Raw genomic sequence first — 120,646 nt, forward strand, 5'->3', positions numbered from 1 at the left:
AAAGGCACCTGAAGAGCTACCATAATCAATGGACTGAGATCTGCCTTGACTTGCAGCTCTGATCATCCAGGCTTCCTTTTCCTTCCTGAAAGTCATGGATCCAGCCCACCTCCATGACAACTTCCCTTCTGCCTGGTTTTTCTACCTGGAAAGAATGGCTTCTCCATACCTACCCCAGCCATCTCCACTTCTCTTCCGTTTCCACTCAGTATCCCCACCAGCTGTCTCTCCAATCCACTTTCCCACCACACCCTTGGTGGATGGAACTTCATAATTGTGTGATGGCGGAAAGCTAATTTGTACTTCTGTGCTGGCAATGAAGTGTCTGGAGCTTTGCAGTTGACATTGAGAAGCAGAGGGGATCCCTCACCCCATCCCTGGATCTCCCTCAAACTCAAATCACAAATCCTCCACTCTATCTGCAAAGGCCCAGAGACAGAGGGGCTGTAACCCAACCCAAACCAAACAGCCACTCACAGAAAGTCATGGGAAGAAAAAAGTCTTTCCAGTCTTGCAAAGACAAGCACCTGGTGGTTCTCTCCCTGTCTCTCGGTAAAGGTCATTGGTTCAGTTTCCCTTTCCACCTCCTGCAGGGTCTTGTCAGCACCTGTTTTCTTGGGCACAGATGGTATGGTGTTTCTCTTCCTCCCAAATTAAGGCACACTCAGACCAAAAAGCAAAGGGGAGGTGCCTCGCGAGGTTTTGCTGCTATCCACTTCTCAGTTTCAGAGGTCTTAAGACCCATAAAACTTAGACACCTAAAGAGGATAGAGAGGAAAAAATGTTTCTTTTTTATGTATTTATTTTTTTCTTTGAGACCAACTCGCTCTGTTACCCAGGCTGGAATGCAGTGGCACGATCTCAGCTCACTGCAGCCTCTGCCTCCTGGGTTCAAGCGATTCTCGTGCCTCAGTCTCCGGAGTAGCTGGGATTATAGGCGCCTGCCACCACACCCGGCTAATTTTTGTATTTTGTATTTTGTATTTTAGAGGGTTTTGCTATGTTGGCCAGGCTGGTCTCGAACTCCTGACCTCAGGCGATCCACCCGCCTCGGCCTCCCAAAGTGTTGGGATTACAGGTGTGAGCCACCGCACCCAGCCAAAAAAATGTTTCTGAAAGAATATGTGTATGCGCATGCATACACATGTGGCAGGGGGTGAGAGGGAGAGACTTGTATAATCAGAGATTTAGTATTTGATACAATGGGAAAGAATAAACAGAATTAAATAATAACAACCACCATTTATTGGATCTGTACCATATGCCAAACATGTTGCGAAATGTTTTATGCGCAACGTTTCATTTAATTTTCAAAGCAACCCAGGGAGGGAGAAACGTATGCGCCCATTTTACGGTTGAAGAAACAGGCTCACTGACACACAGCTCATGAGTGGGGCCAAGCTCCAGGACTGAGATCCTGATGCCTATTTTCTGAGCCACTACTGGCTACTGCTTTCCAAGGGCTAGAGATGAGAAAAAAAGGAAATTGGTTTATGGTGTGGCAGAGGTCTTGCGATGAGACATAAAGAACTCTCTGACAATGAGGGCTGTTTGGTTGTAGTCGGAGTAATTAGGCTTGTTAGAGCTCTTCCTCTGAGGGCCTTTACATTTAAGATGAATGGATGCTTCTATGCCTGGATGGTTTGAGGGAAACGCTCTCTGTTCCCAGCACGGGGCTGGCCTGTTTGAACTAACTGACAGCCTCACTGGGGATACAGGATTGCCACACGCGAAACCGTTAGATAACAGGAGAAGATAGCGCCGGATGTGAGCCCTGAATGGGACTGGCAGAAAGTGAGGGCTACCGACAGGCAGAGGCTACTGTGGTTCAAAGCAAGGGCTTTGTGGTCAGGTGGGCAGACTTGTGTTTGAGTCCCGGCTGGCTCTACTGCTTTTGTGACCTTGGGTACGTTGCCTAACCTCTCTAAGCTTTGGTTTCCTAGTCAGTAAAAAGAGCCTAAGAATAGAACCTACTTTGGATGGATGCCATGAAAATTAAATAAGATGATCCATGTAAAATGCTTGGCACAGAACCTGGACATAATCAAAATACAATGGGGGAGGAGCTGCTAGAATAATGACTTGTTGGAGTCCAGAGGCGGGAGACAGCGGCGCAGAGCAGTGGGCTAGGTCGGTGGGGAGTCGAGAAAGTCTTCCTGGGAAACCTGAGTTTTGTCCTGGAGCTCGAAGAGGTGGTCAGGTGAAATCAATAGGAAGGCATAGAGACGGAGGTAGGCAGGGCTCGTGTAATGAAGTGAGATTTCAAATGCCCTATCACTTTCAAAGAAAAATCTGGTTTGATCTGTGGTTGAAGTAGAGAAGGAAGTTGACTATGGGGAAGAGGTGGGAAAGGGATGAGGTCTTCCATCCTTGTTTCCAAACCCAAAATGCGAACAGAGACAAACCTGAGGGACCTAAACAAGAAATCCGACATCCGGGGTTTCTTTGCCCACTTCTGGGCTGTTGTGGGAGGAGAAGGGGTAAGAGCCTGGGAAATGGCTGAGGGCAGAGCTGGTGGCGGATGGGGACAGGACCTGAAACAAGGGAAGTTAAGAAATGTGGGCGAGGCCCTTAATGACTGTGTGGGCTGACTCATGTGGGAGACCTAGCTTCAAGGCCGCATGGAGATCCAGCATCCTGTCAGGCGGGAGGCCAATTTCGAGACCCTGGGCATCTCTAGTCTAAAGGGTTGCCAGCTAAGAGTGGGAGTCCCTAGGGGAGCAATCCTTGTGCTAATCCAATTATTCCCTAACAGCCTGCCTTATCTCCCTGATGTGAAGATGAACTCCTTAGGAGCCAGGTTCTCCAGGAAAGATGCTGCTTGTTTCAGACACTCTATGCTTTTTTTTTTTTTTTTTTTTTGTAGAGACGGCGTCTTCCTCTGTCACCCAGGCTGGAGTGCAGTGGCGCAATCTTGGCTCACTGCAACCTCTGCCTCCTGGGTTCAAGCAATTCTCCTACCCCAGCCTCCCGAGTAGCTGGGATTACAGGCGCACACCGCCACACCCAGCTAATTTCGTTTGTATTTTAGTAGAGATGGGATTTCACCGTGTTGCCCAGGTTGGTCTCAAAGTCTTGAGCTCAGGCAGTCTGCCCGCCTCGGCCTCCCAAAGTGCTAGGATTACAGGCATGAGCCACCGTGCCTGGCCCAGACGCTCTATGCTTAAACATCTGCCAAATACCTGCTGTCAACCACTTATGTCGAGCATCATGTGGGTCTTGTCAAAAATGTTAATCCTCAGTTCTTTTCCTTAGAATCTGATTCCATGGGTTTAGGGATTTGGGGATCTATTTTCTAACAAGCATCCAGGTGATTCTTCAGGAAAGGCAAATTTGGAAAAGGCTGACTTGATAGTCTCTTAAATTCCCTTCAGTCCTAAATCTAGGAAGCAGAGAGTGTGTAGCAGGAAGGGCCCCTGGCTAATAACAAGAGGCCGATTCTAGCCGGACCCTGCAGTTCACACGGCCCTGTGCTCGGGAAGCCCTAGAAGGGAAGGAGGCTGCAGAGAAGGGAGTTTTCACCCATCAGTAATCAAGGACCCAAGAGAATTGAAAATGGAAGTCAGGGAACAATTGGTTTTGAGCATCTTCCTGGGGCTTTTTCCCTTGCCTGGGACTAGCAGGACACTGTAGGTCTGAGCAGCTTCCACGATACACAGGGGGACACTTAAGCCCAAAGAATTTTTAAAACGTGCCTAAATTCCACAACTAATCAGAGGAGGCAGCCATCCAGATCTCCTGGTCTTCACCGTCCTCATTGTCGGGGTGCACCGCAGGGCACGCATGTTTCCTTGTGGCTTGTGGGAAAACCACTGTCTTGGAGCGCCAGCGTCCCGAGTCCCTGGAAATTCTCCCAAGTGACTTGGAATCTAACATTTCCCTGGATTTGCACAGTCTATGATTGAAAGAACCGGGTCTGCGGTGGTGGGCAGGACTGAGGAAAGGCCGTGAAAGCGGGAAGCACGGGAGGCAGAACTGAAAAGGAAAGAGGCACAGGGGCTCACAAAACCTGAGGGCCGCGTCCCAATGGGTAACCTGACCCATCAAGGTCTAACACCTGGCGGTGGCAAAGCTGGGCGAGAACCCCCATCCACCTTCCCAAGGTGGGGCAGGGAAAAGGCAGAGTGCGAAGCGAGGTCTGATTTTGCAGAAGCTTTTTAGAAATTCGCTGTCAGAGAAACTGAAAGACCAAACAAAACCCCTAAAAATCCAAGCCAGATTATTTCATCCACGTGGCACAAGAGCAAGCCAAAAAAAGTGGGGGGGCGGTGTAGGGCGGGGGAAGAGTCACCCGTCCCGCCCCTGCTGGAAGGAAGGGATTTGCCGGGAGAGCAAACTTCTGACACTGCCTGGGTCGCTGACTCCGCGCGGCCGGGAGGGAGGGAGGTCGAGGAGGCCGCTCGCACAAAGCCGCGGAGCCGCTGCCCCCTCTCCCCGCCCCCTGCCCGGCCAACGCCGAAGCGCGGAGAGCAGCCGCGGGCCCTTTAAGGGCCGCGAGGTGCGCGGTCTCTTTAAGGCGGGTCCTGGTGGTTTCTGTTTTCTGAAGGAAGTGACGGGGGGTGGGATTGAATGAAAAGTGCAAAACACAGGCTCGCAGCGCTGGAGCCCGGGGCCGCGGAGCCGCGCCGGGGCAGCGCCGTCTCCGCCTCGGGGCCGCCGGGGGCGCTCTGCCGAGTGCTACCCACGTGCGTCCGCGCCACCTCGCGGGCGACCCCGCAGCCAAGGCCCCCGGCGGAGCGGCTCCCGGGCGCCCCGAACTAGCCCCCAACTTTGGGCGAAGTTTGCCTGCGCCTCTCCCCGCCCCCACGCGGCGCGCCGGGGCCGCGGACGGCAGCGGCGCCCGGGGATGCGCCTGCCGGGGGTACCCCTGGCGCGCCCTGCGCTGCTGCTGCTGCTGCCGCTGCTCGCGCCGCTGCTGGGAACGGGTGCGCCGGCCGAGCTGCGGGTCCGCGTGCGGCTGCCGGACGGCCAGGTGACCGAGGAGAGCCTGCAGGCGGACAGCGACGCCGACAGCATCAGCCTCGAGCTGCGCAAGCCCGACGGCACCCTCGTCTCCTTCACCGCCGACTTCAAGAAGGTGAGCCGCCCTCACTCGCCGGGGTGGCACCTTCAAGCCTGAGCCCCCCGGGATCCCAGGCGCCCTCTTGCCTGCAGACGGAAAGACGGGCCCAGCAGGGAGACGCGGCTGGCCCAAGGTCACGCCGGGCTCTTCTCTACACCTCTTTGCCCACTCCCCAGGGCCCACCCCTTCATTCTCTCCAAAGAACCCCTCTGCTGCCCTTTCTCACTCCCTCCTCCAGCGCTCCCAGAGCCCCCCAGGTGCTAACCCTCCTTCAGAACTCCTACTAACGACTGGACTCCCTTCTCGGAGTCATTCCCGTGTGCTCTAGTGGGAAAGTCCTAGGCGAAGTGTTCTCACTGTGGGCTCTCACTGTGGGTTCTCGCTGTGTGATCTAGAGCAAGCGAGTCTCTTTCCTCCTGTGGGCCTGGCTTCTCACCCCTGTACAGGGCACTGAGGGGACTGCGAAGCCTCCCAGCCCTGACATTTTGGAGTCCCTCTTTCACCTCTCCCTCTGTTTCACTTTTCTGGGGAGGGCTGGTTGCCCCTGGTCCCTCTCAAGCCGGGAGAAGCCCTGTCTCCTCTTTGGTCTGGAAGGCTGGGGGGCTTGCAGCAGGAGGGTCCTGGAGAGAGACCCCAGCTGAGGCCCCCTCCCTCTGGGAGAAGTGCTGCCCTTCACTCTGCCTGGCAGAGAAGCGAAAGCGAGCCAACCCCACTATTTTGGCCCAGATTAGGGTTAGGGAGTTAGAGACTAGCCCGCTCGTGTGTGTGTGTGTGTGTGTGTGTGTGTGTGTGTGTGTGTGTGTGTGTGTGTGTGGTGGAGGGAACAAGAAGGGCCTTGCACCCAGGGGGCTGGGGGATTATCAGGAAATGGGCCTGGAAGGATGGTGAGTGACTAACAGTGACCCAGCAGCAGGAAAGCTGGAGGAAAAGAGGGTGGGTGAGTCTTAGGTATTCAAAAGGAGTGTTCTGTCTCCTTCCCCCAGCTAAAGAAAGGCCCTGTGAGGCTCTGTCCCTGGGGGAGTGCAGGGGTGAAGCAGATTCGATAGCTGGGGGAGCCCCAGGCCCCGGGGACCCTTGCTGAAGCTGCCTGTCTTTCCTCCCTCGTAGAGACAGGGCGCTTTAGAGGAGAGGTGGCGGAGTTTGGGGAGTCAGTTAGGGACCCAGCCAGATTGCCATAGTTAGCAGGGTGAGTGGTTGGGCTTGACCGCTAGATGGGGGTGGGGTCGGGGGGGTGAGGCTTGACCGCTGATTGCCCCAGGGCCACAGAGTTGTCACTGACATTGGACATAAGCAGGCAGATGGGGGAGTGGGGTAGTGAGCGTTCACAAATGTGAAGACTTTGTAGCCCATCCTTAGTCAGCAGGCCTAAGCTAGGCTCTCAGATGCAGGTTGAGAGAGAGAGGGAAGCTGATAGGGTTGGCTTCAGCACCCTGCCTCCCCACCTAAATCTTAGGAGAATTTTATCAAGTGTGTTCTGTTCCTGAAAAATCTATGTTAGTGGCTGGATCCATCAGGAATTGGGGATCTAATCTTCTGTCCAAGCCCTTTGTCCTTGAAAGTTAGCCTTAGGCCAGGCTGTGAGGCTCCCACCCCCACTGCCCACTGGACATCATCTTGTGGCTGCACTAGAATCCTGCAGAGAGACTTCCCTGGCTGTGGCCAGGACAGTGAAAGGCAATGGGTAGGGCTGAGCTTTTATAGCCTTTAGCTACAGCTGGAAGGTTTTTATTGCTGTGATCTGAAGGGAGAGGCTAAGAAGTGCCAGGTAGCTGTGATGTGATGGCAGTAGTGGCTGATGGCGGGGGTGGGGTGCTGGGGATTGGAGTGAGGGTATGCTGGGCATCTGACTGCCCAGTTAGAAAATGCATTTGGAGATTGCGAGCACCTCATTTGAATCCCTACAGTGGTTCAGACCTCCACCCAGGTTTCTGAAGTCTGATTCTCAGGTTAGCCTCTGACCCAGAAGCTACCATTTCATACCCACCTCTGGCATCTCCAATTTCATCAGCAAGGGAGGGAATTGGGAGTGGAAGACACAGAAAGGAAACCAGTTTTCCCAAGTCCCTTTAACTCCAGGTTTCTCCATTGGTCTAGGACAGGGTGGAGTTGGAGAGTGCAGTGTGGGGGAGAATAGCCTTACCCTCACCTAGGCCACTCACTCACTGCCTGCACTGGCCACAGCAGCTTTTATGTCCAAATACTTCTAGGGTGGGTTACCTCTCAGTTCTCAAGGCCTCATGCCTCATAGTCTTTGTCAGATTTCCACAACAAAGTTCGGTCTAGAAGGAATGATTTTTCCTATAAGAAAAAGACTTGGGCTGGGTGTGGTGGCTCACATCTGTAATCCCAGGAATTGGGGAGGCTGAGGCAGGCGTATTGCTTGAAACTGGGAATACGAAATCTTCAGGCCAAACAAGACCCCTGTCTCTACAAAAAAATTAAAAATTAGCTGAGCACGCTGGTGTGTGCCTTGTAGTCCCAGCTATTCAAGGAGGCTGAGGCAGGAAAATCACTGAGCTGCAATTGTGCTACTGCACTCCAGCCTGGGAAGTCGTGCTTTTTGTGTTTCTTGTACCAAACTCATTTGCAGTGGTTTGGGAAAAGTCCTAATCTACTTGGGAAGAGTGATGTTTGCCATTCGATCACTTTGGAGAGAAGCAGTCCAGACTGAATGAGACAGACTTGGTTTACCACTTATTAGCAGGTTCACCCTGGGCAAGCTATTTGATCTCTCCAGGCCTTCATTTCTTCATCTGTAAAGTGGGGATAATAATAGCACATATCCCACGGTTAGTAGTGCCTATGACATACTCACTCTGTATTAGATACTGTGTTAAGTGCTCAAGACATAGGAGCTGTTAGCTTCGCTAATTGTGCCTCACACAGCATTTCAGCAAGGATCCTCTCTGCTAAACTTGGACTCAAAGACATTGAACAACAGACCCAAGGTCATGCAGAAAAGTCAGTACTAACTCTGGAGGAGCTTTGAGCTCTTCATTGTAACCTTCTCCTTGAAGTTCCAAAATTGCTGGCCAGCCCCTCAGCGCAGGAGCAGCCATCCTTGTCCTGACAGTCCACCCAGGGCAGCAGTGAACCCCCCCGTGTGGGATGGGACCAAGGCCTCTGTCTGATTCCCAACCCTATCCAGCCCCCTCTCTCCAGCCCTTCCCACCCATTTGCCTCTACCCGCGTCAGAGTTCCGACAGTCTAACTCTTTCCCACGCTACCACCCTGGACCTTGACGCAGCAAAGCAGTCACAGTCATCAACCCACTGGAGGACACATAGCCTGGAGCCCAGGTGAGGCTTGCAGACTCAGTAGCTTGGAGCTATCAAATGGCCATCATGCATTACTGCAAGCCCTGCCCAGAAGCTGAGTGAAAGCCATCAGGCTGACTGAGCCACAGCTCTGAAAGAATGCCACAGCTCTGAAGGAATGCCACAGCTCAGTGGCTCCCAGCTTTGCCACACCTCACAATCACCTGGGGAGCTTTGAAAACTCCCAGTGCCTGGGCTGCACACCCTACCAGTGAAATCAGAATCTCTCAGGATGGGAGTCAGGCAGCCGTCGTTTTGGTTTTGTTTTTTCTTTTAAAGAAGCCAGGTGATGTAATCCCAGCACTTTGGGAGGCCGAGGCAGGCGGATCACAAGGTCAGGAGTTCGAGACCAGCCTGGCCAATATGGCGAAACTCCATCTCTACTAAAAAATAAGAAGTAAAAAAAATTAGCTGGGCATGGTGGCATGCACCTGTAGTCCCAGCTACTCAGGAGGCTGAGGCAGAAGAATCGCTTGAATCCAGGAAGCGGAAGTTGCAGTGAGCTAGGATCGCACCACTGCACTCCAGACTGGGTGACAAAAGAACCCAGGTGATTCCAGTGTGCAGCAAAGTTTGGAAACCACTGGCGCAATTGCTCTAGGAGAGGGGAGGGAACCTGGAGAAGGAGCCAGGTCAGGTTAAATGAAGGTAGGGCCCAAACTCAGTCACATATTTGAAATCTGTCCTCTTACCCACACTAATCCTAATGTGTTTTGAGCAGCACATATACTTTGGGCCTAATGCTGTGTGCCTTCAGTACACAAACTAATTCACAGCCACCCTCGGTGGGCAGCACTCTCCTTTATACTCCACATCCTGTGGGTGTAATTAGCCCTGGATGTACATAATCACTGGCATATCTAATCATAGGTGTGTCACTGTCCCCTCTCTCTAACCTGGCTGTTTGACAGCCCTCCTGGTCCACCTCCTGGAAGCTGGTATTCCTGCCAATTGCTCTTTTACCTCTGTCCCCCAGTCCAAGTGGCCAAAAGCTGGGAAGAGGATGAGTCGCACTCCAGGCTGCCTGCCTTGGGGCTGACCAGGTGGGGACGGTGATACTGACAGATATGAAGAAGGACATGTGTGATGGCATCAGGGTGGTGAGCGGTGGGGGGCCCTTTCCTCTCCCAGCATCAGGGAGGATAAGGAGACACAGACTCCAAAAGTGTGGAAAGAGGGGATCCTGAAGGCCCACAGCCAGAGCCTTGGAGGGAATAAGCAAGATAAGCGGAACCGTACAGCTGTGTGAGTCAGCTCAGGGCCACTTCAACGGGACGAGGACCCATGGAGGTTGGAAGCTTGAGCCCTGTCCTGGGCACTGATGAGTGAGTGGGAGCCAGAGGAAGGGATAGTCCAAAGAATGCTAGAGCCCCTGTGCCGGGGGGCCTGGTCTGGGGATAGGGGAGCAACACGGGAAGCCTTGAGGTGCAGTCAGTGAAGATGTGGAATGTGCAATGTCCACGTCGCCACCTAAGAACGTGTATCCCAGGGAGATATCACAGCACATAGATGTGGGACTGAGAAGCTTTCAGGGCCCAGTCTGTCTCTACCCTGTCTGTGTTAGCACCCTTAAGATTTGGCATGGAGGCATCTGATGGATGGAAAGTCTCCTTGGGGAGGAGAAGGCAGTGGAGGTGCTTTCAGGAGAGGCCCAGACTTTTCTGGAGCTCAGAGCATTTCTTCACAGGTATTTACAAGAAGTTGCCAGATGGAATGACCAGGCTCACTGACACGGGGCTCCTGGGTCTAACACCTGTCCCTCCTCTGTGTGTGAGGAATTCCTCCTTAGATTAGGGATGGGCAGCCCTGCCTGAAGGTTCAGACCCCCTCCCTGGAGCTTGGCCAGCATCTCCCACCCCCGAATGCTATGTCCAGGTAGAGTCCTAGCAAAAGATCCCAGTAGGCCATGAAGACTGCCACCTGGGATAATGGAGGATCCTGCTGGGAAGCTGATGGGGAGAGTGAGTTAGTTCCCTCCCAGGCTTCCCAAGGCACAGAGAGGTGGTGGAGATAAACTTAGGACAGACTCGTGTTCCGCAGGCAGAGGGCCCAGCCTTGAAGTGAGGATCGCATAGGGTCCGGAGGTCACCCATTGAGCAGTCCCTCACATCACACATGGTCTTATCTGATCCTCACTGCCACAGACAGCAGGAGGCAAATGGTGCCTCTCTGTGTAGATGTGCAGGCTGAGGCCTGGAGCTCTCAAGTGAGGCTGACAAGATCAAGCAGCTGATGACCCCAGATTAGGACCCAGAGCTCCTTCCAGTATATCCTGACTGCCTGTCTGCCATGGTACCATGAGTGGGCTCCTTCCAGTAGGCTAAAGAACCCTGGGGAGGGAGGTGGAGGGGAGAAGGAGGCTGGAAAAAACCTTGGTGCAGAGGAACAAATCCACAGAGACCCTCATTTGTACAGACGTGGGCTGGACCACTTCCCCCACGCTCTTACCTCCGGGGGACGGAGTGTTGGCTACTTGGCCATGCCTGCAACTCCTCTGTCCCCTGCATGGCCTCTTGGGGAGCTGGGTGAGGGGGATGAGTTTAGAAAATATCTCACCAAGGCCAGGTGTGGTGGCTCATGCCTATAATACCAGCATTTTGGGAGGCCCGAGGCAGGCAGATTACTTGGGACCAGGAGTTCGAGACCAGCCTGATCAACATGGTGAAACCCTGTCCCTACTAAAAATACAAAAATTAGCCAGGCATGGTGGTGTGTGCCTCTAATTTCAGCTACTCTGGAGGCTGAGGTGGGAGAATCACTTGAACCGGGGAGGCAGAGGTTGCAGTGAGCTGAGATCACACCGTTGCACTCCAGCCTGGGCAACACAGTGAGACTCCACCTGAAGAAAAAAAAGAAAATAAAAGAACATGGCACATGGATACATATGTAACAAACCTGCACATTGTGCACATGTACCCTAAAACCTAAAGTATAATAATAATAAAAAAAAAGAAAAGAAAATATCTCACAGATACTGGTGAGCAATCACTATGTACGTTTTTTCCTGTGTGACTTGGCAAGTCACTTAACCTCTCTGAGCCCCAGGCTCCTTGCTGGTACACCAGAGACAACAGTGTGATGCTCGGGGCTCAGTGTGCGCAGTGACTAAGAGGCCCTTTGCAGAACAGAGGCCCGCGTGGGCATGTGAGGAGCGAGGTGCCAGTGCCCGCAGGCTGGGAGGTCCCTCTACCCCACCGTTAAGCATGTTGCTGCAGCTGCTGCTTTTCTGCTGTAGGGACCAAAGCATCATGAGGAGCTAACATCCTTGAAGTTGGCAAGTGTTGAAGTGCTGCCACTAGGGATTCAGATAAAGGGCAGGGAGCAAGGGAGGCATCAGGGCTGGGAATGTGGGTGAGAGGGAAGCATGGAGACCCATCTTAGGAGCACTGAGTCAGCGGCACAGTGGGGCACAGTTGATCCACATAAAGCCTCACATTGTTCCTGCGGCAGTCAGGACAGTGGTGACCTTTGGGATTCGGCTGACAGAGCACTGTTCTGGGGAGGGGCTGGGGGCAGGAGCACTGCTCTGTGTGAGTCGTTGTGCTAATGCCCCATGACAAGCAGCCTCTGTCCAGGCCTAGCCCTGAGGGGATGCTGGCATCTCTCATCATGGGGCAGCCTAGGTCCCTGGGCACTGGCCTCGGGATGTGCGTGGCCTGGCTTTGGGTGGAATCCATCCACCCCGTTCCTGCTCGAGAAGCCTGGGCAGAGCAGCCAGGGTGCTTCCAGCTTTGCCGTGGGGCTAGGAAGGCACTGCTTCCTGACTGGCTGTCTAGGCTAAACCCCCTCTCCCCTCCCCAGCCCAGCGAAGCCAGCCCCTTCTCTAGCCATAAAGCAGCCCCAGCCAGGAGCAAAGGAATAAATATTTAGATTGGCTCAGCCTGGGCCCCAGAATCACGCTCTCTGGTGTGACAGGAAGGAGACCAAGATGGCAGAGGACACTCCCAGGAGAGAGTGCCAGCTGTCCAGGAGCAAGGGGGCTGGAAGAGTGGGAGGGGGGCAAGTGGCTTTGTGTGGCCCTAGAGTGATGACCTGCAGCCTGGGCCATGACCAGCACTGGACAGTGGTGGCTGGAAGCAGGGTGTGGAGGGAAGGGGCGGTCTGCTGCTCTGGCCCCCTTTGCTTTCCATTCCCCTGCAGGCAGGCCTCCCCTCAACCCCCAGGGCTTTCTGGGGAGGGGCTGAGGAAGAGTGCCTGGAGAGTGGGGCCAGCTAGGGGCCATGATGGGAAGGCAGGGTGCCAGAGGAGACCAGGCAGGCTGGAGCAAGGTGATGACATGCAGTGAGAGTGTGTGCCTGTGCATGCATGCATGTACACGTGTGTGTGTGTACACATGTTATGAGAAGTGGCATCGGGAGGAGGGGTGTGAGGAGAATCGAGCAAGTGAGGAGGGTGATGTGGAGTGTGCCCTGACACTGGGCATGAGATGGGGAATTCACAGGGGGGTGGGCGTGGGGACTGCAGAGAGGGGTGTGATGAGAGGGTGGGGAGCCGCCTCTGCCGGGAATGGGGAGACTGAGGGAGGAGACAGGCCCAGATGCGCCCCTGTGGAGGGAATGGGAATGTGGAACAGGAGCCACTGGGAGACCTTGTGGGAAGGAGACTGAGACCCAGCTTGTCTGTGAAAGAGGATGGTGTGCGCAAATGGGGAAGCCGTGTGAGCCTGTGCGTCAGTTCAGATTAGGCTCGGCCGTGAGTAACATAAACCCCCAGGAACAGCGGCTGAGGCCGTGGCCAAACAGCCTGTTTCATTCTTCCCAATGTTATCTGAGTCTGGAAGCCAGTCAGGGCTGGTGTGACAGCCCCGCTATCCCCTGGGATCCAGGGGCTCCCTCCCCACCCTCAGTGCTGAGCACAGCATGTCTGCCCAGGGGTGCTCTGCCGTCTCTCAGCGCATTCCCCCAGTGCAGCTGAACCAGAGCAGCCTTCCCTCTGGAGACACAGGTGGATCCCAGTCAGACTGCATGGCTGGGATGGGCACAGGGAGGAACTGAGTATCTGGACAAGGGCTACAGTGGGGAGCCAGGATGAGCATGAAGATCACTGGACTCAGAGTCAGGAGGTCTGGGCTTCTGGCCCTGGCTCTGCCACCGTGTGACTCATGAAGGTTACTTCCCTGCTGGAACCTCACTGGGCCATGAACTAGATGATCCCCTAAACCTTCTAGATGCCAAAATAGCAGCTGTAGCACTACCAGCCTGCAGGAGCCCAGCTACAGGCAAGACCAAGAAGAAAGAGTGTCTGCACATTGGAGGCCAGTGAGTTGATGGAGGCCCTAGAACATTCATTCGTTCCTCCAGCTACTAAGCATTGAGCCCCAGCTGTGCGACAGACCCCAGGGCCACCATGTGAATAGGCTAGAGTCGCTGCTCTTGAGCCAGAGGCAGGTCACAGAGGGCCTGGATGACTTACTGCCTGAGCAGAAGGTGCTCCGTGAGGACAGAGACCATCTGCCTGGGGCATTGAGATCCAAGGCACTCTCACAACCTCAGGCGGAGTCTGATTCAGCTCCAAACCACAGGTCCCTCATGTCACCCCAGGCTCAAACCCACCAATGACTTCCAGGGAGGCACAAGAGGAAGCCTCCCACTCCTCAGCATGGTTCAGACCCTGCGTCCTGCTTGTGTCCTGGCCCCTTGCCAGCCTCATCAGCACTCACTACCCTCCCCCTCCTCCCCTAGTACATTCCCACCACTTTTCTCTGAGAACTCTTCCATGCTGTTGTTCATTCATCCTTCGTGTATTCCTTATCAGATGTTTATTGAGCATGTGCTGTGTTCCAGGGGGCAGGGATGCACTTCAAGCAAGCCACTTTTCCCGGCTCAAGAAGTTGAGTCTGGAAAGAAAGACAAGTAAAGAGGTCCGCGCAAACACGGTGGGAGCGGACAGCGGGATTCACGCTCTAGAGGCAGTGACTGGGATTGGCCAACTCTGCAGAAGGGCTGGTGAGGGCAGCACTGGGAGGGCAGCCAGAGGAGGGTCGCTTGTGAGCTGAGACAGCTGTAGGCAGCTCAGCTGTAGACAGCTGAGCACAGGGCATCCCGGCAGAGGAACCTGCTCATGGAAAGCCCTAGGGGTGACACAGCATCGCTCATCCTGGTAACTACAAGCTCTTCGGTTCAGTGCGTGGGAAGTGCAACAGTTGCTGTGAGCAGGGACCTAGGATGCCAGGCTCTGGGGGTAGGCTTTCTGATGAGGACAAAGGGAGCCCTTGAAGGGCATTCGACCACTCGGGTGATAGTAGCATGGAGGGATGATTGGGTGGGGCATTGGGAGACTCACGCCTCGCTGTCTTCTGTAAACGCCTCATTGCTGGAAAGCCCTCCATCCTTTAACTGTCAAGGGCCAATGAGGTGTCCCTCACTGTGCGAAGTCTTTCCTCCCTCATGCCATCCGCAGCCCCAACCTTAAGGGGACAACAAGCACTCCCTCATCCACCCTTTACCTCCATTGCACTTGGAGTAAACCTCAACCCTAGGCCTATTGTTTGCTGACTTGAGTTCTCAGAAGTCAGCCTCCTCCACCTTCCCCTGGAAAACAGGAATCTGTGTCTTGGCCAAGGCCACTCCCCTGCCCAGGTGCTTGTGAAGGCCCTGCCCCAGGTCATGCTAATCAGTGCTCTCCCACTGACTGGCTGATTACTTGCAAGCCTCAGAGGAGTCACCTGACCTGTCTAGGCCGTAGGTACATCTAGAAGAGAAAAATCTTGGCTCCTGGGTCTTCAGGAGTGGAGTAGATTTCAGTTGGAGCAAGGCAGACATAGGGCCAGAAATTGCAGCAGCAAGAGAGAAACTGAAAGTTCAGCCCACTGTGTTCTGAAACCTTTCACTCATTTATTCCCTGCAACAGTCCCTCGAGGCAGATACTGTCGTTTTACTCATCTTGCCAATGTGGAAACCATGGTACAGAGAGGTTAAGTAAATCCCCTCAAGGTTATGTGGCCAGCAGAGGCAAAGCCAGGATCTGAACATGGGTGACACTGGCTCCAGAGCCTTTGTTCTTAAATTCTGTGCTATTCTAGAGCCCACCTGTTCCTTACTTAAAACTACAGACGAGGACCCTAGCAAACACTATTTCCCTGGGGCACTTGCCACACCCTCTGCGTGGCCTAGATCCTGGCCCTGGATGTGGTATACTCCAGTTCTTCCAGGTAGGCTGGAGGTTCCTGGAAGCTTGTGGGAGAAGGAGCCTTATAACAACCTCCTGTCTTGGGGGCCCTAGCCTGGGTCCTGAGCCTCGGGAGCCTGCCCACAGCCCCTGTCACGGGCTCTCCCCCAGCTAAGCATCTGCTTTAGGTGTTAGGCCACATGAAGTACATCATCCCAACAGATTCCTGGGCAAGGAGGAAGGCTGGGAGCCAGGCTTCCATCTGGCCTGGGCTTAGCATCTGAGGGGACTTTCACCCTTCCCTGTGAAGGTTGGAGGAAGGGGGGGGCCCCAGAACCTTGCCAGGGAGTCTGAGGTGCGAGGAGTGGAAAGTGGGAGGGACGCTGGTCAGGATGATGGAGCCCTGTTACCAAATAGACCCAGAAAGTAGGGCTGCCCGCTCCTTCTCAGGAATCAGCAAGTGGAATGTGCTTTTCTGGGGAAATAGGACGAAAGGGCTGGGCACAGTGGCTCATGCCTGTAATCCCAGCACTTTTGGAGGCTGAGGCGGGCGGATCACCTGAGGTCAGGAGTTCGATACTAGCCTGGGCAACCTGGTGAAACCCTGTCTTTACAAAATACAAAAATTAGCCGGGCATGGTGGTACATGCCTGTAATCCCAGCTACTCCAGAGGCTGAGGCAGGAGAATTGCTTGAGCCTGGGAGGCGGAAGTTGCAGTGAGCCGAGATTGCACCACTGCACTCCAGCCTGGGTGATGGAATGAGACTTGGTCTCCAAAAAAAAAAAAAAAAAAAAAAAAAGACGAAGGAGAGACTGGAGAATTTGGGGTTTAAAAAGTCCTGGCAGAGGCCGGGCGCAGTGGCTCACACCTGTAAGATCCCAACACTTTGGGAGGCCGAGGCGGGTGGATCACAAAATCAGGAGATCGAGACCATCCTGGCAAACATGGAGAAACCCTGTCTCTACTAAAAATACAAAAATTAGCTGGGCATGGTGGCGCATGCCTGTAGTCCCAGCTACTCAGGAGGCTGAGGCAGGAGAATCACTTGAACCCGGGAGGTGGAGGTTGCAGTGAGCCCAGATTGCACCATTGCACTCCACCCTGGCAATAGAGCAAGACTCTGTCTCAAAAAAAAAAAAAAAAAAAAAGAAGTCCTGGCAGGGCAGGCAGGTGGGTTAGAAGGGTATTCCTGCCTCCTCTTCTCCTCTTTTTTGTGTCATGCTGTTTGGTAGTTGCAGGAACCACGAGCCAGAACTGCCACATTCCCAAGGGGGACTTAAGGCAGGCTGCCGCCAGATGGGCATGATGGGGAACAGGTCCTAATCCCACCTCTGCTGCTGGCCAGCCCAGGCATCAAGGGCAGACCCCACAACCTCTGTGTGCCCGAGTTCCGGTTTCTTTAGCTGAGCATCAAGGAGATGAGACTTGCTGATCCAAGAGGCAATTATGCATTCTGGTTAAGAGAGCTCAGGCTTTGAAGTCAGACTGTCTGGGTTAAGATCCTGGCTATGTTTCCTCTTAGTCCGTGACCTTGAGCAGGTTACCCAATCCAAGCTCGGTAACAATCATAGCTCCTACCGCCTGTTGTAAGGATTTTAAAGAGGATCATACATGCTTTTGACCCATGGAAACAATGTTTTTTCTCTTCTAGTTATAAATTTCAATAACTCTTTTTCCTATACAAATAGGAGATACAGAGGGCATCCTCTCAGTGAGAAATTATCATTCCCTTCCTGTACCCCCAGTCAGTTCCCATTGTGACAGCATTTTGTTACTGTCATTGATGACATTGTTAATATAGAAGCAGGAAAAAAAGCTCAAATAGATTTCTTTCATCCTCTAGTCTGGTCTGAAAGTTCAAATACCTTCTCTTGCCAATGGTAGTCAGGCGATGTCACCAAGCAAAGAGACCACTGAGCAGCCCTGAGACTTCCAGGTATTTCATGCACCTGCGGCATTGGAGAAGATGTTGTGAATATCCAGATAGACTTCTCTCCAAAGAGTCAGAGCTGAAAATACCGGGGAAGTGGTTTTTGGATCCTTCCTGGGGGATCCTGCCAGGGACATGGCCTGGCCCAAGCTCTAGCAGGGGAAGTCTGGTATCAAGTCTCACCTGGCAGGAATTGAGCCCAGAATGGAATATGCTACAGGCAGAGCAGCCTCCCGTCTCTCCTCAGCCGACCTGAGTAAGGGGAAGATCAGATAGCCCAGGCTGGCAGGACAAGGAGATTGCAGCATCATGACCAAGAAGGGATTTCCTGTTGAGAGGAAGCAGGGGTTAAGCTGAGCTCTGATTCACCTTCCTCACAAATCTCTGGGATCATAAGGAACCCAATGGAACCTTCCTCAACAGCTGAGCCTCAGTTTCCCTTTCTGGAAAACCTCCCCCTATACTTCCATACCTCATTGTTCCAGAGATCATTTACAATAAAATCAAGTAAGAGAAACTCTGTGTAGAGTTAAAGGACTGCAGAAATACATGGGCATTTATGAGATGACATGCACTCGTTTGTTGCAGACCACCTACGATGCTTGCTGGTCACCTACAAGAGTAATCCCAGCTAGCGCTTACCCCATGTGAGAATCTTCCAGATAACTTACTTAGTCCTCACCACAACCCTGTCACATAACTAGGATCATCCCCATTTTACACATCAGAGAAATTAGGGGAAATCCTGGAGGACTCACTAATACATTGCAGCTTCGGGGCAGAGCTGTGAGTCCCTTGCTGCTTGTACTGGACTCCAAGGGGGCCGCTCAGAGCCTGTTGCTGAGACACTTCTGTTCTCACGGGTGTACAGCAAGTACTCAGTGACTGTGTGGTGGGGGGCTGGGGCCCAGGCATTAATAGATGATCCACAGAGCTGTCATTCTAAGTCTCAGTGCAGAGCCATAGGGGTTCCCAGCAGAGAATGGTCACTGAGGCCAGGGTGTCTCCACCACAGGAGGGGTCTTGACAGATGTAGACCACTTCTGACTGGGACCCACTAACTTCTCACTGGGAGCAGAGTTAATCAAGTCACAGAGATGGGTAAGAAGGCGAGGGGCCACTTCTCATGTGGTGAGCGGTGTAGGTGGACAGAGCACAGGGCTCCAGCAGCCAGATAGGGAAGGGGGCCCCAGCCCACCCTGCAGCTGTACTCCCTCCATCCTCCTGCAGACCCCCCATTCACACAGTGAGTCAGTAACAGGAAGGAGCCCTTGGACTGCGGCAATGCCATTAGCGACCCCATGGGGGAAAGGGGAAGTGGGGAGGGAAAGGAAGAGGCGAGGCATCCTAGCTCCCTCAGGCCGGAAGGCTGCAACAGCTGCAGCCAGCCTCCCGCTCTGCCCTCACCCCGTCCTGGCCCCACCACCCCACTCACTCAGAGGTCGGTGGCCAGGAGCCTGGCCAATCAGAAGCACCAAGGGCATCTTGAGACCTCTCCCCAAATCTGCTGAATAAGAATGTCTAAGATTTCTAGCCATTACAACTACAAAAAAAAAAAAAAAAAGTCAGAGAGAGGAACTCTGGAATCGGTACTGGAAAAGTCCAGCCCTCCTCCATGATGCCCTGGTCAGGTGCCTGTAGAGGCCCTGACCCACCCTGATCAGGGTCACATTAAGGGGCTCTGCCCAGAGGAATCATCAGCTGGGAAAAACTCTAGTGGTTCACTTTGTCAATTTTCCAGGAGGCTTTGGAACATTTGGGGTGTGTTCTTTCTTTTAAGTCACGGGTTTAAATGGAAAAGATAAAAATTCTAGACCAGCAGGAGGGAGGTGTCTGTTGCCAGGCAGTGTCCAGGCATCCTCTTCAGAGGCCAAGCTGAGCACCCGGTGGGCCAGTGGGAAGGTCCTGCACCCTCCAGCTGCTCCCATCCTCCTGCCCTTCTTCAGGATGTGAAGATCTTCCGGGCCCTGATCCTGGGGGAGCTGGAGAAGGGGCAGAGTCAGTTCCAGGCCCTCTGCTTTGTCACCCAGCTGCAGCACAATGAGATCATCCCCAGTGAGGCCATGGCCAAGCTCCGGCAGGTAAGTGCCCCACCAGGCCTGCCTGGCCCAGATCCCGACCCGCAGACCCGGCCCAGATCCCATCCCACAGACCCGGCCCAGGCCCGGCCCAGATCCCGTCCCGCAGACCCGGCCCACATCCCTCCCGCAGACTCGGCCCAGATCCGGTCCCGCAGACCCAGCCCAGATCCCATCCCACAGGCCCGGCCCAGATCCCGTCCCGCAGACCCGGCCCAGATCCCGTCCCACAGGCCCGGCCCAGATCCCGACCCGCAGACCCGACCCCTGCAGCCAGCCTAGCTCTAAGCTCTGATCCCCCAACCTTAGCCTCCCACCCAGCTCCTCATCTTCAGGCTGTTCCTGGACCCACTGCCCTTGACTCGCCCTCATCCCTGGTACCCCATTCACCCTGGGGTCCTGAGCCCCTGATTTTGCCACAGGCCAAACCTGACCCTAGAGCTGCAGATCGCTAACTGAATCCCAACTCTCAGATTTCTCCCGTCTGGTTCCAGCACCTTCCCATGTGTGACAGCCTAGAGGCTTGGGCTCTGAGGTCAGATCAGGCATCACATCTCCCCCGTCACTCATTAGTTGGGTGACATTGGACAAGTTATTTTCAAAGCCACAATTTTCTCATTGAAACTGGGTTATGGGGGAATTCAGTGAGCTAACATATATAAAGTGTTCAAGACCCTCAAAGCTGCCGGCCTGCTCCTGCTGTCTTCTTAGACCCAGGGCCTTGCTCCAGCCTCATCTGAGTTCCCTGGCCTGTCCAGCAGAGCCTGCCCTGGGGGCCTCCTCGCCCCTGCGCTTTGCCTGCTTTCCCGAAGGGACTTGGTTCCCTGGATGTTGGAAAGTACGTGATTCCAGAGGTCATATGCCCTGGCACAGCTTGCCTGGCCCACCCACCTCCACCTCCCATCCACACCTCAGCGTTCTCCGTCAGGACCCAGAGGTCAGCCCAGCGGCCAGCACATAGTTTGGGAAGCGTCCATTCTGGGTAGAAGCTGAAAAGGCTCGACTGTACTCTAGGCATCAGTTTCACTGCCAATTGGAGAGGGGTGGGGCTGCCACCCTGCAGATGGCCCCAGCGTTCTAAAGGCAGTCAGCCTGGGCTTGCCTGACCTGGAGGGTCAGGGGAAGATGGAAAGGGAGCATTCTGAAGCCAGGTAGGAGTGGCTTCTCTCCCACGCACAGAAAAATCCCCGGGCAGTGCGGCAGGCGGAGGAGGTTCGGGGCCTGGAGCATCTGCACATGGATGTTGCTGTCAACTTCAGCCAGGGGGCCCTGCTGAGCCCCCATCTCCACAACGTGTGTGCCGAGGCCATGGATGCCATCTACACCCGCCAGGAGGATGTCCGGTTCTGGCTGGAGCAAGGTCGGCTGGGAGCTGGGCACTGCCCGCTGCTGGGCGGAGGGAAGGGGTCGGGGAGACAGCACAGAGCAGTGGAGGAGGGCAGGGGCATCATTAGCCGAGTCTCATCATTGGCCAAGACTCATCATTAGCCTTTCCTTTGTTCAGGAGACATTTACTGAACACCTACAGGGATGTATTGACACAGGAATCAGAGATGCAGACACTCAGTTCCTGTCCCCCTGCAGGGTAGATCTGCACAGAGTTAAGTGTGATAGAGCACCATGATGGCTACAGGCGTTCAGGGAGGGACTCCCCAAGCAGGTTGCAGTTGGTCTGGGAAGGCTTCCTGGAGGAAGTGGTGCCTGTGTGACTATTCAGTGAGAAGATTCAGCCAGAGGAAAGGGCCCTACTCCAGGCAGGGCACACGGACTCTGTTAGGCCCTGTGAAGGGAGATTCCCAGGTACTTCCCCTTGTCCCTGCCTTTAGTGAGGACACAGAGATGGGACCTTCTGTCATGGGAGTGGGGCACAAGGACACCCTGTTCCCTCCACTGCCACCTCTCAGAAATCAGCTTCGGGCCCTCCCTGGTGCCGGCATCTCTGCCCCAAGATCCTTGGGAGTTCCTCTCCGTGCTGCATGGTCTCTGCCTTCCTGACCTCTGTGACTTCAGCACTGACCCTTCTCTGGGTACCTTTCCCAGGACCGCCCTCAGGTCCTTTGTGTGGAGGGGAGAGGGCTGTGCCTTCTGCCAGCCAGCTGAGCACTGGAGAAATGCCTGCTCCTCCCAGGGCAGGCCCAGATTTAGAAATGCCCAGCCAAGCTGTGGTCTTGCCCTCCACACACATACACCCTCCCCCATGGCCTGCACCCCAGACTATGCCGCAAGCTTGACTTAAGCGTCCTCCAGAAGCTGGCCTCTCCCATACAGCCCCTGAGCCTAATCAGGGCCTGTCCCTTCCGTCTCCTCCAGCGCCCCAATATGCACCCTTTCCCATCTGATCCAAGCCCTGGCCATCCTGACCTGCCCTGCCCCTCTGTGGGTGTGCTTTGCTGGCCCTTCTCTGCCTAGCCCTACTCAGATATCACTTTTTTTTTTGAGACGGAGTCTCGCTGTTGTCCCCCAGGCTAGAGTGCAATGGCACGATCTCGGCTCACTGCAACCTCCGCCCGGGTTCCAGCAATTCTCCTGCCTCAGCCTCCAGGGTAGCTGAGATTATAGGTGCCCGCCACCGTGCCCAGCTAATTTTTGTGTTTTTAGTAGAAATGAGGTTTCACCATGTTGGCCAGGCTGGTCTCAAACTCCTGGCCTCAGGTGATCCACCCGCCTCGGACTCCTAAAGTGCTGGAATTACAAGCATGAGCCACTGTGCCCAGCCAGATGTCACCTTTTTTAAGAAGCCTTCCTTGACTTCCAACCTTGTCTCCCCACGCCTCGATCTCAGCACACTCCAGGATGGTGATTTTTTAAAGCACTGGGTGGCAGTGTGGCCTAGTGGAGGCCTTGAAACCTTGACCAGATCATTAAATGCTGGGTCGATGTTCTCATCAGTAAAACAGGGATGATGATACTTAGCGCATGGGGTGATAGATGGAGGTACTGTAAGTAGAGCCCGTGGCACCCAGTTGATGCCCTACAGGAGGGTGATTCCCATTTAATCTGTTTCTTCCATGAGCCCAGCAAGAAGGAGCCTAGTAACCAGGTCTTACCTCTGTGTCCCATGGCAAGCTTGGAAATGGAGGTGTCTGTAAATGCCTGTTGAATGACAGAGGAGACCAAGTGGGGAATGGCAGCAGCCTCTGGCTAGGGGAGCTCCTTCCCTCCCTCCCTCCTTCCCCCCCTGATCCTTGCCTCTCTCCCCCAGGTGTGGACAGTTCTGTGTTCGAGGCTCTGCCCAAGGCCTCAGAGCAGGCGGAGCTGCCTCACTGCGGGCAGGTGGGGGACCGTGGGAAGCCGTGTGTCTGCCGCTATGGCCTGAGCCTGGCCTGGTACCCCTGCATGCTCAAGTACTGCCACAGCCGCGACCGGCCCACGCCCTACAAGTGTGGCATCCGCAGCTGCCAGAAGAGCTACAGCTTCGACTTCTACGTGGCCCAGAGGCAGCTGTGTCTCTGGGATGAGGATCCCTACCCAGGCTAGGTGGGAGCAACCTGGCGGGTGGCTGCTCTGGGCCCACTGCTCTTCACCAGCCACTAGAGGGGGTGACAACCCCCACCTGAGGCCTTATTTCCCTCCCTCCCCACTCCCCTGGCCCTAGAGCCTGGGCCCCTCTGGCCCCATCTCACATGACTGTGAAAGGGGTGTGGCATGGCAGGGGGTCTCATGAAGGCACCCCCATTCCCGCCCTGTGCCTTCCTTGCGGGCAGAGAAGGAGAGAGGGGCTCCCCAGACCTACACCCCTCCCTCCTGCATCTCCCCTGGAGTGTTCACTTGCAAGCTGCCAAAACGTGGTGGCCTATGGTTGTTCTGTTGAACTCCTTAAATGTTTAGACCCTAAAAGGAGTCTATACCTGAACACCCACCTCCCCAGACACAACTCCCCTCCCCATGCACTCATCTGGAAGGAGCTGGCCCCTCAGTCCCTTCCTACTCCCCAACAAGGGGCTCACTATCCCCAAAGAAGGAGCTGTTGGGGACCCACGACGCAGCCCCTGTGCTGGATTACAGCATGTTCTCATCTCTGGCCCCGAGGCTGCCTGTGGGGCGAGTGGAGACCCCCCACCACTGAGACAGATCACAGACCACGAGTGCCTTTCCCGGACCTGGACGTTGCCTCCAGAGCAGGCACCAGCTCTTTCCTTCTCTACACAGAAATATTTTTGTAAGGTTCTGGGGCAGGGAGGGAGCATGAAGTAGGAGGAAAACTTGAATTCCAGATTTTTAATGGAAAGTATTTATCATTTCTACCAGAAATAAACGTTTTAAGTTTTCACTTGACCGACGAGACCCAGAGTTTGGAGAAAACTTTTGGCCAATGCTGCCACCTGGTGTCAGAAGTGTCCCCACACCCTAGCAGTGGCCTATCTTGGAACAACAACTTCGAAAGCACCTACTGTGTGGTCAGCCATTTGAGGAAGGAAGGAGGAGAAGGAAGATGTTACTAGGGAAGGATGAGATAAAACTTCTGCACCCAAGACAACGAGACAGACATAGCTGCAACCGTAGTAAGCCAGTCAGAAATGGCCAGTGCGAAGGCAAGAGATGGGATGGAGATTGGAACCCCGCTTCAGATCTGGGCTCGGCTACTTACCTGCTCTGCAGCCATGGGTCAAGTTGCTTGACCTCTCTGTGCCTCCACTCCCTTAGCTATAAAATGAGCTTACTTAAGAGACCGAAGCGAATTCTTGCATGTCAAGGATCTAGCACGTAGTGCTGGTAGCCATTCTTAGTATCATTACTATTAGTGAAAAAAGCAGACATTCCTGCAGCTATAAGCCTGACTCAATGAAATCGGACATCTGGAAGGCTCTTCACTTCCAAAGTATCTTTCAACATGAAGAGGCTGTAATAGGAAGTGCCGGGCAAGGGTTCTGGATGGTTCCAGAACGAGGGATGTGCAGGCTGCATGTATTGGGAAAGGCTTTCTGGAAGAGTTGGGGTGTGGGTTGAGGCTGGAAGATGGTAACGATTTGGCAAGGTGGAGGCAGGAGTGTTTTAGGGGCTGGGAGAGTCTCATGGGTTCCCCAGGGGACCAAACTTTCTCAAGGAAGAGATGGGGAGAGTCAGATCCTTCCTTGAAGGCCTTGGCGAGGGAAGGGGTTTGCAGGGCTGTCCCCTCTACTCTGCTCCCAGAACTCCCAGAACAGGCTGCAGCTGCCCCTTGAACTCATGCAGGCCAGAGGGTCGAGGGAGCTGGGCTTGCTTGGCCTTGGTTGAGCTGAGGGTCAGCGGGGAGATAACCTTTTAAGGTGGGCACACCTCCCTTCTGAACCTGTTTTCAAGGACCAGCTCAGCCTTGCTGGGGGATGGGGAGGGAGCTGTCTCATCAGTCACCCCCCAGGCCTTTTTCTCCTTCCCTTTCTGCCAGGGCCTCCATCCCGAGCCCCAGCCATTGCTCCAGGCGGGTGAGGGATACTTGGAGAAGGCACCTGCTACCTCCTGTGTGCCTTTTTTGATGGAAGGGGAGTCCCCAGATCAGTATGTCTTCCCTTCTGATTTCCAAGTCACCAAAAATAATGCTTTTTAAAAAAGCAGTGTTTTCAAGACTTGGAGTGTTTTTCTGACCTTCCTTGACTAGCACCTCCTAGCTTGTCTGGCCCCTGCAGTGAGGGGGCTCTGGACACCATCACTACAGACATCAGCTGCCTTGGGCTCCTTCTTAGTCTCGGGATGGTGATGAGAAGATTCCCTGAGACTTTGGGCTGACCTTACACTCTGCAAAGTAGGCACCTCCCACAGGGCCACATCCAAGGGTTCGAGTCCACCATTCCAAAGCACTCCCCCAACCGCCTTAGCCCCACTGTCACAGCGCCTGAAATCCTGCCATGACAGTCACTTCTTTGCTGAAAAGCAAATTTTAGTGTGCATCAGAATCACTTAGGAGCTTGTTGAAATAGATGTAGGTGGTCAGCTGTTTGGCAAACACTGAGATAAGACTTCCCTATCGCAGGAGGCTTTTGTGGCTGCGTAAAACACTTGGGAGTGGTAATATCAGTACTTATTTCTCTGTGGACTTTAGGGTTTACAATGTGCCTTCATATAAATTAGGCCATTGGCTCCTTGTAGTGATTCTGTAACATTTTATAGATGTGGCTCCCTTATAAAATTGTGTGACCAGCCCAAGTTCAAGTCCAGGCATCTTGTTAGAACAGAACTGAGATCCAACCCCTGTCCTTCTTACTCCACACCCCCTCCCAACCCAAAGGACTTTATGAGGTTGGCCAGCCAGAACCTCCGAGAGCACAGCTCACCCACAGGAGGGGGACCCAGGCCTCGGTGGGACGGGGAGGAATGTGGAGTGTAGAGCCCCTGCTGGGCCAGTCTCTGTAGCAGCAATCACTGAACATGTGGTGGGCAGGGGGTGGTGGGGACAGTGTCCAAAGCTTCCCTGGGACCAGAATTGGCAGGAAGAAGTGCCTGATTTCCCTTTGCCAGGGTAAGCAAAGCACCCTCGAGGAGGCCAGAAACCCAGCCCTGACTGGTGCTGCTGCAAGCCGGGAGGATGAGTTGTGCGTGGTTCCCTGGGCAACCTCACCTGGGCTGGGCTGGGCTGGCCCTCACTGTGGACTTCCTGTGGGTTTTCTTCAGGCATCTTTCCCTTCAGGCTTGTTAGCCAAGGGAGGCCTTCAGTGGGGGAACTGTGGGCCACAGCTGGAGGACCTCTGCCCCAGGGTCTTTATTGGACCTGGCTCTGGTGGATGAGGGGAGAAGGACTCCTGCAAAAGGAGGGCAAGTGCCACTCTCAAGAACCAAATGCTCGAGGCCAGCATTGTATGTGAGGAGCATGGGCACCCGCTGGGGCCCAGCTCTGTGTGACCTTGTGTGGGTCACACACATCCCATAAGAGAGAGGGTCTCACTGGGTTATCTCTAAGGTCTTCCCCAACACCGGCATTCCGAGTCCAATTGCCTAATATTCTCCGAAATGGTCTATTGGCCATTTGGCTACTGATGGAAAATCAAATTGTTTACTGTGACTTGCTCTTACAAGCCAGGTTGTAGGCAGGAATAGAAAAAACAGGCAACTGACTCTAATCCCAGCACTTTGGGAAGCCGAGGCGAGTGGATCACCTGAGGTCAGAAGTTCAAGACCAACTTGACCAACGTGGCGAAACCCCCTCTCTACTAAAAATACAAAAATTAGCTGGCGTGGTGGTGGGTGCCTGTAATCCCAGCTACTTGAGAGGCTGAGGCAGGAGAATCGCTTGAATCCAGGAGGCGGAAGCTGCAGTGAGCCAAGATCGCACCACTGCACTTCAGCCTGGGTGATGGATCGAGACTCATTCTCAAAAAAAGAAAAGAAAAAACAGGCAACTGGAATGTCTGTGTCACAGGCATGGACGTTGTAGATGCTGTCAGATCACCCTACAGATGGGGCTGTTCCAGTTTACACACTTAACTAGCAGTGTCTGAAAGTTCCCATTCTCTCATATTCCTGTGGTATCAGCCAGGGCTCTCCAGAGAAACAGAACCAGTAAGATACATACACACAGAAAGATTTATTTTAAGGAATTAGCTTGCTGGATTTTGGGGTCTGGCAAGCCCAAAATCCTAACAAATGAGCAGTCTGGCAGCTGAGGCAAACGTTAATGTTGTGGCCAGCCTGGAGTCCGAAATTTGTAGGGCAGGGCAGCAGGCTGGAAGCTCAGGCGGGATTCTTGTGTTATAGTCTTAAGGCAGAATGCCTTCCTCAGGAAACCTCCATTTTCGCTCTTTAGGCCTTCAACTGATTGGATGAGGACCACCCACAATACAGGGGTGATCTTTTACTTCAAGTCAACTGATTATAAAGGTAGTCACGTCTATAAAATACCTTCACAGCAATGTCTAGGCTAATGTTTGACAAAACAGCTGGGTAAGAGAGCCTGGCCAAATTGGCACATAAAATGAATCATCATGCCTGCCATCGCTTGGTATTGTCATAAACTGTTCACTGTTTGACCAGTGAGAAACATGTCAGCATTCCAGGGCTTATTCTCAGTATCAGCTATTGGCTGTAGCCAGGTGACAGCTGAGCTGGTTGTTCCCCTCCACCCTCCTCTGCCCTCACCTGGGATCCCTCACCCTCTGGCTTCAGCCAATGAGAAGCACTGCAGATGGGAGCACAAGACAGCAGTGGAGTGTCAGTTCCCTGCTCCTCGCTGCCTCAGCACCACACCTGTGGCACTTGCTTAATTCCTCCAAGGCTCCAGATCTTCCGGGGCTCCCATACCACTGTTGCCTCCTGTTGCCTCTTCTGCCCTCGCTTCTCTGTGCCGCCCCTCTCTGGGTGCTGGTTTCCTTAAGTCTGCTGGCATCTCTGTCAATAACACCTTTGTTAGAGGCACTCCGAGTTAAGTTGGTTCTGTTTTCCTGCAGAGACCCTGACTGATAACCACAGTGGCCCCAGCTGGGGACCTAGAAGGTTAGTGGTAGAAGGGAAGAGGGTAAAAGTGGGTGGAAAGTGTAGGCTCACTTGGTGGAGATTCAGTGCAGACCTCCATGGAGAAGGGTTGGATCTCAGGAGCTCTCAGTGGAGCCAGGGAAAGACAGTCACAAGGGTGGTGTCCACATGCCCCTGGGGGGCGACTATCTCACCAGCCCTGGCTCCTGTGACAAGGTCCTGATTCCTAAGCAGGGAGAGGCAGGATGAGAGGCAGCTCCCTCCCCTCCTACATCACAGAAAGCAGAAGCCTCAAGAGGAGAAGCCTCTTCACCACTCCCTGGCCTACGCTGCCACCCACCTTCCCAGTTCCCCTCCTGTCCTCATGGAGATGTGTCTTTTCTCCCCGCTCCTCCGGACCTCCCTCTCTGGGGCAAGTGATCCCCTCTTCCTCTAGCATCGCCCCCTTTCCTGCTTCCTTCCCAGTGGCCCTGGAGAATTCGCATTCTTTCTCATCTTAAGAACAAAATAAAAAACACCTCAAAACCAGGTCCCTCTCCACCTCTGCCCTATTTCTCCCTGCTCCTTCACAGACCAACTTTTTGCCAGCATCCTCCTCCCCAGCACTTTCCAACCCTGGAATCGCTACTCAAGGCTACGCAGCAATCAGCTAGGATGTGTGTCACAAGTCGTCTGTTACTGAAATGGCTGGACTATTTTCACCGAAGTCAGGGCAGATTCCAGGTCCTTCCCATGTGAATATCACCACCCTCGTGGCTCCTGCTTTTGTGCCTTCACACTCAGTCCTTGTCTATACACTGATACCATGGGGATCAGTGCCCTTTGCAGCTGCAAAGGGAAGTACAGGAGGTAGGACATTTTGATTGGCAGAGATGTCCAGCAACAGGACAGATAGCCCAACAGGCCAGGAGCACCTGTCACTGCGTTGACTGAGCAGAAACAACGAAGCTGGCTGACTCCAACTGGGGTTCTGGGCTGAGGTCTGGTCTTTGATGGGGAGCAGGGACTAGAAGACTCAGTGGTGGTCTGAAACTAAAATTCAACATCTCCATCTTGCCTAGACCTGGGGCCCTCCCCTGTGCATTCCCCAGCCATGGATGAGCACTCCTGTGAAAAGATCTCTCCAGGGTCTTGCAGGCAGAGGTGCAAGAGTCAGGGTCACACACCCCTGTGACCACAAGAGGGCGCGCAGGGCCTAGACTTGCCCTGAGCGTGCAAGTGGATTGGGAAGGTTACCTGGGGTGAGGTGGGTCCGGGCAGCCAGGAAAGGGCTGGCTGAGGCAGAGGCTGAGGCTGGGCTCTGTCGAAGGTGCAGTTAGAAAGATCCAGCTCAGGCCCAATGCCGGCCTCAAAGTCAAAAAAGTAGATTGGAAGCAGAGTTGCTGTTATGTTGTCTTTAAATTAAATATATGTTGCTATTATCCATGATTCTGAACTTGTAAGTGCAAAATGGACAATGAATGTGTGTGTACTGCCCCCCAACATGGGTGAAGGCTGGGTATGGGGAGATGTCCCTTGGTCAAGGGCAGGGGGTATTCAGCATTAGAGACATCAGAACAGAGAATAGCTCTGTATCCTGACTCTGGTGTCCTCTACCCATCCCCTCCCCAGACACAGTTACCTTATCCTGGTTCCCAAGACACCTTTCACTGTGTCACCCTGACACGAACCCCACCTCCACCAAAAGCCTCCCGACAATGATGCCCTCAGATGTACTTTGACATATGATTTAAAACAGGCCTGGAAGTCCTTCCTAGCCTCTCCCTTGCTCCCATCTGCTTTTATGGGGAATCTGAGTTTGGATCCATTGTCTTTGATCACCCCAAGGCAAGGAGCTGACCCTCTCCTGTACCCCCACGCTCTGGGCCCTATGGCCCATCTGGCAGAAGGAAAGGGCTAGAAGGGACTTGTTCCTTGGTGGCCTTCCAGGATGCCTCACTCTCCACTCTTCTCCTAGCCCTGACAACTCAATCCAGCTGACAGGACAGGAAATGGGAGTGAGCCCAGGGTCTACAGCCAAGAAGTTCCCTTTTCCCTGCTGAGGTGGAGATGGGGCTCGGGCCCACCCCACGCAGTACCCTTTCCAGGGCTGTGCACCATTTCCACCCGCTGTGTCTGGAAGGGAGGCTTGACTCTTAGAGCTTTCTGTCCTTGAAACAAAAGAAGCTGATGATATGTTCAAATAGAAATGAAGCCTGGGGCGCTTGTGACTCCCTAAAGGTGCAGCTAAGGGGGTTAGATGTCACTCCAGGAGGCCCCGGAGGACCTGGGGAGGGGTCAGAGTTGATGACAGTTTCAAAACCACAGCATCCCGGAATAAGCCTTCTGCTACTCTGAAAAAAGTCCTCCAGCTGTTGAAAGAGGTGGGGTAAGGGAGGGAGGGAGGGATGATTTGCATTTAATTTGCATTTCATTTACATATAGTTCTTTTGATGTCCAAAGGCACAGAAATTTCCTGTCCTGGCTTCTTTTTCCCTTTCTTTCTTCTGTTCCTTTCTAACCTCCAGGCAAACCCCTATCTGTCTCTCTCCCCCACAGCTTTTCCTCTCCTAAGGTAAACAGGAACACGGAGTATCAGGCTCAGGGGGGTTGGCAGTTTCTGTTTTAGTTTTCTTTAGCCCGAAGCTCAAAAAGGTGGTTTCATGCTCAAAAACTGCTAAAAGAATGAGGGATAAAGGAGTTGTCTACGTTCCTCTTCTACCTCACGTAACTGTGAACGATCAGTGAGCAAGTCTGAGGGAGAAGGAATAAAGATTGCCCAGCCTTGCTCTTCACCGTGATACACACGTGGGACTTACAGGGCACATGAGAGAAAAGCAGGGAGAAGTAGAAGGGTCTCTGCTGAGCCGTGTATTTGTTCTGTTCTCTGGGGTAAGTCTCCCTCGTTGTGGGCCTCAGGTCCCTTCAATGAGGGGTTGAATGATATCTAGTTTCTTTCTATCTCGGTATCTGATAAGAGAAGGGAAAGCTCAGATTCAGAAACTGGAGGGCAGGACTAAAATCCTGGCTTTGGGGTCAGCAGCCCTGGGTCTAAATACCAACTCTGTAGTCTACTAGCTGCGTTTACTTCTCTGAACCTCAGTTTTCTCATCTGTAACGCAGGGCTAATAATTGTACCTTCCATCTAAAGTGGCACTGACTAAAATCAGGTGGCGTATGTTCAGCATGGAGCACAGTTCTTGGCGTGTTGGAAGCACTCAATCTATATTCATTGAGTGAATGAGTAAATGAATGAATATGAGGGAGTATCTGCTATCCTCTCCCCACCCAGCCCCTTCTGCCCCATTCATCCTGCTACCTCCACACTCCAAGTTTGGAACCCAAAGCTGTGCCTCCAACTGTGAACCTCCAAGGTCCTATCTGTGCCTCAGTTCCCACCCCAATCCCCACAAGAACTCCATCTCCCCATTCCCCTCAGAACCCCAGAATCCTAGGCTGCTGGAGACAGAAGGCCCTTTGAAATTATCAAATATGGGCCTCTCTGACTTTTGGAAAACTAAAGCCCAGAGAAGAAATGTGACTTTGCACATGAAAAAGGGCAACAGGCCCCAGATAAGGTGGTCAGAGAATGAGACCCTCGGTGCACATGGCCATGCAAATAATATGCAAATAGAGATATGGAAATCACAAGCACACGGGTATATAAGTTGTGTGCAGGCATTTTTCCAGAATGGTGGCAGGTGAGTGCAGTTGTAGGTAAGAAATGGACTTCAGGGAAGGGGCCAAACCTGAAGTTGGGGAGGAGAAGAAAAGGCCAGAAGAGGATGGGAGTTGGGGGAGGGTTGAATTGGAAGAAACAGAGGCTGAGAGTGTCCTGAGAGGGACCCCCTTGGGCCTCCAATAAGCCCTTGCTGGTCTCTTTCCTCACCCAGAAGAAACAAGAAAAAGTGCCAGGCGCGGTGGCTCACGCCTGTAATCCCAGCACTTTGGGAGGCCGAGGCAGGTGGACCTGAGGTCAGGAGTTTGAGACCAGCCTGACCAACATGGAGAAACCCCATCTCTACAAAAAATACAAAATTAGCCAGGCATGGTGGCGCATGCCTGTAATCCCAGCTACTCAGGAGGCTGAGGCAGGAGAATCGCTTGAACCCAGGATGCGGAGGTTGCCGTGAGCCGAGATGGCGCCATTGCACTCCAGCCTGGGCAACAAGGTAGAAACGCCATCTCAAGAAAAAAACAAACAAACAAACAAAAAAAACAAGAAGAACTTTCTCTCCTCCCTTCTTTTCGGGAGCGTGGGGAGGGGAGGTCCATGTGACTGGGGAGGGTGGTGTATGTGGACCTGAGGAAGCACTTAAGTGCTTCCTATTCCTCTGGGGCCACTGTAGCACCCACAGAACACTTTCTGATACCTGTTGTGTGCCCAGCCCTGTTCTAGGTGCTGGGGTGGGGGCAATAGAATGAAGCAATTGATCAGTTACCAACCAGGAGGTAAGCTAAGAAAAGGCCCTCAGAACCTGCCACGAAGGCTGTTAAGAACATGGAACTTAGGCTGGGCGTGGTGGCTCACACGTGTCATCCCAGCACTTTGGGAGGCTGAGGGGGGCGGATCACAAGTTCAGGAGATCGAGACCATCCTGGCCAACATGGTGAAACCCCGTCTCTCCTAAAAACACAAAAATTAGCTGGGTGTAGTGGCACACGCTTGTAGTCTCAGCCACTCGGGAGGCTGAGGAGAATCGCTTGAACCCAGGAGGCGGAGGTTGCAGTGAGCTGAGATCACACCACTGCACTCCAGCCTGGCAACAGAGCAAGACTCCGTCTAAAAAAAAAAAAAAAAGAACATGGAACTTAAACTCTCTGAGCCTCGTTTTCCCCATCTATAAAATGGCAATAATCATAGTACAATGTACAGGTTTTGAGGACTAAACAAGAACTAAAGGCACGAAAGATGCCTTTCAAGTGTTGGTCACCCCAATGCTTGGTACACAGTGAAGGCACACGAAATGCTGGGTGTTATCGTGGGCATGACTGGAGTGCACGGTGGGATGGGCATGCCAGGGGGAAAGGACACTGTAAACAAGGTGTAGAGGCAGGAAAGCCCAAAGCCTGTTCTGTGCTCAGGAAGTAGCCCATGGGACTAAGGTGAAGACATGTTCATGAGGAGTCCTGTCTGGGAGGGAAAGCGAGGCCCTGCCCTCCTGTCTGCACACAGCTTTCTGGGCTTCCATGCAGGCCATCCCGTGGTGATGAGAAAGGGGTGAGCCTATGATGGGTGCTGCAAAGAGCACTGGAGTGGGAGTCCAGAGACCTGATTCCAGCCAGGCTCTGTCACTAGGGAAGTGTGCACCTTTGAGCAAGCCACTTCCTAGCTCTGGAAGGTGGCTGTCACCAAAAGCCTGGGCACTGGTAACTTCCACATCCATCCTCTCATAGAGACTCACAGCAACCTGGGACCTGGGGCAGGAGACTGGGAGGGGCAAGCAGGAAGCAGTTGTGTGCACCTGGAAACTCTCCTAATAATAAGCTGCATCCCATCTAAATCCCACAATGAGGATGCCATGGGGGCTAGGTGAGCTTGGTCACCTGTTCAGCCCCATAGAGAACCCGATTAGCACCTGCCCTGTTTTACAGATGAGTTAAATGAGCTCAGGGAGGTGAAGAACCTTGTCCCAGCCACACTGCTGGTAAGCGGTTGAGAGGTGAGATTCCAAAACTGAATTCTTTCCAGCAGACCCCCGCGACTTCTCCAAACACTCCAACTCCTTGCAACGCTTACACTTCGGGATCTACCCAGAAGGAAGCTCGGGCTCAGGCTGGAGAACCCGCCAGGGCTTCCTAAAAAGAGCAAGCAGGACCAGGAGTTGGCGCCACTCCGGGCGCGGTGAGAAGGTGCTGCCAGGCCGGGTTGGAGCAGGCAGGTGTTCCGCGGGATCGAGACCCGCCCCGGCAGCACCCCCGGCCCCCTCCCCAGGTCCCCAGCTCCATGTATGCAAATCGCTGCTTTGCATGGGCCCGGGGCCAGGCGCGGGGCTCCTGCCAGGGGGCGTGGCCGGCGGCCCCCGCCCCGCGCCGCGTGCTCACCTGGGGAGTGTGGCAATCCCGGCGGCGCCGAGTGTTGCCCGGGCCGGAGCAGCGGAGCGCGCGACAGTGGCGGCGACGGCTCCGGCAGCGGCTCCCGCGGCGGCGGCGGCCGGGGGCTGGAGGAAGGAGACCCTGGCTTCGCAGGGGGCCCGGCTGGGGCAGACGCGAGGGGCCTGGGGGGGCGCTGGCTTTGGCCCCGCCTGGGGCAGGATGGTGAATCTGGAGTCCATGCACACAGGTGAGGGGCGGAGGGAATGAGCTCTGACAGGTGTCACTGCGTGCGGGCAGGGGTGAAGGAGAGGGACAATGTTCTGGTTGGGGAGGGGGGCTTGTTTCCCAGCGGCCAGGAGAGGGCGATGTGGATAGCGGGTTGTCCTGCGGCGGGCGCCGGTCAGTATTTGGGGACTAAAGGGAGGGGATCTGAGATAAGAAACCCTGGAAAAGAATGAGGGTGGGGGCTGGTGGAGGGCGGGAGGGCTTCGAAGCCCCCGGTCTGGGGAGTGGCAGTTGTATGGGACGTGGGTGTGCTGAACTGTCATAGTCTCAGGAGGTTGCAGGGATGGGTGGATCACTCACTCAGCCAGGGGTGTGGACCTGGGAGTGCATAAGTGAGGGAAATGTGTATGTCCACGTGCTGTGTGCTGGTGTCCCGGCATATGTGTGAAATGGAGGCAAAGCGGACATTTAGGTGGTTGGGGGGCTTAGGAGAAGTGGGTGAGGTGGGGCAATTACAGAGGTGCCCCTGGGGCAGGGGCCATGCCCCCATGTGTTTGAGAGGGGATGGTGACAGGCACATCCTCTGGGTTCCATGTCCCATGCCTTCCTTCCCTAAGGGGTGGAAACCTAGGAGATGCAAATGCTTTGCCGGGAGTCAGGCTTCCCTGCATGAATGAATGAGAGGTGGGCATGGAGGGAACCCAGCCCCTCCATTCACCTTGCTGTTCCTCCTTCCACAGCTGGACTAAGGCAGGAGCTGCCAGGCAGCTGGGTTGGGCTTGGCTTGGGGCTTCGTGTTAGGGTGGGCCTTCTGGAGGTCATAGGGCCTGAGCAAAGAACAGGTGAAGAAAGCAGTACCTGACCTGGCCATTTCTAACCTAGCAACTTACTCTCAAAGTGGGCAGGACCCAGTGATCTTTCTTTAGGATTTCGGGGCTGTTGATGGGAATGTTGTTACCTGGTCTCCTTTCTGGGAGAGTAGGGAGGGGACCCACCCCAAGAAGCAGGGCAGGCCCGAGGCCTACCCAGCCTGGAAACAAGCGTCAGTGAGTGCCTGGAGGGAGGGGACCGGGAGTGCCCAGTTCCCCAGATGCTGTTTCCTGGCAGGGCTGAGTGAGAGGCAGGCTGGCAGTGAGATGTTGGCGCTGAGTGGCTCCCCAGGACGTACCAGAAGGGCTAGGTGAGGTGGAAGAAACCATCCAACTGAGTGTCATCCAGAGTCTGAGGAAAGTCTGTTTCTAGACTGGGCATACCTGGGGCAGATCCCCAGGTAGGTGCTCTCCCCTTCACTGCCCGCAGAGAAGGCCAGGGTTTGAATGGGAGCAAGGCTCTTCAGAAAGGTGGGCTTAGCAGTGGATGGGAAGTTTTTTAGCACCAAGATCACAGACTTCCTGGGTGTTTCCCACCTCCTTGTCTACTGGAGGCTCCCATTCTGCAGAAGTGGGAGGGGGTGGGACAGTTGGGACCCAGCAGGGAGGCAGCCTGGGGCCTCAGAGGATACGGCAGAGAGGAGAGAGCAGAGAGCACCAGAGGATGAGCTTGAGAGAGGGCCAAGCCCTCCATGCCTTCCCCAGGAGTGAGCTCCTGGCTGGTGCTTCTCAGAAGCCCAGACACCTTCTCCACCCTGTCCCTGGGAGCAGGGATTCCCGACACATGGGGGGAGACTGAGCTAAACCCCAGGTGGGGTGACTTCTCAGGGCGGGGTCTCCATGTACCTGGGGGTAGATTCCCCAATTCATCTCTCTCCATTTGCCTGCTCCCTCCCCAGCCCATTCCCCCCTCAGGGCTACCTGGCCTCCCTGTGCAGTTTCTGGGTCTTGGCCCCTCTGTAGTGTCTGAGGGTTCCCCTTCAATGGCACCTCCAGAGGTCTCTGAGTTTGGGACTTTCTGTCCCTTCTTTCTGACTGGGTCTCTATTAGAGGGCTCTCTTTGCTGGGTCCTCCTGGTGGCCTTTACTGTTCAAGATCTTCTTTGTAGGGTCTTCCAGTGCACACCCTGCTGTGGGGTCTGTGAAGGAGGATCGCTCTTCCCTCTATGGAATATCTCATTATGGGTCCCTCTCTAGGGTCCCTTAGTCCAGGATCCTCTTTGGGTAATGTGGTCTCTTTTGAGTCCCATTTTCCCTGCCAAGTAATCCTGTATCCTACTGATCTTCCTGTATCCAACTGATCTTCCTGTATCCTACTGATCTTTCCTGTATCTTACTGATCTTGATAAATAGTACTTCTGTGAATTCCCAGGGCTGGGTCCTTGGGGTCTCCTCCTTAATTGACTTACTGGAGGAGTTTGGATGGGGGAAGGAGGAGGAACAGGCGCACACAAACTAGAGCATAGGCTTGCTCCCGGGTCCCCCACTCCAAGGGCTCCACTTGCACTGGGGCCAGCCAGAGTTAGCCCCATTGTCTTGCTCTGATAACCTGGTTACGAGCCATGATTCAGGTCTGCCTGGAGCCTTCGCACCTTGTACTTTATAGAGCATCTCTCACCTGGAAGCACAAAGACCTGAGCAGGCAGAAGGTCACTAGACACAGGGGCTCTGCAGCAAGGAGGGGCTCCCTGCTCCCTGACTAAAAACAGGCAGAGAAGTAGACCCCAGGCAGCCAGCTAGGGAGGCAGATAAGAAACAAAGGAAAACAGTGGGAAGCCAGCTGGCGGGGGCACGCCTGGTTTGCCCCAGGAGTCTCTTTCTCTGCCCTTCTCCTCACTGTGAGCTTTTCCCCACCAAGGTTGGGAAAGAGGAGCTGAGTCTCACAGACGGGTGCCAGTTGGAGCTCAGGAATAGCATTTGGGTTGGAAGGCCTGATGATGGGACTAAGAAAAAATGAGAGAAGTCTCCTCTGGTGGAGAGTTGGAGCCTTGGCTGGCTCAGAAGTGGGGCTGGTGGGTCCTTCGAAGTCTCCCAGTAGAAGCGGCGCCATCAGCAGGTATGTGAGAGAAGAGCCAGAGGGAGCTCCCGTCCTTCCAAGGACATGAAGATGGACGCTAGGAGGGAGGGCTGTGGCTTCTGCTTTCCCAGAGTAGCCTGGCCCCAGGAGGTCCAGGACCCTCAGCCTGCAGCCTGGGGGGGTGGTGCTGCCTCTCGAGCTTTCCTCCCTGGGGTTCACAGATGTCTAAGGAGGGGCCGCTCCTGGTCAAGCCAACACTAACTTCAGGGTGTGATGGTGCTGAGTGGGGCAGCCGAGGGTCTGCAGCTAGTGTCTGGGCTCTTACACAGAGCAGCTGAGCCTCCCCAGGGAAGGGAGTGATGGCAAGGAGTCTACTCAGTCTCTGGCTGAGATAACACAGAGGAGCCTGGCCCCACCCCACACCTCTCTCTCTCACCCATGGCAAGTGCTGTCTGACAGGTGAAGGGTTACAGCGTCTCAGGGAGTTTCGGTGTTGGCCCATTTTTAGGCTGAGACCCAAAAGCTCGTCCCACCCATCAGCCTCAGCCTCCTACCCAACAGGAACAGGTTCTCAGTGTCTTAGCATCCTATGGGACTCAAGAAGAGGCTTGATAGGTCATCTCACCCTGCCCCTCCAATCCTGAAGTGCCACCTTGTTGCTCCCATAATGGATACATCAAATGAGTAGACATCATGGCAGATGAGGAGGGGTGGGGGTTGATGCCTTTAAAAGTTATTTTTAGACATGATTAAGACTAAATGTTAGGCTAACTTAAAGGATGAATGAGAGCTTCTGTGTGTATTTGATGAAGGTGATGTGGAGAATGGGTGTTGGAGGAGAATTTGGGTTCTCGGCTTGCGATTACAGTTTAGCTAAAGAATTACCTTCTTAAATGTCAGGAGTTTGAAATCAGTTGATTCAGAGACTCTGGTCATCATCCCAGCGTCACTGCCTCTTAACTTTTTCCTGTCCTCATGAACACTTTTTCTATGAAGTCAGAATTTGGAGAATCCTAATGGTTTCCCAGATAAAGGACAAATTACAATAGTGCTGAGACAGAAAACCAAAGCTATTCCTTGTAATGGGGCAAGGGGTTAATAGAGGGGCATGAGAAGAAGGCAGGAAGGGAAGGGGACTAGCACCTAAGCCTAAGTGTCTGTTTAATTAGTTCATTTATTAGGTGCTTACTTTGTGCCTGGAACTCCTTTCCTGGCAGTTTTCATTCAGTATTTCATTTAATCCTCACAAAAACCCTGGGAAGTGTGTATCATTATTCTCATTTTTAGGTGAGAAAATTCACATCCGAATATGTGGCTAGGGTCCCCCAGCTAGTTAGTGATGGCATTGAGATTAATCCAGGTTTGTCTGATGCCAAATCCCATGCTCTGAATCCTGGTGCTGATGAAGCAAATTGAAACCACCAGTGGGGGAGAACTTCCAGTGCATCTTTCCAGCAGTCTCTGACTCAGGGCCTCTTCTCAGCACTGTCGAAGAATCCCCACGGTGAAGTATGAGCTGAGCAGATCTGTGTTAGGCAATGCCCAGCTCCAGGGGGGATAGTACTTAATGGATGGGACAGGGGAGCCCGTTTCTCCATTGGAACAGAAGGCCAGTGGCAGCAGAGGCCCCTTGCAAATGTGTCTGTGTGGTCCATAGTAGTTATTCTTCATATTCATGCGTGGCAAACTATACAGAGAGTTTGAGACTGCAGCAGGACGGATCGAGGTTAGGCTCAAGAAATGCCTCCCTAAAGGCTGTGCACTAGGAGGTGGGGGGGGTGGTAAGGTTGCAGGTCTTCCTTAGAGCTCTGTGACCGACCACAAAGTGTAGTGTAGGTTGTCTGGGGAGGGTTCCATAGAGCTCTAAGTGTTTACCTTGGAGTCTTCCCTCAATTTGGCTGGTCTTGAAAATTCCTTAAACCACAGTGACTCCTTACTTTCTCCCCTTCTTCTGGGGTATTCTAGGCTCTAAATCTCTGGATCCCCCATCTATGTCTTGTTTGGCATCAAAGCTGCTACACTCCAGAGGTGTACACCTCGGCCGGAGCCGCACACGTTAGTCCTCACACACACAAAAAAGAAAAAGTAGGTTTTCTCCCCTCTTTCTCTGGGGCACAGGTCTACCCTTTTTCCTCATCCTGATCATCTCCAGACCTGGGCATCCAGACTGCCAACTGCCTGATTACCTGATGCAAATTAAGACTGCCTGCTTGACTGGGATTGGCTGGGGAGCCGAGTATGCAAATTTGCTCACCAAGACTTTATCTGGTTTGAAAGAGTTAAAGTGCTGCCCCAGAGAAGGGGGGTTTGGGGGTCAACATGATTTGAATAAAATATTCTTCTGTCTTTAAGGCTTCAGTCTTTGGGTGGTTTAATAAGGAGAGGAGCAGAGAGAGAGTGAGTTGGTTCAAAGTTGCCTCTTTTCTTCCCCCTGCTGACCCCAAGAGGAGACTTAGGGGCCTCCCACATAGGTGGTGGCAGCTATCTGTTAAGGGTAAATGTTTAATTTATTGAAATGAAGCAGGGCAGAGAGGCCAGACCAGCAGGGGCTGAGCCAGGGGCCTGGTGTAGGTATTCTCTTTCTGTGGGGCACTGACCCGCTGCCATCCCTTTCTCATTGAGCCAGTTGAAGGAGTAGGAGAGAAGGTAAAGCTCCCCAAAGGACAGGATCTCCAAGGACAACACAGGAGCTAGGACTTGATCCCCAGACAGTGGGCTGACCTCTGAGACCAGACAGAGAACCCAGGCAGGACCTGGGAAGAAAGGTGAGAAGGGCGAGCCTTGGTTTAAGGGCACTCTTACCTTCCAGGATGGGGTTATTAAGGGAAACAGAGCTGGGGAGGCAGGCGGGGAGGGATAATTCTTTCACTATTTAAAAATAAAATAAATTCCTCAGATCCCAAAGGAAACGAGTGTTGGAAATGGGAAATGTCCCCTCCACCCCCTTGTTAAATTTTTACCAACTGAGTCCTGGTGATAGAAGCAAGTGGCCATGAATGATGCAAAAGGTGAGAGACCCTGCAGTGGCACCGGGGAAAGGGGAAGAGAAAGGCAAGGAGAGGAGGCAAGCATGGGAGGAGGGGATCCGTGCCCTCAAGCTTATGAATATTCTAATGGTTGTATGTTCAGGAATCAGGAATTTGAAAGTCTGATGGTTGTTGTAATTACACATTCATCTTTGCTATTTAGTTAAAGCCATATATGTCATAGCAAGAAAAATTGTGACCTGTTATTAAAATCATTTGTGTTTTCCCTGCAGATATCAAGATGAGTGGGGATGTAGCCGATTCCACGGATGCTCGCAGCACTCTCAGCCAGGTGGAGCCAGGTAAGGGTCTTCTCTTCTACGGGATGGAGCAGGAATGAGGGGGGTGGGGGGAAGAGAGTTGTTGGGAATTCTTGAACAACTGGTATCTCTTCTTGCTTGGTCTTTCAGCCAACCAGACCCCTAAGCTAGGTCTTAGGAACTAAGAGAATTCCCTGAGGACATGGGATATGATTCTGGAGCCTTTGAACAGTGGATATTGGTCCACAGTGGAACGAAACCTCTGGAATTAGGCTAGGAAGAGACCAGATACTTAAAAACAGAACAAAACCAAAAAAGTTCAGGAGCAGCTGTGTTCCCAGCTGCTGTGACTGGCAGAGGCAGAACCTGTCTTTCTTAGATGGGGACCAGGGCCTTTTAGCCCCAGATACCTCGATAGTCCTACTCAAGGCACTAACCAAAGAGGCCTGTGTACAAATGTTTCTCTTCCAAATAATGTGCATGTGGGTGGCAAATAGGCTCAGAGAGGAAGGCTTGGTGCCTGGAGATGACTTTGCTTTGTAAAGAAGAGAAAGGGTGTCAGTAGTCGCAGCTAGTCAGCAGGCCAAGGTGGGAGGACTCCTTGAGCCTAGGAGTTTGAGGCTGGACCGTCTCAAAAAAAGGTGAGAGGAACAAAGAAGAATTAAAAAAGAAAGTTTCATAGCTCTCTATTTTTACCTCCATAGTTCAAGCCTTGCTTTGAAAGCTCCATATAATTAAAAAGAACTTAAAGATGAGTATATATTGTAACACCACCAAATAACTTTAATAGCATTCCAACCAGACCTCAATTAGTCTTTCATCTGGATCATTAGAGACATAGAAATTAGAAGTGGAAGAGAATCAATGTCCCCCAGAGCTAAAATCTTTTTCAAATCTTCTAGAGCAGTCTAGTTCCATTCTTGAAGCTATGAGATTTTTGTCAGGGACAAGATAATTGGGGGTCTTGGTGGGGAGGGCATCCACAGTATGCATTTGCCATAAACTTTTCTGCTCCCCAGTTTAATACTGAAACAGTGTTTCCTTGCACAGGTAGCAATACACATCAAACTACAATCTTTCTATTTTGCTTTGCTTATGTGCACAGGCAGCTAGACTAAGGAGAATGTGGGCCGGTCACACTCATGTTTCAATAGATTTAGCAGAGTATCTTTCACTAAGCGTCTGTGGAGAGGGGCACCTGTTCTTCCCAGTTGAGAAGAAGATTCCCTTTTATCTCAAAAACCTGAGCAAGACTTTAAACTCAGTTCAGCTACAGAGTGATAGATATAATCCCCACACTGACACCCTTCCCTAGAGAAAAATCAGCCCAGGAGCCATGATCCAGAGAAGCTGGATTGCCCTTTTCTGGAAGCAGGCTGGCTGGAGCCAACTCTGTTTACCCGGGGCCCATTGCCCAGGTGTGTGGGGACAGAGCTAAGAGAGTGTCCACATAGGAAGAAGACCACGCCTAACCAGCTTGCACTGGTGTTCTGTTACTGAGACCAAGTCAGGGTAACAGTGTTAGGAGTGAGAATGAGCCACATAGAACCCTGAAAGAGGAGCCAGGAAAGGGAGGGAGTTCAGATTCTGGTGGGGGTTAGGAAGGTTAGTGTGTTATGGTCAATATGAGCAAATTCTGGCTTCCTATCTGGGAGCTATATATAAAGTAGGTTAAGAGAGAAAGAATCCAGACATTGACTAAGACCTTCAGAATCTGTCTATTATCCAGGGATACCACCAATTCAATATATGACCTTAGACCAGCTACTTTGCCTCCCTAGGAGGTAGGAACGGATGAGCTTTGAAGAGTATGGATCTAGAATCAAACAGACCTGGGATAGAATTTGCAGCTCCACTGCTTACTGGCTGCATGACCTGAAAATTTATCCTTGTCCCTTTTGTAAAGGGGGAAAATTAATGCCCAACTTAGAGACTGGGTTGAGAGTTACTTGAGATGATGTCTCAAGCCCTTAGCACAGTGCTTGGCACATGGCAGCTGTGATCGTCATTAAGATTCTGGAATATACAGCTGGGCATCGCTGCTGAGTACTTCTGGCTCATTCCTCACCTTACTCAGGCCAGTGCGTCAGCCCGGAAGGTTGGTTTTGCTCCCTTCCCCATTTAGGAAAGGATTCTGCACGGGTCCCTTTTCAGCTCCAAGGAGCCCGTGATGTCTGGAACTTTACCACCACCAGTAGGTCTTTCATTTCAGGGCTCCCTGGCTGGTAGCATCAATACTTAGGTGATCTTCAAATTACTGCATGTGTTTCAGGGCAAGAAGAAAGAGGTGGCTAATTAAAGTAACCAAACTTCCTGGAAAGTCGTTCTGACTCATTTTTTTTTTTTACAGAAGAAAGCTTATTATGAGTCACAATGGTTACCAACTTGGTTTAATGGCTTCCTTTGGATTTTAAAAGGCAGATTCACCTTCTCAGCAGTGCATGAATTAAGGGGTGGTTTGTCTCTGGGTTTTAAAGGAACTATAAACAAAGGTGACTTAGAAAGCCCCAGCTCCCTGAAAGCACCCCCTGTGCTGCGTGAAATCCCCAAGGGGTACTGGGGGTAGGAACTGGGAAAGGGAGGTAAATTTCCCCATCTGCACTGGTCAGGAATGCCCAGGGGAGCATTCTGAGGGCCGGACGCAGACCTCCCGGCTGGTGGAGACCTGGCCGGGGACACATATTTTCCTTTCTTTGGCCTGTGAGGAAGCTGAGGCATAGATGAAGAATAAGCTGCCCACGAGCTCAGAATGCCTTTGCAGCAGCACAAGGGACCAGCCAAAGCTCAGAGCCCCTGTTCGGTACTCTTTCCTCTTTCTAGATTTCTGAACTATCAGCTTTTCTGTCCTTCCTACCTATTGCTTCCTTATCTGTTGTTACTTTTCCTCCACTTCTTTTTTTTGAGACATGTTCTCCCGGTGTTGCCCAGGCTGGAGTGCAGTGGTACGGTCATGGCCACTGCAGCCTCAAACTCCTGGCTCAAGGGATTCTCCTGCCTCCGCCTCCCAGGTAGCTGGGACTATAGGCATGAGCCACCACGCTGGGACTTTTCTCCACTCTTGAGGCTGACAACAATTTTTTTCTGTTCTCAATTAGGTGGTTGATGAGAATATAGCCTTACCCATATTTCAAAAGCCCCCATGTCTGTAACTGACAACCCCCAAGTGCAGATGTGGCTAACCCTGTGACTTTTGACCATGCTGGTCACATCATTGCCTCAGTCACAAGGGAGGAAAGAACAGAGGGTCAGGAGGAAGGAGGGAGAGATCGTAACATTCACAGAGCCTCCTCCCACTGCAGGCACATGTAGGCAACTTTATTTACAGCATCTCATTTAATTCTTACAACAAGGCTATGAGATAGAGACACGATTAACCCTATCTTCCTTGATGAGGAAACCGCAGCTCAGAGTGAGAAACTAACTTGCCCAGTATCACACAGCTTATAGCCAGAAATCAAACTTGGTCTTGTCTGACTCTATCAGATTCTTACCCTGGGTCTGCCATTAACTCCCTGCATATTATCTTGGCAAGCATTTCCCCACATGGACCTTTATTTTCCTCCCCATAGAGGCGGGGTTTGGACTAGGTAATCTCTAAGGGCTGAATTTTAAAGGATGTGTGCCCAGTTCTGCTTTTCACAATTCTTTCCATCTGTTTCCAGATCTTACATTTTTGTGCAGGTTTCCTCAGCTCTGAGCTCTCTCTCTCCATCCTTTTTCCTGGTTTTCTCCTCATTCCTTTCTTTCCAGCTTCTCTTTCAGTCTTTTCTCCTCTGACCCCTACAGCTGTCTTCTGTTTGGGCTCCGATCCTCTTTGACTTAGCTTGTAGTTGTATAACCAACATCTTTGGAGGATGACTTGGTGGCAGATCCTGGGCTCAGGTGAAGAGCATCCTGTCCTCAAGGAGTTGTCCTTCTAGCGCAGGAATTCATGGCTGCCTGGATAACAGTGACAACATATATCTGTGAGGGTGTTCTCAAATACTTCATGCATTGGGACTTTACAACAACTCTATGAGAGTAGGTATTATTATTATTATTATTATTTTTTTTTTTTTTTTTTTTGAGACAGAGTCTCACTGTCGCCCAGGCTGGAGTGCAGTGGCGCGATCTTGGCTCACTGCAGGCTCTGCCCCCTGGGGTTCACGCCATTCTCCTGCCTCAGCCTCCCCAGTAGCTGGGACTACAGGCGCCCGCCACCTCGCCCGGCTAATTTTTTGTATTTTTAGTAGAGACGGGGTTTCACTGTGTTAGCCAGGATGGTCTCGATCTCCTGACCTCGTGATCTGCCCGCCTCGGCCTCCCAAAGTGCTGGGATTACAGGCGTGAGCCACCGCACCCGGCCGAGAGTAGGTATTATTAGCCCACTTCACAGATGGAGAAATGGAGGCTGGTGATGAGAAAGAACCTTATCTACTTTTCCCAAGCTCCCATACCTAGAGAATGACAGAACTAAGCCTGAGTCTTTCTAGTGACTTTCTACCTAAAGTTGGTGGTAGGAAGACTGGGAGTCAAAGTAGAGAACCAGGGACAGAGGACATAAGACAATGGTAGCTGTCTGGGCGCGGTGGCTCATGCCCGTAATCCCAGCACTTTGGGAGGCCAAGGCAGGCGAATCACTTGAGGTCAGGAGTTCAAGACCAACCTGGACAACATGGTGAAACCCCATCTCTACTAAAAATACACAAACTAGCAGGGCATGGTGTTGGGCACCTGTAATCCCAGCTACTCAGGGGGCTGAGGCAGGAGAATCGCTTGAACCCAGGAGGCGGAGGTTGCAGTGAGCCGAGATGGCGCCGCTGCACTCCAACCTGGGCGACAGAGTGAGAGTTGGTCTCAAAAAAAAAAAGACAATGGTAGCAAAATTATGGAGGATGACACAGCGGGGCCGGAGGGGAGCCAAGTCCCTCACTAATCTAGTCCAAGAAGCCACAGTTTCCTCCCCCACTCCCCACCCCATATCCCTTAGGCTCAGTTGTCATTTGGCAGGGGTAGGGCCAGGGGCAGGGGGTGGGGCTTCAAGCCCAGATGACTGTAGAGCAAGTGCCTTGGCACCTTTGCTCTGCTTAGAGATCTGTGAAGGAAGGACTCCAGGCGGGAAGCCCAGGGGAAAAGGGGGGAAGCTAGAGATGAGGGAGAGGACTGGGCTTTGTCAGCCCTTCCTGTTGCCCTTCCTCCCTGGCCTCCACTGTCCTGTCTGTGAGGAGGAATAACTAACATCAGCCCTACCCTGCAGAAGGACCTCAGAGGCGAGTCAGCTGTTTGGGGACCTTTAGCAGAAAGTCTCCCCACCTAACCCTGGGGATTTTCAGCATGGCTTTCAGAAGGCACGGACATGATTTTAGAGAGAGGCACAACTGAGGCGCAGGAGGTTAGTGATTCTCATAAGGTCCCAAAGAAAGAATGAGACCCTGCCGCCTCCCCAAGAAAACAAGCTGAAAATGGCAACTGAGAGATGAGGTTCCAGGAAGGAATAGGCAGAAGACTTTTAGGGGTGAGTGTGATTTTTCAGTCCGAATAATTAATAAAACTATTCTTAAAATGGCAGAGAGGACAGGAGAAATCTAGGAAGTACTTAACAACCATTTTTATTTATTTTATTCTTGCAAGACAGGGTCTCGGCCAGGCGCAGTGGCTCACATCTGTAATCCCAGCACTTTGGGAGGCCGAGGCAGGTGGATCACGAGGTCAGGATTTAAAGATCAGCCTGGCCAAGATGGTGAAACCCCATCTCTACTAAAAATACAAAAAATTGGCTGGGCGTGGTGGTGGGCACCTGTAATCCCAGCTACTCAGGGGGCTGAGGCAGGAGAATTGCTTGAACCCGGGAGGCAGAGGTTGCAGTGAGCCGAGATCGCGCCACTGCACTCCAGCCTGGGTGACAGAGCAAAACTCTGTCTCAAAACAAAACAAAACAAAACAAAAAAACACAGGGTCTCACTCTGTCACCTACGCTAGAGTGTGGTAGGGTGATCATAGCTCCCCACAACCTTGAACTCCTATGCTCAAGTGATCCTCCTGTCTCAGCCTCTGGAGTAACTGGGACTACAGGTGTGCACCATTATGCCTGGCTAATTTCTTTAAAATATCTCTTTGTAGAGCCAGGATCTTGCTATGTTGCCCAAGCTGGTCTTGAACTCCTGGTCTGAAGCAATCCTCCCACCATGGCCTCCCAAAGTTCTGAGATTACATGTGTGAGCCACCATGCCTGGCTGACAACCATCTCTAGATGAGGCACATGTGTGAGCATGTGTGTGCACGCACACATGCACGCACGCACACATGCACGCACACACACTCTCCCTCCCTTTTTGTGATTAAATGACAGAGCAAGTCTGAACTGTATTTGTATGATGGTGTACAGTTTTCACAGTCCATCATTAAGTCCTGCATACACTTGTGCCTAGGACTTGAATTTCCTCATCATAATAGAAGGAGAAGGGTAGTGCAGGAATAAAATGAAGCGGTGGGCTAGGTAGCCTCTAGGATCTGCACCTCAGTCTGTACTGGCTCCATCCCTCATCTCTCTGGAAGAGAGGAATGAAACTGTAGCCCCCCCGCAGACATTGAGGGGGTCCTGATATTCCTGCTATGAATTCCTGAGGGGACATCTTGTCCATGTCTCTCTCTTCTTTTGGAGACGTTTCAAACCCATCCCTGGAAAATGGGAGAAGCTGCTTTCTTAGAGACTTATTTTTTGTCTATTTTATATCTCTAAGAAAAACCAACCCTACGTTTTCTCTTGGCTGCCTTTTTTTTTTTTTTTTGACAAAGTCTTGCGCTGTCGCCCAGGCTGGAGTACAGTGGCATGATCTCAGCTCACTGCAACCTCTGCCTCCCAGTTCAAGCAATTCTCCTGCCTCAGCCTCCCGAGTAGCTGGGACTACAGGCACACGCCACCACGCCCAGCTAATTTTTTGTATTTTTAGTAGAGACAGGGTTTCATTATGTTGGCCAGGCTGGTCTTGAACCCTTGACCTCATGATCCACCCTCCTCAGAGTGCTGGGATTACAGGCGTGAGCCACTGTGCCTGGCCTTGGCTGCCTATTCCTACAGGATGCCATCCTCAGTGCCTGGAAGTCCTTTCTTATCTCTCACCTAACACCCTCATGCTGCTGCATAAGCCCATTACCTCTTGTTCTGCCCCCCCCTTTTTTTTTTTTTTTTTTTTTTGAGATGGAGTCTTGCTTTGTTGCCCAGGCTAGAGTGAAATGGCACGAACTTAGCTCACCGCAACCTCCGCCTCCCGGGTTTAAGCGATTCTCCTGCCTCAACCTTCTCAGTAGCTGGAATTACAGGCACCCACCACCACGCCCAGCTAATTTTTATATTTTCAGTAGAGACAGGGTTTCACCGTGTTGGCCAGGCTGGTCTTAAACTCCTGACCTCAAGTGATCCGCCTGCATCGGCCTCCCAAAGTACTGGGATTACAGACATGAGCCTCCGCACCCAGACTTGTTCTGCCCTTCTCAGAGTGGCTCCCACCCCACCTTGTTTCTGCTTTCTGTGACAGGGAAATTAGTAGGTACTGATTCACCACTCAGCCTTCAGACTGTGGCTCCATGTGCCAGAGATAGCAGAACAGCCTGCGGTGCCAGGAGTTGCTTCTCTGCCTCCAGCACTCAGAGAACCTTATCAAATAAAACAGCCACAGCAGCAGCTCACATCTGTTCCATGACTTACAACTACACATACTTTCTCATCCATAGATTCCCACACCAACACCCAGGACTAGGGTAAGCAGAGGGGGCAGGATTGTATGGTTCAGATGAGCCATGAGGAGTTGGCTGGTCCTGCCCGACACCATTCCCTCTTCCTCTTGGAGATCTCCTTAAGGAAATGGTCACCCCTCGACCCCAGTTGCCACCTTTGCAGCCCCCAGTAGAACTTGGACTCCTTTTCTGTTCAACGTAAGAGGGGAAAAAGGAGGGGGAGCCTGGTGCGGGAGGCATCCATGAGCCATCTTTTACCACCCAGAGTTCCCTGAGTTTATGAGTGGTCATTCCTTAGAGCACTGCTTCTCAAACAGTCTGGGAGGAGGACCAGTGTTTATATTTCCAGCCTGTCACAGACATGTACCCAGACTGACAGCGTGCAGCTTGCACTTACCATGCGTATTCAAGAGCACCTAAATGGCTCACACCCAATTCAGCTGGAGGGCCCACTGATGGAGTGCTTGGATGTGCTATTAACATTTCTAATTTTTTTTTTTTTTTTTTTTTTTTTTTGAGATGGAGTCTCACTCTGTCACCCAGGCTGGAGTGCAGTGGCACAATCTTGGCTCGCTGCAACCTCCACCTCCCGGGTTCAAGCGATTCTCCTGCCTCATCCTCCCATGTAGCTGGGACTACAGGCACGTGCCACCATGCCTGGCTAATTTTTGTATTTTTAGTGGAGACAGAGTTTCGCCATGTTGGCCAGGCTGGTCTCGAACCCTGACCTCAGGTGATCTGCCCACCTCAGCCTCCCGAAGTGCTAGGGTTACAGGTGTGAGCCACCGCACCCAGCCAACATTTCTAAGTTCTGATACTCACTGTTTGTCCATAGCTGGTCCTGGAACTCCATAGTGCACAGACCAGCTTTGGTCTTTCCGGGGACTTTCTACCTGAAGATGGTGGTAGGAAGACTGGGAGTCAACGTGGAGAACCAGGGACAGAGGACATAAGACAATGGTAGCTGCCTGGGCGCGGTGGCTCATGCCTTGTGGTGCACTACCTTAGTGGAGTTTGCGTTATGTATTAGAAAGTCTCTTTCCTGTGGCCTCCGTGAGCAATGGCTCCACCTTACCCTGGGTGCATCTTCTTATGACCTCCTTACCATTCCTCTCACTCCCTCCCTGGAGATGTTGGGGGATGATGATGGGGGACCCAGCAGGAGAGGGAGGTCCCAGTCTGTGCTTTGCTGACTGGGGTGGCATGATACCCACCTACCCTGCAGACTGGAAGACTGAGCAGCATCCAGAGACTCAGGCCACTGCAGCTTTCTGAGCCTCAGCCCTTCACTGGGGCACCCAAAATTGCAGACTCCGCCAGCCCCAAGCTGGGAGTAAATCCTTTATGTACCTTGGGTTCACCTTCCTCCCCCAGAAACGATTAGGGCAATGAACACCTGAGTGTGGAAAAGTGCTGAAAACATGGAAAAAGAATTTAGAAAGAAATGAGCAACCAAATTAGGACAAGTCTTAGGGTCTTGAGGAGCAGCCAGAACCCAGGCAACTGACATGCAGCTACAGTCTGTCCCAACCCAGCCCCCAAGCACCTGCATAGACAAGCAGACATACACTTCAGACCCCAGAGTGGGGGTGCACCTAGAGGCAGTCTCTTTTCTGGTTGAGGTTGTTCTTTCAAGGCAGAATTGGGTCCTTGAGGAAGTTTGTGAAACTACAGGAGGGGCAGAGGAGATGACAAGTTGGAGTTTGCGGCCAGCGTTTGTTATGGGTCTGTGGAGACCACTCCCCCTGGAAGGGCTTGCGCAGGATGACCCACTCCTAGGACTGTCTAGGAGGTGAAGAAGTGGAAGGGGGAAAAGCAGGAGCCCTTCCTCTCATCCCCACTCCTCATAGGCTTTGGTTTGGAGGAAGAGGGCCAGAGTCAAGCTGAGAGTACTGAAAAGGAAAGCGGCATGAGGTCACCCCAGCAGGGGCTTCTGGGGTTCTCCCACATTGGAGCCTGGGGGTCTGGCAGGACAGAGCAGGATGTGTGACCAGAGTCCTCATAAGTGGCTGGGTTTCATTCCTATGGGCTTCAGACACCAAGAGTTCAAACTGCCCACCTGGGCTCTCCCTGGACTGGTGAGCTTGCTGGTGGGCGCTTCTGGGGTTACAGCAGATCCCTGGGAGACTCAGGGAGGGCAGGCCTTTGTGCCAAGCCAGGAGCATGGGAAACAGCTGCAGGCATCTCCCAAAAGCATCAGTGCTGTTGTTGACTCAAAAAATAATAGGTGTTCATTTGCATGGCATTTTACATACAGCTTCCACGCACTGCCTTTCATCTCCTACCACTGGCACCACCAAAGCCCCCCATGTGTCTCCTGTCCTGCCTGCCACCTCTGGGGGCCTCATGGTCTCCCCGAGACTCCCGGTCTTCCCCACCACAGCCTAGCCCACCCTTGGCTTAGCCCAGCCAGAAAAACCAGCGGTTGGCTTTGCCTGGGTGTGCCCAGTCCAGGTTTGTACGAGAGGTGTGGGCAGGTAGCCTGGCATATCTGGACCCCACTGGGCACCTCAGCTGGGGACACTCCACCTGCCCCAGTAGGGGGCTTGCCTTCCCTTCAGCTGCTTGGGCTGGAAAAAGGAACGAAAAATCGAAGCCAAGGAGCCCAGAGAGGTGCGGAAAGGAGAGGAAACTGGGTGGTTGCTATGACGATGGGGTCTCGGCGCCCAATTTGCATAGGGCGATGATTTCCATACTGCAGGGTGAATTTCCATATCCCTGCCTCAAAGCCTGTTGGGGTGGGGAGGGGGAGAGGTCATTTGAAATTCAAATGAGGATGATTAAGGTTTTCTTGAGGAGGGAAGTGTGGACAAAAGGGGTTAAGCCTGCTGGCAAATGTCGGCTCCAGGGCTCCAAGTTATCAAAGGGAGGTGTGTACTTGACTGGCTCCCTTCCCACCCCATCTCCATGGGCCCCTGGAGAGCTGGGGGTGGTTGGAGGAGTCTGCGCTGGGCTGGGTGTTGTAACTTCTGCCTCACAGGAAAGCCGGCTGGGTCTCCGTCCCTTCCTGCACCTGGGCTCCATTTAGCCCCTGGGTGTCCTGAGGACATCTGAGTTGATGGGAAGGATGACTGAGTGAGTTCTGGGGCTGGGTTCATGCCTTCCTCCCTCTGGTGACCTTGGACTGATCATCTCAGGTTGTCCCTCAGCAAGACTGGGGAATAATCCTTGCACTTTCTTGTTTGGCAGAGGAGGTGTGAGGACAAATGGATTCTGGACTCATCTTTATCACAAACCTGCGACCTCACCTGAGTTACCGTCCCTCTTTTGGCTGGAGTTTGTGCATAAGATGAAGGGTCTGAATCTGAGGGTCTCTAAAACAACTTCCAGCTCTGAGGTGCTGGGGTCTGTGAACACACTCTAATCTTTTTCACACATCGGTTAGTATTTGTAAGGCTCTTTGAGCAGTGTGAATTGCTGTGCCCCTAAGTGTCTCTAATGTGTTGAGAAGGGCTCCGCTGCTCTGACTTTGGGGTAGTTACTTAAAGGCTATCTGCTCAGTTTCTTCCTTTATAAAACAGGGGTAATGATAGTCCCTACCTCACAGTGCTGCTGTGAGGATTACACGACTCAACATTAGTAAAGCACTTAGAAGAGTGCCTGCCAGATGATAATTCTATTTGCTATTATTAGTATCCGCAGGACAAAGTGTCCACATGGTGGGTGCTGTGACCACCAGCCACTCCAGGGAGCCTCAGTTAGAAATATGGCCTGTTTCCCAGGAAGGCTTGCCTATAAATTCACTCGTGGTCAGCACACTATCGTGTCCACACACGTCCAGGACTCTCGAGTTGGAAGCATGCTTCAGTGACTGTCACCCCGCAAGAAGCCCACTCTGCCACCTGGGGAGATGCATCTGTCACATTAACCCACTGTGGGCTCCTCGTGTTGATCCTAACTCAAGTTTGTCTTTGCTTCTTAGGAAGTAGGAACATGGCAGGAAGAGGGGGAGGGAGCTGGTGGAAGCACCTCCTCCTCCCAGGACCCATGCTAAGAGATGGGGCAGATTCACTGAGACTAGATGTTATAGTTCCAGAAGACCTAAAAGTCCTTTTTCCCCATTGAGTTTCTGCAGCAACTTCATATGAGGTTTCTTTTGGAGATAATATGGTGTAGTATGGACAGCCTTTACTGGTAGACAGATGTGGGTTTGAGTCTCTACTCAGTGATTTATTAATCAGTAACCTTAGGCGAGGTAATTAACCATTCTGAGCCTCAAGTTTCCTCATCTGTAAAATGGGGATAATAAGAACACCCACTCATAGGGTAGTTGTGAGGATTAAATACTGTCATGTGTATAAAATGTTTACTACAAAGCTTGGTGCGTAGTAAATCCTGAATAAATGTCAGCTACTAATTAATCCTTATTATTTGAAAACAGTGTTCTGCTGCCAAAATGTTTGAAAATTCTCTGATCTTGCCCTATTTTCCTATTTTATAGGGGAGGAGACTGGGGTCAGAGAAGGGGGATGATTTTCCCAAGGTCACAGCGGGAGTTCAAGACCCATGTTTCCTTAGGACCATTTCCCTGCCCCAGAAACAGGTCCTCCATCCTTTGCTTTTGTTTTGTTCCTTTCTGCTATTTTGTTCTTTCCTTGGACATAGCTTCCCCTCTGCCTGCCACCCTTCCCTCAGAAGTGGCCCAGCACCAGGTGACCTGCTCCTGCCACATCTCGGGGTCACCATACCCTTTGATTCTCACTTTCAGGGGCTCTCTGTGACCCTGGCCTGGGGTCCCGTGGCTCTAGCCTCTCACCGGCTCCTCCACAAGGGTTTTTGCTCTGTTCTCAGGGCCTCTGAGTGCACCTTTCCCCTGCACTCCAGCCCTGGGGACACCGCTCCAGAGAGGAGGGGAGAGTGTGACCCTGACAGCATCACACCGTGTCATGGAAAGGACACAGTATCTCTACTCTCTGACAAGCCCTGACCCCTCTGAGCCTCACTTTACTCAGTGGTAACACAGGATTTCTGTAATTCTGGCCCTGCAGACCTCACAGGCAGTGTGAGGATCAAATAAGAAATGGACATGGAAGTGTACTGCAAAATGAAGGAACAACTGCATTTGAACCAGGCATTTTGGTGCAAATGAACCATGCATTTTGGTGGCGAGTACATGGACCTTGCAGCCAGAACTTGGAGCTCTGAGTTCTTTCTCTCCAGCTCTGGAGCAAATGACCTTGGGCAAGTTACATAACCTCTTCCAGCCTCAGTTTCCTTATGCGTAAGGTGCATTGTGAGGAATGAATGAAATGAGAGTCTATCTATAGCAGTTTTCAAAAGTGTGAGTTGTTTTACAAATGTGAGATAGCATCTCTAGGTATAAGCTTTCTCACTCCACACACACCCCTGTGAGCTGCACTGAGCACATCTTTGTGCCCACGTGAGAGCCAGCGCCTAGCTGAATCTTGCACCTCTGGAGCTCCCCCTGCTCTTTCGCTCTCTACCCCTTCTCACCCCCACTTTCCTCAGCCTGGGGGAAAGGACTAGGAAAGAGCCCCCTGGACTCTTACTAACCTTAAACCTCTCTGAGCCCCTTCCTCTGGCAAGGCTAGGGTAAGGCTGGAGAGGTGCTGCTCTGGAATCAATGTTTAAAGAACTCCATTGGCTGTCGTGAACATAGTCAAGTCTGGGCGTCGGAGCTCAGAGATTTTGTCCCTGCGTTGCCATTTGCTGGTCGCATGACCTTTGGCACATGGCTTGTCCTTTCTGGGACTCAGTTTCCTTACCTGTAAATGATGGGTCCAGAACAAGGAGTCTCTGGTTCCTCTCTAGCATAAAAAAGCTCTGATAGAAAAATAGCGTCTGGGTGGGGCATTTCTCTGAGATGTGTTTTTGGGTGCAACTAGAACAGAGCTCTTATTTAACTTCCTTTGAAGTTGGACTTTTACTATTTTTCCAAGGCCAGGGGACTATGAGTCAAGGTTTTGATGGGGAACTTGGATCTTCTGGCCCCGCTCCTTGCAGCAGTGGCCTGAGTGCCTGGACACTTTTTTCTGAAACCTGGTGCCATCTGCTCAGGATGCTCCTTCTGCTTAGCCCTGACCATGCTGCCACTGTTGCCCCTGGCTCCATGACTGCAGCATCAGTGTGTGGCCAACAGGGGATGGGGTTGAGGCAGGGATCTCCTGTTGCATGGGAAGCCGAGAGGGCCCCATCTCAGACCGAGAAGAAATGTGGGTTGTATTTCCTAATGAACAAGGAGACCTTGCTGTGGAACCTTCCCTTTCTCAAAAAATGACATGAAAAATTGCAGTGGGAAGCTGTGGGGATGCTGGGCTCCTCTGTAGCAAAGGTGGGTGCAGCAGGGCTCCTCTGTAGCAAAGGCGGGTGCATCAGAGCTCCTCTGTCCCCTGTGGCATGGCCCTAGCCTCCTGGTATCTGTGGGACCGGCCTGGAGAGCAGGCTTCAGGGTTTGATTTCATGACTGTGTATGTGAAGGAAAGTCATAAGGATGCCCTACAGTCCACGTCACAAGGAAGCCCTGAGGTTGGTCATGTTGACTCTTCTCTGGGTAGAGAGGTATGAGCTTTAAACCATGAAAACTCCCCAATCCACAGACTGTCAGGGGTAGAGAGAACCTGACAGATCACCCAGTCTTGGAGTAGCAAGTGAGTGTCTTCAGGAGCACTAATTCTGGTCATCTCTAGTGGTTGGTGAGCCCTGAGTTTAGGGAAGAAAAAGGGGAAGCCAAGATCCATTAGTGATGTCTGCCCTGGGCATGGCTTGCACACACGTGGCGTCTTTGCATTTGCTATCCACACCCTGGCTTGACCCACGACTCTCAGCTAGTGGAGAAATAAGACTCAGACCTCCCAACTCCTAAACCAGTGCTCTTCCCACAGTCCCTCACAGGGCCTCCTGGGTCCTATTCTTCTGGAGGCTCCAAGGATTGCTTTCAGGCTCCTCCTGCATATTTCTTCACTCCTAAGAAGGAGGTGGCAGGAATGGAGATGGCAACTTTTTGTTTTAATATAATGTTTAGAGGAAATTGAAGGCTATGGAGATTAAGCCACTTGCCAAAGTTGAGCATGAAACAGCCTCCAAAGTGACCCTAGAACCCAGTTTACTGTGCGTTTTCTGGGCAGAACTCTGACCATTAGGCCACACTTTCCAGTTCCTTAGATGAATCTCAAGTACCAAAAAAGGTAGGCATAATGTCTGGGGGCATCCTGGAAAAAACTTGTTGTGGGCTGGTTTAAATGACCACGCTGGAAGCTTCTCCATTTGTTCTAGTGGCTGGCTGCTCAGGAGCGCTTCCAAGGTCCCAGCAGCTTAATGGTTGCTCTCCCAGGAAGTGCCAGCAAGGTGCCAAGTGGTCCTGTAGTGTCACTAGAAGTCTTACTGGGTTATACTGGAAAGCAGAGCTGGTGAGAAGAGAACCAGAGATGGGAGAGGCTCGGCCCCATTGCCGAATGTTCTCTGCATTGTTTACCAGGCAGAAGTGAAAAATCCTGCTTGAACAGTTCCCGGGCTTCCACCTCCCTCGCCCAGAGAATTGCTCCCCAGGCAAACTCACATCCCAGGGCTGCCAAAGCTATGCAAATCAGCCTTCTAGCCTGGGCTGTTGGCTCATCTCGGAGGTGGGAAAGCAGGACCCTCCTAGGGGCCCCACACCCAGCTCCTGGTGTTAGGGGCTTGGCCAGGGAGCTCAGGTCACTGTTGATCGGTGTCCACGGTGTCCACGGATGCCACGGGGAGGAGAGGTGGAGGTGGAGGCTGCTTTTGACACTGGGCACCTCCTCCATTAGGATCCTTGGACTTTCCTCGGCAGCACTTCACTGGGTATTATGGCCGTCTTGGCCTAACGAGATTGTATTGGAATCCTGGGGCTCCCCAGAATTTTAGTGTGCCTTTTACCCTCTTGATCACTTAATTCAAATTCTGTGGACCTAGATGTTCTCATGTTTAACCCCAATCCCTCCAACTGCAGCTTAGCTTCTCACTGGGAGCTGTTTGGTGGAGATGCACAGTCCTGGGCACTGTGTGGGAGCAGGGATATGCTGGCGTTGGGGGGTTAAGCTGGGTCTTCAATGAGTCCTCAGACATTCTCTGAGTTTGAGATGCCAGAACCTCACACGGTGACTCCTGCCTGTAATCCCAGCACTTTGGGATGCCGAGGCAGGAGGATTGCTTGAGCTCAGGAGTTCCAGATTAGCTTGGACAACATAGTGAGATCCTGTCTTTACAATTTTTTTTTTAAGTTAGTCAGTTGTGGTAGCACACCTGTGGTCCTAGCTACTGGGAAGGCTGAGGTGGAAGGATTGCTTGAGCCTGGGAGGTCAAGGCTGCAGTGAGCCATGATTGCACCACTGTACTCCAGCCTGGATGACAGAGTGAGACACTGTCTCAAAAAAAAGAAAAGATTCCAAGAATGGAGTCTTGCCAGAGTGGGAAGAACACAGTGCATTGGGGTTGGAGACATGGCTTTTTTTTTTTTTTTCTTGCCTCCCCCTGAGGATCATTCCCCACATACCTGCATGCTTTAAAAGCTCTTTCACTTTGTGCAATCACTTACCCTTGTTCAGGCTCAGGCTCAGTTTCCTCACCTGTAAAGTGAGGTGAATAATAAAACCACATCTTCCCAAAGGCCTGGATGATCTCCTGCATTCCCTCCCAGCCTTATGAGCCAGGGTTCCTGGGCATATGCCCTCTCCCACTTTTTTGCCATTGAGGCCTCCTGGCCTAGAGATTCCCAGGGGTCCATGAGAACCAAAAGAGGCCTGGAGAGATCCCAGCTGTTGGCCCTTCCTGCTTGGCACAGATCTCATCCATTTGCTCCCAAGACCTCCAGATAGGGAATTCTGGCACCTACTTTGTGAGCCCTTTCTGCCCCACCCCTCCCTTCTGTGTACTTAATCCTTTATTTGTATGCAGAACCAACAGGACCCAGGGAAATGGTGAAGAGAGTTCTTTGGTCTTCCCTGTGCCTCTCTTTGCAGATGCTGTAGACAGTGACAAGATTCTGGGAGGGGAAGATAAAGTCCTGGTACGTTTCAATCAAATGCATTGAATCCTAAGACTTTAACAGATGGAGGGAATTTGGGAGGTCACTTGAGATCCCCTTTGACGCTATCAAATTCACTCATCAATTCAAACATCACTTCTGTAACAGCCCTGAAATAAGCAGCCTGCACTTGAATGTTCCTGAGGATGGGGAGCTCTGTGACTCTGAAGGTTTCACTGTGGGACAGGTACACTTTTTACAGAGTTCTTCCTTATGCTGAGAGGGGGCCTGCTTCCTCACAGCTTCTACCATTGTTCTGCTCTTTGGAGCTGCAGGCTAAGTCTGCTTCACTCCCAGCCAGTATATGGGGAGGAAGGAAAAGTCCACTGACATTTATTTCAGCACTGACTGCACCAGGCACAGGGCCAGGTGCTTTCAAATGTTCCCTCAATGAACCTTTTCAACTTTTATTTTGAAAAATTTCAGACATACAGAAAAAGGAAAAGAAACTTCAATGAACAGCCACATATCCATCATCTGGATTTAATAATGAACATTTCGCCATATTTGCTTCATCTATTTTTCTGAAGTATTTTATTTATACATTTATTTTCAATATCGTTTTATTCTGGACATTTTTAAACAAACACAAAAGGAGAGACTAATACAATGAGCCCCCATGCACTCATCACCCCTTCTCAGCAACCATCAAATTCTTGCCATTCTCATTACTGGAATATTTTCTTTTAAATTACAGACATTATAACATTTCAGTCCTAAATAAGGGAATATGCATCTCTAAAACATGAAGATCCTTTCCTTCTTAAGCACAATATCATTATCACACAAAACAAAACGAATCCCTCATTTAATTCTCACGGCAATTTTGATGGTAAAGTATCTTAAAATATGCACACGAATTTTTAATCGCCTTATGTATCAGCTGTGATTATTTCTATTCTTGGTTCCAGTTTGAGGTTGGTTGTTGGTATTGCTGAAAGCAGTCTTCATCAGGTTCCACCTTGTAGCAGATGGTCTTAAAAGTGGAGCATATCTTTGTGCAATTGGGCTACTTTAGCTGACTATCCAATATGAAGTAGAAAAGCGGATTTCCAGTTTACATTATTTGTCAAAATAGAATTCCCTAATAAAACTTTTGGTTGACTTTTTTACATTTTTCTATCATGGTAAAAAATGCATAACATAAAATTTACCGTCTTCACCATTTCTTTTCTTATTTATTTATTTATTTATTTTTTCAGATGGAGTCTCGCTCTGTTGCCCAGGCTACAGTGCAGTGGCACAATCTTGGTTCACTGCAACCTCTGCCTCCTAGGTTCAAGCAATTCTCCTGCCTCAGCATCCTGAGTAGCTGAGATTACAGGCATGTGCCACCACACCTGGCTAATTTTTGTGTTTTTAGTAGAGACAGGGTTTCACCATGTTGGTCAGGCTGGTCTCAAACTCCTGACCTCGTGATCCGCCTGCCTTGGCCTCCCAAAGTGCTGGGATTATAGGCATGAGCCACCGCACCCAGCCTACCATCTTAACCATTTCTAAGCATACAGTTCCACCTCCCCTATCTTTGATTTTATATAGTTGATTTTTTTAGCCTAAATATGGGACTTTGTATTTATTCCTGTTACGTTTTATCTTGTTGGTTTGGGTCTCCTGTTAGAGCCTACCAAATATTTTCTATTCCTGATTCTGTGGCCTACTTTTATGTATTGCTTTCTGCTCTCTGCTTTGAATCACTTCCAGATTTGATCCGCATCTCTCTTCTTTATTAGCCTAAGCTGTTGATTAAGGTCTAAAACCATACTCAATTTTTTTCAGAGTCACTCAATGCATTGGAGTTATCAGAAAAACTGTGTGAGTTTGGTAGTTAAGAAATCTGAGCTGCTGTCCTGGTTCAGGTTCTCTGAGGCTATGTGTGGCCTCAGGAAGGTGTTTTCCCCTCCGAGGTTGGACTTTGGTGTTGGACTCGGAAAATAATGCTGCTGGCCATATGTGTTCTGTCCTGTTCTGGTTTTTCTGCAGTGGCAGCCATCTTCCAAAGATGGAGCCAGGGCTTGGAAATAGAATGTGTTCAGGTTTCTGTGGATGGGGATGCCTGTGGTTTCTTAGGTCTGAATAGGAGGTTAGTTTATGTCTCAGTTTCCCAGTGATTCGGATCTGTTAAACATGATCCTTCAGTACCTATTGTTTTAGACGCTGGGGGCACAAAGATGAGCAAGATACAATAACCCTGGCCTCTGGGACCTTACAATCTCATGAGGGAAACAGACACATAAGCCCCTGACTCTAAAAAACATGGTATGTGCTATAAGGGATAAGAGCTGAGCGCAGTGGCTCATGCTTATAATCCCAGAACTTTGGGAGGCTGAGGCTTGAGGCCCAGAGTTCAACACCAGCCTAGGTAACATAATAAGACCTCATATCCACAAAAACAAACAACCAAACAAACAAAAAAAAATTAGCTGAGCATGGTGGCACATGCCTGTAGTCCCAGCTACTCTGGAGGCTGAGGTAGGAGGATTGCTTGAGCCCAGGAGGCAGAGGTTGCAGTAAGCTGAGATTGCACCACTGCACTCCAGCCTGGAAAACAGAGTGAGACCATGTCAATGAATGAATGAATGATGCAGAAACACAGAGGAGGAAATCCTTGTTTTGCTTTGGATAAGCTTCTTGGAGAATGACATTTAAGTTGAGTCTTGAAGAGTGAGTATTTTCTAGGTAGAAGAGGAGGAGAGAAGGGCCTTTCAGAGGGAACAGCACATGCAAAGTCCCCAACACAAGATCAGGCTCCACCTTTTGAGGGAGTGGTCTAGGGTCTCTGGACCCCAGCTCTGCAGTTTAAAAGCCTAGCCATCAGCTTATCTCACTCAATTCTCACTGTATTCCTGGGAAAGGAATGAAACAAGAATCATGACCTTATTTTACCACTGAGATATCAGGAAGTCCCTGCTTTGACCAAATTCACATAGCTTGGTGGCGATGGAGCTCAGGCTCGAACCCCAGTCCCCTGACTTCCAGTCCAGGACTCTTTCTAAGTATACCCTGCTCCTCCTCCACACAGCATCTTACAGGAGTAGAAAAGTTTCTGGTGATCGTGGACCAGTATTTAACACAATATAATCATTGCATCTCTTCCTTTCTCTGGGAAAGAGGAGTACCTTCAGTACTGTTTCAAAGATGAATAAATTTAAGCATTCTAGGAATGACTGGCCAGTTGCCTTAATCTGGAGCATTGAGGCCACAGCAGAGCCCCCATGAGCTAAATCACAGTCTGCAGTTCCCAGGTACCACTTTCCATGCCTTCCTGTAGGCTGGGTGGGGAGAGCTGCTCCGTGAAACAAGTCCACTGACCACGGAAGGAAAGCAGGAACAAGCATGGCAGTAAAATGAGGGCTGTGGTGGTTCCTCTTCAGCCAGATCTGGAGGGAGAATCAACAGCATCACCAGATATGAACCTAATACCTCCATTAGACTACGTCCCTATGTCTCGGCCTAGACACATGGGCTTGGAGATATGAGGGAGGCCTTGCCTCCCAAGAGCTGTCTTACCTGAGTGCCGAAGGCTGAGCCATGTGCTACTCTCTGCCCTCCTGGAGCGCTAAGGGGCCGGTCTCCCGGGAGGCCGTGGCTGGCCCTTGCACTCTAATCCTGCCCTTCACTGTGCCTGGGAACAAGGAAAATGAGAGATACCGCTGCAGATAAGAATGAATTTTATGAGAAGGGGAAACTCCATCATCAGGCTCCAAGTGGAGCCGGTGCATCCTCAGGGTGAGATGCCTCTTGAGAAGGGGGCCACAGCAAAACTTCCAGGCAACAGAAATGGTTGATTGTGTTGGTCATTTTCAAATTAATCTCTGAATTGTGCTTATATGCCTTTTTCATGTTATGGGTCTCACAAACAACATCATAATGGCATTCACAGAAATCAAAAGTGAACACATTTTTTAATTGTCCACAAACCCGATGATGCTCTCCAAGTCAAACTGTTATACAATGCTATTTTTCGTACTTTCTAGGTCTCATTCAAATGCATATTGTCTCCTTTCTTGAAAGCCCCTCTCCTCTTACCCTCCAGGGCAGCACACTTACCCGGTCTTTCTTCCATTTGACTGCCCACTCTTTCTCAGTCTCTTTTGCTGGCACCTCCTCATCATCCACCCTTGGCCCTTTTTTCTTCCTCATCTAGGCTTAGTTCCTTTGTGACCTCACTGGGTCCTGCGGCTTTAGCTACCACCCATAAGCTGAGGGCTACCCAATTGATACCTCCTGGCCGAACACTTCTCCTGAGTCAAACTCATTTCCCCACCTCTTCTGGGATACCTCATTGGCATCTCAAACCTTGCATGTCCAAAGCATAACTCTTGAGTTCTTCCCCAGGTCACCCCATCGCAGTGAGTGGCACCACCACACCTTCATGGAGGAAGCCCAAACCCTAGCAATCATCCTTGATTCCTTTCTTTCCCCTGCCCTCCACATCCCTGCATCAGTCAGCCTTGTCAGCTGTCCATTTAAGTACATCCTGGCCCTGCTCACTGCATCCACTGCCACCATCCTGTCCAGCCCACTGCCCTCCCACTTGGGCCATTGCAGCAGCCTCCCAGTTGGTCTCCCTTCCTCCTCTCTTACCCCTGAAGGTGTAAAGGCTTAAGTCAGATCATGTTACTCCTCTGCTCGGAACCCTCAGATTGACCTATCTTCCTTGGATTGAAAATTGCAGTCTTCATCAGGACCCAGCCAGCAGATCCCATGCCAACTCTCCATCACTACTCTCTCCAGCCATACTGACCTCATTATTGTCCCTTGGCGTGCAAGCCTGTTCTTGCCTGAGGACCCAGTCTTTCCATCTGAAATGATCTTTCCTCAGGCCTTCGAAAGACTGGGTCCTCACTTTGTTCAGAGAAAATGTCACCTCCCTTGAGTGGCCCTCCCAGGTTATCCTGTTTCTGATCAGCCTCAGATACTCTCTACCGCCTTACGGTGCCTTCTTGTTCTCCACAGTAATTATCTGTAAATGAAAGTACAGAGCATTTTTGTTTGCTTAGTTCTTTCTTATGTCTTCTTAACTAGAAAAGAAACTCCATGAGGCCAGTGACTTCCTTCTTCTCCAATATTGTATCCCCAGTGCCTGGAACAGCGCCTTGCACATAGACTGTGCTTAGTAAATACTTGTTGAATTAATGAATGTGTTCTTTTGTCAAGTCTTTGAACATTACTCCTTATTAACCCAGTGTTACAACATCACAATGTCACAAAGGGATTTTTTTTTTTAGGAGAAAAGCAATTTTACCTTCATCTATCCCTTTCAACGCAACTATTGTGGCTGTGGGTCCTTCCTGTCTTTAGCTCCCTTAGCAGATCTCTCTTTTTTTTTTTTAGACAGAGTTTCACTCTGTTACCCAGGCTGGAGTGCAGTCACGCGATCTCGGCTCACTGCAACCTCCGCCTCCCGGGTTCAAGAGATTCTCCTGCCTCAGCCTCCCGAGTAGCTGGGACTACAGGTGCCCACAACCACGCCTAGCTAATTTTTGTATTTTTAGTAGAGGCGGGGTTTCACCATATTGGCCAGGCTGGTCTCAAACTCTTGACCTCAAATGATCCACCCACCTGGGATTACAGGCTTGAGCCACTGCTCCCAGCTCCCCTAGCAGATCTTGTATCTCATCATAGCTGATCTCAAAACCAGGCTTTGCTCAGAGATCATTTTGCGTCTCACTTCTTCCTCTTTCTCGGGACCCCATCTGCTCTTCATCCTCTGCTGCCACCTTGCCAGCCCACCTGCCCTCAGAGATGCGTCATGACCTCATGACCACACAGGAAAGGGCTGCACTTGCCCATGGTTGTTTAGGACACAGCTGAGGAAAAGGGGTTAAAGCTCCAGGGAATTCTCTTAGACCTCATTCATTCATTCATCTCTCAGGTGTTTCTTGAGCCTCTTATCCATGTTAGGAACTGTGGTCATTTTGTGGGCACTGAGGACAAAAAAAAATGGGTGTCACTGTCCAGCTCTCAAGGAATTCATAGACTAGCAGAAGAGGGAAACATACAAAGAGGGAGTGACACAATGAGTGCCACGCAACCAGCAGAGAGGCCTCCCGGATTCCAGAGGGGAGAGGGACTAACTCCATGCAAGGGAGCAGTGCACGGAGGCATGGTAACGTGAGCGTGTGTGTTAGGACGCAAGTGAGTGCTTTGTGTGGCTGGATCTCAGGGTACCTGGCAGAAAAAGTAAGGTAGGATTGTGAGTGGCATAAGAGCAGAAAAGGTAGACAGGAGACAGGACATGTCGGGAATTCCATGTTGTGCCAAGGAATCTGACTTTATTCCAAAGCTATTTTGAGAGTTTTGAATTTGTTTACTCATTCATTCAACCAATGTATTTTGAGCTCCTACGATATATATATATATATACACATGTTATATATGCATATTATGTTTAGGACACAGCTGAGGAAAAGGGGTTAAAGCTCCAGGGAATTCTCTTAGACCCCATTCATTCATCTCTCAGGTGTTTCTTGAGCCTCTTATCCATGTTAGGAACTGTGGTCATTTTTTGGCCACTGAGGACAAAAAAAGTGGGTGTCACTGTCCAGCTCTCAAGAAATATATATATGCATATACTATATATATATAGTATATGCATATTAATATATATGCATATGCTGCACAGTGCTGGGCTCTGAGTGTACCGTATTTAATAAATAATTATTTTCCTTGCTGTTATAGAACCAATAATACAGGAGACCCAAAGGAAGGTTGTGCGGCAGCTCCAGTCCTGGAGAGCTATGTGAATAGGAAGTTTTATTATAGCAAAGAGTGAAAACGATTCTGCTAACAATAGGTATATGTTTAAGCAAATCATAGTATATCCGTATAATGTAATATTATGTAACCATTAAAAATGATATTTATAAGCATAGAAGCATTTATGATGTTCCTTAATAGCATAGGAGAAATATTTATGATGCTCACTGGAAAAAGTGGGATAAAAGTCTATACAGAGGGGTATATATCCATGAAGAGAAACAATTATAAAAAATATCATAAAATATACAAAAATATTAATTATGACTTCTCGGTAGGGTGATTTTTCCACTACTTTAGACTTTTTCTGAACCAAAAAGCTTTGCTTTTCTTCCTCTTATGTATGTATTTATTTATTTATTTTGAGATAGGGTCTCATTCTGTTGCCCAGGCTGGAGTGCAGTGGCACAATCAGGGCTCGCTGCAGTCTCTGCTTCCTGGGCTCAAGCGATCCTCCTGCCTCCACCCCCTGAGTAGCTGGGACTACAGGCATGTGCCATTATGCCTGGCTAATATTTTTGTATTTTTAGTAGCAATGGGGTCTCACTGTGTTGCTCAGCCTGGCTCAAACTCCTGAGCTCAAGAGATCCTCCTGCCTCGGCTTTCCAAAGTGCTGGGATTACAGGCATGAGCCACCATGCCCAGCCACCGAAAGACATTTCTATTAAGCACATATTTACTTTTTCAGCCCAACATTTATGGTAAAAGTTGAGGGTGAGAAAAAACAAGAAAGACAGCTGTCTAGCTGACATACTTTAGGTGTCATCTCTCCTGGAGGGCTGGGCTAGTAGCATGACTTCTGTCCTAGGGAGTCCTTTGGGATCCATGCTGGTCTCTTCTTGGTCCCTTGGTCCCTGGAGGGATGTAGCAGCTGCCATCTGAGGGGGAAGCCCAGGCATAGAAGCATGCGGTGGAGTGAGCTCTCCGGTTGGCATGGCCAGCTGTCCTCGCCATAGACCCTGATTTGCTGTGTGACCTCAGGCAATTCAGCCTCCCCTCCAAGGTGACCCTTTACCCAGCTATCACCACCCTGGAGGAGACTTTCCAAAGGCATTTCCAGGAAACAGGTCTAGGAGGAGGATCCCAACCACAAGGGAAGCAGGTGCTCTTTTTCAAAATAGAGCCACACAACTCTCAACATCCTAGTTTTTTTTCTAACCTTCAGCCTCTTCCAAACGTGCTACCAACTAATATACATATATTTTTATCTTTTCTAGGAAATGATCGAAATGGCCTAGATTTCAACAGGCAGGTAAGAACTTGGGTCAGAAAGAAACGTTTATTCTATAAAATTTGGGCATCACCCATGCTGTCTGGTATGGAGGAAGACAAGATTAAGTACAGTTTGGGGGTGTTTATTCACAAACTCCAAGCTTTCAGGATCAAAGGACCTTGAGCTCAACCTCCCACCCCAACCCATGAGCCAATGTTGGGGTCTCTTCAGTACCCTCTCAAAAAAGGGCTGACAAATGGAGCACCTGTTTAGGGTAAACTTTATGCCAGATGTGGTCCAGAAATCTAAGACAACAGCTCTTTTCCTGTCAATGCTTAGCCTGAGTTGCCTCTTGGGTGACTGTTTGCATGAATTGACTGGGTACAGATGAATTTATGGAGCCATAAAGGATGAGGTTCTTGGGTTGTCACAGAGAATTCCTGATTTAAAGGAAGAAGCTAGAGAACATAACAGGAAACAGGCAGAAAGAGCTCAAAAAAGAGCAGGTAACCAGGCTCGGGAGCAATGTAGACATGCGCCTGGTGCCTTGCAAGGAAACCAAGTTGAATGAGGTTAGACTTAGTTAGGAAGGGCTTTGGGCAGAAGAAGGTGGTGTTGGAAAGACTGCAGGACAGATGGATGTGGATGTGTAAAGAGAAGGGGGAAGCCGAGGGAGAGGACTTGCCCTTGAGGTTGGAGGCTGATGGGAAGATGGTGGGGTGGGAGGTAGGACAGGGTGTGATGTCAGAAGCAGATGGCAGGAGTGGGAGAGTTTGTTGGGAGGAGAAAGGCTAAGCTGGAGCCAAGCAGGGAGCAATAATGGGAAGTCCTAGAGTGAGGGAGAGGGGTAAGAAACACAAAGTTAGAAAGCCTGGGTTTTCATCTCATTTCTGCCACTTACTAGGTGTATAACCTTAATCAAGTTATTTAATATTTTTGGTCTGAGTTTTCTCAACTGAAAAATTAATTTATTCCATAAATTTGGCAGTGGGGGAGTACTTGCACTATGCCAGGTATGGGAACACAAAATTAGGACATGGTCTCTGCCTTGAAGGAGCTCAAAGTCTAGTATAAGGACAGGGTGGAATGTCTACAGAGACAGGGAGAGGGAGAGACTTACTCTTAAGTGAATAATTATAATACAACCTCGTTTATGTTTTATTAGAGGTATGGAAAAAGCGTAAAATCAAATAGAAATAGGAACAGTTAATTCTTCCCAGGAGCTCAGAGCAGGCATCATGGATGAGGTGATATCTGAGTCTATCTCTGAAGGATGAGTAGGAATTTTTAGTCAGAGAAGAGTGACGTAGAAAGGGAGATGGCAAGAAGGAAGGAAAAGGGCTGCATTGGGTAATCACTAGGATTCCTCCCCTAGATTCTGCTATCCTGAGTCCGGATCTAGATGGAAGTCTAGGATGGAGGCTGGAGATCAAAGGCAGACTTAGGTTCTTCTCTTCCTTTATCTACAGAGAAATATGAAGTCACTGTTTTGTTTTTAAGACAGGCTATCACTCTGTTGCCCAGGCTGGAGTGCAGTGGTGCAATCACAGCTCACTACAGCCTTGACCTCTGGGGCTCAACCAATCCTCCCACCTCAGCCTCCCAAGTAGCTGAGATCACAGGCATGTACCACCATGCTTGGCTAATTTTCTGTATTTTTTGTAGAGGTGGGGTTTTGCCATCTTGCCCAGGCTGGTCTTGAATTCCTGGGCTCAAGCAATCCTCCCTCCTCAGCCTGCCAAAGTGCTGGGATTACAGGCGTGAGCCACAGTGCCTGGCCTGAAGTCACTATTAACATTTCCTAAAAGGCTGTTAATTCTGGGTACATTCTTCACAGTCAGAGAGAAGAATAATGTTGAGTCCTAAGCCAACACCTTTTAGGCAGGCAAATTCTGCAGTTTTATTCATCAGGAAGGCTGGGGAGTTTGCTAACAAATGAAAGCCAACTACCCTCCCTTTACACCTGAGAACTAAAACAGAGATAGGCTTCAATTAAAGAGAGCTCTAAGTTAGCTACAGAGAGGAAAGACTTCCAGCCAATGCAGTTTATTAAAACTACCAAGGGAGGGAAACTGTAGAGTCAGCATCTCACTCAAGGTCTTTAAATGTGAGACAGGTTCTTATCTCAGAGATAGTTTGGCCAGGTTTGCTTCAAGGGCAGGAAAATGGAGGAGATGCCCAAGGATTTTGTGATCCTGATGGATTCTGTGATCCTGATCCTAAACAGGTTGGGATGTGGCCTGGGCTCTGTGCTTTCTGCCCTGAGGACTCAGGATTCCCCAGCCCAGGGCCCACCTCTCCTGGCCCCAGCATCTTGGGACGAGATGCATAGGGAGGAGCCTCTTCCATACCAAGACACGGCAAGGCCAGCCTTCTGGGTAGGTGGCCAGCTTCACAGGCCCCATGGGCTTGGCTGCCCATGTGATTTGTTGGAAGCTTGAGACACGCTAGTGCTGGAGAGAAGGATGAGGGCAGCCCCTCTGACCCTGGGAGGCCCCTGACCCTTGGAACATTTTTGGGGTGTGATTTCCCCAAAAGGTGGCTGCTGCTGGGAGTGGGTCTTGCTGGAGTTTGTTTCCCTTGGATGAGCCTTGTGGGGTGGGTTGTCCCCTCCCTCTTCTGGGAGGGGTTTGGATTCTCATCACTGACAAGAACAAACATGACAGATCTTTCCTTTAAAGAAGGTGGAGGGAATTTTGGAGGAGGAGACACTCTGCCTGGTCACGTTCATTTACACACTCAGGCTGGAGCTCTCCTCTGCTCACACTCACACCAGCTCACCTGCAGGTCAGTGGGTGGGCACCCAGGACTTCCCAGGCCCCTGCTTGAGGGTCACACCCTCACACTTCACAGCAAGGGAAGCAAACTAAAACTTGCTGACCGCCAGGCTCGGGGCAAGGTGCTCCTGGCACTGTATCTCCTTTAATTCTCACTCTAAACCAGTGAGGTGGGTGATACAATCCTCATTTCATAAGTGAGAAAACTGCCTCCCAGGCAGCCCTGCCTTTTTCAGAGAAGGATTTGAGAGATTAAATAACCTGATGAAGTTCACACAATTGGTTGATGGGCTGAGCCAGGATTTGAACCCATATCTCTTTGACTCCAGAGCCCATTTTTCCCATGAGGCCTTGCCGCACCTGCCCTGCTCCCTGTGTCCACACACCATCCCTGGGGAGAGGCCTGGGAGCCAGAGATTGAGTGTGACCTCACCATGACTAACTGGGAGGAAATGGGAGGTAGAGGGAGTAGGGAGGGGAAGAAAGAATGGTTGTGTAGGAGCAGCCTCTGCATCTGACACAGACAAGGGGTTGGCAGACACAGGGGAGCAGAGAAAGAGCCACTGCCCTGGGTGAAGCTCCTGTTGCAAGGCCCCAGGCCAGTTGGTGCAGCTAGATTCTGGGTGAACCACAGTCCTGAAGTTGCATGAGCAAGGAACGCTCATGGCTCATCGGGAAGTTTCCACACTGAGCCTGTTAACTTCCTGGTCCCAGGAAGGCAGACTGAGTCTGTCTGGGGGAAAAGGGTGGGAAGGTCAAGGGACCCAGAAGCAAGGCCAACCCTCCATCACCAGGACAGATAAGATAGACTTGAGAGGCAACAGGCTAAGGCCCTGGATAGGGACTCAGAAGTCCTGGGTTCCGGTGCTGTCTGTCCCTCACTGGTTACTACCTTATACAAACCTCTTCTTTCTGGGGTTCTGTTTCCTGACAAATAAAATGGAAAAGCTTGGCTGAGATGCTGTCTAAGGCCCCAAACAGTCTGCATGTTACAGTGTCATTACTTATCTCTTGCCATATTTTGGCTGGTTAGTGGGACTCTGACTTCCACTCGACTTTCATTTTATTTTATTTTTCCATTGAAGAGAAATCAGGAAGAAAGTCACCCTTGAGCTGTAGAGAGTGAGGGGAAATATGTCACATGGAATTTTTCCAGCCTTTATGATTGCGTGTGAGCCAGTGAAAAGAATCATTTGAAATCTAGAGGGTGAAACAGAAGGACCCAGTAGGCTGAATCTAGGACCATGCGTTCAACCTTTGAATATGCAGCCATTCTTAAGTGCTGGATAGAGAGGTGTCCATTGTAAGAAGACAAACTGCAACGATGCATAGTGAATTCTGTGAGAGACATGAGAATGCTAAGCTCTACCTAAGGATATTACAGAAGAGATGGTGTCTGAAGTGGGTGGTGAGGGAAGAGTAGGGCTTTGACTAGCAGAGAGAGTTGGCAAGAATATTCCAGGCCTAGGGGATAGTGAGTTGTCTCCCTTGGTGGGTTAGGCCAGGCTATGAAGATGTTGAATGCCTAGCAAAGAAGTCTGGGGCTTATTCTGTGGGCAGTAAGGCACTCCTAGGTGTTCTCAAGCATGACTAGTTTCATTTACTAGAAGAGCATTGGAGGGGAGTGTGGGTGAGAAGGGAAGGGAGGATGAGTGATGAACTGATGCAAGAGAGGCCCAGTGGAATGCTGCTGTTGCCAGAAATGTGAAGGATACAGACAGAGCATGAAAGTTATGCACACATGCCAGGCGCAGTGGCTCGTACCTGTAATCCCAACACTTAGGGAGGCCTAGGTGGGTGGATCACCTGAGGTCATGAGTTCAAGACCAGCCTGGTCAACATGGCGAAACCCCATCTCTGCTAAAAAATACAAAAATTAGCTGGGTGTGGTGGCAGGTGCCTGTAATCCCAGCTACTCGGGAGGCTGAGGCAGGGAGAATCGCTTGAACCTGGGAGGTGGAGGTAGCAGTGAACTGAGATCATGCCACTGCACTCCAGCCTGGATGACAGAGCGAGACTCTGTCTCAAAAAAAAAAGAAAGAAAGAGAGAGAAAGAAAGAAAGAAAAGAAAAGAAAGGAAAAGAAAAAAGAAAAGAAAGAAAGAAGGAAATGCACACAAACATAGAGCCTGGCTGCCTGGCTGTGAATCCTGGCTCCAGCACTACCTGACCACGTGACCTTGGGCAAGTTCTCCAATCTCCATGTGCCTCAATCTTCTCATCTATGAAGTGGGGAGAATAGTGATATCTGTCTCACAGGGTTATCGTGAGGGACAAATGATGCGTAGGTACCTCTTAGACAAGTATCTTGAACATATACACTGTATATTTGCTATTATTATTACTATTTCAGTAGGCATGGAGAGACCCAGCTTTAAGAGATAATTCTGAGATAAGATCAGGAAGATTTTGGCAACAGACTGGGAATGGACAGCAAAGAAGAGGGGTGAGTTAAACATGGCTGAGAATTCTAGCTTGGGATGCTGAATATTGGTAGGACCTCAACCTATCATCAAGAAAAAAGGAGGTGAAACAAACTTATCCAGATGATGGGAGGAGAAGGAAGGGCAGAGAATGAGCTTTGGGTGCCAAATGCACGGCAAGAAATTTGGATCTGGAGCCCAGGAGACAGGCAGGACTGAAGATGTGTACTGGCGAGTTGCCACTGGATCATATTACATGGAGTGATGAGAGGGAATGGGGTTACCTGGGGAGGATGTGCAGAGTGGGAACAGGACCAAGGACAGACCTGGAGAAGGGCACTTAAGGGACAGGCTGTGGAGTGGATGTCTATAGATGAAACTAGGAAGGAAGGTCAAAGGGACAGGAGGGGAGCCATGCTCACAAAGGAGAGATGTTCATGAAGATGGGGAGAACCAACAGCATCAGAGCATACGGAGCAATACAGTAGAGTCTGAAGCCTAAAAGTTGGCTAGGAACTTGGCAGTCAGGCAGGCAAGGATAGCCTTTGCCTGGTGTCTGTCTGGTCCACAGTGAGAGTGGATGTCAAGCTTGCTGCAGCTGAGGGGTGAGTAGGAGTTAAGGAAATGATGGAGACTTGGATTGTAGAATTCCCTTTCGAGGAATAGGGTGATAAAGAGATGGAGGTGTTGGCTTAAGATGGAGGCAGTGTGAAGAGAAGGCTTTTGTGGAGGAAGGGGACTTGAGTGAGTGTGGCGTGGGAGAGCTAGGAAAGGCAGTCCAGGAGAAAGGAAAGAGGGACCTGGTGGTGGCAGTGGGAGGACCCCAGTGGAGGGCTCTTCTGAGAGGGAAGGAGGGTTGAGTGCCCTGGCAGCATGTTCAGGAGCCCAGGGCACAGCTGTCCTCGCCTGGAGTCTCTCCACTCCATTTCCTGCCCTTTGGGCCAACAGCTAACTTCAGAAGAACACTGGGAGGTAGAATTGGATTAAAGGGGTTTGGGGGTTCCAAAATGACAAGTGCATACCTAGGTGGCCTCACACCTGCTCTGTTCCGGTAACTTCTGGAACCCTCATCATCCAGGGCCATGGGTTTCCACCAGGCAGATCAGGACAGTGTTTTATGTATGTTGTTGAGCATTGTGTTGCTTGAAGACCTCCCAAAAGTCCTGTGAGGCCAGAAGAGAGTCTGAAGCAAGTTGGCAGCTGTCCTTGTCCCTACGTTTCCTGCCCCAAGAGGGGAGAATCAGTGGCGTGGGGTTTCCTCTTAGCCCCACACTTGGCAGCATTCTAAGCTCACCTGCACCAATGGCTCTCCCATGCCTGTTTCTGGACACCTGCGCCAGCTCGTCCTGAGGAGTTGCCCTGGTGTGCCCTAGTGTAGCATTTAGTTTTAAACCAACTGGGATTTTCCATCATTGTTTTGTTGAATGTGACCAACCAACTACCACGGTTCTCTAGCTGCTCCGAGTACAAACTGACTTGTAATTAATTGGCTCATTGGGGCGTCTTCTTTAAAATCAACAAGATTCAGGTACAGAAAGGTCTCCAAGGACCCAGAATGATGGAGAGGTTTCTTCAGGGAGGCCAGTGAGGGAGACGCAGGGACAGCAGTGCCAGGCCCTGGAGCTGGCAATGGAGGGTCTGCGGTGATGGTAGAGTAAGTCCCCCACCTGCCAGGAGCAGCCTCAGGACAGTAGGCACCAAAGCCACTGAGCCTGAGAGAGCAAGGGAGGGAATGAATAGGCCATGTTGGATTGTTTAGTTCCACAAACCTGCACTTAGTTGACTATTGGGAAGACACAGAAGAGTGCATCACGGTCCCTGCCCACAGGAGCTCCCAGCCCAGTGGGGAAGATGTAGGGTCTGCCACAGAGAGGGAGGTCAGTGGGGCTGGTTCAGAGGGCCTAAGAAAGCCATGCCAGGAGAATAGAGCCTCAGGGTAGTGGGTCCAATGGAGGGAGGCTCCGAGACCTCTTTGGGAGGATGAGAACTGAGGTCTGAAAGACTCTTGTTCCCCTGAGGATTGCTTGCTTCCACTCCAGGATCCAGCTTCCAGTCCTGTACTTCCTGGTGGACACAGGATTTGGGGGTGGTGGGGCAGGGCAGGGCGGGGCAGGCTAAGAAAGAGAAGAGGATGAGGAGCCAACAAACCACGTTTTGCTCAACCCTAAGCAGTACAGCTGGGTTTTTAGGGTCAGTCTGTGATAACCTCTCTCTCCCCTCCAAAATGTCAAAGCGGAAATTTAAATGCAGGAGCCTGACAGATAGAGCTATGTTGGAGATAGGGTTTTGATGCCTGGCCACAACAGGCTTTCTAAGACCTCACTGCAGAATTAAACACATCCACTAGGCACAGATAGAGCCGGCAGAAAACAGACCTAAAAGCACCCTCCTGGCCAGGTGCAGTGGCTCACACCTGAAATCCTAGCACTTTGGGAGGCCGAGGTGGGTGGATCACCTGAGGTCAGGAGTTCAAGACCAGCCTGGCCAACATGGTGAAACCCCACCTCTACAAAAAATACAAAATACAAAAAATACAAAAATATGCATTTTTTACTAAAAAAATACTAAAATACAAAAAATACAAAATATAAAAATAAAAATACTAAAAATACAAAATTACAAAAAAATACTAAAAATACCAACTAAAAATATAAAATACAAAAAACTTAGCTACTAAAAATCCAAAAAAATTTAGCCGGACATGGTGGTGCATGCCTGTAATCCCAGCTACTTGGGAGGCTGAGGCAGGAAAATCACTTGAACCCAGGAGGCAGAGGTTACAGTGAGCCGAGATCATGCCACTGCACTCCAGCCTGGGCGATAGAGCCAGACTCTGTCTCAAAAAATAAAAAATAAACAAATTTTAAAAAGCACCCTCCTAGTCAACAGGCAGATCTGAAGAGAAGGCCCATATGGGGCCAAGCCACACCCTCAACCTCCTTCTAACCCTGATGTTCTCAGTTTTATCAGATCCAGTGTCTCTTGTAATGAGGCTCCTGTAAAACCCCTTTAATATCTTAGAGTGAAATTTATAGAAAACATAGGCCAGGTGCGGTGCCTCATGCCTGTAATCCCAGCACTTTGGGAGGCTGAGGCAGGTGGGTCACCTGAGGTCAAGAGTTCCAGACCAGCCTGGCCAATGTAGTAAAACCCCATCTCTACTAAAAATGCACAAAAAAAATTAGCCAGGCCCAGTGGCTCATGCCTGTAGACCCAGCTACTCAGGAGGCTGAGGCACAAGAATCACTTGAATCCGGGAGGCAGAGGTTGCAGTGAGCTGAGATCACACCACTGCACTCCAGCATGGGCAACAGTGAGACTCTGTCACAAAAAAAGAAAAAATAGATATAAAAATAAAAATCAGTAATATTGTCTAATTTGAATAAAAAAGAAAAAGCAAAGTAATTAATAATAAAACAATGTGTATTTCAGCAAGTATATCCTTAGACACATTCCCCTAAAAGGTTTAATGAGACAGTAGGACGCTCATGCCTCTATGAATGTGACAGACACAAGTATAGGCTGATATTGGTATGCTATCCTGGCTGCTTAAAAGCCATGATCTTTCAAAATGTTAAACAACTCTTTGTAAAGCTCCAGCCAAATCTAATATTTCCTCGATTAACACAGAAAATGGCATCCCTGGGTAAAATGCATATTAAGAGTGTGCAAAAGATACTTTGTGTTTGCATAAAAAATGGAATTGGGTTTTGGGCTTTTATGATTATAGGCAGGCTGTTCACCGACACAGATGTCCGGTGGGGCACTTGAAAGTCATATAAAAAGTTGTATGGGAGGCAAAGAAGTGTTCATTTGATACTGTCTTCTACAGTGCAAGATGTCTAGAATACCTGCCCTCAGCCCAATAAATGCAAGCCACACCTCCTAATTATTAAGACAGCCAGAGAAACCGTGCCACAGATTTCAGAAAACATCTCCCAGGGTAGCTATGATCCCCAGTGAGAACGAGTGACCTTGACCCACCAAGGGGATAAGTCACTTCTCTTACCAGGAGAGAGAGCCAGATGTGACTGGCTGGAGACCTTCCACATAGAAATACAACACCAGGAAAAAGCGCCCCCAGAAAGAATGCATACAGCCTCTGCTCTCAGAGAACTTACTTGCTGTCTATCCAGTGAGGGAGATGGGTCTAAAAAATTCCTAAAAATGTCAGAGCAAGGAGTGTGTAAACCAGCGCCACCCCCAGGGGGAATGAGCTGGGCTGACTGAGTGATTAGGTGGGTATGGAGCAGAATGTTTAGGCAGGAGATAATTGGCAAGATGAAATAACTCTCCATGGACACAAGGGCCTGTCGGGGGGTGGAGGGCAAGGAAAGGGATAGCATTAGAAGAAATACCTGATAAAATGACAGGTTGATGGGTGCAGCAAACCACCATGGCACGTGTATACCTATGTAACAAACCTGCACATTCTGCACATGTATCCCAGAACTTAAAGTATATAAAAAAAGATCCCCTCTCCAAAGTGATGTCCCCATTGTCGTCAAGATACTATAATAATCATAGTATTTCTTGAACTCTGACTGTGTGCCAGGCATTGAGTATAAAAGGGTTTATATACTTTCTTTTGTTTAATATTTAGAGCAACCCTGTGAAGTAGTTGTTATCATTCCTATTCCATAGATGGGAAAACTGAGGCACTGAGAGGTTAGGGAATTTTCCCATCATAACACTGTTCACAGAGAAGTCTGTATTTAAAGACAGGCTTGCCAGACTCCCAACTCTGTGGTTCTCCCCACACCACTGCCTGCTTGTCTCGGGAGGAGGCCGTGTGATGTGGTGGTTCGGTCGTGTTGTCTGTATTGGTCAACTCCTCTGCGCCTCTGATTCCTCATGCGAAGATGAGAACAGTAAGAGTATCTATTTCCTAGGGATGGCGTAAGAATTAATAGAGTTAAGATCTATAAAGTACTTAGAATAATGTCTGGTATACAATAATGCACCAATAAACATTAGCTCTTATTATTTTCTGATGAATGAGAACCCATCATTTTCTCTACCACCCTTCTCCCTGTGTGGTTACTTAGGGGCTTGCACCAGGTTGGAGGGCTGCAGAGGCTATTAGAAAGGTAATTTTTTTCTGGAATCCATCATCTTCCAATCTCAGCCCCACCACCCTCTGCAAGCGTGGGCAGGGAAGCAGTTGGTAAACGTGTTTGTTTTTGGAGAGGTGGGAATTTGTCCTCTTTTGCCAGCCATGCTTGGTGCTTTGGCCTGAGGCTCAGGTGTCAACTGTTTCCTGTTTGTAGCCTGGGCAGCAGCCCCAGTACTGGGTGGACCAAGCCCTGTGGCGAGCCCCATAATGAACAGCACAGAGGAACAGGAACAGCTGTCTGGGTTCTCCAGAAGCCTGTGCCTAGGACTTGCTGGTCTGCCAGACAGCCCCAAACACCACCAGAAAGCCCCTCTGCAGCATGGGGTTTGGGCCTAGCTGGTTCCGGCTCCAGCACTGGCATGAGCTCTGCGTGCATTCTGGATGGGTAGTGGAGACCGAATGTGTTCCTCTTGGCTCAGGTGTTGGGTGGCGAACAGTGAGAATGAAGGAGGGAGAAGAAGGTTGGGGTCCGTCACCTGACTGTGCAGGAGCCAAAAAGTGGCTTCTCTCTGGAGATTTCAGTGAGTTGCCTTTGGTGGATGCAGACACTGGTGAGACTAAAAGCAGGGCCAGGCCTTCCCTTTTTCAAGCAGGCGTCTCTTTGGAGCAGGGCTTTTGAAAGGGAAGCTGGATTTAGCCCCAAACAATAACAGGGAAAGTTAATGCTATTTATTGAACCTTTAGTTTATAACAGGCACTGGGCTGAGTGCTTTGCAAGCAGTATCTCATTTAAACCTACAGCCACCCAGAGCAGTAGATTTTATATTTCCATTTTAAAGATGAAGAAACTGAGGCTAGGAGAGGTCAAGCAACCCGCTTAGAGCCAGAATTCAAACCAAAGTTGATGTGCTGTGCCAGGCACTTTACATTGGTGATATCTTAATTGAGATTACCTAATTAATCCTTACAACAGCCTGGTGAGGTAAGCATTATTCTTCGCGTTATATAGCTGGGGAAACTGTAGCTCAGAGAGGTTAAGTAACTTGCCCGAGGTGGAGCTCAGATGTAAGACAGGCCTGTCTGACTTTCTACCATACCAGGCTGCTTTTGAGAGAAAGAGGACAGACAGAGAGAGAGAGAGAAAGAGAGAGAGAGAGAGAGAGTGTGTGTGTGTGTGTGTGTGTGCACTCCTGCAAATGAGACATGACCTAATGTTACCCAGAGCCCCTCACTTGACATGTGTCCAGTACTTTTCCATGTTTCCAAAGCCTTGTCAGTCATACCAACACCCGCAGACCTCTTCTGGCTGAGGCTTGCCAGCTGAGATGTAGAGATAGTATCTGCAGGCTCGGGGAGGGTTGCCAGGTAAAGGGTGGGGTGGAGAAGGGTTCCCACCCAAAGAGGGTTCCCCTGGCCCTTCGAGAAGCCGCCTCCCTGGGCCTGTGCGTGAGAAGGGTCCAGGGAGGAGGCAGTGTTTGCCTGTGTGTGCCTGCAGGGAGGGGGCGGGCCCTGGCTTTCTCTTTGCCCCCAAGTCAAAGAGGGCTGTGCCTTTAGCTCTTGTAACCAACCAGAGAGTCGTCTTCTCCCAGAATCACTGCCTTGGCTAAAAATAAACTTTTTCCACCGTAAAGCTTCCTTCCCCCTAGTCTGGCCCTTAAGTGGCTTTGGAGGCCACCCTGGGTCTCAGGTGCTGTTTCTGTGTCCCTGTACACTTCCTACCTGATACCAGGTCACATCGAGTTTTATGTCCCTCTCTGCTTGACAACTTCCAGAGGGCTTCTCTGAGCCAATAGGTTTTTTTCCACTCACAAGAACTGTGTGAAGGGGGTGTTAGTACTCTCATTTAACAAAGAAGATAACTGAGGCTCAAACGGTTGAGTGGCCTGCAACTCAGTAGCAGAGCTGGGACTTACTCCATTCCCTTTACTCTGTGACTGCTGGATCACAGGGGCTGTGCTCACTACAGGTCTGTTATCTCCAAATCCATCTTGTCCCACTGATCACCGCTGCCTTCATGGTCCCCATACCCTCCTGGACCTCTGCTGCTTGTGTTCAGATCAAGTGTTGAGACTTCCCTCCCTTTTCCACCAAAGCCCTCTTGGCTCCCAACTGCTGAAGATACTTAGTTCACATCCTGCTGTGCTTTTCTTTCTTGGCAGCCCCTCCCCTACGCTGGCATCTACTCGTATTTCCTCCCGTATACTTCATCAGCACGGACTGCTGTGGGGTGTCCCTGGTTCCAGTCCTGTAGCAGACAGTGTGGTTGCAGATTGAGCTCTGGCATTGCACAGACCTGGCTTTGAATCTTGGCTCCACCAACAGAATCTGTGTAACCTGGTGACTTACGCTCTCCAAGCCTCAGTTTCCTCTTTGTTCAATGGGAGGAAAAATAGGATCAACTTTATAATGCTGTTAGGAGGAGGATTCAATGAGATCTTGAGTGTAGTGTCTTGGACACAGTAGACACTCAATAAATGTGAGTTGTTGTTGTTCCTATTGCAACAATTTAGCAGCAATATTGGTTCCAGTTGCCCCATTTCATATCCATGTGGCTCCAGTTCACCCCTTCTTCTTAGCTTTGCCCTTGGAAGGCTCTGAAGACCTCTGGTTCCTCCGTTTCCAGATGACAGTGCTGCTCAGATTCCCCCAACTGCTGGCCTTCTTCTGAGTGTTCTTACCTGTGCCCTTGTGCTTGACTCAGCCATTACTAAAGCAGTCATAAGAAAGCCATGCAAGACTCAGTCGGGGCCAGGCAAACACAGGCATGCCTCACTATACCTAACAGGGTGGTTTTTGAAATGTTGTATACAAATCAAAGTTCCATCAATGAAATATTATTTTCCTTCACCAGAGAACCTGCATTTAAAGAAATATTAGCCTGGGTGCAGTGGCTCATGCCTGTAATCCCAGCACTTTGGGAGGCTGAGGCTGGTGGATCACTTGAGGCTAGGAGTTCAAGACCAGGCTGGCCAACAGGCGAAACCCCGTCTCTACTAAAAATATAAAAATTAGCCAGGCATGGTGGTGGGCACCTGTAATGCCAGCTATTCTGGAGGCTGAGGCATGAGAATCACTTGAACCTGAGAGGCAGAGGTTGCAGTGAGCCAAGATAGCACCATTGCACTCCAGCCTGGGTGACAGAGACTCGGTCTCAAAAAAGAAACAAACAAAAAAGAGAGAAGTATTAGACTGAATCTTTTCAGAGAACAAAGAATGAATTTTTATGGTCAGTTAGAGCCAAACATCATCTATAGGCTTTGCTTAAAGCAAATTATACGTTAAGATTTTTATGTTTATATTTTCCCCCTTGATGACATCTCACAGTGTGTGATCCTAACAAGAAATTTTTTAAAACTTAACCTAGGCCACTACTGTGGATGGTTTCATCTGAGGGCTTGGAAGTGGGTTTTGCAGGCCACTTATGTAGCTGGCAAACTGAGTCTAGAAAGATTTGGATACCCAGTCACTGGCAGTAAACATGGGTTCCTGCGGAGGCCAATGGTGAAGAGCTGTGCCCCTGGCTCTGGGCCGGGACTTTTGCAAGTGTGGCTGAGAAGAGTGACCAAGCTGAACTTGGACTCTAAGGCGAGAGCTGCCAAGCCAGAGAAGGCTAACCACTCTGTCTGGGAGGGGGAAGCAGTGAAGCTGCCTGAAGACCAGGAGTCCCTCCCTAGGTGTCTGACATGAACCAGAACCAACTTCCTTTCCAAGGATTTGGTGCCTCCCTTAAGGTTGGCCTATCAGCATAGGAAGAGGGCAGCTTTCTGGCTATTTGGGGCACTCCCCAGACTGTGTAGAGGCTGCCCTTGCCCACGTGGCCTGGGAGGGATAGGTGCTTTTCTGGCATAAAACAAGGTATAGAGCAGCAGCGTCTGGGGTTTGTGACTTTGTCCAGGATGTGGCAACCCAGCAGCGATCCAGTGGGCTGCCCCGTCCTGCTCAGGCAGGCGTCTGAGGATCTGGGGAGTCCAAGTGCATAAGAGGCCTCCAGTTCCCCTCCTTCCCTGGGCCCTAAGGACTTCCAAGTACCACCTGGGAAGCAATGAGAATCCTGCCTGGAATGATGGAGGCTACCGAAAGCAGAGAGGAACAGAGAAGTAGGCGTCTTGATTCTGGTTTGCATGAGCCCTGACCCTAGCCTGCCCCCGCCCCCTCCCTTCTCCCCATTTCGCATCTCCCTCTCAGGTTCCTGTTCGTCTTTCCAAACTCAGTTCAAATGCCTCATTCTCCAACTTGCCCCCCCCCACCACTACCTCCACCTGTGTGCCTTAATAGGCTTCGTGTGTGTGTGTGTGTGTGTGTGTGTGTGTGTGTGTGTGTGTCTGCCCTGCCCACCAGTCAGTGGAATATTTGGGAAAAGGGTCTGTATAGTATTTATGGTAGAACAGTGCCTGCGCTGTTCAGTTACTGGTGCATTCAGTAAGTGTGTTCTAAATGAATGCATGGAAGCAAGCGGATCACTTGAGGTCAGGAGTTTGAGACCAGCCTGGCCAACATGGTGAAACCCCATCTCTACTAAAAATACAAAAAATTAGTGGGGCACGGTAGTGCACACCTGTAATCCCAGCTACTTGGGAGGCTGAGGCAGGAGAACCACTTGAACCTGGGAGGCAGAGATTGCAGTGAGCTGAGATCTTACCACAGCACTCCAGCCTGGGTGACAAGAGCAAGACTCTATCTCAAAAATAAATACATAAATTAAATAAGTAAATAAATGCACGGTTGGATTATTGGGCTGAACCTCTCCACCTGCCTATCACTCTGCTTCCTGGGGGCCGCGAATGCCCGTCTCCTCTGCTCTTCCGGCTGCTTTGTTCCCTGTTGTCTTTTCTCGCATCCAGTGATCCACAAAACCTGCCCCCTTTTCCCAGGAAGGTGAACTTGTTGGCTTTATGCAAATAGAGTGTGGAGTGGGCTCTATCCAATCGGCTCTGGTAAATATTGCCTAACCCACCACTTGCCGGCTGGGCCCGGGAGCTGTTTACAGAGGCATCTCAGTGTTGGCTCCGTGGTTGTTGGGTGCTAGGGCCTAGCCTCTAGGGACCTGGAGTGTGTGCAGGACTCTGACCAACCCAGTTTGAGGTTTGTAGTTAGGTCAGCTAACTATCCCAAGCCAGAACAGGGCTCTTACTAAACGCCCCTTAGGAAGTAACGTGGCCATCCTGGGGCTGCCCTCTCCTGGCCATTTGAATGGAAACAGTGTGGTTGGGGACATCCAGTGACACATGACATCACTGTAACATTATTTTTCATAAACTGTGGAGATAAATTTGGGTTGAGCCTTTAGCCCCGGGGTGAGTGTGAAACTCACAGACTCTTAGGGCTAATGGGTCCTTGAGGCCGTCTGTCCCCTGTTCTCAGCAGCATCCCACAGAGCCCCATTGCTCTGGCACAAGGCTGTCTCCCTCCCTTTAATCCTGTGTGTTGACACGTTTGTTTATTCATAATATAATGTCTTTTACCCCCAGCGGTGAAATTTAAAAGGAGAAATGGAGTGCAGGTGTACAGAACTAAATATATTCCATTTTTATCATTCAAGATTTTGCATTTTTGGTGTTAAAATATTTAGTGCATGTAATGAAATGAAGGTCAGAGTCGATGATGTTAGTTACTTTAATATTCTTATTTGGCAAAATAAAACAACTGTATCTGACTCTAAAAAAAACCAGTTTACTAATCATGAGCCTCAAAAGCCTAAGAAAGAGTGATTCCAGTATGACCTATGCCTCATACACAAATTCTGCTGACACCCCGTCAGATGGCCTGTGGTCCCAAGTCTCTGCCAAAGCTCATCCTGGGTTTTCAGACTTGCTACCAGCCCGCTCCAGGACTGAGTGGGTTGAAATGCTAGACGCCATCACCTCTCTTGGTCACTCTGCCCGCTTCTGTTTCAGGGCCTGTGGCTGTCCCAATCACATGGCAGCCCTTCAATATTTGAGAAGCGTCATCACCCTGAAATCATCCCTTTTCTGTGTAAATATCCGGGATCTGTAAATGATTCCATATGTTATGCTGCTGAATGCCTTCCTTAAACCAGTTATATACTTAATACATGAATACTTTCTTGTTATAAAAAAATTTCGTAATAGAGATTAAAAAGGAAGATTATTTTTATCCCTGTTCATGCTCAGTCCTCCTCCCAGAGGTAACTCCTTTTATCAGGGTAGTGTATATATGTCTGGAAGACTTTTTCTCTGGATATATATTACAAATGGAAAGGTATAAATTTTTGTGGCCTACACACATACGTACAAATTATACTGCATGTATTCTTTAGTGGCTTTTAAAATTTTAAAATAATATTTATAGGTTGTTTCATGGCAGTACATATAGAGTCATATGATTTTTGTTAATGACCACATAATGTTCTATTGTTTGGGGGTTTTTCTGTTTTTTTTCTGAGACGGAGTCTTGCTCTGTCACCCAGGCTGGAGTGCAGTGGTGCTATCTCGGCTCACTGCGACCTCCGCCCCCAGGGTTCAAGCAATTCTCGTGTCTCAGCCTCCCCAGTAGCTGGGATCACAGGCGCACACCACCATGCCTAGCTCATTTTTGTATTTTTTTAATAGCGATAGGGTTTTGCCATGTTGGCCAGGGTGGTCTGGAACTCCTGACCTCAAGTGATCTGCCTGCCTCGGCCTACCAGAGGGCTGGGATTACAGACGTGAGCCACTGCACCTGGCTTGTTCTATTGTTTTAACATAATCTTACTTTTCCATTCCCCAATCGATGGATATTAGGTTGCTTCCGATACTTTATTTTACAATGCTGTGATGAACTCCTTGAATTCGTCTGTGCCTTGTTGCCTTTACATGCATGTGCTTTGGTCTGCCAATCACTCCCTTTAAGTATGAGATCCACAAGTGTACAGCATAACACTCAATGCTCAGGTGAGATCCAGGCAGGCCAGAGCACGGTGCAACTATTTGTTCATCTAGCCATCCATTTACCCATTTGAATGTATTTATTGAGCAGGTACTATGCCTTTCTCTTGCCCTGATTTCTACTTGCGCCAGCTGCAAATAAGGCAGTAATGGGGCCTGCCCTCATAGAATGATGCAGTCCAGCACGGGAAACTCCCTCCATTCAGATACTCTCCTTCTGTTAGTACCGCCTATCCTATGGGGTTTTTTAAAGGTAATTATGTCACACTGTCAACTTAAATGCTCTTTGAGTCAGTTAATGCGTCTCAAGTCTTTTTTCATATAAATTGTTGTCTCAACTTGTGCAGTTAATTTTCATATTTCTAAGTAAAGGATTTTTATATTTGTTCCTATGTTTTATCTTATGACTTGCTTCCCTTCCTGCCATATGTTTGAGCTTTTTTTTTTTTTTTTTTGGTGAATCTTGATGTCTGTGCAGAGTATTAGCTGGCCCTGCTCCTCATGCAGACATGTAATAAGTATGCATGCTACATCTTCATCCACGTTACTGATAACATTCTTCGCCACAGTGGACCACAAGCGGGGTCCTGTGGCATACCATTGGAGATGTCCATCCTAGATGTCAGTGACCCATCGTTAATCAACCCCATCTCAGCCCATACCACCTCAGCTTGACCTCCAGGACAGTACCTAAATACATATTTACCTATTTCAATGATAGTATCTGTCTGATCCCCCATTCTAAAAACCTGATATGAAAGGAAATGAGCCTAGTTTGGCATGACTTTATAAGTCACATGATATGGTGGAAAGAGGGTTGATTTGGGGGATTGGGTCAGGCCTAGATTCAAGCTCTGCCACTTAGCTACATGGCCTTTGGGAACTCATTTGACTTCTCTGAGATTCAATTTCCTATATGCGAGGACTGTCAGACGTATTTATGCATTAGTACCACATACGTTTAATAAGCACTTACTAAGTGATGGACATCATGCACTGCGCTGGGCAGGCCATAGTAAGCAAGATAGGTCTCTCAGGTATTAAGTGTGCAAAATTCCTATCTTCAATCATTTTAGTGACAGAAATAAGGAAAGCCCTCCCTGGAATAGGTTTTCTAGACATTCAGCCCTAACCCTTGAGACCTGGGGATGTATTAGAGATTATTTCCCTTATATACATAGGGAAACTCAGATACACTGATAGAGTCCCTTGGCTCAAGTCCACTCAGCCTTTTGGTAACAAATTCGGTAGCTACTCCCTAGCCTTAGAGAATTTATCTTAAACTGTCAATTGAGTAGGTTCAGCCAACCCTTGTGCCTAGAGCCCTGTCCCCGGCTAATAGGCATAACAGGCTAGGCACATAGTTAATACAAATTAAGCCAAAGCAAAAGTCAAGTTAAAAGCACTGCTTCATGGCAGTGCTGCATTGCCTCACTTATCCAGAGAGCCAGTAGCCAACCTATTTAGACAGCTGACAGTAAGAAGGAAGCAAATGAGACTTCAAGCCAGGCCCTTTCTCAGAGCCTTAAACTTTTATTTTAGGGATAGTCTGCTGAGCTTAATGATTTGGTTTTTCTATCCCTTAGCAGATAAAAGTGCAAATTCAAGCTGGAATAGGGGATTGCTAGAAGCAAGCATACCAATAGAAGCAGAGATAAACTTGATTGTGAGAAAGGAAGAAAAAAAAAAAACTGGGAAAGGCAGAGCTCAGAGCTGAAAAAAATTGAAAGAAGGAAAACAAACAAACAAACAAAAACAAAAAACAAACAAACAAAAAGGCAGTCTGGGGCCATACAGTGCTACAGCCAACAAAGGTCAAACACATCAGTATCCCTGAGGGCATGGTTGCTTTTAAAACAAGTTTGAAATTATGACTCTGAGTCATTGACTAAATTTTCTTTCAGGTATGCTTTAAGACAAAATAGGGATGTATATGATACCTTTTAGCAAGATCTCTATTCAAAAAGAAACCAATAAATATCTATCCAAAACTGAAATAAAAGGCTTTGGAGCTTCAAGGGATAGACTTCTGTGACTGAAAATCCACTTCTTTAGGAAGGATTCCTGAGAAAATTCTAGGCATTTGAAAGGTATGCTGAATTTTAGATGACTTGAGTTCAAGTCACAGCTCTCCTGCTAGCCAATATGTGCCTTGGACAAATCTCTTACCATTTATGACCCTGTTTTCCACAAGCAGGAATAACATTACCTGCCTTTTCAATCTCATGAAAGTATTCTGAAAATCAACAGAAATGTGTTTGAAAGTGCTTTATAAACTGCAGAACATCGTGGAGATGTACAAATGAGGTCTGTGGGCCACACCCCAGGTGTTGCCTACTGCGAGACAGTGACACAAAATGTGGACAAAGAGATTGATTCCAAGTTGTTGCTTTAAATATATACATACGTACATGTATGTATTACATACATATGCATATTTTCATATATGTGTATATGTCTGTTCATTTAGATAATATACCTTTAAACCTCTCAAGACGCCTTTTTCACAGGCAAAAGAAGCAGCTCTACAGCTAACTTTGTCATCTTGTAAACTGTAACATTCTATATAGATACGTGGCATTTTGAATGCTTACTAACTTTCATCTTAATCTTCTCTAATCTAACACTAAGAATTCGCTTTTAAAAATCAAACATTGCAGAAATATATGGCTTAAAAAGTGGATAACTTCTAGAACCCCACATGCTCTCCGCTGCATCTATGACTAGCAGTTTGACTTAGGGACCTTCAGATTTTTTTCTGTGCTAGTTCTGGTCCTGGAGGCATTCAACAGACAATTCCTGAAATAAACAGCCCTTTGTTAAAAAAGAGAAACCTTTAGGGGTGGAAATACATTTTATATTCTAAAAGCTCTCCAGGCTGCGCTGTTTGGACCTTAGGCTCATCTTCTTGAGTTCTTACTTAGAAAATTGCAGTAAATAGCTTTTTAACTGGCTACCCTGGCTATAGTCATGCTCTCTTCAAATCCATATTCCACAAGGCTGTTAGGATAACTGAACGAAAACTAAAATCTCACTGCAATCGCTCCCCTTTACTTTAGTTCCACCATGCCCTCAGAGTCCCTTCTGAACTCTTTTGTCTTCTGCCATGGGCCCCTGCCTGCTCACCCACCCGTCCTCTCCCTCCCCTACAGCAGCAGTCCCGAATTGCTGGTAGATCCTGAACAGGAAGAGAAAGCGCCGTTTCACCCTCTGCGACTTTGGACACAGCTGCTTCTTCCACTTCCGCTTCCTGGGATGCCTTTCTTTGCTTCTGCTGCCTGGCAAACTTTAATTCATCCTTCAGGGTTGCTCAGAAGGACTTTTCTTCCGAGAGCCTTCTTCATCTCATTCCCTTTTCTCTAGCTATTCTCCTCCCTGACAAAGTGAATGGCAGCCTTTTCTTTGCCACCTCGTACCTGCTTCTGAATGTTAGAAGTACTGCTCTGTAGGCGATGACTCTGACTTGCACAGCCTCTCAATTAACCTGGGGGCTTCCTATTCATCTTTGTGTCCCTAGTGCCTTTTGGTATACAATAGGTGCTTGGTAAATGTTTGTTGAACTAAACTGAACTGGAAAGGGAACCTTTATAGGGCAGGAAACTGTGTTTCATTCACGCCACATAGAAGACCACCTTTTCCCGCTGCTGTTAAACAGACCTCAGGCTGCCTCACTTGATTTGGGGTGCCACAGGAGTACAAGAGACAAGGAAGACCTCAGGTTTCCTGGAAGACTAAACCATGAAAATTACCAGAGATAACCATTTGCTTCATTTATCCAATGCCCTTCAGAGGCAAGCTTCCAAATCACAGGTTCACTCAGGAAATGCCAAAGAGATTCCCATTCAGACCTGTTGAAAACTTCACTCTCAATAACTATTTAGGCCACAACTATGTGTAAAGTCCCAGACTACACTTGTAAGTGTAGCCTGGAAATGTTTACCCCAACTGTGCACCATACATAAAAGCAATATAGTACACAGAAGAGGCTGGAGTGAACAAGCACCTCTCAGTAGCTTCCAGAAGCCCAGAATTCTGAGTGGAAGGCCCTGTGCAGCTGCCTCACAGCATGGTACAGGGGGAAGGGAGGGGTCTGGAGGTCAAATAACCATGTAGAGAGTCAGGCTCTCCTCTTCTTAGCTGTGTGATGTTGGGAATGTTGCTTAAATTCTCTGAGCCTTGGTTCCCGTGTCTGTTAAAACAGTTTGGTAAGATTACTTCCCTCATTGAATTATCAAGAAGAATAAATGATGGTATATTTGAAAGTGTTTCTCATCTCTACAGTGCTTTAAAAATATTTTTTCTCTTTCTTGAGCTGATGCTCCTGTAACTAATCTGTGTAGTGCTTCATGATCATAAGTTGGTGCTGTACGTGTGTGTGTGTGTGTGTATGCGCGTGCACGCATGTGTACATTCAGGACAGGACATGTGCACTTCCTTTTATTGGATTCATCTGGAACCCCACAGTAAAATACACACTGGGACAGAGATTTCATGACATTCCTGAGCCACCTTTTTCCCCTCTTTACCTCTTCTCCTCCTAATGGGGGAGGTAAGAGCAAATATCACACCTTGTAGTTGCTTTGTATATGTGAGACTCAAGGAAATACAGGATGCTGGCCCCAAAGCCAAGTGCATTATGTTTCCATATCAAACAGATGTGTGTTTATCTGATTCTGAACCTTGCCCTGCATAGTCATTGAGAACTCTGAGTGGGGTTCAGAGTTCTTTCTTTTGACTGCGACTAAATCTCAGTAGGGGAACAGCAGGATTAGGGCACAACTGAGTTATTATAATAGCCAGAGTAGGCAACAATTTCAGAGTGATAAAAACAGATGACAGAGACACGCGGCAGTGCAGTAGAATGAACTGGACACCGGACAGGGAGTTAGCAGATCCGTGCTAATCAGCCCTGGCTTGGTCTTTAGGACTAACTTGACTGCAGCTCTAGCTGTGTTTCCCTGAGCAAGTTATTTTCCATCTCTGGCTTCAGAATTCATACTGTAAAATGAACCAGGTGATGTCTATATTTCCTTCCAGTTCTGATGGCGAAGGAAGGGAATCAACATGTTTCGGAATATCTGCCATACACCTAGTACAACCTACACCAAACAACTTTGAAGAGTCTGTAATTCTATAATTCCATCACACAGAGAGAGTGAGGATTGTGTGGAAATATGGAGTCAGACCGACTTAAACTGAAATCTCAGCTTTATTATTTACCAGCAGTGTGACTTTATGCAAATTTCTTAATGTCTTTAAGCCTCGGTCTTTTCATCTATAAAATGGGTCTTGTAACATAGTAAGCATACTTATATGCTTATAAGTCTACTCCTACTCTCTCTTTATACATTATAAATTTCTTTTCTTTTTTCTTTCTTTTTTTTTGAGATGGAGTCTAGCTCTGTCGCCCAGGCTGGAGTGCAGTGGAGCAATCTTGGCTCACTGCAAGCTCCGCCTCCCGGGTTCACACCATTCTCCTGCCTCAGCCCCCCGAATAGCTATGACTACAGGCACCCACCACCACACCTAGCTAATTTTTTGTATTTTTAGTAGAGATGGGGTTTCACCGTGTTAGCCAGGATGGTCTCGATCTCCTGACCTCGTGATCCGCCACCCTCGGCCTCCCAAAGTGCTGGGATTACAGACGTGAGCCACCACACCCGGCCTAAATTTCTTGAGTAGATTTCATCTGGTCTATTTCTCTTCTTTTTGGAGGAATAATCTAGGACTACACAGATGAGTGAAGTAATGTAACATTAGGTCATGCAACTAGTTGGAGGCAAGGATGGGTCCCGAAGTCAGGATCTGATTGATTCTGAGCCTTGTGCTTATTTGCTGGATGTCTTTTTTATCATCCCCACTGGGGACAGCAAAGTCCTTCCCTGATAAGCAGCCCAGGGATATGTTAAAACAAACAAACAAACAAACAGAAAGAACAGTGTGATGATGAACTGCATTTATACACTAGACACTTCCCAAGAACAGCCACCGGGCTTGGAAACAGTTCTCAGAGTTTGATGCTTAGCATTTCTTCCCCCTCCCACACCCTCTCCTTCTGCCATTTCACTTATTTAGGGCAGAACAGCCTTCTGTGGGGGAAAATCAAAAGTTCTGTGTCGTACTTTTCCCTAGTCAAAGAACCAGAGAGGGTAGCTCTGTCCTCTTCTACCAGGTAGGCCACCAAAAGAACCAGAGGTGATCAGGTTCACAAAAGAGAACTCCCATCAGTGCAGCTGCCCACTGGGGAGGTTGCTGCAGGTGTCTCAGGAGGGCCCCACAGCAGTGCTTTGGTTAAAATGATTCAAGTCCTGGGCACCATGAAGCATTGATGAGGGTGGGTCTGCCATGAGGGCACAGCCCCATCCCAACATTTTTAGAACCGAATTCAGGGTATTTATATTCCAGAGGGAGAGGAAAACTTTTATGGGCTTAAAATGAAGGGGTTTTTCATGCATGTGTCAGCACTAGCAATGCTATGTCCTAAGAACTGAAGCCAAAGCATTAAATAACATGACTGATAAGATTGTTGCATTTCCAGAGTAGGCACAAGCAGGACAAATAAGGATGGCTTTTTAGAAAGCGTCTTTTCAGCAGTAGCAACAAATAAGGATGGCTTTTTAGAAAGCATCTTTTCAGCAGTAGCAACCCCACGTGGTTCCAGCCTCCTAGGAGCCATATGTCTCCTTTCTTCCATCCCTCCTTTGTGTAGAAGTTTGATGCTCTCAGGGTGATAATCTCAGTTTGCATGGCCAAAGGCACACCTAGGCTGCTATATAGTAGGTTTGATTAGAGTCAAACCTACTCTAGGGGCTGGATGAGGTCATCTCCCCAAGCACTTCCTAGAGGCATCTGAGGAGGCAGGAGCCTTGGACTCCTAAGGAACAGCTAAGAGCCATGGAGATGGGAGAATCCCCCAAGCAAAAATGCAGCTGATATCTCTTGGGGTGCTTTCAGCCCTGTTCACTTGAGAGGAGTTACCCATCTGCCCCATTCCATCACTCAGAATATATTTTTAAAATGTTTTCATTTGCCAATCCTTTATATATCAGTTACAAAACAGAAACTCTTCCTCACTGCTAGGGAGAAGTGTAGAAGGAGGGAGAAAGAAAAAAAAATCTTGCCTGTAATTGAAGGCAGGTTGGGAGATGTTCACGCTTTGAAACGCTCCTTCTTGTGAAATGTTTATGAAACACTTTCCACAAACGAGTTATGCAACTGGGACAACAGCTTTGATCATTTTCATCACCAGTGATATATTCATTAGTGTTGAGCTGTCTTCCCCCAGAGAGGGCCCTGTGAAAATGTCATGGGGAGGGGGTTAAAGATGAGTACCCCAGCCCCACCATGCCCCATTCCATGAACCCAAAACAGATGGTCAGTAAGGAGGTCCCACTGAACATCTGGGCCAGAACACCACCTTTTCCATCACCGATGATCTGTTCTCCCTCCTACCCTTGGGATGTGTGTAATATTTTTTGGTAGATAAAGCACCAGAGGAGGGTCAGGAGACCACTGTCTTATCAGACTTTTGCTGGGGTATTGCTATATGAGTTTATAACCATCTGTGAAGCTCTCTGAGCCTCTGTGAGATGGAAGGGTGAACACTTGTCCTCACACCTCCTGGCTATGAGGGTAAAGCCAAGGAGGGATGTAGAAAGGGCTTCCACCTCCTTGGAAGGGGCTCTCTCCTTCCAGAATGAGGCTACTGCTTTCTGAAGTAAGTGATGTCAGAGAGTTCACTGGGATCAGAACAGATAATCATCCCTGATACCTTTTTACCTCCCTGGTCACTGCCCAAGACTCAGTATAATACCTTTGCACAGCACAGTGGGTGGAGAAGATCCCAAACTAACAAAGCTTGTCCAATAGCCGGACAGGCTGCTCAGTGGCTGTGGCAGGGCAGAGCACCCTGTGGTGGCCCACGTCTCCAGGGATGCGTCCGTCCCAAGTAAAGCCTGGAGCAACCCTCCACTTGCGTGAGAAGAACTGCCAAAGAGACCCTGGAGATGATCTTCTTGATTCCAGGCAGGCTGTGGGTTTGGTTGGGTTTTCACAAGCACGGGGGAGATTGGGTTTTCATCCAATTTGCCTCCGGTTCTCACATTAGAAGTCAATGGGATCCAACATAAGTCTCTCTATCTCATCTTCCAGATCCACAACCAACACCCAGTTGCCTGGAAAGGTTCCAACCTTTTCCCCTTAACAGCTGTAAAAAGGGATTTTTGTAAATTCAGGAAGACTTTATTTCTTAATTTCTTCATTTCTGAACCCCTGAGAGTGTCAAAGATGTCTGTTGGAGGCCATGGGAATTGTCAATGTACCCTTCCTCCTTCCTGTTGAGCTCAGCTAATAGAGACCGCTGATCAAAGCTGAGATATGAGAACTTGTCCTCAAGAAAGCAGTGTCCTTTATTGTCTTTCAATTTGGTTTGTTTAGGGTTGTCTTCTTTTGGGGTTACTATCAGCACTTCACACCCAGAAGGTAATGAATTATGAAAAATAAAAGATTCCATATCCAAAGGAACTGTAAAGAAGATAAAAATAAATAAATAAAAATTATAAAAGAGTAAAAAGTTGGTCAAACAAATCAGAAAAATAATGCAGAGGGTTGTCAGAAAGCCCCCAAACTTACACCCAAAGGGCTTTTCTGCTATCACGCACTTCATTTTTACAACTGGGAGGTCGGGAGTGCCCCCCAAAGAGTCTGAAGGGCAATTGATCCAGGAAGCAGATGAAAGGGTGCGTTTTCTTTTATGATGGCGCTGGTTTCTGAAATTAAGTGTTGCAGGAAGACCTGGCACAGATTCTAACAGATAGCGCCCAGGTTGGAGGCAAAGCACATGTTTTCAAGCTCTGTCATAGCTGCCTCTCCTTATCTCTCCCTTGTGCATAATGAGTCTACAGAGGAACCCTGCCACTTGCCTCTGAGATGGAACTGGGCCAAGCTGCCAGAGGCTGTTCCACCAGCATGATTTTACCTCCAGTGCTCCACATTCTCCCTCTGTCCCCCTTCCTCCATCCTGCCTCCCCAGTACCCTCTGGGATGGCGGATGCCTGGGGGCAGGAGGAGGTTATGCAGGGAAGAGGTGGGGACCACAAAGGCTTGGCTTAAGTAAAATCCCCTCTCAGAGCAAACCTTAAAGTTGTAGTGGTGGTGGTCATTTTGAAATAAGTAGTTTATCATCTATTTCTAGTTTTTTTTTTAAACTAGCTAACACATGTTTTCCTGGAATCTAAGGATGTGGAAACTCTCATTTTGGGGAGAAGAACTAGGACACTAGAGTTTCTTAGAGGTGCCAAGTGTGGATGGGCACAGCTGAAGGGGCATGGGGCAATGAAGTGGGACTCTCGGAGACAACTCCCAGGCAGCCATGTTTTTTGAGTTTTCTGAACGTCTGACTCTCGGCCCCCACAGTGCTATTTCCCATCTCTCCCCCTTCCTTCTCTTTGCTTCCAGAGTTCCATAATAGTCTCCTTAAGTGAGAGGAATGATTTCCAAAGACTGTCCCTGAAACAGCCATCTTCTTACCAATTTCTGTGCAACCAGGGCTTCTTGGTGTTATTTAGATCTGCTTTGTCTAAGAACACAGCAGCAAGCCGGATGGGCCAGGTCTACCAAATGCACTAGGGAATTGGAATTTGTAATTCCATTTGTCAACAGATAGGGAGAAAAATCATGGACTATCATAAAATAGATGGGGAAACTGAGTCCCATAGAGGCTGAGTCCCATAGAGGCTCAAGATTACATAGTAAATTAGAGTCAGAGTTAGGGCTAGAAACAAGGTCAGCATTCAGTGCACCTGTTCAACATTTTCTTCCCTGTACCTCATTGGAGGCTGTGGAGACATGGGTTTTGCTTATGTCTTTTGTTCAATTCATGTTCATTGGGTTTTCACTACGTGAAAGGCACCATATTTAGGACATTAGCTCCCTCCTCAGTCTCCAGTGTTAGTAGGATCTTCCTAATTGTCCAACCAAAGAGAATTCTTTTTTCATTTTATTTAACTTTTATTTTAAGTTCAGGGGTACATGTCCAGGTTTGTTATATAGGTAAACTTGTATCATAGGTGTTTGTTGTACAGATTATTTCATCACCCACATATTAAGCTGAGTACCAATTAGTTATTTTTCCTGATCCTCTCCCTCCTCTCACCTTCTACCCTCCAATAGGCCCCAGTGCGTGTTGTTCCCCTCTGTGTATTCTCATGATTTAGCTTACACTTATAAGTGAGAATATGTGGTATCTGGTTTTCTGTTCCTGCGTGAGTTTGCTAAGGATAATGGCCTCCAGCTTCATCCATGTTCCTGCAAAGGACATTATCTCATTCCTTTTTATGGCTGCATAGTATTCCGTGGTGTATACATACCACATTTTCTTTATCCAGTCTATCATTGACCGGCATTTAGGTTGATTCCATGTCTTTGCTATTGTGAATAGTGTTGTGATGAACATAACCTGTGCATGTGTCTTTATAATAGAGCTGTTTATAAGGAATTCTTTCTTTAGTGATCCAAAGCACCATTTTTTTCCATAAGGACTAAGCACAAGTTTAGCTGTTAGTCTGAACTTTTAACTTAGGTTAAACTAACACAAACAGAAGGTATTCCAGGATGTCAGTGATATTCGCAGTGTAGACCAAGAAAATGGTTTAAGCCAGCATCTCTATGGCTAAGAGTTTCTATCTGGATAGGGAACAACCAGATGTCCGCATAGGAGGGTCTCCCCAATATCTCTTATAAGGTATGGTCTAGAGCTCGTGTCCCCGTCACATTATATGAATTTAAAGTCTCATGGACACCCTCCCAAGGGACTTCCTGAAAAGCTGCAAGAGGGTAATTTTCTTGGGATGGGAGAAGGGGTGAGCATAAGCAACACTTCCTGCCCTGCCCTGGGACACCTGGGAAGCCCATGCGTGGGTGGTTAGTGCTGTCATTGCAGGGTGGTGGAGACTGGAGAGAGGTTGGAAACCACCACGGGCCCCTCAGGCTGTAACTAAAGCATTGGCTGTGAGGGAGACATGCCTTCACCTGTAGGGAGACAGGCAAAGACTGTCACTAAAGCCACACAGGTGAAGGGGGCCAGCTGCAGAGGCAGACACAGAGGATGGAGAGGTGTGGAGACAAATGGGTTGGGGAGGGAGACTCCTCCAGATCAGTGGTGCCCAGATTTTGGGGTTTCATAGATGAGATTCCATTGAGGAAAATAAAACACAGAATTTGGGGGAGATCAGTAAAGGGTTGCCAGTTTTTTACTCTGTGAGATAAAGAGTTTTAAGAATGCCATTTAAGATCACTATCCTGTCCTAAATAAATTTTAACATTCTTCCTCCTAAGAAAAAAAAGAATATCATCTCAGAATTTCTAAGAATTTAATCCATTTTGTTTTTAAGAGACAGGGTCTCACTCTGTCACCTCGGCTAGAGTGCAGTGGCGTGATCATAGCTCACTGTAGCCTCAAACTCCTGGGCTCAAATGATCCTCCCATCTCAGCCTCCCAAGTAGCTGAGACTATAGGCATGTAACACCATGCCTGGCTAATTTTTTTTTTTTTTTTTTAGTTTAGAGATGAAGTCTTGCTATGCTGCCCAGGCTGGTCTCAAATTCCTACATCGAGCCCTATTTTTGAAAGTCACTACACTATCATTGTTTTTGTCATTTCAGGGCCACTCACAGAGGCCTCTGCCCAGCTGTCCTGGCTAGAAGGGCACACACAGGCAGGAAAAGTAAGCTGCAGCCCTGTAGGCCCAGGGCTAGCTCTCTCCTCTCTAGGCTGGTCACTCCTTTCCTGCCTGAATCTTCCTGCCATTTCCATCTCTGACTGCCTGATGGGATCCAGTACTGACACTCTCCTCTTGCTTCCACTTGCAGATTAAAACCGAAGATCTCAGTGACTCCCTGCAGCAGACCCTCTCCCATCGGCCATGCCACCTGAGTCAAGGACCTGCCATGATGTCCGGAAACCAAATGTCTGGGGTAAATGCCAGCCCATGTCAGGTAACCCTGATATTCACAGTGGGCCAATGTGTTTAACTCAATCTCTCTGTGAAATGCTCAACTTCCGTGCTTGGTACTCTGTGAATCCATATCAGTCTAAAGAACCCCCTGCAGGCAATGTGGGAAAGAGATTTGGAGGCTGTGAGTGGGGTTCTAAAACAGTCCTCTTATAGGTGAAGCCTGGCTAGGGATGTGAAGAAGGAGAACTCTGCTTCTCAGGGACAAAAAGGAGCCAGGCTTGCCAAAGCCAAGGACCTAACAGCTGTGCTGCCGGTGTCTGCCAGCCACATTCAGGGGAATCCTAAGTTGACAGCTGCTGCTGCAGTTAGAGAACGTTTCTGTCCCCAGTGGGCCCACTCTGCCTCCCCTAAGGTTTTATGTTAGAGCCAAACTGGAATGGAGTGTTGGTGGGGGAAGAAAGACGCGTCTGAGATAGTAACAGTCAAGGTCTGGGAGGGCGCTTATGTGATGAGACCTCAGCAGGAATCACCTGGGGGAGAAAGAGCCACCCCTTTCTGGAAACACATAAGAATATGCATCCGTCCCTTCACCTTCCATTCAGCAAGTCTTCTTAGGTCTTCTCTATGTGCACAAACCTAAGCTCAACCCCATGGGGCACAGAGCTCTGGGGTCTCCGTTGCAGAGGACTCCCAATCCCCCAAGCATCAGAATTATTAGTCCTATGTCCTGGGCTGGTAGGAGAAACCCTGGACTTTTTGTTTAACTAAATTGGTTTTATTAAAAATGAATAGGGCTGGGCGCGGTGGCTCACGCTTGTAATCCCAGCACTTTGGGAGGCCGAGGCGAGCGGATCACAAGGTCAGGAGATCGAGACCACGGTGAAACCCCGTCTCTACTAAAAATACAAAAAAAATTAGCTGGGCGTGGTGGCGGGCGCCTGTAGTCCCAGCTACTCGGAGAGGCTGAGGCAGGAGAATGGCGTGAACCCGGGAGGTGGAGCTTGCAGTGAGCCGAGATCGCGCCACTGCATTCCAGCCTGGGTGACAGAGCGAGACTCCGTCTCAAAAAAAAAAAAAAGAATGAATAGCTTGCTCCACCCCCCAACTCCCACCCGGACACCCTCCAGGAAAGATTCTGGCCCAGGAAACAGCCGAGGCATGGCTTTTAGCATAATTGAGTGGCATGAGATTAAAAAAGAATTGGACAGTTGGGGATTGCATGTTATCTCTAGGATAAACTTCGAGAGATGGGTCATACCCAGGCTTTGCCTTCAGGGCATTTTACAGTCTAGTTGAGAGACAGGACTGACACATACAAAAATTAACTCAGGAGGCAAGGGTTAAGTAACAATATGTAGTAAGGACTCCTAGGCTGAGGGCAGAAGCTGTAACAATACCAGTGTTAATGGAGTAGCTACTATTCGCTAGACACTGGGGATACACAGTGGCATAAAGCAAGGTCAGCCTGCAAAGTCTCCGAGTCTGGAGACCCCTGGGACAGATGTGTGGCAGGCAGATGGGGCTGATGTCCCCAGCTTGTAAATGCTGTGGTGTATGTGTATCTCTCCGTGTGTAGGACATGGCTTCCCTCCATCCGCTCCAGCAGCTCGTTCTGGTTCCCAGCCACTTACAGTCTGTATCCCAGTTCCTGCTATCTCAGACCCAGCCTGGGCAGCAAGGTAAGAACCCTGGGGGTTTCCACATAGACCAAGTCCAGTTAAGGGCTGCTGCTGCTGCTGCTGCTGCTTTTTGTTGGTTGAGGGGGCCTAACTGGAGAGCATGCATCAGTCAGTCACCCATCTGCTATTAAGACCTACTTATCCACCTCAGGGTCTGAGGAAGGGACCCTGGCAATGCTCCTCCAGGCTTAGTCTCCTTCTCTGCTTCCCCTTCCCAGCCTCCTGTTGGGTGGTCTGGCCCACCTCCTCAATTTCGTGGTAAGTGGAGACGGAAGGTGCAGGCGTGGAGCAGAGCTATGCTGTACAAGGCGGGGAAGCGCCCTGGGAAATGCAGTACAGACAAGTCCCAATTCCTTGGAAATCTCTCCTGGACACAGATTCAGACTTGCTGCCTGGAAGCCTGGCTGTGATTCTATTTGGAGAGAGCAGCAGTGCCACCCACAGGTTGTAGAAAGGGTGTTCAGGTTTTCTTTGGCAGGGAAGTTACTCGCAGAGAACTTCTCCCTGAGCAAATAGATTGAACTATTAATAAATAGCTAACATTTCTTGAGCACGATGTGCCAGGAGCTCTTCTGAGTAATTTTTCTGACATTCCTCAAAATAACTTTGTACAGTAGGTAGTTCTATTATGCCTCTGGTGACCTACTGGGAAGTTCCAGAACCGTTTAGCTGAGACCCATACTCTTGGCCATCACACTGTGCTGCCTGTCCCACTCGCATCTCCACCAACTAGGGTCAAAAGTGATGGAGGGTTGGACAGGCTCGATGGCTCACGCCTGTAATCCCAGCACTTTGGGAGGCCAAGGTGGGCGGATCACTTGAGGCCAGAAGTTTGAGACCAGCCTGGCCAACATGGTAAAACTCTGTCTCCACTAAAAATACAAAAATTAGCCGGGTGTGGTGGTGCATGCCTGTAATCCCAGCTACTTGGGAGGTTGAGGCAAGAAAATCCCCTGAACCTGGGAGGCAGAGGTTGCAGTGAGCCAAGATTGCACCACTGTCCTCCAGCCTGGGTGACAGAGCAAGACTCTGTCTCTGAAAAAAAAAAAAAAAAGTGATGGAGGAAGTATAAACTCTCTCCTGTTGTACAAATCCCAAGGAGAGGCTTTGGAAATCCAGAATCCAAACAAAATGCAACTCTGCCTTCCGCCCTTAGCACCTGCACAAATGACAGTCACTGTCCTTAGTTTCCAAGGCACCTCAGAATATTACGGTGATGAATGAGACCCTATTTGAATTTCTAAGTGTTTATTTTGGTTAAAAAATAAACATCATACTCCTGGAATGGAAAAGGGAAGGTAACAGTTTAATTTGTTTTCAGAAGACTGGAGAGTGCCATGAAAATGCCCCAGGCTCATAACCACCTAGGTCAGTGTATGTTGCAGTGATGGAAAGACACTTCCAAATTTGGAGTCAGAAAAATTTATTGGTTTCTTTAAAAAGTCACTTGCTAACTGTGTGTTTTGGGGAAAGTTACCTAACCTCTCTGAGCTTCCATTTCCTCTTCTGAAAAAATGGGATAATAGCAAGGCTCTGCCTCATGAGATTATTGAGAGTCACTTGAAATAATGCATGTGAAAAGGCCGTATCCATTTCAACTGCCATGTCAGAATTGCCATTAGTACCCAAGCCTCTCAACTCCCAGTTCAGAATTCCTTGTAGGAGCTTTCTTGGTTATGTATTTTAATAATGAACAATGAAGCCCTGACTTTTTTAGACTGAAAAGCATAAAGGTCAACATCAGCAGATGCTGTATGTACATTGTGACCCAGAACAGCCTCGGGAAAACAGAGACCCCATAGTGCTGTTGAGTGACAAGCGATTGGGGTGACCAACCCCATTGTCTGCTTTGGTGGTTTGATGGCCCCACTCCTGCTGGGAGAGTGAGCCACCAACCAGGCGGAGTCCCTCATGTACAGTTTTCATGGGGAGGATGGAGAAGCAGGTGTAATACATAATGCTCAAGGGAGTTTCCAGACGCTTGGCCTTGGACTTTCTCTCCTCTCTCAGCCCTCTCTCCCAAGTATAAAATGTCCTGGTCAGCCAGATGCCTCTGGCTAAGGCCCACTGCCCTTTAGAGCTGTATGGTCGCATCTGCTTGGTCTGGCATCCTCGCAGATTTGGTTGGGCCTCTGTAGCCATAACCAGCTACTTCTCCTGCAGGGAAAGCCAAAATCCTCAGCCCTAGCTTGAGTTCTCCGCAGCCACCCTGCATCCCTTCCCTTCCCGGGTTTCTTCAGCTCTGGTAATCAGATCCCAGAGTAGATCCTCCTGACCCTCCTTAGCCTCTGCGCCTCTCCAGACAGGCGGGCAGGTGGAAGGACTGGTTTGGGGACTGCTGTTTACATGTCTGTTTATCCCTGTATCTGATTTGCCTCCACCTGTATGTGGCAATGCCTGGCAGTGCCAGGAGGGCCTCTCCATGGGACTTGAGGTGGGTGGAGGGACCTGATCAGGTGGCAGGGGGTGGGGACAGTGATCGTGGTGCCAAAGTTGTAGCACATGTCTTTCAAATAGCCTGGATTTTATTTGTCTGTTCCTTTGTCCCTCCCCTTTTACCCAGGTCTGCAGCCAAATCTCCTCCCCTTTCCACAGCAACAAAGCAGTCTCCTCCTCCCACAGACTGGGCCGGGACTGGCATCCCAGGTAAACAACCCCATTCTTCCTGTTTCCTCTAGGAATGTCTCAACTCTCACTGAGTTTAACTCACTGGTTTCCCCCTACCCCTTTAACAGGGCACTAACCCTTCTGGGGAGAGGGGACAGCAGGGAACTATCCGTTGGCACAGGGGAAATCCAAGCTACAGCAAGGGGGGGACAATTTACCAAGTGTCACTGGTGGGGCCACAGTTAGAACCCAGAGATTCCAGCTCCCAGGCCAGCCTCCTTTGTGCTCCAGGCACTGAACTCCAGCCCTGCACAGGCCCCAGCATTGCTCCTCTGAGAGCCAGGCTCAGCTAACTTCTCAGGCATACCAAGATGGCCACAAACTCTACCTAGGTGCTCTCAAGCCCGAAGAGGGAGACTAGAATACCACAGACCTGATGTCCCAGACCACAAAGCCAGCGCCTTTCACCTCTGGGCCACTATTCCAGATTGCCTCCTGCAGTGGGCACATATATAGGCCAATGGGCTGAGGTCTGGGAGAGGGGTTGTTTGCAGAGCTGCCATGGTTCCACACAGCACCTTTTTTCCAACTAGGAAAAAGGCACCTTTTCTTCTGGCCAGGTGCAGTCTCATGCCAAGGTGCACAGATTGGCGACAGCAGCATGAGCTGTATCTTAGCTGCCATTCCTCCCCTGATCTGGGTGCCCCTGTACAGTTAATAACCTGCACAGCTGCATGAGATGGCTCTGCACAGATGGTTGGGCAGAATGGTTGGGAAGGACTGCAGAGATCGCTGTGCTAAGATCCCCGTGGCTCACCAAGAGCCCTGCCTTCGGAGAGGGCTGAGGCCACTAAAAGTACCTGGAGGGGAAGCTTGCCATCTAGTGGTTGAAATGGGAACACCAGCCTCATAAGCTGCTCTTCCACCTCCTCCTGGCTGCCCTCTCCAGAATCTCGTAGTCATGGGCTTACAGCTGGAAGAGATCTTAGAATATTCAAGATCAACTCTCATCTCTTATCATATTTTGGCATGGAGAGACTGGTAGCAGAGAGACCACATAGAAGATTATGAAGATCATTCAGGGGAAGGGTCATAAAGGATTGGCTTAGAGTTGTGGCAATAAGAAAAGGGGATTATTGAGGAGATGCTTTGGGAAGTTGAATCAGTGCAGTTGCCAGTGGATTGGAGATGAAAGGAGGAGGGAGAAGGTCTATCAGAGAGCCCCGTAAGTCTTTGTCAAATGAAAGAACAAACGATTTAATGAAAAGGAAGTTTCAAAGAGGACTGGGGCTTTGTCCTGAGGGTCTGGTCTATGCCACACTCTCCTCACACATCCCCTCCCTGCAAACTGAGACCAAATTCATGATGGTTTCAGACTAAAAGACCCTTCACTGGGGGAAAGACTCCTAAACTTCTCTCTGGTCCTTTCACCTTCTTCATCATAAGGATGCCTATCTGAATGGTAAACCCAAATATCCCAGAGAAGAAGTAACGTTAACCCTAGTCTACAAAAAGTAAATCAAAAAGGAGAGAAGAGGTGGATTTAGCCCTTTGAGCTGGACACATTGCCTGGACCCCTAGGCCCAGATCCCACTCTATCCTTGTGGAATGATCGATGTCTTTAAGATTGGATTCATTCCTGACCCCAAATGGGCACATCATGGTTCTAGGTTTAAGGGGATATTTTCCTATGAAAATAAGCTCAAGAAATAATATTTGGCTGGGCACAGTGGCTCATGCTTGTAGTCCGAGCATTTTGGGAGGCCAAGGCAGGTAGATCACTTGAGCCGAGGAATTCGATACTAGCTTGGGCAACATGGTGAAGCCCTGTCTCTACAAAAACAAAAGTTAGCCAGGCATGGTGGCACACGCCTGTAGCCCTAGCTGTTCAGGAGGCTGAGGCAGGAGAATGGCTTAAGCCCAGGAGGTTGCGGCTGCAGTGAGCAGTGATTGTGCCACTACACTCTAGCCTGGGTGACAGAGTGAGATCCTGTCTCAAAAAAAAAAAAAAAAAGAAGAAGAAGAAGAAAAAGAGAGAAAGAAAGAATATCTCCTAACAACCCAAATGACATCAGGGTGCAATTTATAAAGGTACTGATTAAAATACCTTTGATTAAAAACAAAACACTTTCATGAAAGAAAATGGTGGTTTAGAAAGTAAAAGGGCACAAGAGTTTGACATTTTAGGAAAGTTCTATGAAGGCCACGAGTTATTGGATGTCCCCTGTTATCTTCAGTTAATGCCTGTTCAACACCTCAGTTACCTGCTTTATGGAAAAAAAAAAAAAAGCAAGCAACCTTTTCTTTGTCCAGTTCTGTGATTTGTTTTTGGAATCTTTGTAAACAACCCTGCTAGCTCCTTTTATGGTAGAAAACTGAAAGGAGGAAGTAACCTGCTAAGACTCAAACAGTGAGTCACAGGCTAAACTCAGGCCACCTCCCTATCCTGCACTCCTGATGTTTCTACCCAGATATTCCAGTTATTTGCTATACATTCATAGAAACTTTAATTTCCACTTCCATGCCACTGGAAAAAAAAATAGGACTCCAATGTACCCAGGGGGTGTATTCAGGGATCTGTCATCCTCTAAGTGGGCCTATTAGTTAAAAAAAAAAAATCAGAAAATGTTATTTATTGATCTTTGTGGTGGATCTGCTTGGCGTGTTTCCTATCAGGCAGTTGGGCGCCCTGGGCTGCCAGGATCCTCTTTAGAACCCCACCTGGAAGCATCCCAGCATCTCCCAGTGCCCAAGCATCTACCCAGCTCTGGAGGGGCTGATGAGCCCAGTGACCTCGAGGAGCTGGAGAAGTTTGCCAAGACCTTCAAGCAGAGGCGCATTAAGCTGGGCTTCACACAGGTTTGGTTTTAGGGGAAAAGATAGAAGAAATTGCGCTGAGCCGCTGGAGACTGGGCTTCCCAAGTGCAGGTTTCAAGAGCTATCAGAGGCTCGATGTGTTTGGGGTCTCCTCATTGTGTCCCTGAGTTCTCTGAGAATAGGGCACAGTTGCCATTGGTAGGGAAACCGAGGACGTTGCTGGTGGGGGAGAATGAGGTGGAGAAGGGGCTGGCTCAGCACACGGGCGTGGTCCACTCAGAGTCTAAGGAGAGAAAGAAACCGATTCTTCACCTTAGAGGGAGGAGCCTTGGAAGGGAGCCGAGCACGGGTGAGCACTCGGAGGTTCAGGCTGGCTGTGTGACCAATGCTAGGACCATGCAGGATGTGGGCAAACAAGAGGAGGAGGCTGCCTCTCATGTTCCTCCGCCTCGGTCCCCATGCTTAGGGAGATGTGGGGCTGGCGATGGGAAAGCTGTATGGTAACGACTTCAGCCAGACCACCATCTCACGATTTGAGGCCCTCAACCTGAGCTTCAAGAACATGTGCAAGCTCAAGCCCCTGCTGGAGAAGTGGCTGAATGATGCAGGTAGGCCTCACAAACATGGATGCCAGGGGCCCTGCAGGGAAGGGCCAGTGACTTGTTGTGTTGGGGCTTTTGGGAGTTGATACCTAACACCCCTTTCTTCTCCTGAGACTGGAGCTGATGGAGAAACAAGACACAGGACACAGGCAAGTGTAGATGAAAGTGTCAGCTCGACTACTGAGAAGCCCTCAGAAGGATGTGGATTTAGGTCTGTGTCCATCAGGATTTGTCCCCATTCCATTCCTACCCCATCCCACCCAGCGTAGACCTTAGGACAACCTGCCAGTGACAAAGTCTGGATCTGCAGAGCAGATAAACTTACACAGATTGCTGTCTGGAATAAGTCTAGGTCAGGGATACAGGGCAGTGGTGCCTCTAGGGTCTCACTGGGAGGGGGAGACCACAGGCATGACACAGGGTCTTTCCCTGGCTAGTTCTTGAGTAGGTTTTTAGCAGACAGGGACTTACTGCAACCCAGGCTGCTCAGGAAAGCCTGACAGCAGGAGTGGGGTTTGCAGGAGGACTCAGTGAGGGGTGGTGGCCGGGAGGCATCCCAGGAGATCAAGGGTGTAAGCCAAGGGACCACACGTTTGGCAGCAGGGACTAGCATATAGGATGGGGCTTCTCAACCTTGACACTATAGACATCCTGGGCCAGGTCATTCTTGTTGCCAGGGACTAGCCTATGCATTGCAGGATGTTTTGAGCATCCCTGGTCCCTACCTACTAGTTGCCAGTAGCATCCACCCCCAGATGAAACAGCCAAGAATCTCTCCAGACATTGCTGAACGTCCCAGGGGGAGTGGTGGTGATGCAGAGTCCCCCCTGGTTGAGAACTGCCGGCCTAAGCAGAGACAGGGAGTGAGCCAGTCTCCAGGGCTGGGCTCTATTCAGTAGATTCACATGGATTTGTGGTTACATTGGAGAGGGAGGAAAGGGTGAGGCAGCCAGCCAGGGCTGTTACTCCCAAGGAAGGGCCTCCACATGCAAGCATGGGAGGGGGCAGGAAGCTCCCCCTACAGGCTGTCCCTTAGACAGCCTTTATGGAAGCACTGAAATGAGCAAAATGATCCGAAGGTCTTCGAATCTCTGGGGAAGGGCCCTGTGACCATTTCTAGTCTCCATCAGATGCCTAAATCCTTCCTCAGGGCTATCCCTTCTATGGCCCCTACAGCCTTAGCTCAAACATTTGCACTGGCAGGCAAATGCCTCCAACACCAACAGTCACCAAGTGCCATTGCTTTTGGCTGCAAATCTCATTTCACATTTCGCTCAGTATTCACATCCAGGCATATCTGTAAACAGCAGCCTCATGAGCGTTACTTGTAGGAGCCCTGCCAGTGCCCACTTACACCCGCGTGTGTCACCGATGCATGAGCATCCTCAGCTGTGACCCCAAACACTGGAGACACTGCTGTGGGGGCCACAGAGGGCCATGGAGGGCCATGGAGGGCCTTTGCCCTGAGCAATGAAAAGAAATAGGATTCTTGGTCTGTTCTGGGCTCCCTGCGGGGGGAGGAGATTGCTGCTGAAAATGCCGTCGCAGAGCCCATCGGGAAGGGTTGGTGGACCTCAAATCCATGACGGCACCGGCCGCTCGTCCCCTTCTCTGAGCTTCCTCTGCTCCTTCGTGTCCCCGCAGAGTCCTCTCCGTCAGACCCCTCAGTGAGCACGCCCAGCTCCTACCCCAGCCTCAGTGAAGTATTTGGTAGGAAGAGAAAGAAACGGACCAGCATTGAGACCAACATCCGCCTGACTCTGGAGAAGAGGTTTCAAGATGTGAGCAGCACCTTCGGGTGGGCATGGGTGGGCTACCCCACACAGGTAGGAAGGGCAGACACGGCACAGGCCCCTTGGCACCAGCCCCTCCACACCTCACACCTGCTCTGGGACACAATCAGAAAACGCACTATCCCACTCCAGGCGCCCAGGTATTGGAGTGCAAAGCTGCCCTCCATCTCAGGTTCCAGGAACCTCCTCCTCCACTGACCCTTCTTGCCCTGACATCTATTTAGGGCCCTTTGTTTCTCTCACTGGGAGATTTAAAGAACGGGCTATAGGGTCCCAGAACCCAGCGTATCTCCGTATCCAGTTGAGGTAAAGGGAGCAAAGCCAGGGGATTGTATATAAGTTCTCTATTTTCTATGCAGTACCTTTTGTATTTTTCAAATTATACATGTAATAAATGCTTATTGAACAATTTGGAAAGTACAGGGAAGTAGAAAGAAAAAAAACACCCATCGCCAAATGCCATCTGACCTCATTTCCTTCTACTCCTTTTCTGTGCACATTTAAATACTTGTGATCATGTTATACACCTACATTTTTTGGAACTTTTAGCAAAAGCATATTTTTGAGCCAGTATGTGGAAGCTGGAAGCTGTGAGCCCCGTGCAGGCTGGGGAAGAGAAGAGGGAGAAACAGATGTGGCCTAGCCAGCCTCTAGCCAGGCTCCCTCAGATCCCAGCCTCCAGAGCCACCATGGGTACCACGTGTCTCCAAAGGCCCCAGGCCTCCAGGACAGCTGCCCCTCCGGCAGATTCCTCGTACATTTGGCTCAAAGGTTTGGTGCCCATATCCAGCTAGCAGAATGACAAAAACTGGCTTTTCCTTCTTTTTAAGCTTCCTAGGGTGGCAAGGTTAAGGGAGGGTGTAGGAGTGGGGGAAAGTGGCCGGGGCTAAAGACCAGGTGCGAGGGATCAGAACAAGGTAGTGGCACCCGTATAGCATATATCACTATGCCACAGTCCTGATGGGTCCACATGTTTTAGCTTTCTCATTTCCTGCTTTGAGGCAGGAGGACAGGAAGAAATGACAAGGCAGGCCAAGCATGGTGACTCATGCCTGTAATCCCAGCACTTTGGGAGGCCAAGGCAGGTGGATCACCTGAGGTCAGGAGTTCAAGACCAGCCTGGCCAACATGGTGAAACCCCATCTCTACTTAAAATACAGAAATTAGCTGGGCGTGGTGGTGTATGCCTGTAATCCCAGCCACTCAGGAGGCTGAAGCAGAGCGAATTTCTTGAACCTGGGAGGTGGAGATTGCAGTGAGCGGAGATGGCGCCACTGCACTCCAGCCTGGGCAACAGAGCGAGACTCCATCCCCCCGCCCCAAAAAAAGAAAGAAATGACAAGGGAGAAGGACATCAGGTTATAAGGAAGAACACAGAAGGGAGCAGCAGCTCTGGGGACTCTACCTGCCCCATATAACTCATCCATGGACTCTCCTCCGAACTCATGAATGAAGGAAAGGCAGCCTACATCTATGGAAACCCTACTTTGTATCAGGCCCTCTGCTTGACAGTTTACATGCATTTTCTCATTTAATTCCCACAATAATCCTATGTGGTGGGCATGATTATTCTCATTTCATAGATGATAAGACAGGCTCAGAGAGGTTAAGAAACTTTCCTAAGGACACATAGTAAGTGAAAAAGCCAGTATTTCATTCTAGGTCTGACTCTAAAGCTTTTGATCCATGTATAGTTGTATCTTGTTTCTTTGGGACCTCTGTTCCCTGCCCCTGATTCCCTTCTCTTGACCATACTCTGTCCTTTTGGTCCCTATAGAACCCAAAACCCAGCTCGGAGGAGATCTCCATGATTGCAGAGCAGTTGTCCATGGAGAAGGAGGTGGTGAGGGTCTGGTTCTGCAACCGACGTCAAAAGGAAAAGCGAATCAACTGCCCTGTGGCCACACCCATCAAACCGCCTGTCTATAATTCCCGGCTGGTGAGTGGCCAGGAACCAAGCTGTCTGCCAAGCACTGGAGGGCCATGATGCTTGGAGGGGAAGGTGGTGGCTGCAGGGAAGAGGGGAGCATCCAGTAAATAAATAGGCAAAGAGATGCTGTATAGAATACAGTATAAAGAAGGGCGAGGGAATAGAAGGGGATAGCAGGGAGATGCTCTTTCAATAGGGAGGTCAGAGAGGACCTCCCTGATAAGGGTGTGTGAACAGGGACCTAGAGTTGTCAGAGAATGAAATATGTGGATATCTGGGGGAATGAATGTTCTAGGCAGAGGGCCTAGCAAGTGAAAAGATCCAGTATGCTTAAGAAACAGCAAGGCAACCAGTGTGGCTGGGGACAGAATGAGAAAAGGGACCAGAAGTAGGAGAGGAAGCCAGAGAAGAAACAGGAAGCAGAGCGCCCAAGGTCTTGGAGGCCATTGAAAGGCCCCTGGCTTTCAGTTTGGGTAAAATGAGAAGCCATTGGAGAGCTCTAGCCAGAGAAAGCTGAGTTGGCTGACACAGGCTGCTATGTGGGGAATAATCTGTGTGGAAGCAGGAGACCAGCTAGGAGAATGACAATGGTCAGGCTGTGTGATGGAGGCTTGGCCCACGGTGGTAGCCATGGAGGTGAGGAGGAGTGGTTGCATTCTGGCTAGACTTTGATGGTGGAGCAGCATGATGTGCTCAGATACGGAATACAAGAAAGGAAGCAAAGATGACTGAAAGGGTTTTGGCCTGAGCAATGCGTTGGAAAGCACTGCCATTTTTTTGAGATGATGAAAACTGCAGGAAGAGCAAGTTTGAGGAAAAAAGCTAAGAATTTGGGGCTCGTCGTATTAAGTTGAACATACCTACAAGGCATCCAAGAGTAAGTATGAAGGAGTTACATCTGTGACTCTGCAGTTCAAGGGAGAAGCCGGGGCTGGAAACAATTTGAAGTTCTAGGCAGACAATGAAGTTTAGGGGGCAGGAAATACCTTCTCCATGCAGGGAGAAATGGTACCTGGAGGGTGGGGGTGGGAAGGTTCTTCTCTGGGGATGGTGATGGTTGAAGGTTAAGGGAGTTGGGGAGAATGATGTTGCCCTTCAGTCTTTCAGCACTGTAAGATGGGTGAAATGCAGCCTTATCAGGGTGGGACATGGCTGTTTCCCAAAAACTACACCATTGTTGATTCTTTCACCAACCAGCTACCGAATACCTTCTATATATTATGCCAAGTGCTGGGGATACAAAGATAAATACTGTTTGTTCCCTGTCCCAGAGGACCTCACTGCCTAGCAGAGGAGCAGGTAAATAAACGAATGGAAAAGAGCATGATCATTTCTCCAGGAGAACTTAGGAGCAGCAGCTAACCAGCCTTGGGAGCTGGTGGTTAGGACAGGCTTCCCCAAGGAGATAATTAATACCTGAGCTGAGTCTAAAGGAAGAAGAGGAATGAGAGGCAAATAAATGTGGGTGGAGCTCTCCCAGGGGAAAGTAGGAGGGCTGTGGAATGAGGCAGGGAGAGTGTGGCACGCTCGTAGAACTGCAAGTGGTTCCATGAGGAGGAGTGTTGAAAGATGAGGCTGGACAGATCAGCAGAAGCCAGACTGTGCAGGGATTGTACACAATGCTAAGGAACTGAAGGTTTGGGGGAATCATTGAAGGATTTTCCTAGGATATTGGCATGATCATTTTCTCTTTTTTGAATGATCACTCTGACTGCAGGATAAAGGATGGCTTGAGAGGCCCAAGATGGGTTGCAGGGAGGCCAGTTAGGATGGGACTGCAGGTATCCAGTAGAGAAAGACTGAGGGCAAAGCAACCCCACAAGGTAGGAATGAGAGAGTGGGAGGGATTCAAGAAATCATTAGAAGATCTTGGTTAATGAATGGAAAGCTGGATTGGGGCAGGGAGAGAGATGAAAAAAAGGGAATCCTCTGCAATGACTCCTGGCATTCAGGCTGGGCTGACTGGGCAGATGGTATTGCCATTTACGGAACAAGCAAAGCAGGAGGACATGGCTGGGGAGTGGGAAGAAGTGATGATTTCAGTTCTTATGTCATCATGATGTACAGCGAGGCCAGCAGGACACCCACGTGGGAATGTCCTTGGGCACTTGAGATTATGAGTCTGGGGGTGAGACTGGAAGGCTGGGATGGAGACATGGACTAGGGAGTCACAAGGGTGCAGGTGGCGGTTGAAATCCTGGGTGAGGAGGAACTCGCCTATGGAGTTTATGTAGAGGAAGCAAAGAGCAAAGGCCATGCCACCAGCTTCTGCAAGATGGGCAAAGGAAGAGGATCAGGGAAGAAACCGAGAAGGAGGGACCAGAAAAGGCAAGAAACTGCAACCACGCAGATGTGAGGAGTGTTGGGCAGGAATGAGCCCCATAGGAGTGCCACGGGAACCAAGAGGAAAGACACCCAAATCAGAATGGGGCCCGGGAGGGTGAATATCTAATTTGTTTGGAGAACAGATTAGTAATTAGCAAGAGTAGTTAGTGTACAAGGCAGAAGGAATAGCCTGTGAGAAGGCGTGGAATTTTTTAAATTTTTTATTTATTTTTATTATTTTTATTTTTTTGAGACAGAGTTTTGCTCTTTTTGCCCAGGCTGGAGTGCAATGGTGCGATCTAGGCTCACTGCAACCTCCACCTTCTAGGTTCAAGTAATTCTCCTGCCTCAGCCTCCTGAGTAGCTGGGATTACAGGCACCCATCATCACGCCTGGCTAATTTTGTATGTTTAGTAGAGATGGGGTTTCACCATGTTGGCCAGGCTGGTCTCAAACTCCTGACTTCAGGTGATCTGCCCACCTTGGCTTCCCAAAGTGCTAGGATTACAGGTGTGAGCCACCGCGCCCAGCCTGAAGTCATGGAATTATAAAACAACATGAGGCATTTGGGGAATCGCAAGCATTTCAGTCTGGCTGGAGCAAAGGGTTCAGGATTAAAATTATAGGGGCTGATGAGTGTGGGATCATAATGGGCCATGGATGCTGAAGTACCCTAAACCCTCTAAGGGATCATTGAACATGTTAAGTTGGAGGCAACATGATATTCATTCATTATTTCTTCCTTAAGCATTCACTGAGCACCTACTATATGTTTGGTACTGGGGCTCCAGTGGTGAACAGCACGCATGACCCCTGCTTACAGTGTAGCAGGAAAACAGATACTAAACAAATGCTATTTGTGATGAAGGCTTCAGAGAAGAGGTACAGGTATTTGAGGTGCCCAACCTAGTCCAGGGTATCAGGAGCTTCTCTGAGGAATGATGTTTAAACTGACACCAGAAGAATGAATGTCACCATTGATATTAATAGGGAAAGTGTCTGAGTTGGGGGGGCAGGGAGGAGTGATGGCAGGGAAGAATATTCTAGGTAGAGGAAATAGCATGTACAAAGGTTCTAAGGTTGACGGTAGAGTGGGGTAGGAGGAAAGAAGCACAGAAGGCCAGAACGGGCTGGAAACCAGGGAGTGAGGGTGTGAATGAGGAGGCTGGAATGGTAGATGGGCTGGATTATGTTGGGAATCGTAGGCCCTGTTAAGAAACTTGGGTCATGTCATAGGAACTTTGGAATCTTTAAAGATTGGGCTTTGTTTAGAGCAGATGGGAAGTAGTAGATTCTCCCTTTGGTTCAAAGCCAACCCAGGACATCAACATGATGAGAAATGGAGGGGGCCTAGAGGAGCCATGCAGGGGCCCCGTTCCTCATCAGCTTTCATTCGACACATACTTACTGAGCACCTGCAACGTTCCAGGCACCGTAGAAAGCACTGGGGGTGCAGCAGTGAACCACACAGGCGTTACCCTGCTCTCATGAAGTCTACAGCGTAATGGCTGTGAAGGACATTAAATAAGTAGTTACACTAACACTTGTGATGTCATGAAGGAAAAGGAGAGAGAAAATTTTCTGATCCTATCTTTGGGTCTCATTAAGACAGTCCCTTGGGACTGGGACATAGTTTCTTTTGCTTCTGGAATAAAATGATTAGCAGGTGGAAAGGCAAAATGGTGCAGATCAGTGTGGGCAGAATGCTACAATATATCTAGAAAATAAAAAAGGGGGAACCATGTATATGTCTGTTCGCATATGCCTAGCCTGTTGCCAGAAGGAAAAAACCTGGCCACAATGACCAAATACATTATCACTTATTTAAAAACAACAACAAAGCCAGGCATGGTGGCTCACGCCTGTAATCCCAGCAATTTGGGAGGCCAAGGTGGGTGGATCACCTGAGGTTAGGAGTTCGAGACCAGCCTGGCCAACATGGCAAAACCCTGTCTCTACTAAAAATACAAAAATTAGCTGGGCATGGTGGCGGGTGCCTGTAATCCCAGCTACTCGGGAGATTGAGACAGAAGAATTGCTTGAACCCAGGAGGCAGAGGTTGCAGTGAACCATGATCGTGCCATTGCACTCCAGCCTGGGTGACAGAGCGAGACTCCATCTCAAACCAACAACAACAACAACAACAACAACAACAACAACAACAACAACACATGTCTTGGGTGTGACAGCAGGGAGGGAGGAGGAGAAGAGGTAGGGAGATTATTGATAACATCTCTTAACCACTCTGCCACCCCTCCCAACCTGTGCCCGTCTCCACCCTTCACAGGCCCCCAGCCTACTGAGGAGGCTCATTGTATAAGGAAAAGTAAATGAAAACAGGAAAACCATTTCTGATTAATGAGGAAATAAGTACATGCTGCATCCTGTTAGGGTGGGATCTTCCAAATTGGGGAGAGCAGAACTACCTTTCAATAGCCTTTGCAAACACCTGGTCAGAGCTTCCCCTGTTAGCATGAGAAGAATAAGGGACAGTGAAAATACACAGATTTTAGCCCAAAAGAAGAGTTGAATAACATCTATAAATATACAGCAGTTGACAGCTGCTTCTTCCAGAAAGGAAGAGAACTAGCATTTAACAAGCTGACACTCCTTGCCAGCTGTTGGGTTGTAAGCTTTACAGACATTATCTCATTATGACTTAATTAAAATATATAATGGAAATATTGCTGCTATTTTACAGATGAGAAAACCAAATCTCAGTAGGGTTAGATAACTTGCCCAAAGTCACACAGATAGTGGTGGAGCTGTCTTACTCCCAGACCTGTTGGGGTCCAAAGTCTATTCTTTCTATTACATCTTGTTCTAGGTTGTTCTAGGATAGTAACAGTGAGGGGGAGGTTCCTGAATTGCATGGGAGGGTAAACAAAATTATCCCAGGTCCCTTTCTAATCTCAGAGCTGATGATGCTATGAGGTCCCCAGGGCAAAATAAAAAGCTTCAGAAACCAGAGTTCAGTGCCTCCAGTTACCTCTGGAGGGTCCATGCTCCATTCATCCATCAGAGTGGGAAAGCCCTCGAGAGGCTGCTAGGCTGAGCAACCCTGCTGTCCTCAGCAAAAGCAGGGTTCTTTTAGGGAAAAAGGAATGGAGACCAGAAAATGGCAGGCAACCTGCAGTATCTGCCACAGCAGGGCCCAATAGGCTTGTCTCACTCACCTCCAGGGCTCTCAGGCAAGGCAGCCTTTGGCTTGGCAGTGTCAAAGAAACCTTATCAGGCAATACACATTGTCAGGGGCTGGAGGGGCCTGGTGTCGACACCAGGGAACTTCCGGAGCAGACTGGACCTGGTTCTGGATGCCAGTATGTGGTCCAGAGACCTTCCTATAGAAAGGAGGATGGCATGTAGGCTAGGAAATCACCAAGGAAGACAAGCCCTGGTCTCTGTAGAGTCTGGGGCCTACTGTCTTTGGAGAATGACCTGAAGTTGGAGAAGGGAGCAGAAATGGACATTTATAAGCTTCTGTTGTTTTTCAGGTATCTCCCTCAGGGTCTCTGGGCCCCCTTTCTGTCCCTCCTGTCCACAGTACCATGCCTGGAACAGGTGAGCTTTAAAATGAGATTTCTGAATAACACCAGAATTCTTTTAAAAAATGGGATATTAGAACTGAAAGGTATCTACCTAAGTCAGGCTTCCCTAAATGCATTTCAAAGGATATTAAAATCTGTGTTGGGAAAAAAGGGTTCTGTGATCAAGTAAGTCTGGAAAATGCTGAGTAAGCAGTTTAAACAAGCGTATTGTTTTGTTTTGTTTTGTTTTAACTGCAGCACTTCTAAGCACTCAGGTGCATAACATTCCAAAATGAACTGTATGGAAGGCCCAAGGAAGGCGAAGCTTCCCAAAGTAACACTCTATTCCTCAAAAAGCACCTAATTATTTCAAAGAACTAGACAGTATGATCACATGCCCAAGGGTGGCCAGGACAGTCCCAGTGTCTGCTTCATGTCCTGACATAATTATCAATAGCACTTCCTTCCACTTTTCTTTTTTTTTAATCCTTTTTTTTTTTTTTTTTGAGACAGAGTTTCACTCTTGTTGCCCAGGCTGGTGTGCAATGGCGCAATCTCAGCTCACCACAACCTCTGCCTCCCTGGTTCAAGCAATTCTCCTGCCTTAGCCTCCCGAGTAACTGGGATTACAGGAGTGTGCCACCACGCTGAGCTAATTTTTTGTATTTTTTGTAGAGACAGGGTTTCTCCATGTTGGTCAGGCTGGTCTTGAACTCCTGACCTCAAGTGATTTGCCCGCCTCAGCCTCCCAAAGTGCTGGGATTACAGGCGTGAGCCACCACACTCGGCCCCTTCTACTTTTCAAAGTGTCTTAGGGTCTTAGTTTGGATGGTAAAATATATGTCACCCTATCCATAGAACACAGTTTGGGAAACACAAACACAAGAGTTAATCCAAATACAAATCTGCCATTTCACAGAGGATGAAAGTGAGTTTCAGGAAAGTGAAACAAATCAGCACAGGCCACAGAGCTGCTAAGTGGATGGCCGGGGACCAAGACAGGGCTCAGGTCCCCTCACTCCCAGTTCATTGTTCTTTTTGTTTTTGTTTTGTTTTGTTTTTTGAGACAGGGTCTTCCTCTGTTGCCCAGGCAATGTGGTGATGCAATCATGGCTCACTGCGGCCTCGACCTCCCAGGCTCAAGTGATCCTCCCACCTCAGCCTCCTGAGTAGCTGAGACTACAGGTGCATGTCATCACACCTGGCTAATTTTTGTATTTTTTGTAGAGACTGGGTTTCGCCATGTTGCCCAGGTTGGTCTTGAATTCCTGGGCTTAATCAGCCCTCCTTCCTCTGCCTCCCAAAAGTGTTGGGCTTACAGGCAGGAGCCACCATGCCCAGCTCAGTTCATTACTCTAGTTTCTAGAAAATCATGCACCTTTTCTTTGTGGAGACTGGAGAACTAGAGCAGCTGGCAATCTTTCATCATGCCCTCAAGTTCTCTTTCTCCCCTATGCACTTGCTTTTCTTTCCTCCTCTCTTCCTTCTTGTTCATTTTTCCTCCTGCCTCTTGGTCTGGGGCTGCATGTGCCCAGCCTAGGGTGTGTCCTAGAGTAGGATGATTTTGGCATCTGTCCTTGGATTTGGCAAATCTTAGACTTGCAGAACCAGCCACACCACTCTCCAGGGCCTGGGCTGCAGAGAGCATTTGTGATGAGAGCCCCTCTGGGTGTGGGCAGAAGTTGACGCTAATGAGGCAGGAGGTAGTCAGGTGGGTGTGGGTAGGGAGAGGGTGCGGTCCATTTGGGGATCCACCAGGAAATTTGTGTCTGAAGGGCTACATCCTGATGTCCTGGGATCCAGCAGCATTATTTTCCCCTTGTTTTTGCCTCTCCTCATCCTCAGTAACGTCATCCTGTTCCCCTGGGAACAACAGCAGGCCTTCATCTCCTGGCTCAGGACTCCACGCCAGCAGCCCCACTGCATCTCAAAATAACTCCAAAGCAGCAGTGAACTCCGCCTCCAGTTTTAACTCTTCAGGGTAAGGTGAAGGGGAGGGTGCAGAGACATCCCAGCAGGGCCAAGGGACATGCGAGAAGCTGGGCCTATGCCTTGGGAAAGAAACCTTGTCATAGATAGGGTTGGAAAAGAGGAACAGGGTGGCAGAGAGAGGACAGAGTGACAGCCAGACTGGACTTTATCCCTAGGGAGTATAGATTTTAAAAAGAAGCTTCAGTCAGTGAGCCATCCTGGCAAGGAGCTGATGTCAACAAAGCCAAAATTTCCATCCTTACTTTGAGGGTGGAAATTTCCAAACACTCATGTCAGAAAGAGCCAGGTCCGTTGCTGGGCTTCATGCGAGGGACCCGGTTTTCAGGAGGTTCTGATGTGAGCCTAGAGCTTAGGCACAAAGAAAACCCTGGGCTTCAAGCATGGCTGACACAGGGAGAGAGGGAAGTGGTGCCAATTCCTGTCTCCCACTCCCACCTGGGATGTAGTGGGGCAGGCAGCCTCCTGGGCTTCAGTTCATGAAGCAAAGAATCTACTCTAAAAAGTATTTTCAGAGCTGATGCCTTGTGAAAGAGAGATTCTGCCCTGATTCAGAACAAAACAGAGATGTGTAGGTTACAGACCTGAGTTTGTCAGAAAAGATGAACCCAGCTGTCCAAATCCAGGCAGCTCAGCAAGGCAGGCAGCTCTTACTGGCCAATTGTTGCATAGCCCGAAACGCTGGAGCTCCTCACCTACCCCTACTGAGAGAGAGAAAGAGGACCATATAATATACATTACTAGCTTTAAAAAATCGTTTTGAGGTATAATTCATATACCATAAAATTCACCATTTTAAAGTGTACAGTTCAGTGGTTTTTAGTATATTCACAAGGTTATGCGACCATCAGCATTATCTAATTCCAGTATGTTTTTATTACTCCTCCCCCCAAAAACCCCTGTACCTGCTAGCAGTCACTCCCCATTCCCATCTTACGCCATCACATTCCTAGCTTTAGGATTGACTTCTTTCTTCCTTCCAGATCTTGGTACCGATGGAATCATCCCACCTACCTCCACTGAGACCAAAAAGTTTCTCCTACTCCACCTGGCCCTGTATTTCCCCTGGAAGGAAGGGAATCATGCCTTCTATATACAGACAGATTGCCTTCCGAAGAGTGGAAGAAAATCTCCACTATCAATGAACCCAGACTCTTGTCTTCTTCAGGAGCAAGGGCCTCCGGAGATCCAAACTGTGATTGAACCAAGTGCAAGTGCAGACTCCTAATGCTCTTGAAATATACAGCCCCTCCTAGGAGCTTACCGTTTTCACCTTCCTTGCCTATGCCCTTGCCTTCTAGTTCCAAATATTTTAGCCAGCTTCACTGTGGCAATAGTCTTTCAGAGAAAAGACTTCTTGCTGTTATTCTCCAACTCATCTGTGGGCTTCTGGGGATAGCCATTTGGCTGGGGTGCCAAACACCAGAAGGGGAGATAATAGTTTTGACTCTGAACTTGGCCACAACCCCCGAACTGATCCCAAAATCTGTGAAAAGATTTGAATCTGATATCTCCACCAAAGCCTTGATGTTTTCTCTGTACAGCTAAGTTTTCTGATGGAATCTTCATCTCACCTCATTTTCTTTTTAACCTCACCCCCTTTTCTACAACCAAATCCATTCATTATTGTGCCCTCCAGGTCCCCTCCTTTTTGCAGAAGGTGTAAAAGAGCTGCCCTTGGTGGGTGCCCTGGGCTTGTTGCTCCGCCCACTGGTGCCCTTCTGTCTGTCCACATCTGCCTAGGGCTCAGGAGTGCCTGTTCTTTCCCTTCCTCCCCGTGTTTCTCTTTATTCTGTCCCCTCTCCTTTCTCCTGGCAGCAGAAAAGGAAGAACCCAAGAGCAAACACACAACAATGATGGTGGCAAAGTACCTGTATAGAGCCCTTTCCCATTTTTTGCATTATGTTCTTAACTCCTTAATGTGGAATTTTCCAGCAAAATGTTTAACTCAGGTGTGATTTTTGAAAATGTCTCTGTAATATTTTATCTTCTTTAAAAAAAAAGGGGGGAAATACCAAAGTGTGAAATACAGTGCTAGCTTCCAGAGTTCCCACATGGGCTGGGAATTTTTTTTCTTTTCCTTTTTCTTTTTCTTTTTTTTTTTTTTTTTTTTGAGACAGTCTCACTCCAGCCCAGGCTGGAGTGCAGTGGCGTGATCTTGGCTCACTGCATGCTCTGCCACCTGGGTTCAAGCGATTCTCCTGCCTCAGCCTCTCGAGTAGCGGGATTACAGGCGCCCACCACCAAAAATTAGCCCGGCTAATTTTTGTATTTTTAGTAGAGATGGGGTTTCACCATGTTGGTCAGGCTGGTCTTGAACTCCTGACCTCCTGATCCACCCACCTCGGCCTCCCGAAGTGCTGGGATTACAGGTGTGAGCCACTGAGCCTGGCCTGGGCTGGGAATCTTTGTTGACTTCTTTGGGAACATTATCTCTAGAGTCTCCTTTTTTGTGGGCCAGTTTGTAGAGATGTAACATGAAGCCATTCCAGAAATGGTAACTTTAAAAAAAAAAAAAAAAAGAAAGACTACATATCTGGGAAACTGTTGAGATTCAAAGGAATCTCACTGTTCCTAAATAAATGTGTATAGTGATTATGAAAAGTATTCCACTGTTGATAAGAAGAGGTTTAGATTCTTGTTCTGTGCCTTTTTGTTGTTGTGGGGGGCATGTGAGTGCATATAATGAAATGGGATGGCAGAAAATGTTTCAAATTGGGACATTAAGTGTATTACTCCCCAAACTGATGCTAAAGATGACATATGTTATTACAGGGCCCTGAAGAATTCAGAGTTGTTACTCTCTGTAATATAACTACCTTGAAGGCAGAGTAGGCCAGAGATATTGTAAGTGGGAGGATGGTGAATGTTTAAGGTGAAGTCATTTGAACACTTAAGAGGTGGAGACTGAGGCTAATGTCTCATGTCTCAGATACCCTGAATGGCAGTTATTCATTACTCACAACATAAAGCAATAAATAGTTAAGGCAGAGGATAATTTAATAATCACATATTAGCCGGGCTTGGTGGTGTATTCCTGTAGTCCCAGCTACTGAAGAGCCTGAGATGCAAGGATTTATTGAGCCCAGGAAGTCAAGGCTGCAGTGAGCCATGATCAGCCGCTGCACTCCAGCCTGAACAACAGAGTGAGACCCTGTCTCAAATATACATATTTGTCTCATATATATACATATATATATATATATATATATGTATATATATGGCTTCAGAATGCATTGTGACTTTTGGTGAGGAGGTTGAAAGGCAGCAAACCTATTCTTGTGGTTTTTCTTAGATTAATACAAATTTAAATAGTTACCGTTGGAGCTTGCAGTGAGCCAAGATTGTGCCACTGCACTCCGGCCCGGGCGACACAGCAAGACTCCGTCTCAAAAAATAAAATAAATAATAAATAGTTACCATTGCTGAGGTAAACGCTGACCTGTGGGAAAGAGAGGCCCTTCAAAAATGTAATGGCTGATGGGGAAAAACTAAAATTGGGATTAAACACTTCTTGCAAATAATGATATCCACATGCGAAACCTAAATATTAATAATCAAGAGTTAACCGCTCCCTGATGTTTGAATGGGGCTTTAAAAATTCCTATTTCACGTCATGAAGTGGGAGAAGGCCTAATGGTAATGTTTACTTTCTCAAGAAAATATCTAGTTAAAAGGGGCCAGGTACGTAGCAAAGAGACAGCAAGAGGAGCCTTTGGCAGTACTTTAAGTAATTAAGGGGACTACTCCACCACCCATGAGCCCATCTGTGCATATCTCTGCACACATACACATGCATGCGTGCATTCCTCCCTGTATGCTCATGGATGCTAGAGCTGACCCTTTTCTACAGAAGTCCTGGCTACCTTGACATCCTACTTAGGTGAGTGCTAAAAGCTGATCCTCTGCATTGTCCAGAACTTGGATTTTCATCCATTTGCCCATGATTTTTTATGAAAGAAATAAACAGAACTGTAGCCTGTTCAGACTCCAGTAGCTTTCCTTGCCAACTAACTTGGACATTGCTGAACAGAATCAAGCCTGAAAGGGAGCAAGGTCACCTTTCATGTCTGCATGATTCTGTAAAATCTGTAATTCCAGGGAAGTTTAACTGAAGCTTGATTCGCCGCCTCAGCATCTAACTAGGACAAGAGAATCTAAGGGCGACCACCAGTCATTGCCAAGGGAGGAAAAAAAAAAAGATTGTTGCTGCTACATTTCAAATTGTAATTTTTTTTTTTTTTTTGACATGGAGTCTCGCTCTGTCGCCCAGGCTGGAGTGCAGTGGCTCAATCTCAGCTCACCGCAAGCTCCGCCTCCCGGGTTCACGCCATTCTCCTGCCTCAGCCTCCTGAGTAGCTGGGACTACAGGTGCCCGCCACCACGCCCAGCTAATTTTTTCTATTTTTTTAGTAGAGACGGAATTCACCATTTTAGCCACGACGGTCTCAATCTCCTGACCGCGTGATCCGCCCGCCTCGGCCTCCAAAAGTGCTGGGATTACAGGCATGAGCCACCACGCCCGGCCAAACTGTATTTCATACTCTGATGTTTAGTTGACTCAAAACAGGTGGGCCCAGCTCTGCGCTCCTAAGACAAAGTAAGGACTTTTGGTCTGACTCAGAGACTGAGTTTATTAACTCCAGGACCCAAAGCAGGAACCCTGGCCGGAGCTCCCAGGTTGCCAGGGCTCCTCGTGTGCTCTGCGTGGCCCCACCATAGCTCACTTGCTGACTCTTCTGCCTCTTCCTTCTGTGGGGAGACCTCCTTGCAGTTGAGGCTTTTTTTTTTTTTTCTGTATCCCTGTGGCTAACATTGTGACTAGCACATAACAGGCAGTTATGTTTTTTAAATATAAAATTCCCTTTTTTTCCCTGTAAACTTTTAACGCCCTTCACTGAGATAGGAGTTGTGAATACAGGAGAATACAGTGCAAACCTGCAGGAATTTTTAGGTAAGTGGAGGCAGCATATCTCAGTGGTTAAGGGCACTGTCATGCCAGACCCCTGTTGACTTCAGGAGGGATAGCACCAGATTCAAGAGGCCAGAGACCAAGAGCCAACAAATGCGACATAGGATTTGTTGAGGGGAACTTACATAAGAGGGATCCAGTGGCAACAGGCTGGGCAGGAGAACCACCACTGCCTGCAGAAAGCATGCAGTTTATATAGCACTTTCATCTAACACCCTCCCACTAACAACCTCCACCTGGCAACCTTCATTCAACCCAAAACAAAGGGCCTCAGCCCCCTGTATGGCCCATGTTCCAAGGGCTGGGCCAGGGGCTCAGATGTTCCTCATACATAAGGAATGAATCTCTGGGTTGGCCACGCTTGGAACACTAGACACACATTCAGGTGCATCTGCCACACAGGGTCATTCTCAGGGTGTACTTAAGTTACCGCTGTCAGGTGCATCTGCCACACAGGCATGATCTCCAGAGTCATATTGCCTGGGTTTGTATCCTACTCTGCCTCCTACTAACCGTGTCATCTTTGGGAAAGCCTTGACTGCTCCATGACTCAGTTTCTCACCTGTAAAATGGAGATAACAATAGGTCCCATCCCATAGAATTGTTTGTGAGGATTAAGTGAGTGTGTGTGTGTGTATATATATATGTATATATGTGTATATATATGTATATATGTGTATATATATGTGTATATATGTATATATGTGTATATATGTATATATGTGTATATATGTATATATGTGTATATGTGTATATATGTATATGTGTATATATGTATATATGTGTATATATATGTACATATATGTATATATGTGTATATATATGTACATATATGTATATATGTGTGTATATATATATATATATGTAGTGCTTGGAACAATGCCTGGTACATTAATAAGGGCAATATAGGTGTTATTTGTTATTATTGTGATTATTCTCATTGCTATTAAATTGGTGGAGAGCTTCCTGTCCCCTGCTCCCCTTAACAGCCCGAAATTTCTGGGAGATGCTACCGGTGACAAGGATCTGATTTGGTGGAACAGGGATTGTGGCCAAAGATAGATACATCAACAAAATTTAATCCCAGGTCATGAAGCTTGAACCTAGAATCCCAGTCACTCTAGGATAAAGGCCCAATATTTTAGGAAGAACTGGCTCCTTCCCTTTTCCCTTACCCCCTCAGCCTTTAGACTCCTGAAGGCTTTAGTACTCTACTTTTGTAAGAAATGATGGCAGCAAGAAGAAAGTCCAGATTCAGATACTAGAAAAAAAAAATACTGCAACAAAAACAAATGGGGGAAGAGGTTGAGCTCTGCATACTCTCCATTCAGTGAGGTGGAGTCTTCCATGTTTTACTTCTCCAGACTATCATTACCTGTTATCCGGTCTATCCTAACGCATGTGTAACAGGCCTTCTCCAATTCATCTTACACTGATTTTAACTGAGTATTGCTAGAGCTGGGGTTCTCAACTTTGGTTGCACATTGGAATCACCCAGGGAGCTTTTGAAATGATTGATATCTACACAGAGATTCTGATTTACTTTTTTCGGAGTGTGGCCTGGGTATTAGGATTTTAAATAGCTCCCAAGTGATTCTACCATGCTATCAAGGTTAAGAACTACGACCCAGATGTGTATACGAATCACTGGGGAACTTGTTAAAATGCACATTCTAGTTTGGTAGGTCCAGGGGTAGGTTCTGAGATTCTGAGTCTCTGATGAACTCCAAGGTGATGCAGATTTTGCTGGTCCATAGACCACACTTTGAGTAGCAAGGGCTTGGAGAGCATGATAATATGATTCCCTTGTACAATAACATCATGAGCTTCCACATAATAAGCTATCTCAGCCTGGCATCTTAGGCTGGCATCAGAGGCATTTAAGGACTCTAACAGCAATGGTTATCAAATGTGATCATCTGAATGACTCCTGGGCAGGTTTAAAAAATTACAGATCTCTGGACCCCATAACAGAGCTAATAAATCATAATATTCAAGGTACAGCCTGCACAGGGTATTTGAAAACACTTCCCAAGTGGCATAGATGATCAACACACTTTAGGAACTGTGATATGCTTCCAAGATAGTTTCCCAGGCTCATTTCACATTAATTCAACATACAAACATTTATTGTAACTGCCTCATGCCAGGTACTAGGGAAACAAAGATGAAACCAGTGCCATCCTTACCTTTGAAGGGTTGGTAAGATAAATGACCAAAACTAGAATATTTACTATTCCCCAGGCATGGTCTAAACACTCACACCTCTGCTAAAGGTCTTCTCCTTTGAGAATGTCTAGGTTCCTCGGCACCCAGGATTGCCTGTCCTGATCAATC

At 49.3% G+C, this 120,646-nt stretch overlaps 2 protein-coding genes and 1 long non-coding RNA gene across 6 annotated transcripts; 2 read left to right on the plus strand and 1 right to left on the minus strand.

The window, feature by feature from the left end:
• Nucleotides 1–4,326: 4,326 nt before the first annotated feature.
• Nucleotides 4,327–23,776, plus strand: OAF (out at first homolog). The gene is made up of 4 exons (XM_055273497.2): nt 4,327–5,077; nt 19,365–19,499; nt 20,676–20,856; nt 22,699–23,776. The coding sequence occupies exons 1-4, from the start codon at nt 4,847–4,849 to the stop codon at nt 22,971–22,973; spliced, it is 822 nt and encodes a 273-aa protein (XP_055129472.1). The 5' UTR covers nt 4,327–4,846; the 3' UTR covers nt 22,974–23,776.
• Nucleotides 23,777–30,550: 6,774 nt separating this feature from the next.
• Nucleotides 30,551–114,688, plus strand: POU2F3 (POU class 2 homeobox 3). Of its 4 annotated transcripts, none has more exons than XM_063636626.1 (13): nt 30,551–30,746; nt 40,260–40,328; nt 64,980–65,014; nt 93,983–94,108; nt 95,645–95,747; nt 98,311–98,393; nt 101,031–101,213; nt 101,638–101,779; nt 103,418–103,554; nt 105,344–105,505; nt 111,316–111,382; nt 113,194–113,329; nt 114,321–114,688. In XM_063636626.1, exons 2-13 carry the CDS (start codon nt 40,268–40,270, stop codon nt 114,358–114,360), a joined length of 1,275 nt encoding a protein of 424 aa, XP_063492696.1. In that variant the 5' UTR covers nt 30,551–30,746; nt 40,260–40,267; the 3' UTR covers nt 114,361–114,688. The 4 variants fall into 4 exon arrangements, with proteins under 4 accessions (XP_063492696.1, XP_063492697.1, XP_055129470.1 ...); XM_055273495.2 differs by lacking the exon at nt 30,551–30,746 and adding an exon at nt 33,906–34,137; XM_063636627.1 differs by lacking the exon at nt 64,980–65,014.
• LOC129479785 (uncharacterized) lies at nt 43,582–61,116 on the minus strand. The gene is made up of 8 exons (XR_008656784.1): nt 61,051–61,116; nt 60,511–60,625; nt 56,515–56,545; nt 51,248–52,228; nt 50,059–50,211; nt 49,350–49,412; nt 48,822–48,892; nt 43,582–44,225 (listed from the first exon to the last, which is right to left on the minus strand). It is a non-coding gene; the product is annotated as an uncharacterized lncRNA (long non-coding RNA).
• Nucleotides 114,689–120,646: the final 5,958 nt, after the last annotated feature.

Source organism: Symphalangus syndactylus, chromosome 3 (assembly GCF_028878055.3).
Source record: "Symphalangus syndactylus isolate Jambi chromosome 3, NHGRI_mSymSyn1-v2.1_pri, whole genome shotgun sequence".
NCBI lineage: Eukaryota > Metazoa > Chordata > Mammalia > Primates > Hylobatidae > Symphalangus > Symphalangus syndactylus.

Bases quoted from the DNA above. Each gene is read 5' to 3' on its own strand.
- OAF (XM_055273497.2), top strand. From the start codon at position 4,847: ATGCGCCTGCCGGGGGTACCCCTGGCGCGCCCTGCGCTGCTGCTGCTG. The intron at 5,078-19,364 runs GTGAGCCGCCCT...GCCCTTCTTCAG, and splicing joins TCACCGCCGACTTCAAGAAG to GATGTGAAGATCTTCCGGGC. The intron at 19,500-20,675 runs GTAAGTGCCCCA...TCCCACGCACAG, and splicing joins CCATGGCCAAGCTCCGGCAG to AAAAATCCCCGGGCAGTGCG.
- POU2F3 (XM_055273495.2), top strand. From the start codon at position 34,110: ATGGTGAATCTGGAGTCCATGCACACAG. The intron at 65,015-93,982 runs GTAAGAACTTGG...TTCCACTTGCAG, and splicing joins GCCTAGATTTCAACAGGCAG to ATTAAAACCGAAGATCTCAG. The intron at 101,214-101,637 runs GTTTGGTTTTAG...CCCCATGCTTAG, and splicing joins TTAAGCTGGGCTTCACACAG to GGAGATGTGGGGCTGGCGAT.